The 124073-nt window shown below is 38.3% G+C and overlaps 1 protein-coding gene across 6 annotated transcripts; it reads left to right on the top strand.

The window, feature by feature from the left end:
* The first annotated feature begins 5650 nt into the window (after positions 1 to 5650).
* Positions 5651 to 115773, top strand: MBIP (MAP3K12 binding inhibitory protein 1). 6 transcript variants are annotated; one of them, XM_088167301.1, is made up of 9 exons: positions 5651 to 5825; positions 104377 to 104496; positions 106109 to 106321; positions 106426 to 106522; positions 107997 to 108062; positions 109718 to 109870; positions 112270 to 112367; positions 113684 to 113722; positions 114832 to 115773. In XM_088167301.1, the coding sequence occupies exons 1-9, from the start codon at positions 5685 to 5687 to the stop codon at positions 114940 to 114942; spliced, it is 1038 nt and encodes a 345-aa protein (XP_088023427.1). In that variant the 5' UTR covers positions 5651 to 5684; the 3' UTR covers positions 114943 to 115773. The 6 variants fall into 6 exon arrangements, with proteins under 6 accessions (XP_088023427.1, XP_088023424.1, XP_014746242.1 ...); XM_088167298.1 differs by having other exon boundaries at positions 5670 to 5825; positions 114835 to 115773; XM_014890756.2 differs by lacking the exon at positions 5651 to 5825 and adding an exon at positions 99778 to 99965 and having other exon boundaries at positions 114835 to 115773.
* Positions 115774 to 124073: the final 8300 nt, after the last annotated feature.

Below are 124073 nucleotides of genomic sequence, written 5' to 3'. Positions count from 1 at the left end.
ATGAGGGTGGGGGCGGGGGGCACCTCAGCGACTTCTTGCTAGAGAAAGCCAAGTATTCCGGGACTAGAAATTCAAATGCCAAAGGCACGGAGGAGAAAGAAGGTAAAAGTCTAACGCCATTAGAAAAAAATAAAATAACGAAGAACCTGCTGTCAGTATAGAACGTGAGTCCGATTTAAAGTGTCCAGTTTTAATACCTTATAAGGAAACAAAAAGATAATTTCTACCAGGTTTTCCTATGTACTTGTATTTTAAGGGAAGTACAGTCACCTTATTTATAATCAAAATAAAAAGATAGTTTATTGTGTACAACATGTAGTTTGAATTAACTTTCTTTATCAGGCTGTGCTTAATTTTCTACATATCCATATATTTAATTTTCTACATATCCAACCGCACAACCCTGCACACGGCCACGCAGGTTCTCCTGCAGAGCCCACGCCGCTACTCAGGCTGCGGCTCGGTGGAACACAGACAGTTTCAGTTGGTTGGTTTGGATGCTGTTTTTCGTGTCGCTTTGTTTTTTCTAAGGGGGGTTTGTTTGTTTGTTGGGAGTTGTTTTGTGTAGCCATTTGGGAAGTTTGTAAAGAAGGAGATGAGGAGAAGGTGCGTGCGCGCACGTGGGTGAGCGCGCATAGGTGCGCGCCGGGCTGAGACACAGAGGGGCGTTCGGTAGGAAGGCAAAGATTATCGGTAACGCAAGGCGGTTAGATGTTAACTTTTCTGTAAATATATAAAGCATATGAAGCTAAACAGCTCGTATTTGAGAAGTCCGAAATCCCTTAATTCTCTATTTTTCAGGTCCCAAATATCGCTTTTGTGAGTGTAACAAAATATGAAGTATCCCCACTCTAAAAGACCTTGTAGCATGTTTTCCTTTGCATCTGCTGCCCGGTTGCGGTTTTTTCCCCAAATCCATAGAAAGTGATCTCAGCCATTGAAAAAACTCTGAATTATAGAGGTGTTACGAAATAATCATATTTTTGAAGTGAAAGAAAACAGGTTGCCTGGGACGGAAACAACCCAACCTCCACTTTAAGTAGCAGCTTTCGAAAGCTCCAATTCTTTATTTATACAAGATAGCCCATGTTAGTCGGACACCAAGTGCTAGTCTGGATGGAGAAAAAGGGAAGTACACGGAAGAAAAAAAAGTATCGGATTCTTTCTGACCCCCTCCCCCTTATTTCTAACTGGAGGACATCACGTGTGTCAATAGGAATTTCGAGACCTTTCATTCTTTAGGTTATGTCCTGATTTATACAGCGACATTCTTAGCTAACCCAAAGATTATTCATTTTTTTTGTTTGTTTTTCTTCTACGCAGAATATTCATTTTAGATCTATAACATCGTGTTAAGCATGGCAGGGGGATGGGTGGCGGGGGGCGGCAGAGTGCCTGGAGCTTAGCGCTGTTATTCCTGCTAAAAGAAGAAAGTGTTGGGGATTCCTGGTCCGTGGTGCAGAGCTGCCAGCTTCCGCGGAGGAAGCGAGAGCAGGGTTAACTTTAAGGATTTTCTTTTTAGTTTGGGTTAGTTTCTCCAGGAGTTTATACACACGACCGAGGGGAAAGTGCTCCGGTTAACTCGACATTTCCTCTTCATACGTAATTAATGTACGTTCTTTCAAACCCAGGAACGTTCAAAAGTGAGTAGCACGGAAAGGCATTAATACAGCCGAGAAATATTACAGCCCCCGTCCCCGAATATTTGAGTTAATATGTTTGATAGAGATCCAGTCAGTGACTTTTTATTATAGACTTCGAGGGAAAGAAAGTAATTTTATTGTGTCTCGACAACCTCATAAACACATATTTGGTGGTGGGTGTAATTACTGTAATGGATTATTATGTACACTGACTTATCTTCCTTAAACTAGATTTAGTTTCGATTAAATAAACTCGTTTCCACTTTGTCTGATGTCGGCTTAGTTTAAAGTCTGTTTACTTGTTCCACAGAAAGGTGAATTCATCTCTTTATTAAGCACTAGAGACCGAGCAAACACAGTTCAAACTGTATTTACATATCAATCAGGAGAAATGCAAACAAACTGCTCTTTAACAATTTTATAGAGTTTTTTTATGACATTATGATACTGCCTTTTATCATATTTTTTTTAGCAAACTAGTTATCCCTTGATTAGGATGAAGATACTTGGAGGCAGGGGTGTAAATACAGTTTAGTCTCCAGTCTCCCTTGAGAACACTCATGAGAACTTAGTTGCTGTATAGTTTTTAAAAATTGAAATTAAAATATGTTCCTCCCTCTAAACTCCTGCTTCTTCCAATATGCTGATTTCCAGTCTCCCGGTAATCAATGCAGGACTTGAATAATGGCATGGCAAAGGGGAGGGGCAGCATGATTCAAATCTGAAATGATGGAAGAGATGCACGTTTCCCAATATAACTGCTTTATCCACGCTAGACCATGGGTACCCCGTTTTTTGAGAGATAAAAGGATCTACTGAAGAATGGCTATTCCCTCCCACTCCCCCACTGCCTGGCACTGCTTGTAAGTCTAGGAGAATCGAAGAGGGCATTTTCTCCTGCTGTAAATAGGAGTTCATTCTTAAGTTCCATGAAGTGTGCGTGAAGTGCCACAGCAGGCTGTGGGAAAAAAAAAAAAAGGGGGGGGGGGGGAAGAAAAAAGAAAAACCAAAACAACAACAACAACAACAAAACAACCTCAAACTGAACCCCAAACGAAACACAAACCCAAAACAAAAAACAATCCCAAACCCTAACAAAACCACATCACTACTACGGCCACAACAGCAACAATAGCAGAAGTCTTCTTCATATGGGCTGCTTCATATCAAAACGATCAGTGCGTTATTGGCTTTTTTGTTTGTTTCACAGCAGTCTGTTGGCAAAAGGGATGCTCGGGAGGAAGAGCTCAGGGGAGCCGGGGGCGGCAGGGCTTGCCCCGAGCTCTGCTGTGGCCCCGGTAGCAGCGGACGGGCGCGGTGCGGTGTCACTGCACCTACGGAGAGGCAAGGGATAGCGAGCTGGTCTAAAAGTGCATTGCCTACATCTCGGTTCAAAAGGCAGTGCAGGGCCTTAAGATGGTGTTGAAAGTTCAGATCCTAAACAATGTAATCTGAGACAGCTCTGAGATGACACCAAGAGAAGTTGCCACGGCTGGGAGGGGAGGGAAAAAAAAGTATTTTAGGAGTTTTGTAGCGCAGCGCAGGTAAAGGGGCCTCGCCGGGAAAGCAGCCCCCGTTCAACTTTTCTGACCGCTGCCTTTAGCCTTTACAAAGGAGATCTAGAGTTAAGGACTGAGTGACTTTTGAAGAATTTAAGTCCTTTCATAGCCGTGTAAGGAGCAAAGCTGAGAATTTTTTTCTCTCAGACCCGCTGTTCCTCTCATGATCCCCATCAGGGGGGGAAAAAAACCCTCAAAACTCTAAGTTAATGATAATACTGTTTACATGTATCAAATGTGTACAGACATCTGACCCGGTGCGGCTGCTCCTATGAGGTAGAGAGACGACTATCCCTGGCAAAATGGTGAATAATATGAAATTACTTTTTTTCCCCCTGTCTTTTCTGGCTGCAAGCACATTAGGGAGCAGGTAAGGTCAAAGTTTTCTATATTCTATGTCTTTCTCTCAAAAGCTTCTGGTCAGCGTTATAAATAAAATGGTATGTAAGAAGTATTGATGTAAAAAGAAACTGAAATTCGTTTAGAAGTTTAAAAAAACTTACTACACAGAAAAATTCTAGGGAAACCTATAGATGAAAACGTAACATATGACATTTAATCTTCGATGTAAAGGTTTTTGTTAGAGGGAGGGCAAAGAGGGAAATCGTGTGGGGTTTTTTTACCATGACATAGATTAAGAAGGAAAAACATTTACAAATGGCCGAATGCATTACTTCTGAAAGACTGTAAAAATCTACTGTCCTGAGCTGGCGTATAGAAACGGAAAAAGGTTAAAAATGTATATTCTAAAAATATTTTCCAAGATACTTAAGTCTGTTTTTACTGGCTAGCTCCGTATCTCATGCTAACAATTATATCCGAATGAGATGAAAACTCTTTTCTCAAAAAATATTTCTATTCACTAAACAGAGCGGGACTTTCAGAGTAATTTTAAATTACTTTGTAGGTTATGCTTTTTTAGCATGTGAATTAACATGGCAGGTTTTAGTGAACGTACATGACTTACTGAATTGATTCAATGAGAAGTCCCCACATCATTCTGAGTAGCGCTTCATCAATACAAGGGCTCCTTAAAGTGTACAAGAAAATAATAAAGCGTAGGTACACGAGGTTGGTTGGTTTGTGGGGTTTTTGGGGAGGAAAGGGGGCTTTGTTTGTTTGGGTTTGTGATTGGGTCGTGCTTTTTTGTTTGGTTGTTTTTTTCCTTTTTGAATAAAAGGATAGTTGCATTGCTTAGAAAACTAAACAAAGTATGAGATCGTCACTTCCATTTGTTCTGGTGGATTTTACCGGAGTTCTCCTCGATCCCGCATATTTGGGCAAGTAATAACGTGCTAGAAGGCGACAAACTTGCAGACATCTGGGATCGTAAGGGGAGCAGATTTTTTTGCTTCATATCAAAGGTGTTACTGAAGTGGCTGAATAATTTCAGCGTGTTACTGACCTAATAATTATGTGACTGGGACACCTTTTTTTCGAAGTTCCTCTGGCTGCGTTTTTTTCTTTAAACTTTTTGTTTTCAGTGCTGCTGCTTCTCAGAGAAGCTCTAAAAATATTATCTTTAACTTCATCACCTTCTTGGTCCCTGCTTTTGCTCTTATACTGGGCGTTACTGCTCTTATACTGGGCGTTACTTAGCAAACGCACTGTTGGTACTGCGAAATAGGGTGTTCGGAGCTCGTCCTCTGCACCTTTATCTGCATTAGCTCACTTCAGAGAGAAAAAGACATATGGATGGCCGATGCGGACCGCTTAGTCTGCACATATGCGTCTATAAACGCATTATATCTTATAGATGTGTATCGATTATATATTATATATGTGTAGATCTGATAGGTGTATCTAGGAGCTGATATGCACGGCAGTAACTGTGGAGTCTGGGGATCAGACTGTAATTTTACAGCGCGGAGACCCTCCCGCAACTTTCCGCCTCGGCCCACGGGGGTTGCCCGGCCCGTGGAAGGAGCCGCCGGGCCCGGGCCGGGCCGGTTTCCCGCCGCGCGTCCTCTCTGCCCGCGCCTCCCGCCAGGAATGCCCGGCACGGCCACAGCTGCCGCCGGCGCTCAGGGCTCGGCTCCCCGTCGAGGGGAACGAGGTCGATCCTGCCCTTTGCCAGTGGGCTCTGCACCCCGGCCCCGGGGTCCCTTGCTTGCCGAGGACAGGCTCTCACACAGCCCCGCAGCTTTGCTGCCCTCGGGAATCGGCTGCAACCCAGCGGGGTTCCTCTCCCGAGGGCTACAGCCAGTCGAGAGCAGCGATTGTCTCCCTCTGTATTCTCTTAATGCTGACTATGGCAGGCTCTGACTGCACTGCCAGGCTGCCAGGCTGCAGGTGCTGTCGGGCAGACCCAGCTGTGCGCACCCACCGCCCCTCTCGTCCTTGGCACTGGGGCGATGCCCAGGCGGGAGGGCTGCAAACGTCGGGCCAGGAGCCCCTTTGACTTTCGCCCAAGCGCTGCTCCCAAACGCCCTGACAAGGTGTTGACCGCCTATGGCGCCTTGCCATAGCTAGGGCGAGTGGCATGGGGCTCGGGGACTCGTCACTGAAACACACAACACACTTGCCTAGCGGGGTAAATGGCAGGGAAATGCGTGGAACCTCCTCGGTAACCCAAAAAAGATCGAGGACGGGATGCGGCGGAAGAATTTACGTCTTCGCAAAGGTACTGTGCTAGTGCGGCAAGGACAGAGGATAGGTCCCAGCAGCCAGGAGTTTCCTGTGGCAGCCACTTTCGAGGAACTCTGCTGGGTGGTACCGGGCCACCTCTGCCTTGGCGGTGCTCGACGGAGAGGCGGCCCCGGACCCTGTCTGCCCGGCCAGCCCGGCCGCGGGGGCTCAGGCACACAGGAGTGGGCACCCCCACCCCATCCCAGCTCGGGTTTCGTTTGGTTGGTTGAGAAAGCAATTCCCGAGGAAGCACCTGAGAAAGTTTGGGTGAGCAGAGGAGGGACGATAGTGGGTGGGAGCGGGGCAGCGCGGACGTGCAGGGCTGCTTCCCTCCCCCAACGGGGGGCGCGGCGGGGGAACCCCTCTTCCTGCCACCGATTTTTCTCCCTAGACTGCTTTCTGCTCGGTCCAGATCTCCCTTTTCTGTCATTGCTTTTTAATTATTTTTTAAAATTCGAATGGATATTCTTCGGGAGATATGGCAGAGTTTAAAGCTCTCATTACGTATCAATAGGCGAAACCTTTGCATGGAGTTTGTCCCCATTCTTCAGTGTGTGAGCAACAGCTGTTGCTCCCTGGCTCTGACTTTTCCATGGACATACATACATACACAGTCTGCTTGTCTTTAAATAATGGCTCACGAGGCGGAACCCAGACCTGGGAACCGTGTTGTCCTGCGGCGCTGGGGAGGGTGCTGGTGGATGGTGTATTTTGTGCTCAGTGTCACGGGGAGGCTGTGCGTGGCGGTGGCGGAGCCTGGGACACGCGCGCTTGTGTGGCAGTGGCGAGGAGCTGGAGCTGCTCTGCCGTGGGGAGGCCGGGCGTGTTCTTGTCGTGGAAGTCTGGGCACGGCGTGGGCTGTGCACAGAGTAGGCTCTGCGGTGGTGGCTGTGTGCGTGTGTGTGCGGGGGAGTGTATGTGTGTGTGTGTGTTTGTGTCAGTGCATCGCCTTTCCACAATGGTAGCGTAATTATCTAGCTGAAACATTCACAAATGGCAAAAAGTTGCAAAATAGATCGACCTCCCTGAGATGAGAAGAAGCCAGTTTCAGCGCTGTGCAACCATCATGGTTTTTTCAATACATTTTATACAAGAGGATCTAGCGAGTGATTCCGATTCAATACACATAATCAGTTTGGAAGTCCTATTTCCATTTGAAAACAGGCCTATTTGCAATCATGAGGGCCGGACACGCTGTAAGATACAGGACGCATTCAGAGTAGGTGGTAGGTGAGGGAATCTACAGACAAGCTCCAAATATTTTCTTCCTGCTGCAGACCATTTCTTTTTCACGATGGTATTAATCACGACGTATTTTTAATCTAATTTTTAGAAATATCCCTTAATTGCTTTAGAAAGCAAGGTTTTGACCTACAGAGAGAGTCTGGGTGGAAAACACACACACACACACACACACACACACACACACACACACACACACAAACAAAACAAAAGCCCACCAAGTAAAAATGGTGATTGAAAAAGCCTGTTGATTGTCCTATCAATCGCTTAAGGTTAACGGTAATTTAATCAAAAATTCACGGGGTAAATGATCCCTAGAAAATGGTAATTTATTTTTAAAAATAAAGCCCAGAGGAGGGACAGGTGTAGGGATTCTTAAGAGGAGCTACCTCCCGCCGAGCCAAGAGCCCGGCACCGAAGCCAGCTCTACTCCGGAGGAGTCCCATCCGCCGGAGCCAGGACCCAGGGCAGCACACACACCCACCCGCGGGTGCCGAAGCAAACCGAGACTCCCCGCGGCTGTGCCCTCGAGAGCCGCGCAGTGTCCTACTGAGAGGGTGGGGAAAAGGATGCACAAAGTCAGACCACAAAGCTCTGGGGATGATATGGCATCAGGGAGGGCAGACCCCCTCTCTCGCCTCGTCCCCCCACCCTTCCCGCAGCCATCCCTACTCCAAGCAGGCACAGCACTTCCCCGCCTCTTCTTGCTCTAGAGCATTTTTTCTTATTCCTCAAGTACCCCAAGCCAGGAGAATGCCAGGAGAAAGCCAGGAGGCCTGCGCGTCCTCCACCATAATTATCCTGCCTGATAGGAACGGGCAAGGAAGCCGAGGCTCGCCTGTAGGTGCCAAAGGCGGAATACAGGCACTCCCAGCCCCGCGCACGGTGAATTAATCGGCATTTCCCATTTCCCTCATTTACGTGTTTTTGCGGCCGCGCTCATCGCTGACAGCGCGCCGGAGTTGCAGGCAGTGGCCCGGCCCGGCCCGGCCCGACCCTCCGCCCTGTTCTCTGTTTGGATTTTGAAGGCAGACACTTGTTTCTCATAGTTAAATAGCGTTTCCGTCCCAGTCACAGCAGTGCTGCTTTTCCGTGCTCCCACCCTCCTCCACACTGTTTTATTCTCTTCCACTTTAAAAGACCAAATCAGCTGTTGGGAAGGGGGGGGGGGGGGGGGGAAGAATGGTAAATAAATAAATATTTGAATAAATAAGGCAATGTCGTAGAAATCTGAATTAGCCCTACAAGAGGCATAAACTGTTATTACTGACTTGCAAGCCACGCACACACCTACGAGGAGGACAGGTGGATTTGTGCAGAGCACCGGGGCTCGTCCCGGGGCGCGGCAGGCCCGGCGCTCTCCCGCTCGCTGGATGCGCGGGAGGGGCAGCTCCGGACAGAACTCCGGGACCCACTGCTCACCCAGCCCTTTTCTCACTCCGTTCCCTGCGACCTGCAACCCCTCTTTCTCCCGTGCAAGAAAGAGCCGGGAAACTTTTCTCCACTGGGATTTTTACTTTGCTTACCCCTTGACTTGCCCGTCAAGGAAGACCCACATTCCTCCCTCCGCGCCGGCTGCTTAGGTCTGAGCCCTAGTAAGGGCTCGGGCCAGACGGCCCGGCAAGGGACCAGATGCTGGAGGTCCCGAAAGGCTGCGCTCTGTGCTTTGAAGAGCGTCCTCCCCGGCCCGAGGTTTCACAGTGACAAACCTGTTCTGTCCTGTCCCTCTTTCAAAAAAAAAAAAAAAAAGTTAATTCGTAGGACCCTTCCCATGACCAGCCGAGCTGGCTTCACATTTACGATAGAAATTTTGTCGTGGGGGGAAGCTGCTGGCCAATTTCTAGAAGGAAGCGGCCCTCAGAGCCGGCGAGCGAGGGGCGCCGCGGGGCTCCGAGCTGCAGCGCTCCGCACCGCTCGGGGGGATCACCACTTGCTGTGCCCAAGCAGGGCTTCGCAGTCGCCGCTGTTTCCAAGGGAGAGCTGCTTTCCCCCTGCCCAGTGGCTGGAGCCGATTCACTCACGAAGATCACGGTGTGGGGAAGTGGGTATGGGGTGAGAAAAAGGAGAAAGAAAAAGGACCAACTCGTCTTAGGAAAAGTTATTTCCCTAGCGCAAACACCCATGGTTTTATTTACGCTACTTTTCCCACCAAAATGTATGTGATGATCATGGGGAGCCAGGAGTAGATTTTGCCCCCACGTGTTTTTCGCCCCTCCTCAAGCCACCCAGTTGAATAGCGCCGAATTTCTCGTCACCTGGGAAAACCATTCCAGGGCTGTCAGCCGAACAGGGAAACGACTCCTATCCGATTTCCTTTTTTCGCATAATTCCTAAAGAACAGTCTAGTTCTTCGTGCGTGTATGTGTGTGTGCGTGTGTCTGTGTATGTGACTAAGATACAGCGATATATCGGGGGTCAAAACTTTATCCAGATCGGTAGCACTTCCGAACTAGAAAGACACGTTACCCCCAGAAGCATCGCGTGTTTACACAGTCTCTTATTCCAGTTGTAATTTAAGAACTGCTCCCACCCCCATGTCCACCGCGCTTCGGCAGAAGGAACAGGCGAATGTTTTAGGAACAGAAGTGACCTAAAAATTAGTAGTGATACAAATGTATGTGTGTGTCCCGTGTTATTGCAGACTTTCTGCAAAATCATGGTGTATGCATATACACTAAAGTGTGCGTAGATGCGTCTTAGCAAGAGTGTGTTCGTGTAAAAAAACGTTTATTTTCGTGTTGAGTTATTCAAACGTATAATAGAGAGCCGAACTTAAATCAGGGTGAGATTTGCCGGGATACAGGGTTAATTCAGTATATAGAGAGTTATGAGTGGAAAAAAAGGTCATTAAACCCAAAACTTATCAGAGGATCCTAGAAAAGGCTGGCTATTTCTGTGTATCATTTGCCAAAGTGCAGACGGACTTTTTATTCTTCTTTATTTACATATTAGTTTGATTTAAATATTCATTCCTGGACAGTGGCCAAACTATCGACGGGATGGAGATACTCCAAGGTATTTTGAAAAGATACCAACCGCTGTTTTAAGGTCCCTGTACGGGTTTTTAAATGAGGGAACCGGGAAAGGGGAAAAAAAAACCCCAGAAAACAACAAAACAACAACAACAACCCTCCCCAAAAAACGGCACTCGTCCAAATGACTAACATTAAAAGAAAAAATCTGTTGCTAATATTTCAAACAACAAAGGGATAATTCTTTTGCTCAATGAATACAAACTAAATACCAAAGCATCTTCAGGAATAAAAGAGAGCAGATGATGGATTTCATTAAATATTTCACATTTTAAAAAATTATACCTTTTATATGTACTTGTCCTTAACCTTTAAAAGGAACTGCTGTAAATACAAGATCCGTACTTTCTCTAATAGATTTTAGTAGGAGCTGGTGACAGAGAACTGATTTCTTTTCTATTAGGCTTTAGTACATCTTTGTTGAAGGCCTGCAGAATGACCAGGGATTAGATTTGCATCTCTTAGACTCCCTGTGTGGTCTTTGTAAGGAGCTTGTAACTGTTAAAAATGACTTGTTAGGAAGCGTGTGGGCTCTCATCTCTTTGCTTTTGACAGAATGATTGTGAAATTCAGATTGTTCTTATAGGCTTTAGCCTGCAGATTCCACCTGAGCCTTAAGCAATTAGAGCTTAATCTCAGTGCAATCATATTTGAGTTAGAATTTATTGCACTTTGTTTACTTCAATTAAAGAGCTACAGAATATTTCGGAGCAGTTTTTAAGTGATATTCTCCAGGCAATAGCTAATTTTTTCAACCCCTGAATGTTATCCTTACCGCCCCATCGCTCGGCGGTTTGGAGTGCAAAGCACTCTTCGGGTTTCCCGGGCGAAAATGAATAGGAAACAGCAGGAAAGAAAAAACAAGCTGAAATTCCTTGCGACGCGGAGGGGAGAAGATGCCTGCTGCATCCCTTTCTTCTAGGAGCTGGCGGGAGTAGCGGCGTGCCCCTGGGCCGGACCCCTCTGCCTACGAAGGGGAAAAGCTCGGGGCGGGAGGGGGGTGAACCATGCCCGGGATCGGGCCCAGGGCTCGCTGGCTTTGAAGCGATGGAGGCGGTGGCCGCGGCGTTTGCGGAGCGAGGGCTGGGCCGGTTCCCGAGGGGAGTCCCTCGCTGCCCACCCCCGCCCCGCCGAGGCAGAGCTGGCACGGACACCGGCGGCAGCCCCAGCGCATCCCAAAACACCCCAGCAAAGCGACACCTAACCACGCCACCTGCCTGCCGCTCTCCCAGGCTTTTACCGTCAGGCTATAAATTAGTGAAATGGGAAAAATACACACTTAGAGGGCTTCTTTCCTCTCTGGTATGACAAGTTTCTATTTGTGTTCAGGTTTCATATGGACAGCCTGAGAAGGATGCTTTTACTACTGACATTCACATAATTACGGTTTTCAAGTGCCATCCTCTCATTCCTTTCTTCTTTTTTTCCCCCCTCTTTTCTCTCCACCCCCCACCCCCCAATCATTAGGACTTCTCGAAAAGTCTTTATCAAATCTCTGTGAATTAAACTCGAAAATTTTCAAAAGGCTTTAAAATTTGGGATTATTCCGTTTAAAATCTGGCGACATTTTTTTTCTCCCCGTGTCAGAGAAATATTTGCCATGGGTATACTGTCAGGGCCCGATCCTTTTCCCGCTGAAGTTACGATGAGAGACCTCCTCCAGCTCTTGGTAGAATAGGATCAAGCCCTTCCATGCTAATAGAGGTTTAATAGCATCAGCACATGCCCAACAACCACCATTATAACCTTGACCCGGTCAGGTGCAATGATATTGCTCCTCCTAAATTTATCCTGCATTTCCTTGGTGACAGCAAACAGCTCTCTATCACCTCTCACAACCCACAATAACCCACGGGCAGTGATACCAATAACCCACTGCTCTTTTGTCATTCTTTTCCCTCGGAAATCTAATAAGTAATAATAGTAAAAAGTAATCACAACTATCTGTATTTTCAGCCCCATCAGCCTACACTGCTCAGAATGTTTCAGCCCGATGGCGACTGCTGAAGTAAATTGTCATCTTTTAAAAAATGAGTGAGCTACCCTCTGAGTAGCCTTTGCTGTGATGTTGAGTGTGGAACGAAGTGCTGGAGTGCAAGAGTTCCCATGTGTACCCTGCTCCATAACTGTGCTGACAGGCTTGCTCTGTTTGCCCTGAAAATTTCTTTACAGGGAGTGTTGGGGTAGGCTGGCATTATCACTTCAAAAACTTTGTTTCAGGGCTGTTAGAGGGATATCAGCCTGACCTTTCTTTCTTGCAGGATTATTTTTAAACCTCAGATTTTTACTACTTCCTTGGACCTACCATGATTTACAGTTTGCCTTTTGCTTTCAGTCCAATAGCCATAGACACAGTTTAGCCTAACAAAACTTGATATTTACTTAAAAGGATCTATATATATATTTCTGCAAAATAAAGTGCTCTTCAGTCCTTTCCTGTAATGTGGAGATACATTCACCAAATAATCAGTGCTCTAAGAAAATAAAATAGTAGTGTGCAACAATACCCTCTACAGATTGTAGGATACTCCAAACCAATTGATTTTAATGTTAAAAATTTTATTATTATTAATATGGTGTCATGCAGGCAAAAATATTTTTTTCCTGAAACAATGGGCAATTCTTGCCTTAAAAGATTGTTAAACAGATAAAAGCAACTCAGGCCACAGCTTAATCTATTTTACATTAGGCTTGAACAGAGCTGAACGATTTCGAATTATAAGACTTTTTTGGGTATCTCTGCTGCCCCGCCTCTTTCCTCTGCTTGCAGCACCTGTGATTGTGTGTGTGTGGCTTATTCACAGAAGGCAGAAAGATGTGGACTTATGGCAAAGTATATACACCAAAGGTTCTACTTTGACAAAAGAAACTGACAGTTCCAGTACTATCCTTGCTCGAGACAGAACCAAGAACTAGAGAAATAATAAAGAAGACACTAAAGCTAGGAGGTAGAGGTGACACTTTTCTCAACATGCATGTACTGAAAAATGCTTATAGAAAAGGAAAAAACCAGAGAATCAAGCATTTTCTTCTAGCATTATCTCACACAGGATTAGGATAATGAGAGAGGCTGCTGTAAGAATGGAGAGCAAGCATGAAGAAACAAGCCAGAGCAATGCTAACATGTGCAAAGCTCTGCAAAACCAGCATGGAATCCTGCTCTCCAAAAGACTCCAGACTTTATTAGAAACAGAAGGCAGCTGATCAGACTGTAGGCAAGTGAGCTCAGCTCAATCTATTTGGATGATTTTGACACTTCACTGAGGAAGAACAGATTTTACAGCACAGTAACACAGGAAAGTTATGTGCTAAAATCGAGGAGGGAGTAAAGGGGTCTTAAGTGATAAGTCTCTGAATTATGCTAAGAGGCATACCAGCAGGCTCTTTTGATATGGAAAGTGAAATATGACCTGCAACCAACAACTTCCTAGGATGTGGAGAAAGCCTTTCCTACTAGAGAAAGGGCAGGCCCAGTGTTATCAAAAACAGATCTGTAGAGAAGTTTGAGAAAGGTCTTCAAAACATGCAGAAGTGACCTTGTTTTCATTGTACTGAAATTAATGGAAAAGCTTTCTTGGCTTCTAGAGATGTAATTACATTATTCCTTTAGGGAGTATTTTTGGGAAGCCCAGAGGTGAGAAGATATTTGACTGGTGCAGAAACCAGTAACAGTCAGTCAAAAACCCTCAACACAGCTGGACACAGAACAACAATTTTTTATGGAGTGTTTTTAAAAATTTAGTTTTATTCTGAAGTCCTCTGTATTAGGGTATTAGGGATATATTTAAGTGAAGAAGTCATATTACGAGTTTTCCTCCTGCCTTTTTTTTTTTTTTTTTTTTTTTTCTTGTCATTCTCTGCTTGGCAATGAAGAGCTTGCACTGTAATGTATGGTAGTACCAAAGCTTGGAGGAATAAAGTAAAGAAATTGAGATGGTGTATTCTGGAAATTCTCTGCTAATCTTTATTGCTTGAAGTGAGGAAAACTTCTGCCACTCATTTTCAGTAGTGTGCTGCACGTATAAAATCCAGGCTCTAATGAAGGGGTAAAGCTCATGGAGACGCATGAGGCTATTACAGCTTAGACAAAAATCCTGGTAATATTGCAGGGACAGGAAAGAAATGGGGATGGTGTGAATATTCAAAAGTTCACAGAAACTAGAACATTATTCATAGAGCAATGGTTAGGCTTAGAGAAAAGATTATATAAAAAGGCAAAGTCAAATCAGACCAGTAGCTCATATAACTCAGTACCCTTTCCTCAGACAACAGTACTACCTATTGCTTCTAAAACAAGATGCTCAAAGGGGCTAAGTATAGAGTGATTGGCTTCAAAGAGTGCTATCAGAATCGTGTCTGAAAGCTTTCTAAACTTCATTAATTTTTGAACTTTCCCAGGTGTATCTGGGTGTATGTGGAATATCAACACATTTGCATCATGACAATTCACATTTGGCTGTTCTACCTTTTTCTGAGCTCTTAAAAAGGCAGGCTATATAGGGCAACTTCTTTTGTGGTGTTATCTTAAAGTTAGGGTTCCTCTTCCTCACAGTACTTTGTATCTTGGAATCAGTTCCATCATTATGTTAATGCAGTGTGTAATGCAACCTTTTTTCTGGAAGCTGCAGAAATTGGAGCAACCTGGAGAAACCATGTTTATCCTGTTGAGTCAGTAAGCAATGTTGTAAGATCCAAAGGTCTTCTCTTATTTCGAATGTTCTCTTCAGTGTTATCTAGTTTAGAGCACGAGCTACATACATCACTATTTGGAGCAGCAAAAATGTTACCCTGAATAGTTGATATGACCTCTGAAGAAAAAGAACCACAAGATTTTATGAGTCTTTTCATGATAGGAGGAATCACCATCTGCTTGTTTAATTCATATAGCAAATGGAAACAAAAAACATGTACCACAATCTAAACTCTTTTCTCTTCCTATATGATACTCTTAGGAGTATTGGGTTTTTAAAAAAATATCTTTGCAAATACAAACAGTATCTTCCTTTTTGTTTTCTCTTATGCACTCCATTTCCACCCCAGCTCAGAACTGACATTTTAGTTATATTTATTTATAAGACAGAAGTATTTTTTTCTGCATATGAAATCAATTAAGTGTGTTTTTCCAGGGGAGCAGCAAAGAGGTTGAGGTGACACAGTGACAGTTTACATGTAACTAGGAAACAATTTCCTACTACATGTCATTTTAATTAAGTAGAAAAAAACATGACACTTTAGAGCTGAAATCTTAGGCTAGGCAAACTCCAGCTGAAATAAGGTGCAAATCTTTAACAGTGACGATATAAGAGTGATAGATCCTCTATCACTTTAAATTGAATGTGTATGTCTTTCTGCAGCATGCACAGAACCCTGATGTAGAAATTACTCGGTGACATGTGGTCACCTGCTGTGTGCAGGCAGTAAGACAGAAGATACACACTGGCTCTTTCTTGTCTCAGTTCCAGTAACTTTGAGGAATCCTATACCAACAAAGCTTCTTTGTCCTTGAAATGTCTCAATGCTGTCTTTTTCAGAAAGGGTATTACTGGAGATCAAGACCATTAACCACTCAATTACAAAGGTAACACTGATAACCTGACATCTACATCAACGCTACACCCAACCTGAATTCAATATATAGAGAAGTTTGCAAAGCTTTTGTCCTTATAAAACTCTGGAACAGTGAATAGGAACAAATGTTTCAGTTGGATGAAAGTATTTCTGTCTCTATGTTAATGCTCAATATTCATGGAAATACTGCTTCTCTGTACTTATTATGTCATCCATCACATGTGTAGTCTCAACAAACCAGTGAACCAATCCCAGCCACCTCCTTTCTCAGGGAGTGGCATTACTTATCTCAGCTGTTGTTATTAAAACATCTTCAAAGGATACACCTTGGGCAGTGCAAGACCCCAGCTGTGGCTCCACCCAAGACAGACTCAAGATGGACTCCAAGTCACACTTTTATAAGTTTTACATATTTACATATAGTCCGTTATCATATTTGGTTTAATTGTCCAATTATAGTTTCAGGTTATGAAGTCCCATCCTCCCAGATTGCTATCCTCAGTTTGCTGTTGTTTATACCTTTTGGGCCTGAAGCTGCAATGGTGTCCCTGGTTCTTACACTGGAAAATAATTGTTTTGTCTAACTAAAATGTGAAGAGAACTTGCTAACACCTTATATGAACTCCAGAGTTATCTACTAATGCAGAACAGAATCTGGAAAATATGAAAGCTAAAACTTAAGGCATCACTATATACCTGTACTTCACAGCATGTGAAGTCCTGAGGTCTTTCCAGTCTCAGGTTTCTCAACAAAATAAGCCAAACTGCCATCACACAGGTACATGAATGTACTGCATTCTTAATTTCCACTGAAAAGTCCACACTAAAGCTCCCACAAATCCATAGTGCCTGTTATGATCAGCTGTTCCAGGGCTCCCATACTCGGTCCTGAGACAAGTTCCCTAACGATTTCAGTCTGTCTGGAGAAAGCAGTCACACGTTGGAAGCATATGGGAACCCATTTTTCATTGTCTCTATCCAAGTCACAGTTAATTTGGGCTCTTTGGGTATGTGACCCAAAAGGAAGAGGCCTCCAGAAAGCTTTTACCACCTGTCTTTCACTAGATTTAATACTTTTCTTTCTCACTGCTGTAGCCCCACTTTTCTGCTCCCTATGTATCTTCTCTGTTTCCAGTCTAAGTGTTTCTGCAGGGAAAGAGGAAGGGAGAGGGCACAGGAGTCAGCTCTGCTGCCAATTCGTGCTGGTGTATCAGGAGCTAACTGGGCCTGAAGAATGTACTTTGACAGGCTGCTCCAATAAGCCTTTAACACCTCAAGTAAAAGGGCTTCTTCAAACCCAACACAGTCAGGAAAAGGAGAAATATCAATTAATCTGAAACATGGTTTTCACTTTTATGCTAAGAATCGGATTACCTTTGAAATTCTAGCTTCATATCCAGTACAATACAATTGAAATAAGATTAGAGGGTTGCTTTTGGAAATCTTTGCTCCACCAAAATACTTCCAGTAAGGGGACTTCCAGAAAAAAACAGAATGGTACTTTCTAACTGAAAAGTATGATCTGCCCTCGATGTGAAGACCAATGTTATTTTTAAAAAATGCACATGGTTTGGAGATCTGAGATGTTAGATATATGGCCTATGTAATATATCTCAATAACCCAGCTGATATATTCAGACTGCACAGGAATTGCAGTCACATTTTTCAGATGTCTCTAACTCTCAGTTAACCGTGTATAAACATAACAATGAAGTTAATGCCTCCAGAAAACATTTCAATTTTAGCTGCTTTGTTTTCAAAATCTTAGTAAGTAATGACAGGAACGAGACAAAGGAAGGGAAATGCAGATGGCAATAATGGGAACTCAAATGGCTGCACAGAAAGAGGAAGATAAGAAACCCAAAGGAAAATCATAAAGCCAGAGGAAATAGAGAGAAAACAAGAGGATATGGAAGAATTGGAATATACAATGGTTGTGCTGAAGGAGAGAATTCTTCCTTTTGAATACTTAATTCCATAGAAAGGCGTTTCATGTACATAGATGATTGAATACTGATATATTACAAGCAGAATCTATTTTCTTCTTAAGGCATGTGGACACCTACCACAAGTTGCAATTTCAGTATGTATTTTTCTGCAGATGAAAAAGAATGAAAAACTGTCTGTGCTCTGAACTGTCACAGATTTCTGCTTTCTCTATTGCGTGGATGACCACGGTCACACATAGGGTCTTTGATGATTCTTACTTTCTGGTGAAAAGGTGATGACAAAGGCGATGATGATGTATAGATTAAGGGGAGCTTAATCATCTGACAGTAGTGTCTAAACTCCAGAAATAGGCCCAGCTTCAATCAGAGAAAAAAGAGTGAGAAAAGTGTTTTACCCAAATGAAGAAAACAGGTTAGAGAGAGCAGAAGAAATAGGCTCAATGATCTTCTGGAAATTTGTAGCATGAGGGGGAACAAGAAAATAGCCTGCTGAACTGTGCAGCTAACATCTCAGTCACAAGTCTCTCCTTATTCTCTTTGCTCTCATATCCCTAGAAGCAGCAGGAGCAGCATAACAGAAACAAAAGATGTAGTACACTCTCACTGACCCCGAGCCTGAAGAGGCCTCTCAGCTCCAATCCCACTTTATAGAAGTGTGATTTCATAGGGGTCCAAGAATATGTCATGGTTGTCTGAGGGGCATAACAGCGGATGGAGAGAAAGGGTAGGTTCTTCCTACTGTCAGCATAAAACATATGCAGTATTTCAGGTGGGATTGATTTCTTCTGCAATCCAACAGCTGACAGACTTCCCTCTGGTGTTTGCACTCTGGAGCTTGTTTTTGCACATTTTAGCCAACTGCCTGTTCCTGCATCCCTCCTTAGCATAAGGAGAATCTGATGCCCCAGAGGGTTAGTGAGAGTGGTGACCAGGGACTGACCACAAGGTACGACTTCAAAAGGCGTAGATTCCAAGTGGGAGATAGAGCTCCTGTTGCAGACTGGGGACAGGTTCCTATGTGATGCAGAGTTGAAGCTCTTGAACCTGAAATCTTCAAATTACTAGTTTTAGACCCTCTGGGTTTAGGATAATATCTTGTTCTGATTTCTTAGAGGCAGTATGGGCAGGAATGAAGAAACTTTCTAGGAAAAAGAAAACAACACTTTTGAAACAAGGATAAAAAATTTGAAAAGTGGCATGAAGAGGTGATGGGTAAATTAGTAGCCAGATGAAAATTACAGAGACTTCTTTTGTGTGTGTGTGTGCAGCTAATGGGAAACACGAGATGTTTAAAAGCAAATTATTTAGAAGTGGTAGTTTGTTTTAATATTAAATGAAATTCATTGCACTGCATATCTCTAGATATTAAAATTTCAGAGGTACTAACTAAAGTTAGATGATGAATTCTTACACATTCCACACATCTTTAATATTTAAACAACCTGATTTGCAAAATAAGAAAATTTCTGCTTTTACAGCACTGAAATAGCTTTTTATTATTCCAGTTTTTAACTCCGTGAATGTATGTATCTCCACAGATAAACAGAAGTAAAGGTAGGATGTAGAGGATAGCAGCACTTACTTCTGATTCAAAGTTATCTTGTGTATGAGAGAAGGGAAAATAAATAACTGGTGTGTCTTTCAGCTTTCTCTATGTCTGGACTTGCTTTCTTTGTATATCTACTTTAAAAATGTAGCTCAGATTTAGAAATGCAGTGACAAAGCAGTATGTTTCACATATACACTGTACTTAGAGAAGGTCACAAATTCACCGAATTACATTTTACTTTAAAACATAAAAAGCAACATGCCAGTGGAAATATTTCCAGTGTATCGACCAAAATTTTTAAAGTGAAAAACAGTTAAAATGGTAAGGATATTGAATTTATCTACTTTCAAGCAAAAATCTATTGAACAACAAAATAAAAGGTATTGTAGTGTGTATTTCTGCTTAAAACCAAGAACAACGCCGGAGCATCGCTGTTAATTAGCTCCAGTCAACGTGAAATGCTTTACAACATTTCTCACATCAGTGAGAAATCTGAGCTTTAGAATAAACATTTCCCACACTCTACATGAAGAAAAGAACTAGCAAGTATATAGCTTTTTCATTCAAATTGTGGAGTAATTTCAGACGGTATTCTTGCACCAGAGAAGATATTTTAAAGAATTTCCATAAAACCAGAGATTCAGCCACTGAACAGTGTAGTTTATAATTGTATTTGTGTGTGTTAATATCTGTTCTTGATCATCAAATCATATATATTGCTTTTTCAGAGATCTTTTAGCTTTTCTGTATTCATTTTCATTTTTGTGTACTTCAGTTATCTGTTATGCTAGAGAACTGTTTGTAGAGGTGTCATACAAAAATCTCCATTTAATGCATTATAAATAATGAAGTGCTACATTATAATAATTATTTCCATATTAACTGAATGCACAGCTGAGTCACCTGTATTAAATGCCTACACTTTGCTTAATGCCTTTAAATAGCATCTGATCTTTCTTCTTATTGCAACTATTCAACTAATATTCTGGCCCAGAGGAGGGTGCAGAGTTAACTTGTATAAGGCCAATAGCTTTCCAAGGAGAAGCACCTTATTTAATGCATTATATCTATGTAATTTAATTTTGATTGTGTAATGTATATATTTAAAAGGCTCAGAGTCTTTGCATCATGCATTTCAAAAAGGCACTAAACAGCTCTCATTTCACATAACAGCTGAGATGAAATGTCTAAAATACTTTCTTTCCAAAAAAGTGGCTGTAACTTCAGAGTGAAAGATGCCAAAGCTTGTCTATGGATTAACATTAGTTAAAACATCAGAGTACAGTATTTGCTTTAACAGGTATTATTTTAAAATCTGGGATTTAGTATTCACTGCTTACATATTTATAAACATGTACTATTGTTGAGGTCAGAGGCAATGCTTCCAAACTCAAAATCGCGTTTTTAAACAAGGATACATACTAGAGAATGCAGAAGGCAAAAAAAAATTTTGTCTAAAAAGCCATACTAAGTGAGACAGTTCTTTCTGTGAACTTTCTGAATCCTAGCAATGTTTTCTTCAGACATTATTTATTATTTGTTCACTGCTGCTCTTCATGTTGTAACAACAAATAAGTAGTACTAAGACATTTTCTGCCCCTCAGTTGTAAATACCAGACCCAACCAAAAAGGGGCCACCTTTATTACAAAAGAGAATAGGGTTTGGCAATAGGATTAATTGGGAAGCGGGAATGCAAGGATTCACACTTAAAAAGGAAACTACCTTGTATCATTAGTTTGATTGCTTTTGGGAAAAAAAAACCAAACCAAAAAAAAGAAAGAAACAAACAGTAAAAAAAATCCCAAACCACTTTCAAAAAGAATTGAAAGCAGAAGTAAATGAAATTTCAAAGACTGCTCTTAAGCTTCTCTGAAGTCTCCTTTGTATTTAATAAACTACTGCAATAGAGCATATGCCTTCAAATTATTTAATGCTTTTATTACAGGAGATATTCAAAACTGACCAGCAGGACAATTGTGCCATTCATGTTCATGTTTCAATTAAACATTTGTGAATGAGACACAGTTTGCTTGTAAAGACTTCAGTGTTCGTAACACGTTGACAATTTTATGATCAGTGGCTAATGAAAAATCACATTGCTGACCCCATTTTTTAGTAAATACAATGTCACTGTCTCAGTGCCAGCTTTGAGTATTAAAGTAGTCATAGAATTATCTCTGAACTCATTGTTTCTTAAAGCAAATATATCTCAGGGAAGGGTCAAATGGTTTAGGTAAAAATATTTGAATCTTTTTGATACACAAAATTGTAAAGAGAGTTACAGAAAGTTGATACTAGACTTTGGCTCAATAGGAATATATACTGTGAGAAATTTTAAAAGAGAAAATTCAATCACTTAATTTGTCATAATTTTCAACAGCAAAATTGCCTTCTGCTAATATTGAGAGAATTTGCTGTGCTGTGTACAACTGAAAAGAAAAACATTTGAAGAAAAAAAATCACGAGCACAGAGCAGTCTATCAAACACTTCTATCTAGAAAATACTGGTACTTAATTCTGGTCTTCTTCATGCTCCTTGGCTGAGGATCAAATTCTTATTTGGACAAAACTCTCACAGCTGTCTTTCTCTAGATTTTTGCCTGAGCAGAAGTGACAAGAATTTGCCATTTTGTGCACCAGCCTGGTTTTCTGCACTCTCGTACAAATTTAAGCCACTGGCTTCAGCTGAATTATTTTTGGTATACATTGTTGAATGAGAAAGAGCTGATCCCTTGGATTATACATTTTATTTACATAATGTAAATGTAACTCTAAGTCTTTTCAAGAAATTACAGCTAATGAAGCCTAGGAAATTTATCGATGGGGAAATCTTTCTGTCCTAATCTTCTCTTTTGTGTGTTACTTATTGTAATAGAATCAATAAAAACAACAGTACTGAGAAAGGAAGTAGAAGAAAGAAAACTACTTGGTGGCTAAGCACACAGGCACAAAGGCACAGAAAACAGCCGAACAGGGATGAAATATTCTTTACAGAGTGCTCCTAGCCAATATGAAATGAATGAGCCAAATGAAATCCTGCTTCAACTTTTATATTAGTATAAAGAAAACTGATTTTTAAAGTGTGCTGCATTCAATTATGAGAAAGATTGAAGCAATATAGATTTTAGAGTTAAAAGTAAACAAATAATAAATGAATGAATGAACATTACATGGTAATCTGTTTAGAAAATCTATCTAACCAGGTCTGACCCTGAAACACATTTTGGGAAAGAATTCCATAAATATGGTATTTAGCTGTGAGAACTGCAGGAATCAAATCGAATGGCTATGCCTGCAATTCTTTAACACAAATATATTTAACTTCTATCTTTCTTAAGTAAAATAACTCTTTTCCATAACAAACTCTTTTTTTTTTTTTTTCTGGGAGAAATATATTTTTAAAGATCATGTGTATTTAACTTTTAAGGTCTTAAAAAGATTTCTTATGCAACCTCATGAACAGATGCCTAAATAAGGGAGGGAAACAAAAAGAAAATGCTGATAAAATACAAACTAATCTATTATATTTGTAGTTATTAACAAGAAACATGAAGTACAGAAAGATGCTCCAAATCCTCTTTATTTGGCCAACCAGTTCAATGGAACTACCTGCACCAGAAGAGCAGAATTTTGGTCAAATATGGGTTCAGATGCACCTTTAAAAGGAGTAAATAGAAAGGGAAAATACTCTAGAGGAATGTTTGCCCTAGGAAGAGTGATGTATTGCAAAAGAAGAAACAACAATTGAATCTGAAATACACAGTTCTTATGGAATCAGCTGAAGTCAAAGAAGTTCAGGCACACTGTGTAAACTCACTTTTGTGCTGTATTTAGCTGGGGGGAGCATGATATATAGCTTTCTCTCAGATTTGACTGCAGGCAGAAAACATTCTGAAGGACCTTTTGTTTGATCTCTGGTGGGTGAGTATCCACCTTGGGCTTTCTCCTTATGTATGGATCTACTGAGACGTGCTGCTGTTGAATTCAACGGAATTGAGCCCTAACTGTGATTGGGATATGAGGACACATAATTAGCTGTGTTAGAAAACTGACCCTCAGTCTTTCATTAAGATGGAATTTTACCCTGTAAAATTTGAATTAGTCAAGACATTTTAATCAGGAAAATAAAATAACCAAATGATTCTCCTCTGTTGTTATTTTTACACCACAGTGAGACAATGGTAGGAAAACTCACTTTAGGTGATATCACTTAATTAGGAAAAGCATCCTAATCAGATCCCCCTCCAATTGCAATAACTGTGGGGAGTCAAGTACATTTCTCTATCAAAGTAGGAAGCTGCACTGAAGTATAGATATTGATAATTTAAACTGTGATACAAGAGCAGTAGAAGAGAAGGCACAAACACTAAGAAAGCAATCTCCTATTTTCTATACCCCAATTTCAGGACTGCTTCTAAAAGATACATGCTACACGTCTTATGACATTTCTGCACCTCCTCTTACTAAAATAATGGTGGGATCAGTACTTCCATATCCAAGACTCAATGGCACGACACACAGAATACTCTCATTGGTGATTCAGTATGAGTAACTGAGACCACTTCACTCCTTGCATTTTCCTGATCTTTCCATCCATCTTACTTAGCATTACACATTATATATGGGAAACCTGGAGCCTGTTATGGCCACAGAGAACCTCTTGCTGGAAGGTTCCTGTGGTTAGCAGCTATATTGCCTGGTACTTTTGCAAGCACAGTAACACCACATCCTCTCATTCAATTAAGGCAACTGTGGATTAACGGTATAGTTAAGCCTTCTGTATTTATAAGCATGCTTACAGTTTCCCTCTTTACATTTTTCTCCAATACCCTGAGTGCGTATTAATGATAGAATTTTACACCATTCAGTTTTTTGCGTAGGAAAAGTGGCTTTGGCTTACTGGGCCTGATACTCTCCCTTTTGCACCACACTAATGCAAAGCCTAGGAACTCCAGAAATCCCCTTCAGTTTCAGAGTAAATCTTAGGGTTTATTTCAGTGAATCAGGTTTTTAGTGAGGCACCTCCTCCCTAACAACAAGTAGCCATGCATAATAAAAGCCATACAGAAGGGAAAGGGAAATAAATACTAAAGTACTACCAATTACATGCAATTAGTTGCATTGCCAACACCAATCATTGAAAAGTTACAAAACAGGCTTTAAGATAACAATTTTTAATACATGTGTAAAATTCTGTTTATGCACTTAGTAAATTTGAGTGTTTGGTTTCCCCCAGAGTTTTCCTAAGCAAACAGCTGTTAGCAACTTCAGCACTAATTTAGGAAAAAAAAAAATCAATGCTTATATATTGACTACATAGTATATAGCAGATTTTAAGAAAAGTTTTTGATAAAATTCATCATCAAAGACTCTGAAATTAAACTGTCCTGGCATAAGATGGTAGGTTTTCTGCTTTGAGGACAGAAAAAATGTCCAGGTTTTACCGTGTTGATGAAAAATATGGAAGTTGGTTACCAGTACATTCTAGCTAAACTCTGTCCGAATACTTACAAATGATAAGAAAATGGAGATGTCATAAGTAAAGAGAGATTGTTGCTGATACTCAAGCTCTTCAAAACTAGAGCTGATTATGGAGAATTTTAGAAAGATCTCAAGATCTCACACTGAGTAAGTGGCCACTAAAATTACTATTGAACATAATGTTGATGTATGCAAAGTAATGAACCTGAAGAGAAACAACCCCTTTACATACAGCTATACATGTGCAAAGATAGGCTCTAATTAACCAGCGGTGCAGGAAGGAGCTTTTGGCAATCTTTTCGTATAATCCTCAGAAAATATCAGCTCCATGGTCAGTAATGACATACATGGAATATGACATGTTAGGAATTACTGGCGAAGACAGAGAAGAAAATAGAAAGTATCTCCACGTCAATGAACAAATTCATACTGCAGCAACATATTAGACTATAGCCCTACAGTGAAGCCACCACAAAGGAATATAAGGTTACAATGAATTGAGGAAATAATAATGAAAAAGAAAACCAGATCAGAATTATCAGCAGGAGGATAACATAGTTTCTTACCAAGTCTCAGTTTATTACCCTAAGACTATTCAGCTTGGAAATAAAGACCTGTAAAAATGACATGAGGAAGGTGAGTAAGGAGGAACAAGAGGGCATCTAGCGAAAGGATGAAGCAGTAGGTTTAAGAGTAACAAAATATATACTTCATAATCTTTTTGTGAAATTCATTGATGCAGTGTTTTATAGGGCCAGAAGTGCAAGGGGCTTAAAATGCTATAGACAAATTTATGGAAATAAACTCTTCATGTGGTTGCTTGCCACAACATGACCTCAGTGCAAGTTTCTGCTCAGGAAATCATTAAACCGTTGATTTATTAGATGCCTAAGGGAAAACACAGTAGTATCATGATGTATTTCCCCTATCTATTAGATTCTGAGAGTTTGCCATTGAACAGTGTCACACACTGCATCCTTCATCATTTAGATCTGATCCAACAAAGCCATTCTCTGGTTATGTTCATATGAGAATTTCCTGAAGAAATGAAAAGTGGTATTTTCATGTAGCCACATGATTCCAGGAAACAGAAATTTTGAATAAACCTAAATATTAGGAGTTTCCTCATAACATCACAAGCTGTGAAAATGTCCATGCGATGACCTGGAGAATCCATATAAAATGAAAAATTCCAATTAATTTTATTAAACCCCTATGCCATTGTTTTATCAAAAGCTTCCGAATTGGCTATTTTTCATTATGGCTCTGCTATGTATCCAACTAATGAGAAACAATCAAAACTAATTTTCAAGAAATGGAATGGCTGAAACCACTTATTCCCAGCCTTTCTGAAGGATTTGAAAGAGAAGAGGAGCTAACAGGACTGCTTTTAAACCACACAGTTTGAAAGACTGCAGGGTCACTCAAAGGTAACTTGCAGCCAGACAAAGGATGCTGGGGCAGAACAGATGGGCATACTTCCAAAGCAGAATGGTTCTGTTTAACTGCAAGATCAGATGAAAAAAAAAATAAAACAGCTATACAGGAGGAAAATTCTACAATTCAGGGAAAAGCTTATTATGGCAGGATAGGAAAGACAAAGATTTCTGCAGAGGCACTCTTATCTGAATGTGGAGTACAAACCAGACTGAGGAGGTAAAGAAACACCCAAAAAGTTTGTTATTGTTGTCTGTCCAGATACAGAGCGACAGATTTCAAAATCTTCACAAACTTTGTGTTGTCTTACTGCTACATATGCCTAGGAAGTAATTACCTGGAGATGGGAAAGTTGGAGCTTGAGGTACTCACTTAAATGAGAAGCCTGGCAAGCCAAAGCTGCTCTTGCTGGCTCATGGCAGGTGGCCATCAAGAACCCATTTTTGTAAAGGGATTAAAGATGAAAAGCAGATGCCTAGGATACATGTCAAAGATGTCAAGGAAAGAAGCAGTGCTGCAGATTACTCAGATTGAGGAAAGCTTAACAGCAAACTGATCCACAAGGCTAGGACACAACCATGGAATGTGTAACGGTATGAGCTTTACTAGGACTGACTTAGAATCACTGAAATAAATAATTGAACAGGGGAGAGCAGAAAGCTCAGACGACTGAAATTTGACTGCCTGTTTGTGTGCAGTCTGACACACTGCAGTGCTGATCTCCTCTAGCCTACAGAAAGAAAGAGAAAATCCAAGCCTCTACCGACTCTTCCTGTAGTCCTCTTGCGTGTGCATGGCCAAAGGCTAGAGCTCCCTTCCTTCTGGCTTCCTCTAGGCATGGAGTGACTGCTGTAGAGCATTCACTTTGCTCATGCTCACTGGACATCTGCACTTCGAAGTTAATGCAGCAAAAAACTCCTTTTGCAGACTCTCTGCTCTACAATGAATTTTACCTTGGAGTAAACCAATGTGGTTTTATTGCTCTAACATTTCAAGTGGTGTTCTGTGCCATGTATACTATCCATACATTTTACTTGTAGCATGTACTGAATAACTGATGCTTTGGGGGAAATATCTACAACTCAATCCAAATCTGCTACTCCGATTGACCATAGTTTTTTTTAAATCAGCTTTTCTAATCTGAAGCATCTTCTGAATAAGCTGATGCTCTAGAATATCTTTGAAGCTTAATTTCTAAACAGACCATAATTTCCACATGGTCATGTACAGGGGAAGCTTAGTTTGCTCCTCTGTTTATTCTAGGTAAATAATAGATATTCATTACACGTTCATGTTGTAGCAGTGATGGTCTAAGGGTGCGAGAGCTGACAGACCTGGGAGAAACAGAGACCTTCCACGCACAAAACCTCGAATTGTATGTATTTTTTCAAATAGTGAGTCTAATCAAGGATTTTATCTCTGCAAATCTCACTTCACATATCACAAACCTGCACACTGTTACTTTTATAAAGTAACACTGCCTAGATAAATCTCCTATGTATTTTCATGCTCCTTTTCACTGTTAGAAAAAAGATGAAACCATAAATAATATTTTAGATCTATGCTAATCTCAGTAAATATATTTACTTCATTTTATGAAGTTACTGGAAAGTCTTTATTTGATTTTATCTAATTATCACATAAATGCAGGAACATTAAGTGGGCTGATGTCAGCAATCAGGACTGCTTGTTACACAACATCAGTAACAGGGGCTCAGGTATGAAACAACTATAATTATAGGTATTTAGCCAAAATGTATGTCAGTTCTAACTGATTAGCTGTGTAATTCTTTATAAGCAATTGAAATACTTTATAAATAAAAATTGCAAACTTAGCAACTAACAATATAGACATAATATAGAAGTTTGATTGATTGTAGAATGATACTTAATTCTCTATGTTTTTCTTTACTTTTGCTGATCTTTGCAAGTTTCTTCCTTCTTAGAATTCCTTTATTGGATATTTTTGTCCTCCTCTTTTTTTTCCCTTAGTTTGTTTGGTTTAACATAATGGTTAAAGAAAGATAACTATATAAGGTTCAGAATACATCTATCTTGCATGTCCATTAAAACTTGATTCTACCATGGCAGACACAAAAAAGTCTCTCAAAATTATTTCATCATGGTTTCATCAAGCTTGATGGTACAATTAGACAGTACTTTTCACTGGACTAATCAACACATGCATCATTCTGTCAAGGGTTGTGTCGCTGGGGCATTTATCTGTTCAACACCAAGTTGTGGCTATTGCAGCTTGTCATGGTGAAAACCAACCCTTATCAATATTTAAGTGATTCTTCTTTTTCTTATATCAACTGTTGCTTTAAAATAAGGGACACAAAACTACACACAAGGTGTAATGAGTTTTAGGCTGCACCAGAGTGACACAGGTGTACTCGTGTACTATTAAATACTGACATCCATAAAAACCAGACATACCATCAGCTATGAGGTTGCATTAACTGAGCTACAGAAAAGTGCTTTCCTCTGGAAGGTGCATAAAAAGCCTGTTTTGGTTAATGGCAGCTAAGCCACATTTTATAAACCCCACTGAATTATTGAATATCACATAGTCCTCCCAAAAAAAGTCCTGCAGCAGGTCTCTGCAAGTACCTATTTTGCACCATACATAAAAACCTCAAACACAAAGCCCAGTTTGCTGTACTTTGGGTTATTTCTGAATGAGCAGCAGAGCATGTTTTTACTTTCAGCAGATTTGACTGCTGAAACATGTAACTGCTGTGCACTTGCAATAGTCTACCTAACATTACAATAAGAATGATTTGAAACAGCTGCAGTCTGTGGCCATAGCAAATATCACTAATTTGTACTTAATTTGTAATTAAGCAGAGTATGAAAATCATCATCACACACTGCTCCTCCACATCATCATTTACTATCATTTGCCCACAAAGAAAGGACTATTTCAGCCCGACTGGTAGGTTTGGTTCTTTATATTTGTTTAAAACTTGTCTAAAATATTTATTTTAGGGTTAAGACAGGTAGGGCTATATGCAGGTGCTGAAAGTTTGATGTCAGATGCTACAGGCACAGCCAAAATTGAACAACACAGACCATTCATATGAAAGTATTAAGTTGCCTGACCTAAAGTGAGCTGTCACAAATTTAAGTATGACAAAATAGCATGACTCACTGCTATGTACAGCTCCAAAAAGCCCTTACTAGAGGAAAACATGTGACTTTGCACTTGCTAAAGCAGGGCCACTACAGTTTACAGCTGCTGTCAGCCCTTGAAGCTCTTGCTCTTCACAAACAACAGTACTTTATGCATGAAGACTGTCTCAAGAGCAAGACAGAGGAGCACTGATGGAACCATATTCCATTGAAATGTGCTATTTTATCAGTTCACTTCAGAGGAAACATTCCGCTTTATCATTTACAGGATGTCTCTTAAGCACATGAAGAAGTATCAGGAGCTGGAATTGTAGGAGGATGGATAGTGCTGCCCAGACTGTACATGCATCCAACAGCTCCCTGCCCCCAGCATTCCCCTCCTTCCCCATCATTTAACTTTAGTTTCCTGCTGTTACTAGTCCTCCTCCCTCATACCATGATCTTAGCACCACTTGTGTTGCCAGGACAGTGCTAAAGACCTGATACTAGGCTTTGAGGAAAAGGAGAAAGGAAAAGAATATGTGGATTGAGAAAAGCCAGAAGAGGCATCAGATGTGTTGAATTCTGCATTGCCTTCCTTTACAGCAGGCTTTGTTGTTCCTCTTGAGGGCATGTATTTTCACAGGGGCACAGCCTGAGGTACCCATTCACCATCTTTTCAGGAAGCCACAGTGAAAATCTTCTCTCCATCAGTTGTGTTGACACTGGACTTCACCCTTTCATTGCTGGCTGCAAAGGACGCTGGAAGAGACTATTGTGAGTGTGGATTGAAGAACAGGCAGGAGATACACTGTTTACCCCAGTAAAAACCTCAAAGGGTATTAAGGGGAGTTTAATTACATTACACCTGAGTTTTCTCTCTCCCCTATTTTTAAATGCCATCAAATAGGAAGAGATTAATGGGTTAGAAGTATCCTGGTTAACCTTAGAAATGGTCTGGTTAGCAAACCATGTAGCTACAGTAACAAGGTGCCTTTCTCACAGCCCAAAGACAGGTTCACTGCAGGATTCTGTCCTGGCACCTCCAGGTGCAGGGTAGGTAGTACAGGGCTGAGTGAAGGGAAATTCGTGTGACTGCACACACCGTCCCAGCAGCTCAGACTAAGAATGAGTGTCCCAGACTGAACTAGAATGACCTTTAGGCTCCTCCAGTGCTCTCTTCTAGCCCTGGACAGTGCTTCAAGCTCACACTGCACACGCAGTTAAGTAAGTGGTAAGGGTGTGTTGGGAGGGGACACTCTTTGTGCAGGACACTAGAAGTTTGGGGCTCTGTTAATCAGCTTGATCAGCTCAGAGATGGCTGGAACCCCTACACATGTCCGTCAGCCTCCTCGAGGCTGCCCCAAAGGCAGTGGCCTTTGCCGGAGGTAGTAAATTGGTCACTGTGAGGTGCTGCTCTGCCTGAGACAGGGACACGGTGGCCTGCAGGTGTGTGCCCTGCCTCAGACGGCAAAATGGCTGCTGCGTGGTCCTGGTCTGCCCGAGGCAGGCCCGTGGCAGCCGAGAGAGGCCCTGCGGCGAGGGAATGGCACCCACGCGGGGGAAATGAAATGGGGGCCGTGAGGTGTTGCCCTGGCTCAGCCGTCAGAATGGCGCCTGTCGGCCGCACTAAGGTGATAACACCGGGCCGCTCCTCCGCGGGTGGTACCGCGGTCGGGGCACCGCACGGGGCGGCCGGGCTGCCCGCCCCCCCCAGCTGTGCGTTTCTGCGGTTAATAAAATAAAATAAAATAAAATAAAATAAAATAAAATAAAATAAAATAAAATAAAATAAAATAAAATAATTGTCGGCGATTACAGGCCACCCCGGCGGATCGCCGTTTACCGAGACGGTGGGGCCGCGCGGGCGCGACCACGAGGCGCCCGGTGAGCGGCGCGAGGGTGCCCGGAGCGGGCGGAGGCCCCGCGCAGCGGCGGCGGCGGGGAGCGGGCCCGCCTCGGCTTCCCCGAAGCACTCGAAAGATACTTTAAAGGCGGTGAAGAGACACTTCGCGGAGCTGATCCATTAATGTCGCTTTATTAGCAGCTTGACACGAGAAATACAAAATTTTCGGGGCGATAAGTTTATGTTTGTTTGTTTTCTGCTCACAATGAACCAAAAGAAATTGCCGCTCTCGGAAAGTGCCAGGCGGGGGGGGGGGGGGGGGGGTGAGGGGGGCGGATTGGGGGTGGAAGCGGGAGGCACGAGGACGCGCCGAGCCGCCGGCGGTAATGGAGGGTTCTGTTTGTTTCCATGATTACAGCTATAAATAATAATAGTTGAAAAAAAAAATCTCGACAATTTCGGGTGCTTTCATTCTCCCTGCCCCGGGAGTTTCCCCGGCGGCGCCCTGCCCCCGGCCGCGCACCCCTGCGCGCCGCCGCCGCCGTTGTAGTTCAGGAGGATCTGGCGCCAAAGCCCGGCGCTGCATCCCGCTCCAAAAGCCCGACGCTGCATCCCGCTCCAAAACCCGGCGCTGCATCCCGCTCCAAAGCTCGGCGCTGCATCCCGCTCCAAAACCCGGCGGTGCATCCCGCTCCAAAAGCCCGGCGCTGCATCCCGCGCCTCCCGCTCCCAGCCGGCGCCGCCGCCGGGCCGGGGCTCCGTGCCCCCGAGGCAGGAGCACCTGGCGCTGCTCCCTCAGTCGGCCGCCGCCCTCCTCCTCCTCCCTAAACATCCCGCTCTCCGGAGTTGCAGATCCGTTCCTTTTTTAAGCCGTGTCCTACTTTGTTTGGCAGGTGAACAAGCCTGAAAATGGATATTACAGCTTTTTATGATATAATATCTCTCTAATTGGTGCTTCATAGGGCCGTGTCTGAATTCTTTTCAATTAAGCCCTAAACTACAGTAACTGTTTCTCTCGGTACATGCTGGAAAAGCCATTCACGAGAGAGGCGACTGGTACTGCACAATTTCAAAGTACCTTTAATGTGTCAAAAATGTTTTGTGAAGAAAGCAACACTGTAAATGCAATCACCTACATTGGTGTCCCCATTGTTAAGCGTGAGCCAAAGTATTGCTAATTGTCCTGCGTTTTAGCTGGGTTTTTAGAGCATTATGTAGTAAGTACACCGAAGGGTCAATTTGTGAAGTGAAATACTTAGCATGCAAAGCGTAATACAAGATGCTGTGTAATACTTGACCTCTCAGCATAATAAATGTAGCAGTGAAACGCTGTGCATTCAGGATTCGCTGAATAGAGCCTCCGCAGAGGAACAAAACCAGAAAATGTTCTCTTCATTCCTCTTTTTTTTTTTTTTTTCACTAAGCGAAAATTATTCTTTATAATGGCCATTGCAGCAATTAGCCAGCATTTGGGGAGAATAAATGTGCAGAAATAGCAATTTCTTATTTTAAATGAGATTTTTGTATGGAGCCTGCAAATTACTTGGAGGTATATGAATAATTGTTGCCTTAGTTTTATGCTACAGAATAGGGTGTGGGTGGGTATAAAGATTTCCTATTTGCAGTTAAATGTTTAGACATTTTATTATTTTAATTTCACTCTCAGTCTGTCTCGATTGACCCTGCTTTCCCCACTGATCATTTCATGTATGCCAGGAAGCAAGTACTCAGATGATGGAAGCTTTCCAATTACAGCTTTATAGTTTATGTGTGTGTGTATGTGTGTGTTGGGGAGGTGGTGGGGTGTCGATCCCTTTTTTTTTTTTTTTTTTTTGGTTGCTTTTTTGTAAGTATGACGTGCAAGTGCAGGTTTTACTCTGGAAGCTACTACGGTGGTTTGAATTTTGCCTGCTAAATCAAAACATTTTAAGAATGTAGCATATTTGATGGGCACTTCTCATTATCCTCTAGAATGGTAAACCTAATTGGAGCTTTATTTACACATTTTAAAGGTTTTGTGCTCTGAAAAGAGAGATGCAAAATTCTTTCTCTTGGGCCTTCCAGATTCCTGCATTGAGTTTTAAGTGGATTGAAATTTTTGTGCTTCACTTGCTAACGTGGGAGAAGTCTTGTGAATATGAAATTAAAACACTTTCAGAGAAAGCATGGGAAGTTCTGACAGCTAGAACCTATTAGGAACAGTTTGTTTCAGAAGAATTAATAAGCTTCAGCATGCATTTCCCTAGAGCCAAGCTGGAAGTTTATACCCTGAATATTGGAACTTCCAGTCCAACTCTCTAAACACTTGACCAAGAGAAAAGCTTGGATAATTAATTTAGATTACATGACTTCTGCTTACTTGATTTAAAACTTTCCTCTGCTGTGTGAGTTCTCTCCCTGCACACTTATTTCCTCCTAGCCACTTATTCTTCCATCTCTAAAGTGCACATTAGCAGGATTGCAACTGGAAAGTCTGAATTCTTGGGCAATGAAATGACATAGTCTGAACACAAGCATGGTTCTTTTATGTAGTCCATATAATTGAATGGCCTCAGAAGATAAAGATTCTTTCACAGAACTTAAATTAATACCAAGTATTTTCCAAAAATTTTATATTTTAATAGTGTTTGGGGCTTTTTTGAAACATTTTTTTGTAATAAATATAATTTCTTTTGGATTATATGCAACAATGGGTTAAAATTAAATATGCAATCCTTGTATCTTGTTTAGGTCTCATCCTGCAGTCTGTGTGTGTTTCAAAACTCTTTCCACTTTATTAAGGTGTCTTGTGTCCAAGGTGTTTTGGCTGCAGTCCTGAGTTCAATACAGTCAGTTTTATTTCATACATCTTTAGAAGGAATTGCTATAAAATAAATTTGCTGGTGACCATAAGAAACACACCCACATCATATTCTCTATAAAGAAGTAATTATTTTTTTATAACCTTTCTTTTTTCTTATCCTTAACATGTCTTTTTAATGGATCTCTTTGACAGAAGCTGAACAACTAGCCCACAAATGGAGTAGAACAAAGGTGGAAATTGCCAATGAGCAAAAACATAACTTCTAGAATGAATATTTGGTAAATCAAAAGTATTTTTGCTAGTGCTGTGTACAGAATTTTTCCTCTTAATTTACTCAGTGATATTAGAAACAGATTCCATGAATTTATGCATTGGTAAAAACATAGGCTCCACATCAATGATGGTAATAATGTATTACACTGCAATGTCATATTTGCCGTGTAATTTTGGAAGCCTGACATGCTCTCTGTCTACCACAATATTTTCTGTGAAAGTTCAGATAATCTTCAGACTTTTGAATGAAACTTATCTACCACGGAAAACATCCATTCTAATTCAAACTTTGAGTACCAATGTGTTCTCATTTGAGTTGGAGGCTGGTCACTCCTCTAAGTTTGCAGTTCACACATTGCATGAAATCTGAAAAAAAAAAACAACACAAAAAACCCCCACAATCCCCCCCCCCAAAAAAAAAAAACCAAAAAACCACAAACAAACAAACAAACAAAACCCCCAACCCCCCCCCCCCCCCCCCACAACTTTGGCAACTATTTTCTCTTAAGCCAGTCAGTTACTTTGCACGAATAACCTGTTTGTCTCCCAGAGATATATATTACTCTGCAAATGAAAATTCTGGCTGTCTCACTGAGTGGAATCCATGGAACTAGCTCCTAGCTTTCAACCATCCCAGGATATTACATGAAATCAAGAGTTATTTGCTTTGTGAGCAATATGTCCTTCAATTTGTTCAAGGTATAGATAATTAAATTCACAGCATAAAGCAAGCTTGTCTTAGCAAAAGATAGAGTAGACAGCAGACTCAGCAGATTATTAAAAATTTCCCAGCGTGCTTAAAACTTCCATAATTCAAAATGTAAATTCCAATGATCAAACAATAATTATTGCACACATTACAAACTATGCCGCATACCTCCTGTATTTTACTTTTGTCTTTGCCAGTGGCTGGGAGTGTAATGATGACTGGATATACTAGAGTACTCTTGGGTAGTCTGCTACATTTAGATGAAAAGATCAACACATTTTTCATTACCCAGTCATGACTAGTGTCTTCATAATAATAGTTGTAAGCAAAAAAATCTGTATTTTGTGATAGTTACACAAAAAATGTTCCTATATAACATATTTTCAACGTATATTATGAAAGCTCCAGTATGATGAGGAAATTTGTAATGGAATTTTGTTTCTACTAACTCTGGAACAGTGCAGTCAGTGGGACAACAGAGAGCACATTGTGTCTTCAGCATCTTTGCTCTTTTGTGCCTCTTAGTTTTTCATGTGGTATATAAAGAAAAGTAGTAAAGGACTATTAAAATTAAAATTAATCATATTTTCAAACCAGTCTGTGTATCTAGGAAAGCTAAAGACTTAGCCAAAGCAAAGCCAAAGCCCTGACAGTCATCAGTAGTATTGTTCAGCCAAATAAACATAAGTGAAGAAATACATTTCTTTCTACCTCAGTTTGTCCTGCCTTAGCTACCTTTATGACAATGATACTTATACCTTTCAGTACTTCAATGGTTGTCTTATTTAAACAGTTACAAAACCCAGACTAATCTAAACAATAACCAGCAAAATTCCTTAAATTTGGTAGGCGCTCCCAGATAGGGAGCTAGTAATTTATTGATCCAAAAGCAACAAAAAATAAAATTCTGTATCTTTGCCATTTCATATATAATAGTGATAATCTTCAGAGATACAGGAATATGTAATTGATGTGGGGGCACTCAATAGCCTGACATGATATTTAGCAACACATACACAAGGAAAAATGGTCACCTAATGCATTGTATAGACCTGATTTTCAAAGTAAACACGCATTTCTCATTGCTTGAGAAAAACGTAATTTACTGCCACATAATATATGTATATAGCCATCTCATTTAGACAACTATTCATCTATTTCTATATGCTCATCCATTTCTAGGAAGAGGGAAGTAAGTCTTCTCTTGAGGTCAAGTTATTTGCTGGGAAAATATCCCAAAAAGCTCTTCAGCTGTGATAAGATAGGTCTACTATCTGTAAATTAAATTCAGCTTCTTTATAGAGACGGTCAATGATGAACATGGTTAAGCATTGCCTGGTAATATGCATGTTTACAAAATGACTTAGCAAACAGAAATAAACAGAAATTACACAGAGAAAAATTATTTGATTCAATGTGCTCTATTCATTAGTGGCTCCTGCTTCTGTAAAACTGAATTATGGCTGGTAGGCAAGATGGTGTTCTTTTGGTTCATTCACTTACTACTAGATACTAATGAGGAATTTTTCAGTTAGAGAGAGGAAAAGGCAGCTTTGTAAATTATGACCATAACTGCCTCTCTTCAGTGTTCTTGCAGATTCACCTTCAGGTATAACTCTTCCCCACAAGTAGACATCATGCACATGGTCAATTAGGAGACTGAATCAAATATTCCATTCACAAAAATAACCCATATGCTGTGACCTCCTAACTCTTTCACTTAAACAGATCCATAGTGTAAAGAAGTGTAATTGATGGTGTACTTAGCTGATTCGATTAAAATTTGTCAGAGGAAAAAGTGTCTAAATGGGTGTTGGAAAATAGCTTATCACAGCATTAACCTGGCCTTGAGAGGTAACCCAAGGATGTGCATTTTGTAAGACAGGATGGAGGGTCTGGAAGATATCAGGATAAAACAAGTTAGGGAAGATCTACAAGGCTTGTCTTGTGGCTTCTACTGAGTGTTTTCCTTCCTGCAATTTCTTCTAAACTTTTTTTTAATCGTTGTACTGTTAAATTGATTAATTTTCCACAAATTATGGAATACGCTATCAATGTGGGTCATTCTACCTCTTAATCTAACCTTCTGATATATTAATACCACATGCGGTATTTTCTTCAAGATTTCTCTTAACTCTCAGTATAGGTCAGACAATTCTATGAGAAATACGCTTCCTTACACCAGAGATCAAATTTTACTCCAATTTTATGTTGTCAACTCTATATGAAACCAGCAGGAAATGTATCTGTATGGCAGAGAATGGAATTAACTCCAAGACTGGATATGTCTGGTTAAAGGACAAAAGTCCTTCAGATGTCAATGTTTATAAGAAAACAGAAGGCAACATATAAATGTTTGTGTGTATATATACATATATATGTAAAGCAGCAATCACACTAGCTTTAAACTAAAATTGTCAGTAAAATGAAAAAATAAGCAACAACTATAGAGCAGTAGAGGAGTCAATACATGAAATCCAATACATGCAATAAATGAGATGGGAAAGAAGTCAAAGGCACTCAAAGATGATGCTATAAAATGGCACAAGATAAACTGAATAAAACTAAAAATTGGAGTAGCTTTATTTGCCATGCCACAATAAGTGTAAGATGTGTGAAAATTGTCCCTTTCAATCTTGTTTATTTTTATGGAGCATCATAAAGGTATCTGGGCTTTTTCTGTGAGTTTGCAGATAAGTCCTAAAATGGCAAAAGAATGAGAGCTGTTTTTTGAATGAGATCTGGCTTCTGGTTGAGATCAAGTGAAATCATTGATTTACCATAATTCAGTATAAACATATAAATAAGGACCTATAGAATCTGTGTATTTATGAATCGTGACAAACTATTAAGAACTATTGACTGATTTTCATGAGATGAAATCTAGGCAAGTTTCCTTTGGCTGCAGTATTAACTCAGAATATTTCATATAACTCCAAAACACTATTATGTTTCTCCGTATATAAGGATAGATAGATAGATAGATAGATAGATAGAAGGATGGATGTGCACCTATGAGCATTTATACAAGATTTCTATTAATAAAATATATTTATTCATGCAATGATAACTGAATCTCTGAAGAGGGCTATATGTTGCATAGCATTCATTATATATAAATAGAAAAAAAATTCAAAAAATACAATGGTTATACATGTAACACTATGTTTCAATATGTTAATTCATTTAATGGAATTTGTCAATAGACATGAAGAGAAACTGAAGTCTGGGATATTGGTTATGCAACTAAAAAAAAATTAAAATAATGAATAATCTGTTAGACTGAAGTGAAACTTTGACCTAGTATCATAGATTCAAAGCTGTGTTTTTCTTTTTTAGCTAGTAAAAACCCTGAACTTTAACATAAGTGCTTTTGCTATGAAACAGTAAGCATTGCATGGGTTAATTAGCTGTAGACTTCATTTTCCTCACATATTTCATTTGGAAAGCAAAAATTAAGGATCAAGAATTAATTAGCTATGTACAAACTACGAAAAATTGTTGAGGCAAGTGCTGTCTTGGTAATGCATTACTATATTTAGACATTGTAATGATTAGATTTTAAAAGAAACAAGCTAATTAGAACATTTTTCCAAAGTCACACAGAGGTCAGAGATGACAGCGACCTTATGTAAAATGGAGATTAAATATCTGCTATTCTGCACATTGTATAGAACTGGTACAGTAAGGCTAAAGCCTTTTCCTGTTCAATGAGTTGGAATTAAACATGCTAATTTGAGATCTCCTTCAAGTATTTTATTTAACTACTTTGGCCTTTAATTCCTTTATGTTACATCATTTAATGTAATGTTATTTATATATACGAAGCACGTTATACTTATTAACCAATGTGCAAAAATCTAAAGTACAGATTTTATGTAATGGGCTAATTACAGGACTTTAAAGCCACCTACTGAGTTTTGCTAAGCTTAACAACAGGTTCACTGAACTGGATAAATTTATTCAAACTTGTGGAAATGAATCCCATTCTATGTGCAACCGTACTGGGAAAACACACAAATTATACCTCAATACCAGTTTAATGGGTCAAACAGTGAACCTGAATACCAAACTTATCTACAATCTTGCAACAGCAGAGAAGCTATAGGCCCTGGGTGAGAAGAGGAAGTGCTCATTCATAGTTTCTTCCTCAAGTTTGTAAATAACTCACACTTGGTATATGGGACAACCCAGATTTCAGTGTAGGTAGTGTTGGCTTAATTTCTTATGGTGGTCTTTGAAGCTGCAATTTTAAAATGCAGTAAGTTTGTCATATGCATTTGTAGAAGAAATAAAAAAAAGATATGATCCTTTGCTATATCTTCCTATATTACACCTATTATATGTGTGATTGATTGATTGATTGATTGATTTGAATATGCTTTTAAAACTGAGTATATTTCAGTCAGTCATTTCATATACATCCATTAGGTCTGAATTTCATCTAAACTGTGTGTTTATAAATTGAGTCAAATATAATCAAAGGTCATCAACTGGATCTTTGTCAAAATGGAATGAGATCAGAGTCATGTAAAAAATAATCTGTTATTACTAGTAGACAGCATTAGACTTCTGGCTTCACATCTGAAGAGTCTAGAAGATGCTTAGGTTTCCTACTTACTATTTAAAGTTTCAAAGACATTCACGAGACTTCTACTTTCCTTGGATATCCAAACTTACTTCATTGTTTTCCATCAAGTTAGACTGGATTTACTTCAGTGGAATTCAGCAAACTAGGTCCTTAGCATTCCTCTTTTCCCCCAGCTTTGAACACTATTCAAATTAAAGCAAAATGAAAAGGCCAGTTTTCTTATTCTAGCCATAACCTGTCCTTCAAAAATCACAAAGCAGTTTTCTATTTTAAACACCGCTATAGTCTAAGGTTCATACGTGATTTTTTCATTTCCATTGTTCTTCAAAGTATCACACAGATTATCTAATAAAAATCTTTCCTCAGAAATTGAGTATTCTGTTGCTTATATTTTATGTATCTATATTCTGTTTTGGATAACTATGCATAATCTATTCAGTAGCTGACATTTGGGTCTTGATAGATACATTCAAGCATGTACTTTGAGGAATAATAATGTCAGTGCACTGTGTTCTACAATGTGTGCAATGAAAATGTGCCTCATAAAGCCAGTAATTGTTGCTTAAGTTACAAAGATGATTTTTTTCCCAGTAAATGAGGAACAAGCCACATAATCTTGCTAACACTATATGCCCAGGAAAGAAGAGTTTAAATAAGAAATGCATAAATTTAGCAGACTGCTGTAACAAATGAAATGGTGTAGCATTGAAAACATTTGAGGCAATTAATCAATGCTGTGTTTGCACATATCATTAAATATATTATACTAAGTTTAGATTTGATTTCTATGCTTCTTTTATAAAGAGTTAAAAGAAAATACATTTGAATTCATGCTGATACTGAAAACATGCTCCTAGCTCCTAGTTTCTTGGATTTCGAATCATTTCCATTAACAAACAGCTATTTGCCCTCTAATAAAATATGTCATTATGCGTCATTCACATCACACAAAAGAATCACTGAAAAATCGCCCCAATGATGGCCAATAATTACACATTTTGCTCCTGCACGAGCAATGAAGAAATCTGTTCATTGGAGAAAGCAGGTGCTGGGGCATCATGCTAATAGTCAATGTGTGCCACAGTAATTAGCCATTGCAATTGCTAAAATTAACAATTAGCTAACATGCAATTCTCTTTTTGCAGGCTGCAGTTTACTTTGTATAATCCTTGTATGTTCTTAGTAATTATTCTGACAGCTTATTATTTTTATTTTTTCTGGTTTGAACACAGCTTTAACATTTGAATCAGTCTACCCAAATGTTCAACAGGCAGTATGAAACAACTGCTTCACTAGGCAATTTCTAAGGAACAAATTTGTTTTTATTCTCAACTTTGTATTGTTCAAGAAATACACAATTCTTTTGTAGAGTAAGAACTTCTCATCTTATTTGAGAGCTTGAGACCACAGTGAAGGTCTTGAGACTTTTTTTACACTGGTAGAACAGAGAAGACCATCCCAACTTTTCAGAAAAATTAGTATGAATGATTCTCTGCAGTTTGGTTTCCAACCATTGCTTCATCACCAGTGGTTGTCTGTGTAGCTGGTGGTGGCAGTCTGTGGAAACTTGGCAGGTCTCAAAGTTCTAATTCTCTTAGTTACTATTGTCACCTAAATAACACAAAAAGAATAATGGGACATACCAACCTCTGAATGATTTTCATGTGAAAATGTGGTTGTGTTATCCCTGGAGCTCTTTAATTTACAAATTTCACATTCTACTAGAAATTCTTCAGATTCATCACTAGCATGTTTCGTATTGTAGAAATAAAAAAGAAACTTCACACCAAAACCCACAACCCAACCTTACTGTGATAGTAAGGACTACCATGCACAAAATAATGGTATGTCCTCATCTTGAATACTGTATGTTGGTCTTGCAAGCCATCTCAAAAGAGAGTACAATAGATATAGAAAATAAATTCAAGAAGGATGAGCTATGGAATGGCATTTGAACTGGAAAAACTAAACAGACTGAGCAGTATGGAAAAGCAGAATGGAAAATATTCCTAACTGGAATATAGTAGTGGCTTACACTTTTCCAGGTGGTGTGGGGAAACTAAGTGAAGAAAACTAATTTCATCTTCTTAAAAAATAGTTGAGGCATCCAACCAAATTGAGGGACAGTAAATAAAATCACCCAGTTTAAAAGGCTGAAAGAAATAACTTTTTCTTACGATGCATAATTAAGTCGTGGAACATCTTTCCATAGGAGGGCATTGGGGCAAATGACTGAAAGAGAAAATGTCTGGACTCACAGTAGGCAGGTCCCAAGAAGTACCCATGATTTGCTCAAAAGTCTCTGAAACTGTCAGGATATGCAACAGTATTACAGGACAGCTCTGTCCACACTACATGGCTTTTTTTTGAACATCTTATACCTCATTCTAAACCACTGCTACAGAAAGGCTTCCAGAGCTAGACTGAATTTTGGGTTGACCTGTTCTAGTCATCTTTTGTTTCACAAATTGTTTTAAAATCTCAGTAATGTGCTACAACAAAGATGCTGAAGACTTGTATTTTTTTTTCCCTACATATTCAGGTCAAAATTCAGCTCACATATAAATCTGTGCAACTCAGTTGAAATCAATGAAGGTTGAAGTATTTGCATAGACAGATGATACCCTGTTTTGCTTTGGGTTTTTATGTAGTATTAGTAGTAGACAAGTACAGATAACTGGACCCACTGAAAATGCTGATAGCTTGCTAACCGGAAGGGATATATTCTTCTCCAGAACCTGCATAATTCCAGGGACTCTAGTGGAATTCTTCCCAATTTTATAGGTGTAAGTGAGAGGATAATAAGGCTCGGGGAATTTATGTAATCTTCTGTAATCAGTGTGGCATCTGTATCTGGCACCAAACCAAGAGCAGCTTTTTAAACAGTTCTTTATAGCTCTTCCATGTTTTAAAAATATTTTAAACTGTCATTTGTTCCTGTGCATGCTAACCATCAAAGCCATGTTAGACAGAAGTAATATATCTCAGCAACTGCAGTTTTTTGTTTTAGTTTTCAGTAAAAAAGCTGAACACAGATGGAGTCAGAAAGCAGCAACAAAAACATTCTCCGAGATCAGAGAGATTTTCCCAAAGAAGACAGTGAGGTAGGAGAGAGAAACTAAACTGTGGCATCCAAGCTTTTAGTTAAGACAATAAAGGCAAAAGGATTAGTTACAAGAGTCAGGATCTCAGTCAGGCATGTTTCAGCTCTACCCAGCACACCAGGCTCAGTTATTCTGTAACTTCTATGCAATATTACAATCAGCGTTAGAAAACAACTAATGAAAATGACAATGCAAAACGTATACTATTTCTGAGGAGCTGTTATTGAAGGTAATATTCTTGATGATCATAACCTCTGTGGACTTAAATGAAAATATTTTCATATATTTCAGATGAGAAACAAAACTCTAGAGTCTCAGAAAGAATTAGACACTCATGGGTGGTTTAAGTATCTACATCAAAGAGGGCAATCATCCAAGTTTATATCTTAAAGCCACATGCACTCCATGCCTAAAGAGACTTAAATTTTAACTGAAAAAAAGGCTGTGCATATCTAGATTGCTGTTTTTATAATTTCATTGCTAAGAATCTTTCTGCTGTCAGTGATAAGCAGAAGTAGTAAGCTGAGTTTCATGGTGACCCTTGATGCAGGTATATCCTGCCTGCATCCTCTGTGAGGCAAAGGGCAGCACATAGGAGACTGTGATTTTAACTCTGCTAGTCATGGTTAATGAAGGTGCACAAACATACACTTCAGTTTCACCACTAAAAGAAGAAGGACTTTTATTAACATACTGAGTGATGTATTGGGTAGCTGAGGAATTGATACAGGCCCATTTTTGCTACTTCTGATACCAATATAGAAAACTGTCTCAAAACTTATTTTCTCCCTGGCACAGTTTTTCCCTGGTAGAGTCTAGCCCAACAGGAGATGTGTCAGAGACAAAAAGTTTCAAATAGATTCTGGCCTTTGAATTTGGTTTCCATAGGTAAAAGTTCATTGTGCATTTTCATAGGTGCTCCTGAAGATTAGGAAACTTAAATAACTAGAAAAGATAAGACTTTCAGTTCTTCAGTGAATTGTACCTATTGGCTAAACTACAAAAATACTGTCGTGGAGAGGAGACTTAGGATTTCTTCAGCTTGTGCAATTATTCTAAGTGCTAGGCTCAGCTGTCATGCATCTCACATTCCTTCTCTCTGTCCTAGTTCTTTGCTAAGAAGTAGAACACTTTCCACAGGACATTGGCTCTACTTTTTTTCTTGGGCTCAATGCCTTCCATGGGCACAGGGAAATCCGAGTACATGCAGGTCTTTTGTACCAAGGCCTTCATGTGGTCAGAAGGGAGGAGTGGCCCTTGGTAGGTTCTTTACTGGGTGCTGAGGCCAGAATCCTGGACCACCCTGCAGCATATACAACTTTGTGCACCTAAACCATAAAACTTGGTTATTTGAACCCAAGGGAGTAAGATTAGAAGAAAATTTAGGAAACTATTTCCCCCAAGTGAGCAGAAAATAAGATTTCACTGGAATGCACTAACTATGTAATCACCTTACTGACAACTGCATGTTGGGTCTTGAATTCATTAGTGAAGTATCTGCTCTTTGTGATACATCCCATGGAGTTTATTCCACAGCAAACCTTACAACTAAAGGGGAAAACTAGAATCACTTCTGATCATGCTTCATTGTCATGTTCCACATAATTTTATTGAGAATTAAATGCCGTATCTCAGTCTTGGTGGAGACAAAGGAGAGGAAATGAAAAGCTTAAGCTTGCATAGCAATAATAGACATACATAGCACTTAGAAGATTTTTCTGAATTGGGGAAAATCTATCATTTTAACACAGCAATCTACCTTTATATGTATACTTTATTGATATAGATCAGATCAGATCATCCCCATTAAAGCCATCTCAAGTTTCTTCAATAGCACAAAGTGGTCCAAGTGATGGGCTCTAAGATGCTATTAGGAGGGTTCAAGTAATATCATATTAGAATACTTGTTTTTATACTACTCACATTTAGTCCAGTCTGATATAATGGTTGCAATTGGAGTCTGATCAGACTCTAATCTTACTTCTCAGCAGCTACTGATATTTTTCTGTGATCATTTCTGCTTAAAAATGTTCATTTTGAGGACATTTGGGATGACCTGAAATTCATGATGAATTAAAGATAAGACACAGCTGTTCTATATCCCACAGCAAAAACTTTGAAATCAGCAATTTCTAAATCTTGAAAGATCATAAACTATTGAGTTTAAAATTGATCTTTGGACTAAACTGAATATGACCACTGTTGTATCATAGTTCTTTTTAGGAAAAAAAAATCATATTCAGGCAATTCGCTGATATTTACTCTCAGTCATCTTTATAAGTCAGCAAAAAATAAACACCAATACAGCATTAGAAATTAAAAATCCTGGCACATGGGACAAAACATAGATTTCTGAGATCACTTGGTGCCACTGGTACAACATGAAGTTTTAGGGCACTTGGACCTCAGCATGGGTCTCTTGGCAATGAAACTTTGGTTTCTTGTTGAAATAAAGTATAGGTTCTCAAGATGTGAATCAAGAAAGTTGATGGACTCATAGGGGAAAGCTTCTGAAAATCAATAAGAGATTTACTGTTGGCTTCAACAGGCTTTGGATCAGGCTTAGGTTAAGATCTTCAGTTACATGAATGATATATGGCTGATCCCTCTCTGAAATACACCTATCAAGGACACAAAATCATGATTCCTTAGACCCTGCAAGTAATCCAAATGCCTTTATTTAATTTTATTTGTACTGGTTCTCAATATAGGGGCACAAAATACAAACCTAAATAATCTCCAGAACCAAGACCAATTACAGAACAATGAAGTGTATTTTATTTTATCATCATACCTGTTAAAGAATACTAAGATATACATTTACATATATACATATCCTAAGATATACTAATATATATTAAAGGTATACCAAGATACTGATTTTAAGCTAAGAATGTTAAGAAATTTGAAATTAATTATACTTAAATAACATCAACTACTTTAGAGAGAATTGTCCTTTGAAAGGAGCAAGACCATTAATTGAATGGACTCACTTTTTTGTAAACCAAGGTAGATGTAAAAGGTAAAATGATAGGCTCTTCAGAATATGCATAGATGGAGCAAAAGGACAAATATATTGTAAGCTTCCTTATTTAAGATATCTGTATATTAAACAAGGCACATAAAACTATATTATGTATTATGTCTCCTTTATATAGAGACATCTAATCAAACGAGAGCGAATCTACTGCCAACCACTTCATACTGTAAAGGAAAGCCAAGTTTTCAGCCTGGGTCTAGCCTGACTCAGGCCGTAACTTGTGAGTCCTGCTATTCTAACCCTTTCTCTTGATCTGCTTTTCAGCATGTCTTAGAGTACACAGCTCAAAGCAGCAGGGGAGTTTCTTAGCAAAGGGCCACCCACTTGCATATTATTCCTTCCTTGCCTGTGACATGACACAAGAACAAAGTAGACATTAACCGCTACATTAAACCCAGAAGGAAAGTAATCAGTAACCTGTTATTCCCCTAATAAAGGGAAACACATGCAGTGTGAAATCCAGAAGACTAATCAATAGCCCCAGACAATGCAATGTGCCAAACAAATTGCAAATCAATTAGAATCCTTGTTTTCTTTGAAATGGTTCACTATACCTAAAGCAATTACTCGTTCATTAGACCTAATTTAACAGCATGACTGCCCTAGCAACAACTGGCAGCGTCTGGCTATCAAATGGAAGAATGGCAGCTTATTTCTGTCTGTCTGTGAGTCTAACGCCAATCAAAAAAAAAATTGAATTCCTTTATATAAGAAAATGTCTCATTAATGGGTAAAATATTTTCTGTGAAGGAAGAATCAAGTATCTGGTTTGATTTGGTTGCGTTTGGTATTGTTAACTAAGTAAGGGAATAGATGTAGACTTTGTATGAAGAAATTCTGGAATTCTTAGTATGTTTCAGTAAGTTCCAATATTAAGATATGGAAGAAAGGAGGGGAAGTTTTATATCTCCTTCCATAAATCCTTCAGGATTTGGAAAAAGTAAGTCCTAGATATGTTTGCATACCATCTGTATGTTTATCACAATTGAAATGGCACAATAAGATTAGCATGGTCCAGCACAGGATGATACAGATTTGCCAAATGGTCCATAATCCCTTTGATGGGCTCAGAGGGCATTCAGCATTTAATACAAACCCTTCCCATTGTCTTCCCTTGGCATTGGATCAGGCCCCTAATACCCTAAATACAGGTTTAAAGTGACATTTTGATATTTTGCTTCCTGCTCTACTCAGTGTTATATGGTAATAACATAGTCATATGGGCCTTAAAATATTTTTTAAAGCCTTTAAGTTTTTAATATGTGTTCCTTTTTCTTGCCTGTAAATTTAAAACTTATGAAACCAATTTTTTCCTCTTCCTCTGCTGTGGTGCACAAAAATCTTGAGATAAAAGGGATGTATCCAAGATGGGGTCAGCTGGCAGGAAACCACCTCCAGGAGAGGGAACTAGATGCCTTGCCATGCTGGTAGCACAGATATTTCTAACCTTTACAGTGAATAAAGGCCAATAGGAATGTTTCATACCCTTAGCAGTTGGTACCAAGGGTGTTTTCAGGACTTAAAGAAAGGTCCAGAGCTAGCTGGGACTTCCTCTTTTTTACTCTTATTGGAGCAATGTACTGCACTGTCAAGTACTCTTAGGGTTAAGACAGTGTACTAAAAACATGTTTGGGACTAAACTCCCTACAATTTCAGCCTGTAAATTTTAAACACTGTGGAAAAAAAATGCTTGCCAAGAAGGTTATTTTTAATGGTTGTGATTTGAAACCTTTATATTGTTTATTGACCTTTAAGGATGTGACATTCTTCTATAAAAATCCTTGTAAACTCTTCAGTATATATATATGAGCATATATAAAAATATACATAACCTAAATATACATAGCCTATACATATATAGCCTAAATATATATGTATATATTTATAGCCTCAGTTGGAGTATATTTTTGTATTAATTGAAGTAATTTCTAATTTCCCGCAGATAAAAAAACCCTTCAAAATTATTTTAGAAAGCCTTTAAACATTTTGAGTCTATATTTAGTGTCAAGCTGATTTAATTACTTTTAGAACAGCTGCTGTTACAGGGAACTGAAGCTGTTAAAGCTGACCGTAAGTATTTATCTGAAGATATTCAACTTCAGTGTTCAGTCTTTTAGGCCTGCTGGACTTTACCCTTCTGGGTCTTGCCATCCTTTCTGGTAGTGTAATACTCCCCCACTGCAGAGTTTTAGTGAGATGATGTTTTAATTTTGAGAGCATAATGTTTTTCTGGAAGTTTGTCTCTTATTTTTTGGGCCATCAAGGGCTGCTCAGGAGATGGAACTGTAAGAGGTAAGTACAGTAATCATAAAAATATAATAAATAATCACAGTTCCATATTTTGCAATATATATTTTGCATCTGCATGTATATGCATATTTGATGTTCTGCTGTCAATTCAGAGATGACTCGCTGTTCCTAACATCTTACACAGACCCAAAGTAGTTGAGCTTTTTCTGATGGAGCTTAATCTGGCATTACAGACATAAGCAATGCAACTTGGGTTGCAACTTGGCTAGCAAGCACAATATGGAGATCTTGTCTGCGTCCAAGTACTCTTGAACCTTCTGGGATTTCTGAAGGATAGTCTTTTCCTTGGAGCACAGACTAGAGAGTCATGAAAGGCACCTTGAATTTAAGGAATATGAAATTAACCACCTATTAACTTACATTCTTAATATTTTCAATAAAAGTAGGACACTTGTTCATGCCCTCACTTTGATGGAAACCTTGTATTTATGTTCTTGTACATTTTTTTTCAAAACAAAAGTAGCCACTAAACAATGGACCTATTATTAATATTCTGGCATCTCATTAGAGCCTATGTGATTTAAGACTATGTGCCAGCACTCTAGTGTGCAGGTATGGCAGCCTGAAATACGTCTTAAACTGTTTTTTCTTGTTTTGCCAGCATTTGGAACACAACAGAATCTGAAACTAGCCAAAGGGCATCTGAAGACTTGTAATTGAGATACAGTCATTATGTGGCTGTTGCAAAATAACCTCTTGACATACAGTCAGTTGTGCCTTTTCATTTTGTGGGATCCCTCGCAGGTGAACTCCGTATTTTTTTGTATTTATCAGATTCGAGACATCTGTTAGATTTTAGCACTGCTCTGTTTCGAAATTGAAGTCCTCTGTAGGTGGCTCTGTCACTTTCTCAATTTGGCACAGATTTTGAGGTAAGGGCTGAGAATATCTGCCAACTGTCTCCATGCCATGGCATTGGGGTGAGGGACCTGCTTATTGGCAGCTCTGGTCCGGAGTTCCTTTATCTTTCCTGGGTTCCATGACCTGGTTGGTGGGAAACTCCAGACAAACGAAGTGTAGACCAGGGAAGCTCACTGTGTATTTGATCTTGTGAGGATGTTTCTATGTGCAGTGCCCTGACACCTAGTGGATTACATTTAGACCTTTCAAAAACCTCTGAGCAGATGACACTTTGGAGTCTCTGTATGTCATATAAAAGGACAGAGGCATATATTGGTCAAGGTGATGAGCATACTTCATGTGGAAAGCACCCATATACAAACATTAAGGGTAATTATTGCTGTTTCTTCTTATTCTTTTAATAACATGTTATATAAATTTTACAAACTTGAGTAGGAACCAGCACTTTTTGCTCTGAAATTACAAGTGCATTATTAAGAGCTGTGATAGACAAGTTGAAATGACTGCAGAATATTTAGGGTTGCTTCATGCCCTTTGGGCTATACATACACCTACTCCACTTCCTATGCCAGAGGTAACCACCCCTTTATCAGATGTTTCAGAACTGAATACATATTTGTGCCTCAGATAATCTTATCTTATCTTATCTTATCTTATCTTAGAGCATCTCAGCTTCAAACTCCACATTATTTCTAAAGACAAGATTAATTCCACCACAATTTAGCTGCCTAAAAGTAATGTACCCAACCTGCCAGTCTTTTAGAATCTTCTTGCAGCTGCAAAAGACAGTCAAGGAATTCTAGACACTCTAAGATAATTGAGACCCACACTGTGCAAAATGTGCACTTCATATTTAGATTAGTAGTAGATAATGCTCATTATATCCACAAATTATCCATACATTTATGATATATAATGTTTAGTTAGACTCAAATGATATTAGACTACAGCTTTCCTTGAAAAGTAATACATCCCTGCTTGTATTTTTTTTTTTTTTTTTTGGTAAGAGTGGGGCTGGGAAGAATATAACTGGAATATCTTTTTATCTTTTAAAATAAACATTTTCTCTAGTGGACTTAAGAATAACAGAGGATTTTCAAATAACAAAGCATTTGTCATCTTTGTCTGACTTTATTGTATAGTTTAGGACAATTCCTCAGCAGTCATAGCTAACTATCACTTTTCTCATTCATGGTTGGCAATGCACACATAGGTGGCAATTGGATGTCTTTGTTATCTGTTTGTTACAAGGGTGATAGGACTAGAAGGGATCTCAAGATGTCCTCACACCGATCTTCCAGCCCCAAGGCAGAATCCACTCTATCTTGAAGTTGATTAGGCAAGGAAATGTAATCTGTGTTTTGTGTTCTGGTAATTAAGCATTTTACAAAGATGTGGCTGTGGCTAATCTGAAGAATGACTATGCATATACATATGTATGCCGTGATAAGGCATCTCTCAATGCAAGAATGAACTGGTCCTAATAGAGCTGCACATGTTCCAGTCAATGCATACCTAACAGTTATATTGATAATGTATGAGTAAAAAGGGGATGGGATTCATCCTCTCATAGTGGCACTGGTTCAATAGTGAAAAAAACTTCCTTAGTGTCTCAATGGACACATGTAAAGAAGAATCCAGAGAGACAGAATAAAGAGCATTCAGAAAGAGACTTTACTCTTTAACACTTTTCATATAATTCCACTCTTTATAAAAGGCTGTTTTCAGGCTATTGAAAGGGCTTCTTCCAGGCTATTGACAGGGTGATGACAATCACCCAAATTGTCCTGTTGAATTAATTCCCTACACTGAAACTATTTATTATTTCCTACTATGTAATTGGGATTGAATAGCGAAAAAGTTCATATTTTTTCAAAGCTTTTAGGGCACAGTTCGTCATCTCTGTTGGAATCTTTATTATACTCAGTAACATAGTGAGGCCACTTTGTCATCTTTGAAAGGTCATAGAGATCAGGGAGATGTCCATGATAACTGGAGAAGGGCAAATGCTGAATCCATCTTCAAAACAGGGGTAATCTGGGAAAGTAAAGGACTTGTTTTAGTCACCAGGACAATCACAGAATGACTCCTCCTTGAATGAATATAGGGATGTAGGAAGATAGTGGTTATTGGAAAGTCAGCAGTTAAAATCATGTTTTTCCAAATTGCTTTTGATGGTGAAATGACTGGATCTGTTGATGAGGGGAGTCCAGTGGGTGTCATTTATCTTGTCTTTATCAGGACCTTGGACAATCCCTCCAACATTCCTGCGTCTGAGGTGGAATGTTAGGATCTAGATTGTTGAGCAAATGGCTGAGTAAATAACTGTTTGGGTGATCAGGTTCATCAAGACTGATTAGTAAGTCTTGCTCTCTCTGAAGGCTGGTTAGAAATGGAGTACAACAGGGATCTCTCATGGGACTGGTCCTGTTAACCACGTCTATCAGTGGCCTGAAACAGACTGTAGAGTGCTCTCTCACTAGGTGTGAGGTGGGAGCAAACCAGCAGGATCCCTTGGTCCATTTGAGGGTAAGGTTGCCACCTGAAGGGACTCAAGATGGGTTGCAAGAAGAAGACAGCATTACAAAATTCAACATTGGACATAAGTAAAGTCCTGCTCCAGGAAGAAAGAGTCCCTCGAAGCAGTCCCTCTGCTCTCCAGGTGAGGTGGTGGTCTTGTGGGTAGTGAGCTGAACATGAGCCCTCAATGCGTGACTCTGTGCAAGAGCATCCAGGGCAATAGTACCAGGAGCATAGCCAGCAGACTGGAGAGTCATTATTCCCCTCTAGCCAGCCCCCAGAGACCACATCTAGACATTCTGTCTAGCTAAGGGAGCTAGGGATCAGTTACAAGAAAGGTAATGATCAGCTGGAGGGAGTTCAGAGAAATGCCACAGAAATTCATGGTCAGGGGTGGAGCATTTGCCCTGTAAGGAGAGGCTGTGGCACTGGGGCTTGTCCAACCTGGAAAAGAGACACTGGCACTGGAAAAGAGACAGCTTTGGAGGGATGTAATAGCAAGCCTCTCATATCAGCAGGGAGGGCACTGTTTCTCTGGACTGACGCACCAGCTTTACATCAATTGCCCCTGCTCTCAGCTTTGGGAAGAACACCTGTCAGCCATGATGGTGGCACTGGGAGGGTCATTCAACTCTGTATGGAGGAGGTGGAATTTGGGTAGTCCTGCCATGCAACCAAAATAACAACGTATAGGAAAAGCAATCAATTAAACAGATATGATAGAAGAAGAAAAAAAATACAGGAAAGGACAAAGAGAAGGCATTGATCAGTGACTAAAGTAAAAGAGCATTTTATAATAAAAGAAAGTGTATTTTTGAATTAACAGGCAATGAAGAAAATTTTGAACTAGTACACAGGGAAAGAATACCTCCACAAATATCAAGATAAATTAGCTCATAATAAAACCAATTTGGTCACCAATTTAGAACATCAAAACCTCACTTTGAAAGACTTCACGTGTATTCTGAAATCTTCAGTTTTATTTGTTTTTAATTTTCCCCTGTTCACTGCAATCAATAGAAATAAAGGGTACTTAGTAATTCACAGAAGCTCCCCAACAATTTGAAGGATTAACACTACCACAAACTTTCTGAGACATTTTGGGCATTGGGGCAAAGATTCTTATTTGAACATCTCTTAAAGGCGTGGTCTCTTGTCCAGGGCAGGAGTAATTTGAAAGTTCTGGAAATTTATAATCCATATTCCAAAGATACAGGATATGACCATCCACCATAAAAAATACTCCACTAAAAAAAGGTAAAATGTTTACCTGAGACAAAAGCAAGATCATATTTTGTTCTGTTTTGAGAGTATCTGAGCCCTAAATACCTACATGTCACCTTCATCATTGTTGCAATAAATGTTATAACAATATAAGGCAATTTACTCCATATTTCTGGATAAGAAGTGAGCAGTACTTTCAAACTAATTAAAACAACTCAGGCTAATGCAGATTACATCTGAGAACCATAGATAAAAACTTTACTCATACAAATGAAAATCATTTAAGAGCAGCCATTACATTTTATATGCTTACTAGTAAAGAATTTGACTGTTTTCACAAAAATGTGCATGTCTACACATAGGTGTGTGAAAAAACAATCTGTGATAATAAGGAACCTCCATGCAGTCAAAAAGATTACAACAACTTTCGGTTCCTAAGATTGCACATTTACATATACCTTTTCAAAATCTATGCATATTTGTATTAACAAATTATTCATGTTTTTACAAAATTATATATTTAAAATATATGTTCAGGCTTTTGAATGCACTTAACATTTTTGTAAAATGATGCATAGAGAAATTAAGGCAAGAAACTTCTTCACCACAATTTTTAAAAACATTGTTCTTTCACTGGTTATTATGAGCAAGTTTATTATGAATTTTTAAATTTGGTTTTGTGAATTTTCCTGTACCAGTAACATTGCATGAAAAACCTAAAATCACTGTGAAAAATTCAGAGTGATTTAAGACAGATGTCTGGTAACAGACCCTGACTTTTGAAGATCAGTCTATGCATTAAAAGGGAGGAAAAGTTCAGCCTAAGCATTATAGTGAAAACTAAGAAGCCAGGAGGTTGCAACATTTCAATGAAGATGGAAGCAATGAGGTTTTATGTATATGCATCCTATTTGTTTCCCTCTTAGGGCAATTATTCAAATTGTCCCCTAGCTTTCAAAAAAAAAAAAAAATAATAGCAAACTTAAAGACGTGCTCTCTCGCCATAATTTTTCACGTACTGACAAGACCAGTCAGTCAATATTTATGACAAATAGCATTTATGGCACCTATCACAATGCTTTAAATGGCTTTTTCTAGCAAGAGACTCATCAAAAATGATTAAGGAGATTTTCTACATGTGATGTATTTCTCTTTATTGCAGCCCATGCTTCAGAGACCTGATTACTGGTAAAGCACAGATAAAAGCTATAACAGAATGGTGGTCAAACAAGTGGAGCCTATAAAGTATGCACTCCTCTTTTGTTTGCTGCTATACAAAAAGTGAATAGACAAGCCCTTTTGCAAACTTGCAGAGGACCAACTTTTTCCCTACCCCCCACTCCTGGGAATAAGCCATTTTAATTATTGAAGTTTTTTTGTTTAATCTTCCACCAACAAGTAATATGAATATTTTATACAACACTGATGAATGCTTAACTAATACAGTTCTTCATACAAATGCAAACTTCCTTTTTACTGGCCTCTGGTGACTATGCATCTAGTGCCAGAGTGGCATCATTCAGCTCCAGTTGCTATAGCATTTTCAAGAACCTCTCTGTTCTTGTCATAAATTATCTTTAAGTGAAAAAAGCTCCAAGGAGGTCTGCAGCAAACTGTATCATATAATGGATTTCTAAGCTTTGGTAGAAAACACTCATCTTACTTATATTCTTCTACCATTGATTGTTTAGTGACCCTTCTTTGGGATACAGATGAGCATAACCCTGAAAAATGTTTGTGTTGTCTTTCTCTTGTTGGCAGCCTGCAGCCAGCATGATCTAATAAATATTGGCAGGACCAAATGAAATAATATAGAAGAGCTTCTCTTCTTTAAAGTCCATAGACCAAGAGACTCTTGTCACTTGTTAATATCTCCATCAAACAGTGAAGTGTTAACATATGTGATACGACCACGCAATCAAGTAAGGACCGATTTGTTGACTAATTAAACCAACACAACAAGCTCTTTAGCACCTACAAGTGACAAGTTTAGAGCAGGCAAGTGGAAACTCTCAATTGAGTCCCCTTTTATGAGACTATCATGCCAAATTCAATTCTGACTGAGTAGTATTTGAATGTACTTGACTTCCACTATGTGCTGACATGCTTACAATAATTCATCATGTGTGACAATAGCCCAATATTAGAGATTTATGATATATACAAAACAGTTACAAATGAAATGTAGCCCTAACATGTGTCTGCTTTACTTATCCACAGCCTATTGATATTATAATTAATGGTCAATTACTTAGGGATAGAGAATAGAAAATAGTCATTACCAGTTTCAGTCATCATCTGTTTTTGGCAAATTCTGGAAGTAAATGAAACCATTTTCATAGTGTTTGGCGGTTGCTGGAAAGTACACTGTTGCTCACTGTTGCAAGAAGGAATGGGTTTGCTATCCGTTTTACAGTTGAAGAGTTATTTTAGGAACATAGTATTTATTTTATTATTACCATAATGTAGGTAAGTTTTGAAAAGTGTATATGGGAAGAAGAAAATATAGTGAACACTACATGAGAATATTTTACAGAGATTGCTAGCACTGGCCAATTTTACACACAGACACACACTCAAAGCCAACTTCCAAAGCAATTTAAAAATGTAAATTCAAATTATTTTCATTGGAATAGAAGCACTTCCTGTTGACCTTTCACAGTTTTAGGTCCTGCCTTAATAATGACAAGATTACTTTGAGTCTAGTAGTCCAGTTCATAGGGGAGTTCAAGCCACTGTGAAAAAGAGATCTGAATCATTTTTGGGTCACTGATTGTGCAAATGGTTAGAAGTACTCTGCTTTTGAACTTTAATAGTTCCACTGAAATCCCTGAGGTTACTGATATGCCATTGATATATGTTGTGATACAGATATATTGCAGTATGTGGACCTTTGTCTTTAACAAGAAGCAACCAAAAGCCCAGGCGCTTCCAGGTTCTTGGAGTGCTCATTCCAAGGTTCAATCTACTCTCACTGAACTTTCATCCTTGAGGGAAATGGGGGCTTTCCATGGTCAGGAGAGATTCAGATACCAAGGAAAGTGTTTTCAGGGATGAATCAGTCCCCTTCTTAAGCTCCCAAGGAGAAAAATGTGAAGAAGAGGTACTTTCCTGGCTCACCTGTTGGTAGGTAAATCCAGTTGGTAGGCCAGAGAAAAAGTCTCCCTTACCTCAGGATCCTCAATTATAAACCTTCCCTGGAGTATACTCAAAAATGAAATACACTTAGGGGGTCTTCAACACATACTTTTTTGATAATTGCCCAAGTATGGAAATGGATTCAGGAAGATAAAAAAAGGAACTCAGAACAAGCAGAAGTAATCTCACTAATGTTGCCATTTTAAATACATGTTTTAACACTGACCTGGTGTGGAATGCTCTCTGTAAACAGATCGTTGTAGCAACACACAAATGAGTCTCTTGGTTTGGGTAACTGGCAAGCCTGTGCTTGAAAGAAAAGAGGAAAAATGAGAAATAACCTTGGATTTATATCTGGAAAATTGCTCTAACGGTTAATTTCAGCACAGATATTTGCAGAGTGCTTTGACATCATCAGTTGGAAGAACTGCAGAATATTTTTTTCTGCCTCAGAAGCTGGCAGGGACAAAAGGACTTCTTTCCAATCCCAGGGGATAATAATTTCAGTAATTCCATTCATACATTGCTGCTAAGCATCTATTATCAACTAAACTTTTAATATGAGTTTTTAAATGTCTTTGAAAGTGTAAGGTTTGTCCCTGGATGTAAGTTCATTATTCTTCAGTATTCTCAATTCACTTTAAAATTACATCCAAATAACTGAAGAGCCCTAATTCATCAAACATATAAAAATAAATTGTCATGATTTTATATAATAATGATCTGGAATCTAGATAAGCATACTTTAAGAAGTACAGTGATTCATATTTGGAAAAGAAAAGCTTTGACTCAGTTCTCATTAATATTAGTACAAACAGAGCAACAATGTAACACTGAACTCATACAAACCAACACCAAGTTTAACATACAAATTAAATTAGGTATTTTATTACCTAAAAGCCAAAAAGCATTAACTAAAAATGCAATTATTTCAGTAACCTCAAAGAAGACGAGATCTTACAGACTTGTGTTGATATCTGTATCTCCAGAGGAATCAATGCAATTTCAACAAAAGAATTGTATCACATTGGGTTGTTTCATATAATGCCATTGAAATGTAAGAGGTTCACAAAGGGTTGACTCAATTTAAGTGGAAGAAACAAAATAAGCAAAATTCATCGCTGGTGTAATTCTGTTGTCTCCTGCAGTTCCACCATGAATGGATAGGACCCATGACAGACTGAGCTTTTTCTGCACTGTGACAACTGAATTAGCAAAATTAAAATCCTTTAAATTCTAAAAAATCCCAACAACCAAAAATCCAATCCCTGCCCTAATATGATAAAAATCAAATAGAATTAAAGAAAAAGACATTGAAATAATATTAAGAATTTGATTTGCTAAGAAAAGAACATATGCAGAGGAAGCTCCATCACTAACATCCACTGTAATCATTATTGATCTTGTAGGTCACATCAAAAGTGTTTCAAAAAAGTGTTTCCAATCCATCTAAAGATACCAGGTGCATGATAAAACTACTGATACTATTGAGACAAACCTGCCTGCCTTTTTCTTTCTTTTTCTTGTCTTTCGGGAAGAAGAGAAAGGGGGTTTGTTATAGATTTTCAACTGAATTCTTAAAGAATATTTCTATAAGAGAAGCCAGTAGGAACTACAGATAGTCATTATCTCACAGAGCTGGGCATTTAATTTCTTTTCACAATTTATCATGTGTAAGATCCATCACTTGCAGTTGCAATTGGATCAGTAAAGAATATCCGAGCACATTCTATAGGATTTATGTTTACAGTGGCACACGTGTTTATTAAGTGAAGCTATTTTGAAATGCAGCTAACACTAGGGCCTCTTGCACCCAGCCTATATTTATTGTGAAAATGAATATGCAGTTTCCCTCCCAGGTACCTCAGAATTGTTTGAAATTTTCTTTCTAAAGAGAGTTACCCACTGCTGAAATTCATCTAACTACATCTTTCTTTTTCACAAGAAAGGCATAACCTACTTTTATTGGAATAGAATTTGCATACTAGCTCCATCAGCATGGTTTTGGTAATCATACAAATAGCTGCATTCAGTTATTTATTCATTTAGACACTATAATTGGGAGAGCAGAAAAGCTTCCAAAAGGAGATATAAGATACTAGGAAAAAGCCCCTTGAATTTCTTTTAAAATGAAGTCAGCAGATCTCTTAGTTTGTAGATAAATTATTGGATTTGAATGTAAAATCCTCAGAGAAAAATAGTTCTGTGAATGTCAGAATTAGGGAACCTGGTTCTATGGTCTCTCTCCTGTGTTAGCCTTGATGTCTTGTGGCTTGATGGCTGATGTCGTCCCATGATCTCACTGGCAATGAGGACACTTATTTTGCACCCCCGCTCAGCTGCCTGCTCTCATGTATCTCCTACTCAGCTTGAATCTGAAATCGCTCTTTTAAGAATTCCAACCTTTCCGAATAATTTCATTGAAATTAGACTACATATTGAGGAATTACTGAGGGGAGTGGGGAGCAGCAGGAGGAGAGGCAGAGCAATTACACAAACCTTTTTCACCTTTAGAAAAAAAGCTAAAATCCCTCATATTATTTGGGCTTCCATGACCTCAAAAGTTCCTTTTCTTACACTTTTAATCAATACAGTTGAATCAATATTGGCATACTTTTGGATTATTTTCAATCCACTGTTGAAAAAGAACTAATTATTGAAGAGATTATTTAACCCAACGTCAGTAGCTGCACAGAGCTGTCCTGTGGAGTGGAAAAGTAACAAGACCAGAGCACATGCAAGATGTTTCTAGTTTTATTTGTCTGGAATTTTATGTTAAGACTTTTTGGGGTTTGAGGATAATCTCAGCACATATCTCAGTAAGAAATTAAAAACTCTATCAATAGGATCATGGCTGACAGGATATACTTGACCACAGTTTTACAAGTACAATGATTTTTACTTTTAAGAGGCAGAACTGTAGTGTGACCAAACCTGAGCAAGCTCATATTAGATCTGGACCAGACTTTTTTACTCCCAACTTGACTCAAAAATATTGCATAGTCTGTTTTATTTAACATCTGTATAAAGCAAAGAGTATGTCAGACACTGGATTTTTCACTTTATTTTGGATACATAGTGCCTTGTAAAATTTCCCTATTCCATTTACACCAGATTTGTATTTGGATAATGTATCAATTTCAATGAAAATATACCTAATTTTTATTGATACAGATTAACTTCTCACAGGCTATGTTGGCAAATGTCATCAGGAGTAACCACAAGTCAATGGTGTCACTAAAAGTGTCGAATTGAGCTATTAGTAATTTCTGTTATTTATAACATACCAGTGTGAGGATGTGAACCTTTCACTGGCAGATCTATGAGTATATTGGCCTTGGAGAGTGGCAAGACCCACTAGAGGAGTGTTAGCTGTCTAATGTGACATCAACATCTCTGTCACAGCCCTAAATATCTTGGATAGCTGCCTGCATTCCCACCTTGCTCTCTCTCTTCCCTTCACCACATTCTTATTTTCTTTTATTGTACTGCCACATAGCAGTGCTGGACTTTGATCAAAATGGAGCAGTTTTAAAACTCAGGAAAGAAAGAATTAAGAGATATGGTAAATCAAAATGATGCAGTTCAATGGCTCCATTAAATTTCTGTTCTCTTAGTAGTGTTGCTATGAACTGATTGAAATAGGGCTATATGCACATGGGCAGTTCCAGCAGTATAGTGAACCCTGGGCATTCAGACCACATATTTTCTGTGCCCTTGGGTAGTGTTATACACTATGGTGCATATCCATTAATGCCACTGACACTACATGGGAATGCTACAGTGTGAAGCCTTGTGTGCCTTGAAGACAAAAGGAGAAACATGATAGACCTAAATGGTGGGTACAGTCTCTCATCAGCTTAGCTCCATTCATTAAGATCATAATCCACTGCAAGTCGTGGGAGTCCTGTTGATTGGAATGGAGTCCATGACAGCTGTAGATCTGGCCTAGTAATGTCAGTGGGCCGCCTGCAATGCATATGTGCAGAAGCTTTGAAAGGGTAGCACCTGGGAAAAAATGTTCTTCAGATATTAGAATAGGTCTTGATCTGCTTTAATTCTTATCAAAACAACAGTTGTTTCATTTACACAAATAAAGTCAAAACTGTGGGCACCAAACACCATATCTGCGACAATCTCAGCTCCTGAAGTGTCATCTCCATCAGTCTGTTTGGGATTATCACTGCCACAGGAAAGGAGGACAAAGATAGCATTTCAGACAATGAACTTAAGATGTAAGCATAGGCTCCCTCTGCTTCAGTGTAACAGCAGCAGTAACCTTTGTCAGCAAGGCTAAGGAACATCTGTGTGTGGTTACACCTGAAAACACATCAGTAAAATTTGCCAGTGACATTTCCCAGTACCTGCAGAGATGCTTGCTTCCATAACTGAGTTTCAGCTCAATCCTGCACCTGAAAAATAAATAATGCTTATGTAAGTAACAACCAGAATGATATTCTATGTGTTTTTGTGCTTGGAGGTCTTTTGGACTTGAAACTCAACAACAGAATTCCTACAGTCAAATATATATATTTCTAATAGAGCTGAGCTCAAGTTTAAAATCCTCCACCTCTAGAATCTTGAGCTGGAGTGTTTTTTATGTCAAAAGTGAAAATGACTACAGTGACATGACCCTACTACTGGGAGCCTTCCATCTCTTCAGTAGGATTGTTAGTTTCTGATTAAGTGAAGGCCAGGGACTTGAACAGTAGGGATGTTTGAGCCCAGGACGCAGGTGCATTAGAATAAGTAGAGGATACTCAACAGTTTCCATTTCTAAAATATTATATTGGATTTTGTGAGACAAAGAAACCAATGTAGGACTCCAATCTACAAATCAATTAACATTCATATAGCAAAACACTTAAATATATGCAGCTACTGAGAGAAGAAATCCAGGATATTAATGTGGACTTAATTGTTCCTGTCCATTTGAATGTATCCAGCACTCTCTCCCCATTTTGTAAACGGAAATTGAGACAGAGTCTGAATGATCCACTTCTGCACACAACAGTAAACAACTCTGTTAGTTTAAGACATTTCTTGTTCCATCTGTTCTCCCTTTTCCTTTGCCAGAGATTACTGCCACCATTGCAAGAAAAGAGGTTTGCTCATTCTCCAGCTGCTGCACTTCCTATTTCAGCCTCAGTGCAAACTTTGACAGCCATGAAGTTAATAGACAAATTAGAATGGCCTTAGTACAGTCACATATTCTTTGCCATTTCTGAGACTGGGTTAGTTATCTGCAAAGAGAGGTGAGGCAGGGAGCTCACAGGGGTGATGTGCAAAACTACCCCAGCAACAATAATCAAAACTAACTCTTGGAGCTTGACAATCTAACTCTACAAAAGGACAACTATTAATCCCTCAAAGCTCAGGATTAAAATCGGCAAAATTCTTGTTTGTCTATGAAAGTGTTCCTAAGAAACACATAATTTTCTATTTTCCTAGGTTTATAAGTGCTAGGATGCCCAGTTTATCCATCTTGACAGTGGCAAACTACTCTGTTATCCTAAGACTTATCAGGATCTACGAAGTATTCCCCCGTCTGCCATGCATGGATCTTGTTCATATAGATCTCACAGAGCACAATTAATAGACTAAGGTTTGCACAAACACGGACAGGAAAGAATACAGTGCCTTTTGTAACACAGAGGAATAGGTAGAGGATTTTGATACATTATGGGAGATTTTTGTTTATGTTCTTTCCAAGCTGAAGGCTTCAAAGTCCATCTCAAAGTACCAGAAAGCCAAAACTTGTTCTGGGCTTGGTGATGTCTTGTAGCTCTTGTGCTACAGAGCTGTGATGGATGGCCACCAGATGAAAGCAGCATATAAAAAGGTAAGATGAAATTCTTCAGCTCAGTTGACAGCAACACAAATGGTGGAAGGAAGCAGGTATCTGGACTTTAATGCCTCCTCTGTTGGCTAGGTATGTATTTTATTCCAGGAAGTTACTGAAATTAAGTGCATTTTGTGAATAGAGTTCTGGTGAAGTCACAAGGGAAATCTATGGTGGACCTCAATAGCAAGTTTCCCAGCTCAGCTAATGCCCCAAGCACTGGGTTGTGGGTTTTTTATGAGCAAGATTTTTACATCAAGACTATTCAGTAACTTCAGTATTTCCCCAGATCATGGCCAGCATCTTCCAAGACAAAGATCTTAATTGCTAAATTATAGTTAGAAAAGCAGAAGAAACCTATCACAGTTTGTCTTTATTGAATTAATATCATGGCTGGCAGAAGACACAGACTGTGCTCTCAGGCCAGCAAAAAGTTATTTGTCCATCTGCAATAATGGAGGGTTCAACTCCCAGTTGTTGAGGATCAGTCTGTCCTATGAGAAGATTAAAAAAAATTAGGATTTCATACTTGTAAAGAGAAAATTATAGAGCAAGCTGAAATGAAGGGGTGCAATTTTGAGTGAGGCAAGGGGAACCAACTAACAGAGTTTGTTTCATTCTGGGAAGTAATACCAAGACTATTTTTGGTATTTTGAGACCCTGCCTAAACTCATGTGGCAAAACTGCTGTATGCCTATGCATATGCATATTCCATTTGGCAATACACTCAATACGGCATTCAGCCACCTACTAAATAATAGAACTTAAAAATGGAAAATCAAATGACAGAAAAAGCTATTTCCAGGTATTTAATCAAAGGGAGGATCAGAGTACAAAGCTCAAGACAGGCCCAGCACACAACTCTGGCTTAACTGTCACTCTACAGCAGGCTTCAAACATCTGCATTACTTTGACTGAAATACCATGAATAATTTATAATAGAATACAGAATTTAAGAAAAATAGATTTTAGAAAAATTAATACCCCACAGTAATCACCTGGCTTCATGTTTATTAGCAAGGTGCTCTGGGGTAGAAAACATCATTGATTTTATGAACCTTTGGGGATGTTTTTTTAAAAAAATTAACATTTCAGCTTGATATTATTTTTGTATTTACCACTCGGTATTGTCTTAGATGTCATCTTGGCAAAGGGCTCCTAAACAACTGCCACTTTTAGCACTGCTGCCAAAAGGCCCCCTTTCACAATAAAGCATGCTGTGCTTTGGCAGGAAATCAATAAAGTGAAAATCTGTTCTCATCATCCATACATTTACCATCACAATCAACAATCAAAGGCAAGACCTGGGTTCTTTATCCACAGGCTCCAGCCTCCCAATTTTCTGCTATGAAAGGCAGCATAAATTAGAACCCTTGGTTCCTGTTAGCTGGGCTTAATGGGTATGATTTATGAACCATTAAATGAGGTTATGTAAATTGATCCTTAGCAGAATGCTAGCACACAGGTGACAGGTGCAGTACATTTGAATGATGAGTCCACAAGGGTTCTGTTCAAATCAGATTTCAGTGACATTCAGTTTTAGGAAGGAGAAATATGTTGTCAACAAGGAAGTGATTTAAATAGTGCCCTGGGTTTGTCAGCAATTATGCTTTTCTTCTTAATTGCTGCAAACTATATAAATTCTAATAGGAAATAAATTACTGATTTACCAGTTAATGACAAGGGGGTATAGACAAGAACGGCTCAAACATAAAAAAAAAAAAAGCCTTGTGAGGCCATGTTCAGTAATGATTTCGTTTATCATATTAAAGTTAACAGCTGCTTTAAAGTCACACGGTAAACTTTGACATGAGCTAAGTTATATTGTTTTTATTGCTAAACTGAAGGGAACTGGGTTTGTGCTACAGCTATGGATGTTCTTAAAAGGATGAAATCATATATTTGCATAAAAAATAGGATAAATTTTGCTTGCTATTTTTGCTTGGGCTTTTTTTATCTTAATAACGTTGTCAAAAATCAGATCACAGTGACTATGGTTAAGGTAAAGCCTTACCCTGACAGGATTTTTATATTAATGATGAAAATAATCAAAATTAATGATCTGATGTTTGACTTATTTCCTTCTCATTTCCACTTAAAGTGACCATAAGGACTAATTGACTGCCTTATAATAAAGTTTTGATAGGAAACAATGGAATTGCTTTTGTATGACATTTAAATCAGTGTCATCACTGTTCAGGCAGCTTTGGTCTGGGTAGGTGGGCACTTGGAGAACTAGACATATTTATGTGATTTTAAGTTCTTCTTTTCCCTAGTCTGGTTAATAGCATGTTCCAGCTAATGGCCTGGCACACCTCTGCTTAATGAGTGTTTGCATCTTTCTTTGAAATGGAATGGAATGAAACAGAGATAGGAATGAAATAGCATGGATAAATCTGTACATAACTCAAGGCTTTGAGGGCAGCAGGTCTAGAGGAAAGATTGAACAGGCAGGTACTTGAAAAATATAGGATGGTAGAATGGTGTGAAAATATTTTCAGAGGCTTAGCCATATTAGTTCATTTTCATCTGTGGAAGAAAATACACAAGAGGAGAGAGAAAGAGATAAAAACCAAAATATCAGTTACCTGGGAACCCCACTGAGATCTAAGAAAATCTGAAAAACTTCAAGATATTTACTTGTGTCTCTCTATTTTTGCCAACATGTTCATTGGCTGTGTATTTCCTGTTTTTTTCAAAATTCAGTGAAGTTTGTTCAAGCAACAAGCATCAGTTGCTAATTGAATTAGCCTCTCCATTTGTGTTTTACTTCAATGGAGATTCCCTTCAAGGTTCAGCTGCTTACTCACTGCATTGTTCTGCTCAATGTCGCTCGCTGCAATACTTCCCCTTTCACAGAAGCTGTCACTTTTATTCCTGTGAAGAGGATCATCAGGAGTGGGTCCAGAGTGTGTAGTGCTTTTGGGGGTGTGGAATGCAAATTAAAAAGATCGCAAGGTTGCAATGTGGGTAATGCAGAAAAAGCATGATGCAGTTTCATCTGTTAGGAGATGAAGCACGGGGATTTATTCTGGGTATTAAAGAAGAACTCCATAGCTTTCCAATCAACAATATACAACAAAGCTACATCAAAAGAATGAAAAAGACAAGCCTTAAAAAGCTAAGGAAAACTGCACTTCACTTTTCTATGTTAACTTCATTCAGTATCTTCTGTGACTGCACTGCCAAACCGCTTTCATCATACAGGACTTGGTGCTTTGGAAGATCCTGCTTCTGTTTCACACCTACAGAAGGGACTGTGTACACTAAGACAAGACAGTTATTTCTAAAGGTATTAGCCCGATCTCATCAAAGCTATTCTTTCCCACTACATAGCTTGCTTTAAGTTGCCACCTTAAAGTCACCATTGTAAACAAAACCTATAACTCTAGATACAAGAAACTGCTGAATTTTTCTCTCTGTCCACCCCACCTGCTGCATATCTCATGTTCTCTGACAGTTCCCTTCTTTGACAGGAACAAAGAGCAGATGCAGCAGAAAGTGTACAAGAGGAAAAAGGATGTATAGTTCTTCAGAGATGTCCACCAGCCTGTAGCCATTGTCCACTTAGATAATTCCAGAGCTGCATGCAATTTCTCTATGTTTATTAACTTCTGATGCATTTATTTTCCATATCGTTGTCCCATCTTGCACACTAACTTTAATCTACATTAACTTTAGCAAGACATTCCAGATATCAAGTCCTTTCCTTTTATTTCTTTTGAACCTGAACCCATGTGCAGAAATTAGTGTCTTAGGATTTGAAGCATGATTAATGCTGAAGCACCGAAGTAGAATGAGGATTTTAGTTCCTGCTACCTCATTTTAATACAAAGCAATTTCTGTGTATGGTATAGAGACAGTCTCAACCATATATAGAATATATATATATCAAGACATAAGTAAATGTCTGAAATCCTGACATCTTCTATAAAACATCCTGTAGAGATTCCAACTTTATTCACTCTGGATTTCATTACTGAAGGAGCATAGCCCCAGTAACTGCCTACTGTAAGAAAGGGGGCAGCATCTCAGATTTTTCTGCTGAAAATGGAAAGAAAATGGTGTCCCAAACTGCATTTTTTTTCAAGCTCAAGCTTGAAAGTAGTCCGGTTGTGTGAGTGCAACACAGCGATGCAGGGAAGCCAAAACTTGTGAATTAACACTACTGTAGTTACAGAAGTTAAAGGAGGCAAATTCAATCCAGAGGTCTTTGTGTGATAGTGCAAGAAGCATATGATTTAAGTCCCTTTTAGACCTACTTTTGAGTTCTTCATAAACCCTCAGACCTGTGCTGCTCCTTCCCTGATCCTTCCTGTGTTCCAGATGGGCAAGCAAAATTCAAGGGAAGTGCATCCCACATGTACAGCCTGGTTGTCCAGGAAAGGGAATGTGGCAAACACTCTGCTTAGAGAAATTCTCTTTTGCACCAGATTTAAGGGTTTATTTTGAATGAAACTAGGCTAGGGGAAAGGGATTTATGCACACTCCTACCTAATGCCCTTCTGCAAAGAGTTCTCCAGTATAAAAGCACTTTGAAATTCCATAATGAAGACTCAGGCACTGCCATTATAGACCAAATTGACAATGATGAGTAAATATGTGTGTCTAGTTTGAAGGACCAAGGATCTAATTTTATTGTATGTTAACTTCTCAAGGCACTTCATTTTCACAGTCGGGTTTGCAAGGGCTCTAAGATGCAGAGGTCAGAGCTTGGTACAACAGTGAAGCACAAACATGATATTTGAAAAAGTGACAAAATAAAAATAGTGTCCTTTTGTGCAAATGGTTGCTTGTGACTTCTCAGCATCACACAGGAACTCCATGGAAGAATTTGGGATAAGAAGGAATTAATTAGGACAGCATTTCATTGCCTTAGTCATCAGGGCTCCGAGTTCCTTCCTACAATTCCCTTTCTCATCAACTTCATGCTTCCTAGGCTCTAGCAATTAATGAGATAGGGCTACTGAGGGGGCAATATCCTGAAACATATAAAATGCATTCATCCTCAGAGTAGTCCCTATGTACAGTGAATTACGATTAGGTTTTTCATGCTGGAAAAGCTTACAGAATCATGGAATTAAACAGTGTATTACTGTACTTTTAATAATAAAAACAGTCTTAGTTCTGGTAATCCTTAGTTTGAGCATTTGAATATATGATCTTTATACAACTTTTTCTGTGTGGATTTCTGTAAACTTTGGGGGTTTTATACTTTCCTGAATTATAAAATCTTAGAATTTGGAAAAAACAAACTTTTCATTGTGTGTCATTGCATGACCCCACAAGGATTAAGTTCTGAAATATTAGGGCCACAGAACCTTTTGCAGCTCATCAAAAGATAGGTGAGGAGGTCATCTGAAGTTCTGGTGCCTCAAGATCCCATCTCATGCAGACAGCTTCTTTCTCATGTGCCTTCCTCTTTTGCTGTCTTCACGGTGTCATTTTGACTGAGCACCATTACACCCATCCTCCCATCACCAGTTTCTGTCCTGGTCTTAACTTCTTTCCTAACTGGTGTACAGTTCCTCTGCCTTTACTCATCCTACTTTATTCTTCATGTTACCACGTCATACCTGCTCTGCAACACCCTGAAAGTGCCGGGGTTTCCTGCCATCAGCTAAAGTGCCAACCACTGCAACACACATCTCTCCTAGCCCCCACCAGCTCTGCCCCACGTTTACTGCAGAGAACATCTAGATCAGTACAGCTTATAAAGCTCCAAAAGTCACAGAGCAATTTCACTACGAGGCAGAGGAAACAGGAGTCCTAAGGCCCGATCCAGGCAAGCCCCATTGTGTTGGTTAGAGATACTGCAGAAGGATCTCTTTTCCAGCAAAGAGAATGGAAAACTGACACATTTTGTCAAAACTGCTAAATGAATACATAAAAGAAAAAAAAACTCAACAAATTTAATTGCCTAAAATGCCTTCAGCTTCGTAACCTGAATTATTTAATTTCTATGTACACATGTCACAACATAATCTCCCGTGGTGAGACCCACAGACTGCATCCCCACAAAGGATGAAAGGCTGAGGCAGAAACCAGGCTGCTATGAAACTGCTCCAGCTGGAGCATTGCAGTGTGGTTATGGAAGAGCAGGAGATCAGGCCATTGTCTCAAGTATCATTAACTGGCTTTTCTTGAGGAGTGATTGTAGTCCAGAGTGAGTATCCATTAGCTTGTCACTGACTTCTGTCTCCTCATATCAGTTTCTTTTCTTATTCCAAATGACTCATGGAAGAATCTATTTGGAGAGAAGAGTTCAGGTAGGAAGGAAAAAAATCCTTCAAAAATCACTTTCTCAACTACTTGCCCCCATCTTGGCTTTTTCAACAGATTTTTTTCTCTTCTGCTCATTGAAGCAGAAGAAGACAAGGAATTATATTAATATTGGTTATTAGCATGTGTTTAACAACTGCTGGCATTCATGAAAGGATTTCAGACCCATTTCCATGACTTTTACAATTACATCTTAGAGTTATCTTTCATCTATCATCTAGATACATTCCTGTTACAAATGTTTTTAGCAAGGTACTTCATACAGGAGAAATCCTTATATAAGCAAATGGTAGCAAACAGTAGAATGATTTGCTGAACTTTTATTTTTCATCCCACTAAAAATCATTATAAGGTCATAAGAATTTACTTTAGGTTTATATTTCTTTTATTATTAACTTTTATCAGTTTCCTGAATTTTGTGTCAAATGTCTCATACTACATAAAGCAACATATTTATGTTGCTTCTTTTTCTTATGAATAAATGTGCTGAAGGGGCAAAGTTGTTTTTTTTCTTGAATGCTAAGAGTTCCTGGTAATTAATTCTTTGCCGTGAGCTTATTCAATTATTAAAAATAAAACCAAAAAACTTTCCACAAAGCAAATGACAACAGCAAAAACAGCAAAACTTTTCCATGAAAAATTATGTTTTTCAGATATCTCAGGTAGCCTATTGGAACTATATATTCACACAATATGCACATGTTATTCCCAGCAGTGTGCATTGTACCTATGTTGTCCTGTTCCTAACTTCTATTTCTATACTTGCTTGCTACACAGTCAGTTGTTTTTCTTCTCTTTTGGAGACCAGATGAAGTGAGTGATATGCTCTGCTCTGGTTCTCTTTACTCTTCATTCCATGTCCTGACAAAAATCCTTCAGTATTTCTTAAATTTTCCTTTTGACATGAAACACAAGTTAAGTCAGTTATTGGTGATGTGCATCCCACACTCTTCCAGTAAAGGCTACAGCAGAAAAAGAAGGCAATAGCTGCAATGAGATTGTGAGCATGGCCTGCCTTCATATCCTCCTTGGCACAGCACCAAATAATGATTCTTCATGACTAGTGAAATTAGGATTACAGGGCAAAAGTAATTAGGATTATAAGGGCAACGTCAGGGCAAAGACCAGTCTTCATCTTCAGCATGGTGAGGAAGATTCATTTTTTGCAAGAGGTTCAGTAATAGATTCTTTCAGTAACAGTCATGATCCTTTCAACTTATCCACAAATGCAGAAAATGCAAATTTCACTGCTATTCGGGTTTTGTACTGACAAATTCTGAAAAAACCGGAAAGTCAAACTCAGAATAATTTATTCTAAAGCCTGTGTTATGAGTTTAATTTTATAAAGTAAAAATAGTGATTCCAAAATGCTGGGAGCATTTTTAATGGAAGAGCTTTTTACTTCTGCACTTTTAACCAGATTCTTTTTTAAAATTCTGCTCAGATTTATTACTGCATGTGCTAATTTCTTTCTCCATTTATGATTGGTTTGACAGCCAAATTTCTCACTTGCATTTGGCTTGATAATTTCTACTTTGGCAAAATGTTAGCAATTTATTTGAGCTAATATTAGTAGAATAGCACCTGCCTCACGCTTGTCCCAGTCAAGAAGGTTCTGGCTTTATATTCCAGGACTTTTGTAAGTGACAATGTTTTGTGCTGTTTGGTTGAAACTTAAGCAAGGATAATACTGAAGGAAAATTACTCTTTTACAGCTTCATATTAGGAAACAATGACCACTGTGAAAGGAATAAAGTTGGTCAGTAGGAAAATAACTTCCACCTAGTGGCTTTTCAGAAAACTGCCATAATAGTGAATTTCTTGAGAAACTCAAATTTCTGTTTTTACATAATTTGGAGGTAATTCTGCCACCACAACCCATTTTCAGTTTTCAGTGAACTCAAATACATTACCTACACACATATAGTGGTTAATATGTATTTCATGGTAATTTTAGTATCACCATGCTTTTGGATTTATCATATCATCAACATCATTCTGAAAAACTTTAGACTAAAACTTCTTATGATTGCTCATGGCAGACTGATTTTATTCCAGCTTTTCTATTTCATATTGATAACATATTTAAACACCAACTCTACTAATATCCCCATACCCACTTCAGAAAAAGCTCTCTGTATTATCTCTGTACTTAAACTACCAGCTCATCAAAATTGTATACACAACCATTTGGGTAGTGTGGCTTAGTGGAATATAAATGACTCATAAATCTGGTAAGATATGAATCTACTGTTTAATTTAAAAAGGAATTATTCAAGAGTTTAGTATTATATACCTACCAGAGCTGAATAAAGAAAAACTCCTGGAAATGAAAACTCAACATATTATTTCTCATGTCATTGAAACAATAACTATTCTGGAGCAGTGATTTTAATATTATTTGCATGAGCTGAAAATCTGCCACTAGGCTGCTCTGAACATTTTCTTTCCTCTGTAATGCAAGTAGTAAGAAAATATCTAGGCAGACAGAGGTAAGTTTCTGTACTGTGTAATTAGTGTCATACAAAACTCATGTTGATTATCGAGTATATATGTATTGGTAGAAAAAGGACATGGATAAATGGCATTTTCTGATAATTAATTTTTATTCAATTAAAAAAATTTCTATCTTTGGGCTAAATTCCAAAACATAATCCAAATCTGCAATTTTGTAATGGTAATTTTTCTCCAAACAAAATAAGCACTAGAAACAGTATAGTAAATGTATTTTTTTTTAAATCCAGGAAGCAAATAGAGAATCCCATAATAAGCTGCAGTGAAATTAATTTTATAATTCTTAGATGTCTAAGATAAGATAAATGCAAGAAACTAAACAATAAGAAAAAAACCATGGCAATTACAATGATTTTTGGATTTTTTCTTTTCCAGTAATTTAAACACTAAAGTATTTAGCAATATAAACAAGGCAAATAAGCATTTCCTGCTGATGTTTTATACTTCATAGAGTTACATATGTTTTATGTATTTTTTTTTCCAAAATTATTAGAAGGTGACCGTGGCTTATTTTTTGAATACCGTGAGAAATTATGCAAGATGCAGAAAAATGAGATTGTTATTTTTAAGTTAACAACAATTCTCAAAACTACCAACACATATATTTAACTAATTTACTGCAGTTTTCCTGTCAATAAAATGCATAAATATTAATCTCTTAATATTATCAATATATGGGCACTTGTATTTGCAACATTATCCTAAGCTAGCTGAGCACCCTGCACATAACTGTTATGTACTCTGATTACATACACTGTACCTGGGGTTTTGCCAAAAAAAAAAAAAAGAAAAAGGAGCAGTGTCAGAATAGTTAAATTTGGTTAAAATGTTTCAACTACCATTTAAAAAAATCATATTGTATTTTGTGCTCACAATATTTATCCTAGATAGAAAAAGTTAAGTTTATGTCTAATTTTGTATGAAATGGGTAAAAAAACAGCTCTGTGGAAATTTTGATTAACTAATCCAATCTGTTGCTTGGGAGTAAGGGGGATGGAAATATTTTAAAGAAGTTAATTAAAATAAACAAACATTTAAAAAATCAGATAATTACTATATGGCAATTTTTATTAGTATGGGACTTATCAATAGTCTTTTTAGTAATTTTTTCTTGCATCATCCCTCTCCATGTATAATATTTAAGCCAATATCTTTCAAGTGTGCACTGTGTGGACTTAGTCAAACCTGTTACATGAAGTATAACCACCATGTGATGAGAATGAGGGCTTTAAGTGTATGATGGAAAAATCCACAAAGCCAGGCACCTTCCTGAACCCTGACTGTGGCTTCTTTGAAGCTGAATGACCTTTAAATGTCGTAGGAATTCTTCTTACTTTAAACGGTGGTGAGATCCTATTACTCTCCTTCAAACCTGCAAGAAAGAAGAAGTTATCCCAGCAGAACCGGGAGTGATGGGAGAGGAGATGCAGGCCTCTAAAACAGTGCCTCCCTTCATCTCCTTCTTACCTAACCTGGGTGTAAACTTATGCAATAATATTTTCAAAATCTTCCATTTTTATTCTGATGGTGTGTAATGAGATGTCAGGTGCAGTTAGAAGACTGCAATGTATCCATTTCTGTCTGTCTTAAGTTTGCATTACAGCTCAGAAGTAGAATGTCAGTACTTGCTTATTTACTATAATGGGTATATATTTATTCAGGCTAGTGAATTGCAATTAATCTTGTTTATGGAAGGAAAAATTAAACAATTAAGCAATCAAACATACTGTACAAATTAATCAGAAAAGATTACAAGAAAAAAAATAAAAGGCATATGATTCCTTGACTTTGTTCCAAAGATTTTAAATTCTATTTTGGAATAAGGAAAACCCAAACAACCAGAACATATAAATGGTTTTAGACAAATAATTTTATAATTACGGGAGAGTTTTCACATCATAAAATGGAATTAAATCTTTTTTAACAATTATAAGCAATTCTCAGTACTGTGAACTAATAGATTTCATATCATAATTCTGGAGGATTTCAGTGAAAATAAAACCTGCACATTCCCATATCTTCCAAATTAGGCAAATAAAACACTCTATAATCCGTGAAAGCCTTATTAAGGTTGTCAAAAATGCAAATCTGGCTATAAAGCAGGAAATGACAGAGGTTGAATGCAAACAATATCAGCAGTGAGAGAAATACAGAACTGTGATAGAGCTGACACCCAGGTGAGTCTTGCTGCCCAGCACTAATCTTAGCCAAGTCCTGCCTCTGGTCCAGGAAGACAGATAATATATAAAGGACTAGGAGAAGAATGTTTTAAAATATTTCTGGGATGGTTATTTTCACAATAGATATTGAAGAAAGATGATTTTTTTGCAATGGGAAAAGTGATGGAACTTGAAAGGCTTTTGCTGATCTAAGAACGAATATATTTTCATATGTTTTTGCATTTTATCAAAATCCAGACACATCTATCACCTTTATTTCCTCTGTTGTCTGACAATAGAATACTAACATTGGTTGAGTTTGGGTAAAAAGAAAGAATTTTTTACTAACTGCCCAAAAAAATGGTTAAGCTTTCCATTTCATCGAAAGAATCACTGCTACTTATGTTTTATAGAAAGGCTACATTTGAGCAACCACCAAACTGCAAAATAATTTTAATTGAAAAAATTTGACATCTGACCTAAATACGCTTAGTAATTATTTTTCATATGATGTAAATAAATATCAATATCTCTGCTCATGCAAAATCTGAGCTTTGCTGACTGCCTCAGTGGAGGGAAGGGGGTTGTGTGCACGTGTGGTGCAGGAGTGTGAGAGCGTGTGCGTGTACACACCTGTGTGTGTGTCTGGTGGGACTGATCCATGCATATAGGGGTGAATATAAATGGTCTGTGGTATGTTTGATAATGGGGAGATGTAGATGTTCTATAATTAATTACCAGAAGTGTCTAACAGCCACTACAGCACTCCACTATGGTACCACCAGCCAGACTATAGGACAGATTTATAAATCCATTGCAGAAAGTACACAGAGACAGATGGCCTTCAAGAACCATGTAACAGGAATGCTGGCCATAATGCTTGCTCTTTGCTTCAAAACCCAGTTTCTCCTGTTGTCATCAGTCAGGTTGAAGTACTTTATATTTACAGCTTAAAGCTCTAAAAGGGATTATTTTATTACAGCATAGTATCATGGCACTAGGATATGAAGGCTAGATGATTTATTCACTTTGATGCAAGTAAGGAAAGCTTTTATTTTTAAATTTCTACCACTCAGTGCAGTGCGTCAAACAATCAGTTTTAATATCTTTAGGGTTAAGTGCACTCTTGTAATTTAGAATTAAATGATTTTTATTAAGCACTTTTGCTGAATATCTACATGCTTTACAACTCTGCTGATTAATGATCTGACAGTGACTGGTAAAGCAGCCACCTCCATGAATTAAGGAAGCATTAGGGAATGCATTCTGTCTATATTCCTTAGTGCTCAGGGAGTATTTCAAAATAAGTGCAATTTCTGTAAAATGTAGTCATAAAACTACAAGTGAGTCAATGTATGTGAAAACTCATGCTTGCATTGCATAGTAACATCTTTAACAGATTAAAGTTTTTTTGGTTTTTTTTTTTTTTTTTTTTTTAGAATGAGGACAGATAAAATACCCCAAGGGTGAAACTTAAAGTGCAGAATTTCTGAAATATTCCCCTGTGACACTGAAACATCTAAATGCAAAGCTAGCTTTGAATAGCCAAGGTCTAATGGCCATATTGCCAGTGACAATCCAGATTTGAGGGAGGCTTGGCCCAACAGCCTGGGCACAGGTCTGGGACCAAGGAATGCCCACTGCATGCTGATATTAACCTCCTCTACAAGCTTGCACAAGCTCCTTTATTTCCAGAGATGTTGCTCCCTCTGCACTCTTATTAACTTCAATGGGAGCCAAGAATGCGCAGAACCTTTGAAAATCAAGCGGCTAAACTCACAGCTTCAGTTACCCATCTATAAAATGAGGCTAAACCTTTCTTACCAGTCTCATAGAGCTGTTGTGAAGATTAATTAGATAATGACTGCAAAGCCCTTTGAACATGAAAAGTGCTAAGAATTGTTGTTACCAAATGATGGCAAAGATTGGGCTATTCTTCATTGCTGTCAAATAATAATAAAGAGATGTGCTAGTCTAAGAAAAGGAGAGGTGGGAAATAAAGGGCAATAATGGCTGCTGTTGTTTGCGCATATGATACTGAATAATCTTTGCAAGAAGAAGCCAATCTTGTGAAAAGCTATCTACTGTAATGGTGCTAGGGTTATTGACAGGTCTGGCTATAAGTGCAGGTTCCATTAGATACATCAGCCACAATGTATTCGCGGCAAATCTCACTGATGATTGCCCTCCTGCAGAGGGAGAGATAAGACAAACTATGATTGAAGTAAAAATGTAAACAGTTAAAAAAAGAAATAGAAGTCAACCACTGCTCTCCCACAGGGGCAAGGACCAAGGATTGTTGCACCTGTGAAGCAGTAATAACATCAAATGTTAATGTGATATACGATTGTAGCACAGATACTGCTTCAAGCTCTTGCTGAAGAATTTATGTTGTTTAGTATTTTTATATGTATATTAAGTGAAGTGCACTTTCCTAGTCTGGGGCAGTTCAGGGCACAATACTGGCAAACTGAAGGGGTTTCACATGAGTCAAGTTAACAAGAGTGTTCTTCGGCAGCACAAGTTACAGCTTGTGGTTTTTACAGGTCTCCAGGAAAAGCCTCTGAGCTAATACCGAGCCTCTTAATCTCAGGGTTTTGTTATGAAGTAGAAGTGCTATATTTTTCTCTTTTGTGTTTGAAGTTGATATTAGACCTATTACCGTAAAAATATATTATTAATTGATATCAATGTAGTCTATCAATTCTTCTGTTTGGCAACTGGGAAGAAACTAAGTGATATATCAGTGCTAAAAAAGTACCTCCTATTTACCCAGTGATAAGGGATGTTTACAGTAAACAGACATTAAATAATATTCAGATCTGAAGAATGGCATAATATTAATTCCAGAGTTTTAAAGCAATTGCTCAAATAGACATTCTAAGATTGATTTATGTGTGTGGCTCAAGAAATAATGCCGTTTGTGTGGCTGGCCATTAGTTCTCCTTTCCATACCCACACTTTCCCCCATGCCCAAATAATTTTCACCCTTTGGGTTAGTTGCTGTAACATTCATCAGAGGCACAGAAGTGGCAGAGAAATAATTTCCTCCACATTTAATTAAAATAAAATACTGTCTGGGTAGAACAGAAAGCCTATTCATGACACAGAGGAGAATTCATTGTCCCTTACACTTAGGAGCAGCCAGCTTATTCAGTGATCACACATGTACTAGCCAGCCAGCCAGCATGTCTGTGCCAGATGTGCTGGCTTTTCCCCAGCTGGCAGGATAAAATACAGAGGTAGAGAACATGGAAAGAAGAATACAGAGAGCATGGAGTACATGGAGCTTTTGTTGTACTGGACATGTTGTAATGGAGATGGAAGAGAGATGGGGAGAAAGATGACTATATCAGAAATCAAAGACACTGGAAGGAGTGCACAGCAGTGGTGTGGTGAGCTGGGTGATGTGATGGAGGAGAGCTAGAAACACAGAGGGAATGACATGGCAGAACTGTAGAGGATGTGGAGAGAGTTGGGATGACAGCAGTGAGTGGGTGGAAGATATAACTCCAAAGAAAACAAAGTTTAATTATTTCTACTCTTCATGGACCAATCTTTTAAAAATACTGTAATGCCCTCAAAGTTTCAGTGATGTGGAAAACATCTAACACATTATCATTTTTCAAAAATGCCTGTGCATTACCAAAGTAAGTAAAAATCTAGGGACCTTATATTTGTTCCAGACAAAATACTGGGATATAGAACAGAATGGGATCTAACCAGTAAGGTTACAAAAACAGTAGCATAACCCATTTCAGTGAATGAGTTTTCATGGAAAATTAGTGATAGAACTGATTACATCCTTAGATGAAATTAAAAGTTCTGTTGCTAAAGGAAGTCAGTATAACTGAGCTATTTTACCTTGTACTCTGACCTTCTGGTTAAATGTGACACTACATAAAATCTGTGTAGCAAATTTTAACTGGCATGAAAAGGCTGATGCAGCCAAAAAGTAATTGCACAGAGGGCATCATTATATAACGGGGTTCCACATAGATCTATTCTTAGTTCAGTGCTATTCAATATCTTTATCAATGAGATGGAAGAAAATAGAAACTTGTTGTTGGTAAAGGCTGCAGATGCCATATTCATATATAAGAAGTTAGTACGTGACCTGATTTTTAGACGCACTAAACATATTTAGGCAATGAAAAAGCAAGATTTTGGCTTAGAAACTAAAGCCACAAAATATGTGGTTATTGCAGTGCCAAGCTTTAAATCACCTTTTGGGCTAAACTCATCTCAAAATGGGCTTCTTAACAGATGCTAAGAGAGAAATGCCCTAACTGGCCAGTACAGAATGACCCTGTTCTTCAGTGCCTAGCCACCGATTTCTGATCTGTCAGATGAGAAGGAAACTGCTTCATCTTAAAACCCTCACACAGAATTAAGCACTTAATTGCTATTTCATACAACCAAGCTGTCAAGAAGTGAGGGTCTTCACTTGGCCATGTGGGCTACCAGGGTTGAACATCCCTGTTCAGTGTCAGCAAGTTGACAGATGCACTTCTCAGGTTCTGGAAAGGTGTCTGCCTACAAGTTGATTTGGATGGAGATGCTTTCCAACTCTCCTATTTAAGCTTAGGCATTATATAGAAGTGCTAGAAAAACACCATATATGCTCAGACAAGCATTAGATAATGTAATAGCTACTGACTCTTCTGTCGTCATCAGCTGATGGTGAGAAACAGATGACTGCAATTTTAAAATAAAATTATTCCATGCCATCACACTAGTTTTTGAGACAAAATCGGGTGCAAGAGAAAAAATGTGAATAGATAAGATGGTGCTGGTGTTTTCTCTCTTTCTATGCATTTAAAAATATAAAAAAATAAAAAGCATGTGGTTCCTGCAACTTTGTGGTCTGCATAGGAACATGACTAGAATATGCTTACCAGCACTGTTGGTTTTTACATAAAACTTCACTTTCCATGGAGATCAACATAAAGAAGAGGATAGACAAAGATGGCATGTCTCCACGTCAGGGACATCTCATACCTAGATCAAAAGCTAAGAAAATATCCCCAGATCTTGCAGTTAAAACATGGCCTCAGAGAACAGAAGTTTTTCCTCCCTCCGTGCTTTTTGAGTGAGTTACCAAGAGCTGCATCTTATCCTGCCTCTCAGCTTGTGTAGGAGTTTTGTAATCTATAAGGTGAATTTGGATGTTGTTTTCAGGGCCATTTTATAGCCCTGTTGCACTGCAAGAGCAAAAAGACCCTCTCCATGTTTAGAGCATTTTTGTTTATTTATACTTGTCTTTATTTTTAGTAATTCTGAACCACATTGTCCTAATGTCCTGCAATAACAAAAGAGCACAATAACTGTTTAGTTGAAGTGAGCCTTCCTTGCAAAGGGGATGCTATGTGTGGGCTGTGATGCTGGGTGAGATACCCGAACTGGCCTTAAATGACTTAGCTGCAGTCTAGCCATTCCAGCACAGCTGTCAGCTTGGATCAATTTTCCCTTCCAAAAAAGTGCTGCCATCAGGAGGAATGCTTTGTGGCTGAGCTATCTTGATCCCCCACTACATTTGCAGCAGGGATCTAGACTATTAATATTCTTCAGCAAACAGCAAAGAAAGAGCACTCCTGAACTGGGAACCAACGTGCACCCCATTCCTGTTGTAACTCTAATGTCAGGAGGAGTTGGGTAGTCCTTTGAAAGAGTTCCTCATCTAGATGACTGGCGTGGATGCACACAGCAAACAGCTGCACTCTGGTGACCTGTTCAGCTCCAACAAAAGTCAGATATGAAATTGTGGAGTTTGGAATAAAATTTAAATCGTTTTACCTTACATGATTTTCTGCCAGTTTATGTATTTAAATACTTCTTCAACAAAGAATGGAGTTCTCCTCAGTGAAGGTAATTAGTAGCTATCAGTGTGCAATACAAAAATGCTTTTCTCATTTTGCTCCTACAAAGACCACCAATGTGTATCACATTAACACTGTCTTATAGCAACAGATCACAGCTATAAAAATTCCAACAAGAAAATTAACAGTAATGCTTAAAAAGTCGTCACTAAAGATCTGATCTTCCTAATTGATATTTAGGATGAGCCATCAAATTAGTTATTTGAAATAGGGCTAGCTGATGGTCTTACATTATTGAGATTGCTATGTTGTAGACTTGTGACAATATCAAGGTGTCAATAAACACAAATTAATAACCATTGACACACATGCAGAAACAATTACACCTATGTTATCACATCCCCAGGAGTGTCCTTACCATCTACACTGTCTAGTCACTATCCATCATTCAGGGTGCACTTCAAGCTCTTCAACTGATAGCAAGTGGGGAACCTCAGAGCACCCAGCCTTCAGAGTATTATGGGTAGCTCAATGGTACACAGAAGCCTGACTTCATCCTGTCCTATGAAACCACAAGTTTGGCCCAATCTGCAGTTCACACTCCACCTCAGAGTGACTCTGTACCTCAGTACACAAAACAACACAGCACAGATGTTTCATCTTAATAGTGTCAAATGGCTGAGATAGGGACACACAACTGCTCATCCCAGTAGGAGGCTCATCTGCTGCTTTTCAAATGGAAATTGGATGGAAGAGACTACTCATTTAAAACAGTTACATCTGTGCAGAGATCACTGCCTGTTCTGGCAAGCTAGAGTGCAGACCAGCCAGGGAAAACGCTGAGACACTCCTCAAGCAAGGCTAAAGATGGACAGTCTGTAGTTATATACAAGAAGGTACAGCATCACCACTGATGGAAGAGGAAAGTATCAAAGACTTGAACACAAGCATACCCCCAAAACAGCTTCAAATTAAATATTCAACCCATTCATCCTGTGCAGGCCCTATTACAGATGGACTCACAGAAACCTCCACTGTCAAGAGTCACCACATAGCTACAGTAAGACATCTCATACTGGGAACAGAGTGTGAGACCACTGCCAGCAAGGGGTAACTACCCAGCACTTGATAGCCACAGCCAAGAGCCTCTCTGTCCCTAAAAAAAAGGAAGAACAATGTAGGGCCATGACAGCAAACTCAAGGAAGAAGAATGGGAGTAGACAGGAAATTAAGAAAAAATTGTTTTCCAGAGAGATGCTGGAAGCTCTCTGGCAGGTGTGGGGGCAGGCAGTTGCATGCTTCCCCATACATTTTCTTTGTGCTCATGTGAAGTGAATGACTGTTGCTTTAAATCCTCTTTGCTGTCTGTCTTCTAAAAAAGAATTGAGAAGAAATGTGTATAATTATACACAGAATATTAATCTTCTTCCTGGTGATCTACAACTCCAGCATATTCATCACACTGGAACTGTGCTCAAAAGTATTTTCATCTGATTAAAACCGCTGATTCATCGATGCATGTAATCCTTTCCTAATAGTATGTATATAAATGGCTCTTAACAATTTGCACATCAGTTTTTCCTCATTTTTCATTGTTATGTGATTTTTCTTAAACACTGAGTGCAATTCTGAACTTGTATGTTTTGATTGAGCTTTTTGGAGAAGTAAGGTGCAGTGATCTAGACTACAGATTGAAGAAGATTAAAAACCTAACATCTGATTTTAGCTATGGCCACAAATTCCCTTTGTAGCTTTGGATAATTCAGTCCAGTCTTGCCTGCTCTGAGATCAATTCTACGGTCATCTTCAACCCTGGACCCACATTTTTTTTAGGAATTGTGAATACTTAAACTTAATCACCAGCCATGTACACTGTATTGCAAACTCTGCCACAGTTGAGGGCATGAAGCTCAGTCTGACTCCCACTGCACCAAGCCTTCTACACTTCCACAGAAATTCACATGGGAAGAATATACACTCTCACCACAAATGTAGCCATTTGCTACTCTTTGCTTCTGAGTCCTTTACCTCCTTCCCTTCTTTACTATTTATAGGTGGCAGCTTGCCTAGGAGACAAGGCTGCCAAATGATTCACAGCAGTATCCCACAAGGAAACTCAGAATAAATCTTACCTCTACGCTCATGAAATAGAAATCCAATGCTAAAAACTTTTGTTTACACAAACAGCCCATAGATATATGATGCAAACAAGAAATAATGGCTCATGGGACTTCAAATGTCTGAGAATAACTTAGACATATCCTTAGGAGGTATATTTGTAGCAGTCTCAACACCACTATTGTCAAACCCTTCAAAACTGGAACCCAGTCCTAGAGGCCAGAGACACCACCAGTTAAAATTCTCACTAATTAAACCCCTCTTTCCACACATGTTCACAAGTGCTCAGCAGCAGCCCACTTACAGCAGCAGCATGAGGCCCTCTCATGCCCACTTTCTCTTGTTCACACCAAGAATCTGGGTGCATCCCACCTATGCCTTTTCAGAAATCTGAAATAGTAGCTGTGTTCAGACCATGTGAAGCATATACCGAGGAGACTGATTCTGTGTGGAAATTAATGTTAGATATTTATTTTATTAAAAACAAAGACATGTACTGACCTGCTTTTTGTACCTTACCCTGGTGATCAGAGAATTTCTCCCAAGTTCAGCTCTCTCCTTGGGCTGAGAGACAAAGCAAGGTCAACACCATAGCTCCCAAGAGCTTCACTGTCTGAAATCTCTTATTGGGACACAACTTCTACACTGGTTGTTGGAGCTGTTAAATGGCTGTCCTAAAATGTGCACAGCCTTGTGAGTACTTGAGGAAATAGATCATACTCCAATATAGAGTTCTCTCCATCTCCTTTTTCTTCAGATATTTCTTAAGCATTACATGCCAGGAAAGGATGCAGAGTTCTTCAGCCCATGTGGAAAGAAGTTTGTAAAGGGTTATTTATACAGCTGGAATTGTGAGAATCTGGAAATCAGTCTTTCTCTTGTGTTAGCTCAGGCAGCTTCATGCTCACCTGCTGCAAACATTCTGAGTTAATGAACTCCTCCCATATCTTGATCCTGAGTAGTTAAAAACTTGTAATGCTCAGTAATATAACATCCAAGAGTCTTTATGAATTTAACTACTAGGACAAAAGTTTCCATTCTGAATATGCAAATGTCTTCAGTGCCTCTGAAAATTAGATCAAGTCTCTATCTAGTCAGTGCCTAATTTTACAGTTGATGTTCTGAAATGTTTGCCCAACCTCTGTATTTTCTGGTTTTTGTTTGTAAAAATGGAACATTAATACTTAATTGCTTCTCAAAACTTTGTGGGAATTAATGCTTCTAAAGCATTTCAAGAATGAAAAGGACCACATAAACTGACAACTACTGTAATTAAGTATGAATTATTTAAAATGAAAAATTTGTATTGCAAATGAAGTGCTGGAGGAATGTATTGAACAAACCACCAAAAACTTCACAAAAATTACTAATCAAAACACAAGGCTTAGACATCTTGCAGTACCACCTCTTAACAAAGTACTGAACATAGCTAAGCTGTAGCAATTGACCATATATGCACACAGCCTTATTCTGATGGAAAGCAGTTTCATGTGAAATACTTCACCTTGCATTTGGTTCAGCCAGGAGGATGCTTTTGGTCACTCAGTTAGCACTGACTTAATGAGGATCCCTCAAATGTAGTTTCATAGCAACTGCTAGTGACTGACAGCCAGCTGTTGTCTTGTGTCCTCTTTTTGCAGTATCCAGACTTTTTCCCTTCCAGCATTCCAAAAAATGGTTTCTGTAGGGCAGTAACCACTGTTTCATTATATGGACATAGAATAGTTATGTTTAAACTCCAGTAGTGACATATGATCCAGTACAGAGAAATGTCCGTGTCACCACCACGACTACTAAACTTATTTGAAAAGGAATGTAACACTTCAGGGGCAGAGCTACCAAGCTATTGGCTTTTGTCCTGTGTACTTAGAGCATACAGACCATGACAGCTACAACTGTACTGGAAGCATTGTTAATATCCAACCTTTAAGCAGTATTGTAGTACATGCCCTACATCTAATTTTTTTCCCCACTTATTTCGTATCTTAGTTTTGAAGCATTTAGAATGAAAGGGATATATATTAAATAGCAAGGATATCTCTTTAACTTTCTGCTAGTTTTCTTTCCAAATCAGTTCCATGAACAATGTCTTTCAGTTTAAAAGACAATGCAGTAAACGAAGTGATTTAGCTCTTTTGCATTATTGTTGATTTTCTTACTGGATTTTTAATAGCTCTTTTCCTATTTGTAAAACAACACCTCTTTTAAAAAACATTTACTGTATGCATATATGATTTACATTAAACACCTCAAATGAGTATATTCTAGGTAAAGCACAGGTGGTTTTGGGAAAGGGAAATGAATAATTCATCTATAATATGCTATAATAATATATTCACATTTAATAACAAGATTCCACTAATAAACAGCTAACAATATTCAATATTTCTGAAACCCCCTCACCCTCAAACAGGGGTGTTATTACTTCAAGTTTTGCAGACATTTTACAGAGTTGTTGTAGTCAGAAAAAGGCCTGATGGCTGGAAAATAGCCAACATAATGTCATTATTGAAGATGGACTCAGGGAACACTTCAGGAAATTATAGACCATTTAGTTTTGATGCCTTTTGGGAGGAGGGAATCTTAAAAAGCATTTTTGGACATTAAATGGGAACCATTTAGGAAAGCACAGCTTGATGAAGGATAGCTAATATTGCCTCAGGAATGAAAGGTCATGCTTCACTACATTCTGAATTTCTTTCAGATGATACATAATCAGGGGACAAAAAGGTAAAATACATTTTGTTTTCATTTTCAGAAAGTATTCAGGAAAATTTTAAATCAAGGGCTAATATATTGTACTATGATGGCAGTAAGGGAATAAAATAAGTAATTTTTCAAAGAGGAAAACTTTATTATTCTGAAACAAATAGGTGTAGAGAAACACAGGTATTAATGATAAGGGTTTGCACTTCCATTTTACATATATTTTATGACAATAGAAATAACAACATTAGGCTATCCAAACCCATATCATTTAAGTCCCAATAGAGTACTTAAGCACGTATATAACTCTAAGCAGATGCTGAAGCAGTATTGTTAATGTAAGTGGAATTACTCAGGTGCTTTAATGATTTACAGAGATTCAGCCCTTTCGAATATAATGTCCTAGAATCCAGATTTTAAAATAGTATTTTTGTATGCAAAAATAAATAATTTCTGCAACATGTTCACCAGGAAGCTAATCTGATAATTACAGCACACAGTTTCTCAACCTCTCCATTCTCTACCACTAAGAATTCACTTACATGTTTTTGATCCATCCAGCATCATGATGCTACCCTCCACAATTTTTTGTACCTCAGCTCAGAAAATTTTGTGTGCTTTAAAATATGAACATGTGGTATCATCAAGATTTCTCAAAAACAACTGAAAATTTTGAGTGTCTCTATGCTTGAGCTCTGGAGAAAGAAACCTTTGAAATATGTGCCCCACAGAAACCAGGGGGGTACTTCCACATCTGAAAATCAATCCCATTTTAAAGAAGTCACAAATTTAACTTGAAAAAATGGGGACACCCAAGACTGCAAGAAGTAACCCTTCTTGAAATCCTTAACTAAGATAAATGAATTAAAGGACCTAAGTTTAATTGTACAGCACACACAATAGAAATATATTTTTATGATGTGAAATGATGAAATTTAGAATAGTATAATATCTGTTTAGTAAGTTTTATTATTGTGTCAATTTGCATCAAACATATCATTACCAAAAGACCCAACTATATAATATACACTGGAGCAGATTTAGCTAAGAAACTTTCTGCTATTTCTTTCTCTCATCTTTTCTATTTCCTCTCCAATATCAGTAGCAGTTTGAGATTTTAATTTGAATGTCAAGTTTTCATGTTGAAAATTTATAGCTGACTGTAATTCTGGAAAAATTATGACAAAACAGAATTAGTTTGCAGAGAACTATTTTGGTTTTCATTTTTTCCAAGATGTATTCAGACTTTTGTTTGGGGCCCAAATGCTATAATAGCTAATATGTCATAAGTGTGTTAATGCCAAATTACCCTTCAAACTCTTCTCAAATAGTCTCAAAGACGAGTCTCAAAGAAATTAGAAGAGGTGTTGCCCTTACAGGACAGAGTGGAAGAGGAAACAAATGAGCTCTTACATAGTACAAAACACAGAGATGTTAAGAACAGGATCAAGACTTTGAAGAGAATGAAAAGAAAAAATTACAGAATTTCCAAGGCACCACTGCTAGAAGCCCAACTGAAATAAAAATGGGAGCAGGGAGGGCCAGGGAGGAAGACTGAAATAGCTCACTTGTGACCCTAAAATCAACCTCATTGGTATTAGCCAGCTCAGGCAAAAGTGACTGAGAAGAAACCAGACACTAGGTCACCTGCATTTTTTGGTAATGGGATTCTAGCAAACAACATATGGTTTTACATGGCGTGGTTTGGCCTCAGAACATGGAAGCTGAAAGGAATTCTCTCAATAGGATGCTCAGAATCAAAAATCTGTGATGTTGCAAATAACTCAGAGGATATTGCAGAAATTCAGATGAGATTTCTCCCTGAAGCAGTGTAGCTCTTTAGTTTCTCAATTTCAAGCATTTTCTAAGGATGCCTTAAATTCAGATCAGGAGTTAATCACATCAAGCGACTGATATAATTGATATTTCTAGCTAAATGATTCAAAACCATGGTCAAGCATGTACTTTCCATCTTTAAGAATGCCTGTCTTAAGAATTGCATATTTAGCTCATTAGGGACTCAGTGACATACCACCTGCAATTCATTTCAGCATTGCTTTGGAAAGACTTCTGCAATACTATGATCATGCTGGTAACACCAGCTGTCCAAATGAATATTTTACAAAATTGAGTTGTTTAATCTTTCTAAAGGTCTGCTTTTTTGGGGGGAGGGGGCCCTTATCATCTCTGGTCTTCAGCAATAAAATACAGATTTTCAGTGTGGGACTTTGAGCTGTCGTAATCTTGCAATTCCATAGTTCTACAGTCCAGATCCATAACTAGGCTACTAATTCTGTGCTACATGTCCCAAGAGACAAAATTATAGCAAGATTCCCCTGACATTCTGCTGTAACTATATCTCTTCAGCTTTTTTCTAGCCTCTAATCATGATTTCCTTGAAGGTGAAGATTCCATTCTGTCTTACTATTAATAATGAAATGAAAAAGAGGTTGGCATCAACTGTTTTCCTTCCCTGAGAACTAATTCATTTGAAGTCAATACATGAACTTTAGGAAGAAACCAAACTACAGCTACAGCATATATGCAATGCAGACTGTAATTCAAATGATATAATTCTGCTTCCTGACCAGACCAGATGGAAGTATAAACATACTGAATATTTCTGAGAATATAAAGTTTAGCCTGGCCAGATGTGTATGTGACAATTGTAACTGTGGCCTCATGTGATCTGTATGCAGATGTATACGGGAGGATTGAATAATAGGAGTTTTTCATGTGCTATTGTTTCTGCCTTTTCAGAGGCAGTTTGTTTAATTTCAAAGGTAAATTGAAAAATCTCAAAACATTAAACTTGTCTTTAAGGTGAGTGTCTTGGTTTAGTTTGTGTCTTGGCTATTTAAAACTGATCAGATGTGTATGCCTGGCAAGGCAGAGCTCACGAGTTCAAGTACTGTAAATTCATATGCTTTTCTGCACACTACCTTCTTTCAGTAAAGAAGCCCAGAAAGCAAGTTAAAGAATGATTTGTCCAAGTTCTATAAGGTTTTCACTAAAGAAAGAGGAAGAATAATCAATGCCTCTACTTTGGGCAAATCAATGTGTAACAAGATTCAGCAGTAAAAAACTCTACACAAATTCCAACATTTTTTCATTTTTCTGATAATAACTGAAACATCATACTCAGCATTTTGGTAGTTTTTTTATCTCTGGAAACTTTATAATCAAGACTAGCTTTTTTTCTCAAATATACACTCTAATTTCCAAAGGAATTAATCCCAGGAAAATCTTAGATATGTTATGTGGGAGGTCCAGCTAGAGAATTGCAATGGTCTCTACTGGCTTTATACTATACAAACAAGCTAAGAACCTGTGACTGAATAGTTGTTGCTACACCGCTCCTGTTTGGGGAACAAGCATTATGGTAACAATGCTCTTTCAATGGCAAAGCTCTTTTTAACTGCAGGCTAAAGTATCAGAGCTTAGAAAGAGATTTCTAATTTGTCAGAATCACCCATTCTGGCTTTTCGTATTTCTTTAGTAATTTCACATTTCTTTCTCATTTTCCTATATCTGTGTCACTGAATAAAATCACAAAAAAATTATCAACATCTTGGTAAATTTACCCCTTTATTTATGATCTAATATACTGATCTGTCATACATAAATCAAGCATTAAAGTCTAGTAATTGAGTGATCAATACATGACTCATATGTTTGTCCAGGTAGTGAAACTGAAAAATAAGCATTCAATAATATATCTTGCCCAGTACTACAATTAGAAACAATACTGTGAGAAGCCCATAGCATGAAGATTGACTGACACCTGACACAAATCAGGTGTCTTAGATGTCTTTTGATCATTGAAAATTCATATTTAAAGTTAAGTTTCAGTAGTTAAAAACTGGAAAATAAGGCTATTACAGCATTTTCTGGCTATAGAACGAGTGCTCAAATATATCACTGTATGTAGTTTAAATATCAGTCTTCTTCCACTTTTTGTTCCAAGACTGGTGCAATTTCACCTTGGAGACAGCTTTATGATAGGGTTTATGCATTAAATCAGCTTTCCTACTTTTCAAAAGCACAGATGTGTCAGGATCTGTCACCCTTTTATCTTCATGAAGAATGCTAGGCTAAACTGAATCTGATTCTTGGGTAAATGTAAAAACTGATGAGGATGCAAGGGATCCCAACCTTTGTAAACACTGGCATAATCTGCAGAGGGACAAAGAGAGAGAGAAAGAGAATGTGAGACACTGGTGAAAGAATTCACAGTGCTTAGGAGCCCCAATTATGGACCTAGATCCTGTTTGCATTGTTTAATAACAAAAGATGGTTCTTGCCCCAAGGCACTTACAATAAATGTGGATTTGAAATTAATTTTCAAGGAATGTTAGGGTAATTGTGTGTGCACTGCGTTTAACATATAAAGCAACACACTTTTGGAAATGGCATGTATTAGTGGAATAAAGCCAGCCTGAGCCTGTATATTGTTAAACTCCATTCAGAAGATAAAAATGATTGCATGATACTGGGCAAAGACAAAATCTGTCCATTAATAAATTCTAATTTTTAAATGCCTTTCTATATTAGCTATAGAATTTATGCACCTAAGAGTATCTGAATGAGAAAAATAAAGCATTTTTCATTCTGACACTGAATGACCTTGATAACCATAAGAGAAATTAGAAAATATGTTCTATATTTGTTACAGCAAATGTATTCTCTAAAGTATTACAGTAATCATTTTTAAGATCACGGTAATTTAACAATTCCTCAGTTTTTCAAGTACTCTGGCCTTGGATGATTGCTTGAACCTTCACCTACACATTACCTACAAAGTCTTTTTAAACGTTTTTAATACTTCAAACTCCTTATTTTCCTGGATATATGTTTAAAGGTAGTGTGGTTTATGAAAGGCCATATGAAGATATTTCATTATCTTTTATCCTACAACTGAAGTAAAATGAAACTATGTCCTCATAGTGTTTACTCCTCATCTGAAAAAAAAATAAATTTATTTTCTTCTTCAACAAAAGAAAAAAGTGAGATCTCACATTGAGCAGGAAGTACCACTCTCTCATGAGAGTTTCACTCTCATAAGCTTGGATCTAGAAAATAAATTTTCCAAGATTAGACCCCATAACTCAATTCTCCTCAGTGCTGGTAATGGATGAACTTGTCTCTGTGTCTCACTAAAAAATCATTACAAACAGTGTACATCACTGCTGGTACCCTTGGGATATTACATTCCCTTATGCACCAACAATCTTCCAGATAGCTGAAATGTTTGACAGAATGTTTTGGGAATTTTCAGTTCTTCTTTCCCGTGTGTTTTTTCCACCCACTTTCCACCCCTTTCTGTAAGCTGATCTTGTGAAGCTACTCAAGAAAATGTCATTCCTCCTCAGACCTCCCCAGCTTCTTTGACCTAGAGCTTTGTAATCAGCTCCAATGTTTCATGCCAATGATGAAATAACATTACCTATAAAACTATTGGAGAAGCACAAAACCTTCTCAGACATAAGGCTTTGGCTCCATTTCTGGTCTTTGAAAATGTCAGTCACAGTAGACACCATGCCCTGAACTCCCTCTCACATCCCTACTTTCCTTTGTTCCCTGAGCTATTTCAAGTTCTTGGTCCTAGACAGTGCAAACCTCTTCTTTCCAAAACTGTTTTTCCTATGTAAGCCATCATCTGGTTTCTTTCTTCCTCAGATTTCTTTATCCCCTTCAGTCAAGTTTCCCAATCTCCCACCTCTTGCACCTGTTTGCACATGGAGACCAGCAGCATTAGGTTGGAAGGACTTGTATCTGCACTGTTTATGGGTGTGTATCTGCAGTATTGACAGAAAAGTGCATCTCCCTGTGGGACAGTCACAGGATGGTGCATATATTGGATCACACCACTTCTCTCTTCGTGAACCTCAACTATCAGAAAGGAATTGTTGGACATATCTGAGCTCTATCAAGAAAAAGACAGTTTCACAGAGCTCAGAATCACAGAACACTGCACTCCCAAACTATAAAAGCCAGTTCTTTTCTCCTAGTTATTATAGGACTATAGGATTTCCTTCTTGGCTCTAAAGATTCATCTTCCTTTCTCTACTGGAGTCTGTCAGCAAACCTGAGCAATCCACCACAGACTTTCTCTGAGTATAGGTGATTATTTATATATTTTTATATTTATGGGTGATATATTTATAAAGAATCTATGCTTTCCCAGTGTTTTACATCCTTAAGCCCATCTTTTGCATCCACAGCAGAAAATGCAGGAAGTACTTTCTTCTGAGAATTCATGATGAATTCAGAGCAAGACTTGCTCTGATTTCTGCCTGACAAAGTATTGTGTACTTGAGTACACTCTAAAATTTCCCAAAGGTACTTCCAAAGGTTGTGCAAGACTATGATTCAGAGAAATGGTGCTGAACATCTATGTCAGAAAGTGAGCTGTGCTCAGCTGTGTACATTGGCTCAGCTGTTATGCAGACACCTGGCAGACAGAGACCTTCAGCTGCCATCTGTGCTCTTGTATTGTGCAATCACATCTCCGTAATCTAAGAGTAAAAATGGAGGGGAAGAAGTAGCAATAACTGTGGAGAAAGGAGAGAGCAGTAAGTTTCATATAACCTCTAATATCAAGAAGTGTAGGTCACGGAGCAGTTGATTTTGCTTGCCACAAAAGCAATTTTCACAGTAGGTGATATACAAAATTATCCTAGACACATTCATTTTTTTAGAATAATCGAGAAGAATAACACACACATAAAACTCTTGTCATATATAGGGCAGTGACAGTCACTGCCAGAGGAACTGTCAGAAACCTTCTTCCAAAGAATCCTTAAGAGACATCACAAGGAGAAGTTGTTAGGTTTGTTTAATCTGCAGAGAGTAACACATTTTGAGTTACACTATTGGTAGCTACTTTTTACAGCAGCACCTCTACTTGCTGATAACTATCCATTACATTCTGCCCTAAAAAAAAAAAATAAATTAGAATGTCTACTGGCAAGAGGAGGTTTTATCCTTTAATACCTAGCTCTGTACCACATGGACAGGAACACATCCCAACACCAGAAATTTAAGACACGGGAAAGTAATTCTGCAGAAGCAATGTAATACAGTGGTGGTCTCTTCATGCTTTTTGGGCTTAAAGGGAGACAACCAAAGGACCAACTAGACTGACAGTTCTTGCAGCTAACTTAACCTCTTCTCTACCTTCCCAGCCTTTCACAGAACTCCTCAGAGCTTTCCAAGTTGAGCTGGACTTCTCTCAATATTAAAAGATTTTAGAAACGGTCTATGTGGAATAAATGGGGTAAACTAGTAAATTCATTTATACAATGGCAATCATGCCTTCAGCTTTTGTAATTGGGCTTTTGTTACCAGGCCTTTTCATATGTCTTTTCCTTAGAGGAAACCTCATGTGTGAGAGCTAAAGCAGTTCTCCTATAGACAGCACAACAGCCCTCTGCTCCCCAGATGCCAGGTATAGATTAGCTAAGAAATTACTTCTCCCTTGATTTTCATCTCTGTACCTCTGTGTTTGGTTTCTGTACCTGCTTTTGACTAGGTTTAGATGGATTATATGTTTATTATTGTATTTAGAAACTTTTTTGAACAATATGTGTATGTTAATCCAGAAACGCATGTATACTAATATGAATTTATATATAATTTACTTTCACTGTTTTTTTACAAATTACTTATTGCATCTGATCTTCAGACCAAAACCAAGCTCTTCCTACATGTTAGTACATTGAGCATGTAATGCAGTAAGATTGTACTTTAAGATTATACTTCAACCTATTCTGCAGTTCTACAAAACATTAAATAATATTTCATAATCTGTGATTGTTTTGGGTTTTTTTACATAGTTGCTAAGGTAACATGCTGGAGTTTCTGATTCAGTTTTATTCAGCTGACTGCTTATTACATTTTAAAAATAAAAGACTTATTACATTAAATTGTATTTATTATTTCTATAACCTCTGCAATTCTCCATGGACTTCTGTGTAAAAGACAAAGTCAGTCCAGTGTTTTGGACTACCTTTTCTCAGAGAAGATGATGTAGAGGAAGGTAGGCAGCACTAGACAGTAGTTCATTAAATGTCTTATTGCTCTTCCAAAAGACTCAGATGTTGGGGGAATTTATCATCTGTCAAATTTCCTTTGTTTTGCTAATACATGCTTGTCCTTCCTGCATAATTAGCACAACATTTGGCATCATTTTTGTTGAAATGCTTCCCCTCATCCATGTCTGGACCAGGTACCTCCTATCCCCATCAGGAGAAGCAGCAAGCTCCCCATGGCCGGACCCTGCTGTTCTGTACTGAAGTGTCTCCTGTCTTACTGCATCTCAGGCAAGCTTGGGAAGCATCTCTATTGCATGCCAGGCCAAGTGCAATCAGCTGGAAAGGTTTTGCTGCCTGTGCTTTTCATCCTGCCATTTGTGCCTTCAGTTCCTTATGTTCAAGGGTTTCTGTGCACGCAGCACACTTATTTTAATAATTCATTAATATTTTAAACCACAAACCTCTTGTAATCATAGAATTCCATCATTTATTCAGGAAGTCAAGTGAACATCAAATGTCTACAGAATGTGGTTTCACCACATGTGGGCGATTCTGAAGATGTAATTTTTAGGGTACCTTAGTTTTGAGGCTCAGGAAAGACCTTTCTCACCATTCACTTCAGTAACTCAAACTTGCTGCTTCCATTGAATTGGGAAAATAGTATGAAAGCATGAAGTGCTTATTAAGTTTAATGTTTTCGTTTACCTAGTTTACTGCTTTCCCATCTACCCTTTACTTGCAGAGGACTTAGGATAGAAGCTAAAGGAAGCACACTTATCCTGCTGTTGGCTATTTAGCTTTCATTAAGTAAGTTGGTGCACGGTTCACACTCATTCTCAAAACCAGCCCATCATCTAAAAGTATTTACGTAAGACTCTTTGCATTATATACCAACCTCTGCAACACTAGTATTAACTACTGACACCTGCCAAAGGCTGACTAGTAAGTGCTTTACAGTATCAATTCATCCCAAGCAAAAAGCATGTTTGAGTGCTGCAGTGCTCTTGTTAACACCAATAAGAAGTATCAGAGCTCATATGACACCTAGCAGAAATTAGTACCCACATTCAAAGAAAAGCTTTTGTTATTTTCTGGAGTATTATGTGGACTTTATTGAGATGACTGCATCTGACACCTGCTGTAATATAAAATGCAGCTATAATTAGCCAACTGATGCTCTCCACAGTTTAGGTCGAATCCCTTCTGTGGGAATTATGCTTTAAAATATTCAGAACTCCAAGTGGCTCTCATTACATTTAATTTTTACTTAGAATTAGGTGGTCTAGAAAAAAAATTTAGGATTGTAATAGCCCCCCGCTGAATGCCACACAGCAACGTGAAAACCCATAGATTTTTTTCCAAATAAAAAAATGAGAACAAGCAGACTACACTACAGCCTTCAATTGAAGTCTGGCTTTGCTTAATTGTACTTTTTGCACTCATCAGTCTCTCCTCTTCAGAGCAAGCTACAAAAATTGCCTGAATAGCCAAAGAAAAGTTTCCCACAGTCACTGGTCACAGAAAAACACCATTGTCCTTCCTCACAGTTTGATGGACAACATTTCTATAAATGGGTAGCCAGTCTGTCAATGGTACCCTTGCTGAAAAGGCAAAAGAAGAGAACAGATTCTGCCAATATCTGACAAAGCATGTTAACACATAATCAGGCATTCACTAGTCAGGCAGCTGCCCCTGGGACCTTCATAACACAGGTGCCTTTAAGCCATTTCCTATTCACAGATAAAGGAAACAAGCAGGAGATACCTGGGAAAGGAGCAGTCTATTGTCGCCTGTCAAATGTCCATCTTCTAGGCTGCCTGTATAAAAACAGAAAGAACACAAAAGAAACTTCAGCCTGAATTGCTAAATTATAAAACAGGAAAATACTCTCCAACTCCATAACTTTAATCTTAATTTAAATAATAATTTAAAAGGTTACTAAAGTAGCACCATATCTTATAAGATGTACTGTCTTCATTCTTTTTCCTGCATCAAATTGAGCAAAAGGTCAGTCATGTCCCCAAGGCCAGCAACTAGAATAAAGTCAGCAGTGGCTATCCCTGGACCGTCACCTTCACTCTCTGCAGCTTTGGTACGGTTTGGCCATGACTAATCTGCTCTCTTCTTCACCCAGATGAGATTATTAAATTAATCTTTAAACTGAAGAAACTGGAATTTTCTGAGGGAGCTGTCTAGTGTGAATAAAAGTCGATTAAACTGCAGAAAAGGACTCTTTTTAATATAACTAACTTAGTGAGCCTAACAAATGAGTGACATTTCGTAGTCAATGAAGGCCACTAAGTAAAGTGACCATTTTAGCAGTGAACAGATCATGATAAGGCAACAATTAGCTTTTAAGTAAAGGAAAAGATTTGTATTTTGTGGTGGTGCAAAAGATGTCTATTTCGTACACTCAGCCTATTAAATGCTAAAAACTCTAGTCCCAATCAGGAACTCAGTTTATATTTAAGTAATTTCATTTATTTTTCATGGTAATTTTAGTAGCACTGCCTGTGTGTTTAATGTTAAACACATGAAAAAGCTTTATCTAATTCTATAGAAGTTCTTGATGGAAGCAATTAATGGAAGCAATACCTAGAAAACGGTTTCAGGAGATGCATCACAACTGGAATTGCCCTGATTTTGTTGGGAGGCTCCTGCAGGTAAAGCACCATCTCTGAGAACATAAACTGCTGCAGTGCAGCACCGGACACTTGAAGCAGAAGATGGAATATTGCATGGTACAAACAAATAAGGGTGCCAACTCTTCTGTACACTTCCATACGAAACAGAATTGATGTCTTGCTTTCTCCTCAAGCAACTTTCCCAAAGAGCCCAGTTATAATTTCTCACAATTACAATTCTCTTAGCAGACCTACTCTTTCATACAGGCTCTGTGTGTCTATATATATACATGTATATATATATATATATACATACCTGAAATTTAAACAGGAAAATTTCTAAGCACCTGCAATAAAGTTGTTCAAAAGGAATTCATAGAAATAACGAAATTAAGAGGAAGCCAAGAATTAGTAAGATTAAAGTTAAATCCAGTATGATAAAATGCAAATGAAAAAAAGATTTATGATATCTTTTGTCATTTTTTATTGGTCAGTTTTCAGAGTTCTGTACTATGAGGTCTCTTAGCACTGCCCATACCTGTTCAGCTTAGTTACAGTGACACTTCTCAAATTTTTAGAAGGCTTGCTTTTTCTCTGTTGAATCAGTTTCAGGTCATTATCAAATTTACAACCTAGGCCCAGTCTTGCAAAGGCTTTTACACACAGGCTTAGCCTTATGCACATGAATAGTCCTTTAGAATTCATTAGAATGATTTGTGCACAAAGTAAGCAGGTGCATGATCAGCTTCACTGAAAGTTTGGGACCCAAACTTCATATTGCCTACTAACAAATGCCTCTTCTGCTTTAGAAAAATATTGACAGTGTAAAGACGAGTGTGATTCTTTGTTCATTTACTACAATACAAATAACTTTATAGTTACTTTATATCCAAAAAGGGCATTATGTATTTACTTGTAGAGGAAGTTGAAGAATACTGCAGGCGGTATGAACACAGAGGGAGCATATCCAGAGAAGCTTACAGGATTCAAGTACCTATCTTACTTTGGCATATCCTTAATGCTAATTTGAGGGGCTCAACACAACTATGTAGTACAGGCTCCTAATTTCAACTATTAGTCCACAAATCTCATATCTAAGCTAGATCTGGATCTGTTTTTTGAAGTCTGCCAGGGGGCTGCCAGAATATGGATTGATCAGACCAATTATGATAGATGTGGTCTATTTCATGATAACTGTCTAGCTACTGGAGTATATAAATTTATAAGTTGAAGAGTTGAAGCAGGAGATAAATTTAAATTTAAGCGATATAACTGTTCCACAGGAAAGGCTAATACTGTCATGTTTAGAAAAGAACTTGGCTCCCAGCTAAGATATGTGAAAAGCTTGTACATAGCACAACTGAAGAATCCTATTTAAAATATTCCTAAGCATCCATCACTATTATTTATTTTAAAATAATAGTCAAATTATACTAATAAAGATGCAAGTTACAGCTTTTAAAATCAAGCACTCAGTAATCAAAGAACTCCAATAGTTAAAATTGAAATCCGAAATCAATATGCTATATTTCTGTTTCCCTGTTAAATATAGATTTTCAAGTGTCCTGTTTAACTTGAGTTAAACATATAATATGTACGGCATGTACATATTAATGCAATGGAAAATTATTAATTTTTAGTCTATCTCCAGGTATGAATGCTTAATTTCACAATGCTTGTGTTAAATTACTGACAGTTTGCAAAAAGAGGAAACACTGTGAGCATAGACACCTACTCTGCAAGGCACCTTCTACATTTTCATGTGATAGTCTCACAAGAAAATGACAGAAAGAAGATTTATAATCATATCTTTCAAAGTAGCTAGAGAAGTCTAGAATTTGCAAACACAGAATAATTATAATAATGGTTCACTGACTTCCTAAGAAGAGCTGTTGAGCTAGGACTTGCAGGGGTCAGTTCTCAATCCCAAATTACATTACTGAGCTAAAGGCCTTTGTGCAGAGTCTTGATCATATTGCAGATGGCAGCAAGAAAGGGGGCAGGCAGGTATATAAAATTTAAATATGTTGTAAAATTACTAAACAAAGATGAAAAGAAAAGACCAAAGTAAGGAAGAGCATGAAGCAGTATTAGAAAATCACAAGGGTAAAAAACTCAGAAAAGAAGGGTCACGGGTATATGTGCATGCCAGGATAAGGACACTAAACAGAATGCAGGCAACAGCATCACGAATGCTAGGAATGATCAAATCACTGCAAGTCATAAACATAAGATACTTATAGGTTTGTTGGTTTGCCTTTTTTCTCTAACAGAGAATACATCAGGGCTGTATTTCTGCCAAGACATTTTATACAAATCCCATTTCAATCCTGTCTGAACAGGGCTGTCTAAACTTCGATAAAGTGAAAGAAACATCAAAAGGTCAGCAGAGACATTTGCTTTGAAAGAATGCAGCTCCTATTGGAGAACTAGATTTGCAAGTCAGAGCCTTATCTGATTAAATTAATAAGCACATGACTACATTTTAGGGACTCAGGCTGAGTTTTTTTTCAGCTAGGATAGTGCTTAAAATTAGGCACCACCTTAAGTATCTTGTTGAACCAGGATCTATAAACTTGTTGGAGCGATGCCTTTTCCTGGGTACTTGGGAAGCAACAGAAGTGAAGTGCTCTTAATTCTGAAATTAATGCTTGGAAAAATAAATAAAAGCTTTTATTTTGGAGGGACTTGGTCATTTCCTATTTTAACCCTATTTAACTGTTTAATGAGTAGGATAGTATCAATTTTCTTTTTACAACTGAGATAATTTAGAGCAGCACTGATAATCTGAATATTAGGAAAAACTACATTTACAGCAGTTGGTGTCAAACTGAACCATTTTCCTGGGGCTCTGGGCAGAATTCAGAATATTGTTTTTATCTTTGAAGCTCCAAATTATTTAAGTTTATTTTATTTTTTTTCTGAAGCATTGCCTCTTTTGCCTTTCTCTGTGCTACAGCTGACACAAGCAGAAGTACACAGCATGAGCTTTTCAATTCAGGAAAAAGTCTGCTTATACATTTATTTACACAGCCTCCTTAGTGCAGCACTTCACTCTGGCACAACAAACCTCAATGACTGGTACATTCTGTCAAGCACCCACCTTTCTTCGGGTATTAGGAACAAAATTAAAGTGTGAGATCAGAAATTATGGTACTGTAATATTCAGCAGAAGAAACAGTCCTAGCAATTATGACAGTGATGAACAACGAAGAGAACTTGTGTCATTTTACTGAAGTTTACTGTGATTTTAAATTGTTTAAAAGCACCTAGGATTGGAAAGAGGTGAACATGTTTATAACTTTACAAAAAAAATAAAAAGAAGCAATAGTTCAAAACCAAAAGAAAATAGTTTTCTATTTCAAAATAATTTTACTCCGACCACAATATTTGATATTTAAGAACTTAGTGGATTTTCACTTATATTATTTTTCAAGGTGGTTTCAGTGGGAGAGGGTTTTACATGCCTCAATGATCCATTCAGGGATCAAAGCTGCAGAAGGTTTAATATTATCATGACAACTCTATCCCTGAATGTTGAAAACAACTCCAGATTACTCCCTCCCTTGTTTGTCATATTACTAAAATATCTGGACATTACTGCCAAGTTAGACATATTTAAATCTTCTGATTCCTCTTTCTAAACAAGTATCTCTATCTCTGGCAATCCACTTCTTGCCAGTTTTCTATAAATTTATTCCAAATTACCAGTATCTTTCCAGCAATGAGAGCATCCAATACTTTATTGTTTCACCAGCTTTAGTGAGCATGCCATGTAATTTCCTCTGTCTTTATGGAGGCCTGGATTTACTGTGGCCAGCTTTACTTCCAGAGGCGATTACAAGCACATTTATTTTTACTGTGCACTACATGCAGTGAGCATATAATCATCTTCTGGAACCATTCTGCTCTGGTCTGTCTCTTCCATTAGATATGAAGGTTTAACATCTTTGCCTTAGCTGTATTTGCACTTTTTTCCCCCTCTATGCTCATTTTCTCACATGCTCCAATTTTCCTAATCTCTTAAATCACCTTGGATTATTTCTGTTCTGCTCATGTTTGTTTAATGCATTGCATAATTTAATCTTTGAAACTTCAGATGGTACCAAATTTATTCACCTAGCAGTTGCAACCCAAATTAAGACAGAGCAAGAAGGAAGAAAATCTTTCCCCATATGAATAATTACTGTTTCTCTAAGAGAAGACATTTGCAAACAACAGGAGGAAGGCCAAGATCCAGTTTCTGCTTAGTAAATAAAAGGTGGGCATCTACTTTGTGGTCTTTTGCCTAGTCTTCTTCTAATGATCACTGAATAAATAATAGTGTATCACCCCCACCGTCTCCTGAAATCCTCCACATTCATTAAATCTCCCTTATATTTCCATGTATCTTTCTGATATTTATATGCTTATCTATTTATTTTTCACTGGAAATGTTTTTTACCCCAAAACAAGCCCTGGCTGCAGGTAAAGATAACATGCTCAAAAGCAAAGATCTCAGTTAGGAAAGCTTCATGTACCCATTGCTAAAGTAGGACACATCTGCTTCATCACTCCAGGGAAACTGGATTTTTCTGGACTATCAGGTAGCTGATCACTCATCACCGGAAGTTAAAAATGAGTTCATATGCCTGGACTTGATCTGTCTTTTCAGTTCACTGGGAATTCAGTCAGGACAAACTGTCTCCTCCGGCACTGAGAAGAACAAGCAATGCCAAATTGTTACATCTGTGCTCCATATTCTGCTCCGGCCAGCAGATCACTTATGTGTTAATTCAGTGTTGTAGTGCTGGTGGAGAAGGGGAAAGGGCAATGTATTTTCTTTATTCTTGAAAGCTTCATGATTTGATCCAAATGACATGATTACATTTTGCAGGGTTGCTCCAGCTGCCTGTCCAGAGACAAAACTGCAAGAGGCAAGGCAAGTTGAAACAGCCCTTGATCACAAGCTGGAATTAGTACTGTTCCACAGAAATGTGAAACAAAATTTCACAAATTTTCTTAATTGATTACCTGCATATTCTGTGCATGTGCTCAAAATGTTATTTGACAAAAACTATGTGTTTTCAGGAATTGAGAAAATTTCTATGTTTCAGAGCTTCTAAATCATGAACACATTTTGCTGTAACTATTTCGGAATCCAAAGAATGGTCATCAACTGAATCCAAGCAAATGTCATCTACTTCACCCTAGATGGGATATTATTGCAAAATGCAGATATCCATGAAATATATTTGTAATCATTAACACTGAAGTCCTCTTTGGAACTAATTTTTCTGTGGAACTGAGCAGAGCTTTCTCTGCTTGAGTCTCCTCAAATGTTGTGGGTTGCTGGTGCTGAAAGCCTTGTTTAGTAGCATTTATTTTCACTATATCGAGGTATGTCTTATCTGGAAAGGACCCCCCAAAACATCAGTCAAATAAAGTCATCTGCCTTTCTAATATCTTTATTTTAAAATGTTTTAACATTTGTAAATACAACTGCATTCACCATTTTCCAATGAAATAAAAAAATACTGGGGTAGAGTGTCAGGGAACAGAAAGAAGTACGAAGATCAAAATTAGACTATCAAAAGAAACACCAGGTAGGAAACCTTTATAAGCATTTATACTGTCTTAGGAAAGAAATTTACAAGTAAACTGTCTTACAGGGAATAGAATTTTGCAATCCCCATCAAAAGTACTCTAATAAACCTTGTTGTCTGATTTAAAAACAACCCTGCTGCAACCAGAAGAGTTAAGGTTTTGAACGACACATATGAATGCAAAAAAGTGAAGGCGTAAGCCGAAAGGCGCAGCGGAAACACAGGCGGTGACCGGCGGCCCTGCAGCGAGCGCAGGCCGGAGCCATCCCGGCCGGAGCCATCCCGGCCGGAGCCATCACAGCAGGAGCGATCCCGGCCGGAGCCATCACAGCAGGAGCGATCCCGGCCGGAGCCATCACGGCGGGCGCGCCCGGAGCTGGGGCGCAGCCGAGGCCGCCCGGGAGCCGCCCCTCGGCCCGGGCGGGGCTGGGGAGCTCTGCCATTGGCTGCCGCGCCTGTCCATCAGCGCGGGGGCGGGGCCAGCGCCAGGGGTTCGTCATCGCGGGGCGACGGCGCGGCCTCGGCCTGGCCCGGTGTCATGGCGGCGACGGTGGAGCCCAGCCCGCTCCCGCCCGTCACCCGCACTCCGGAGGTCGACCCTGCGGCCTCCGAGGTAGCCAGCAGCGCCCTGCGCTCTCTGGCTGGGCTGGCGGGGCAGGTGAGTGAGGGGCGGGCGAGGGACGGGCGGGCGAGGGACAGGTCCTGGGCGGAGCGGGGCTGGGCGCCGTGCCCGCCTCACATCACTTCGGTTTGGGGTCCCGCGCAGGGCTGGCTCCTGCTTCTCCTCGGCTGTGGGGCCATTGTGGGCTCCAGGAATAGGATACGCTGCTGGAGAGGGCATAAGTCTGCCACAAACGAGGGAGCTGCCTCGCTTCTGGAGGCTGTTCGCGCCCGCCTGGCTTTTGCCATGGCTGGAGTGGCGGTGCCGGCTCCTTCCCCCTCTCCCTCCGGCCGGGGCACCCTCAGGGTGCGGGGCTGCTGCTGCTGCTTGCCTCCCTCCCACAGCCGGGACCGTGCCTTTGCCTCGCAGTGACGGGACGTCGCGTGTGACTTTGTAGTTTGACGTATGATCTCTTCCATGCGAAAGTGCAATTTGCTTAATTGCTGTATCTTAATTAATTACTCTGAATTGAAAAGCTACGGGAAGCTTACAGTGCGTTAAATCAAAATAAATGATCAGGAGCTTGAAGTTAGCCCTGCCTTGGTAATAACATGCTATGAAACACACACTGTATATAAGGGTCAGAAATTTTAAAGGTGCTCTGCTCTATGGTACTTAAGTTGAAACAACTACATTATGTTTAGTAATGTCTGTGAATTGTGTAACAGATGTTACAGTGGGGGTGGAAGGTCCTTATCAGGAGAAGGTTTTAGGAATAACTTAATTATTGCTATAAATAATTTACAGATTAGTTTTCCACTGTGGAAACGTTTACGAGAAGGCAGTAGAAGCACTCTTACTTCAAGAGTTAGCAGTTTGAAGATTTGGGGCCAGGTGATGAGCAATATCTGCAGGAGCTAGTGTGTCTTAATGGATGTTTGGTACAGAAATGGGTTCTTAGATGCAGAGGCAGTTTAAGAGTAGCTGCTGGCTGATCTGAAATTATTATTTTAGTGTTTCACCTCTCGTCTGTATAGAACTCTTATTATATTTGCTTCTTGCCTCCAGATATGTTAACAATTATCTCTGTTTTCAAACAAAAGGCAACCAAAATTAAAGGCTTGATAATTCGGGCACTTACTTAGAATGTATTAGAATACATCAGAGAAAAGTTGGAACTCTTGTATTTATGAAAAACAGAAAGGAGACTAAGGGGAAACTTTCGTAAGATTTTAACTAGGGTATTCATCACGAGTTTAATTTAATTGCTTCTAAACCTACATTAAAAACTCTTATTTTTCTCTCTTGATTTCAGTTGCTTACTTTTTCTCCATATCTGGCTCTACAACTAGCAAGTCTCTGGAAAGGCCCTGGTGATTTTTAAAAATAACTGGGTGTGCACAGACAGTTGTGAGAGAACTGTTTAAAGTATCTACATCCCCTCAGTAGGGTTACAGTAGCTATGGTGCAGAGTATAATTGTCTTCTTAGGTGTTTGGAGTGTCGTCTTCCCAGGCAGAGACATTTTACTCTCCAATGCCCTGCTTGTATAAGGATCTGGTTGCTCCATCTTAGTTGTTAAAGTCCTTTAATTGGTCAGTTGTGATTCTTTCCAGTTGCTAAGTTGCACACTTGTCTGCCTCAAAAAAACTCAGTGCTTGAGTTTTGACTGATTTAACTGCTGTGTTTTACCCCCTTATGGATTCTAGCAAACTGTCTTGCATTTTTGACTGAAACTACTAATTCCCCGTTTCCCTTTTACAAAGATGACTGAGCAATGTGCCACATTATTAGCAGTCACAGTTTGTGATTCATTATAGTAGTTTAAGTTGGATTTTATACTAGTAAATTGGGCTGTAAGCAGGAATATTTCTGGTAGAGGAATTCTTTTACTGGAGCAATCAATGGCAGTATGTTACCAAGAGAACATCTGAGAATAACAACTCTTAAAACCAATATAGAGCTGATCCTGAAAAGTACTTTAAGATTCAAGTGATAGCCAGTGTTTTCATAAAACAAATTTCAAAGGGCTGAAATTACTTATGATCCTGTAAATTGAATAGGCCACAGCCTATTGTAATCAATCAAAGGCTTTGAAGTCACCAAAACAATGAATTTATGAATCTGTTTGTCACGGTTCTAATATGTAGTAGAATGTGAAAGACTGAGAACTTACTCTATTCTACTAGAAACTTGTTCATGCAGGAGGCATTTATTCTTTGCTTTTATTTAAAGGCAGTGAGTTAAAATATTACTGGCCTCTAAATTATTGTAAGTGAGAAGTTCTCTTGCTTTATGTGCATTGAAGCACCTGGACAGGAGTTATCCATTATGATATGAAGGCACATGTCAACTTATTTTTTAAAAAGGAGGCTTATTAGGAAATTACAGTAGCACTTCTGTTTCATTTGAATTACTTAATCTACACCTTTTTTACCCTGTCAGTAGACTGTAATATGGCATATAGGAGATGTTACTCTAGAAACTTTGGGCAGAAATGTCCTTCAGATGACCACATGCACAGTGGCTTAATTAATTAAAGTAAGTTTTATTCCTACTAAATTCTAAATACATTCCTGATTTTGAAACTTACTCAAGATGTCCTAAAACAGTACTTTTCCTGTGTATGTAGCTTAAGTACTAAACAGGCATAACCATTTGTGTGAAAATTATCTAAAATACATTATATATCTAGTCAGTCTACTCTGCTATGTAATTTGGGAACTAACCCTGAATTTAGCAAGGCTGATCTTTGACTAAAGAAAGAAGGTTCAGGCTTATAGTTCTTTACAAAATTGTGTTAATGCTGGGATTTGAAACTAGCATGGAACAGCTTATCATCCACAGATTTGCCTTCATAGTGATGGAGGCATTCTTGTGTCCAGTTCTCAGTGTTCCCTCATACACTATGTGGTGGCTTCAGGACATGAATGTATATGTATTCTGTGTTCTTGTTTATATTTGATGCTTTTAGAAGTTAAATGTCTTTAGACCATGAGTAAGAGGTCATCTTTGTCATCTTTCTGTTTCCACGCCTACTTTTTTTTTTTTTTTTTTAATGAAGGAGCGAGGAATATGCAGGGATTGACTGACATGGACTCTGTTGATGCCAGCAAAGACAAGCCAGTTTATTACATTGGTTTACTAATGTTTATAGGTCACTACGTTCATACAGAATTTTCCACTTGGACCTCTTTGTCCTGGTCCTCTTTAGAAACACAGTCTTCTGATTATCCTTCTTAAGCTAGTAATGTCCTCGTTCTCTCTTTCCTCAGACTGGTCAGTGTCAGAGTGACCAGACACGATGTCTTCTCTTCTTGCCTTGAGTTTCTCTCTCCCTCGGCTTTCACTGTACCAGGGCCAAGAGGTCGGCAGCACTACTCAGTTCAGCTTCTACAGCTGTCTGGTCTCTGACAGAATAGATGTCCAAAGATGCACATGAATTGGGAAAATATGCATATGAATTGGGAATTTAATGTTGCAAGCAGAGTACCTGTAGGTCCTCTTGATTTCAAACAAGAATTTTATCTGTGTTTAGAATTTGTGGTATCACTTGCAGGATGTTTGGTTGGAGAACAACCTATTTAGCTTTGGAAAGTGATCATCTCTCTTAAGATCTTGAGAAGAGGTTTAGTGTAACAAAAAAGGCAAAGTTGGGTGTATAAAGTATGTTAGCTCATTACAGTTTATTGATAATCATCTTTGTATTAGAAAGTGTATTTTTAGCTTATAGAGGATATATAGTTCTTTTACATAATACTTCAAATTCATTATGGTTTTTTTAGTTGTCTTGGGATTTAAATATTGCAATTCCTTGGCAGTGAGCATAGACTGTTGCTATTGTTCATTTCAATATGTATGCATATACAGGAAAATAGTGTGATTTGAAAATAGGTTTAATAGTGGTGCTGTGTAATCTAGAGTTTGTTAAGCTTTGAGATATTAAAAAATATTTATTTTTATGCACTTATTTTTAATATAAAGCTTTCTTTGGGTTAGCAGCAAGTAAAAATTCAGGAATGTGCCATGGTGTTACATCAAGGTCATACCGGCAGAGGTAGTCCTGCAATCTTGGAAAAAAATACATGAACTTACAGGAGACTGCTACCCTGGCTCGTGTTTCTTCATAGTGCTGGTTCTAGTATCCATTAAAATAAATGATGGTATGAGTGATTGACATGCTTTCAATCAAGAATTAATTAATTAAAGAACTGAATTAATGCAATGAAAGTGTGAAGAGTTAGTAAGGAATTTTTAATTTTAGGATATATTCTACAAATACTAGCTTACTTGGAATATGATAGCTGCTTGGACTATAATTAATCTCAAATCTTTCCCATGTTCTAGTGTAAAATTGGGATGGATCTATATGAGATTGAGTATAATTGTTTTCTTGTAGAAGTCTTGTATACGTTTTTGATGTTAATACAGATAATATAATTTTTATTGTTTGTTTTGCCCTGTTGAAGCTTAATCTCGGAGAGGATATTGTGAAAGTTGTAATCGATTGGAACAAGCTTCAGAGCACATCAGCACTTCAGCCGGCCTTGCTCTTTAGTGCACTTCAGCAGCATATTTTATGTTTACAGGTAAATATTTCATGGGACACATTTGGCTTGACAAAAGTGATCAACAACTAAAAGTAATCTCAACTGTAAAATTCCAGTAATTTTGATCTTACGTTGCTGTGTTCAAGAGAAAGGAATGCAATAGCGTTAAATGCTTGGGATTCCAGTATGCTCCATAGGTACTCACATTTACGGATTTCTCAGATTAGTGGTGGGAATAGCCACTGTAGGTGAGCAGGCTGAATAAATGCAGCCTCATTGATTTCTAGACTTGCATTGTAAATGTGATACATTTCCATCTATGGTGGGTTATAATTAAGCAATAAGACACGGCAGGTGTGTGTCATGCTATGATAATGATTCCATGCGTTGGGTGAGTTTTGAGGCTCATAGAGTGCTTTCAGTGGTTCAAGAAGTGGCATTATCCCAGCATGACACATCCTGGAGTGTCTTACTGCAATTAAATATATTTTCAGCGTAGGTTGTTTTTTTTTTTAAAGAGTAATTTCTTTGACATTAATGTCTCATCTTGCCAAGTAGCCAGTCACCATTACTGTCATTTCTTTTAACTATTTAAAACTTTCCAACCCTGCCAAAAGTAATTTAGTTGCATGGCAAGGAGGGCGAGATGTTTGTCAGCTGGTAACTGTGCAGTGTTTTACCTTGATAGCTCGTATGTACTGAGAGAATGAAAAGAGAAGTGTCTGTATTTTCTTGTCTGTAGGTAAAGGAAAGACCCTTTGTTTTCCAGACATCCACCACATCTTTGGTGTGATCAGCAGAAAGAGAAAATATGCAAGATAAAAGCAAATAAAATTTACAGTCAATGTGTAAGAATGCTGCAAGTAGGAATTTGATTCCATTTCAGAAAATGTGACTGCTAAAAATCATGTTGTCTTTAAAAAAAATTAAGATAATTTGTGGAGAGAAAATAAGCAGTGACATTCAGGCTAGATGAAACTGATGGAAATTAAAAAGAGACAAGGACATACGTATATGTATTGAAGTTTTGATGTTACATTGTACGTAAGGGTTATTGCAGTAAAATAAGCATTTTTCCTGCCACAAATGGCAGTGCCTTTTCTCATTTAATTTCACGACCTAAGTAGATAATCAACCGTGTCAAGCAAAGCATGTGTTCATGATAATGCCTATGTATTTCATGTCTGTGTTCTCATTCACTTGGGCAACTATGGTTTCAAGTGGAGAATGTAGTGCTGATGTGATAAAGTAAAGGCTTTACAGTGTAAGAGCACTGGATTTCTTGTTAAGGAGGAAAAATACTAAGCCTTACTGTTCTGAGTAAGCATTTGAATGACATGTTAATTAAGTGGCATTGATGCCAGCAATTGAAGCTTTGATTTAGGGAGTATGGGCAGGTTTTCACAGAAATTTGGGAGTTTTCCTCTACAAACCTCTAAAAGACACAGGTCAAAAAGGTCAGAATCGTGGTGTGCACAATATTTGGAACTTCTTTTTAATCTTATTACTGTGTTCCATCAGAGGAAGACGTTGTCATTCCCAAAATTATTTCCATTGGTCTGGTTTGGAAACTAATAGTACTTGTTTTCTTGGCTTTGAGACTTTTGGACTTTTATTTTTTTAACCGTAATACACTGTTTTCTTTGTTCAGCCTCTCTTAGAAAAACTCCAGTCATTGATCAAAGAGGAAAATATAGGCCATGTTGAACCTGCAGGTAAAACAGAAAGCCAAACAAGTTCAGAAATTTATGATGGTAATAGTCAGACTGAAGAAAAATATGGAAGTTATGACTCGAGAGATCTGAAGGATGCTCATTTTAATTTTGATCCAGAAGTGGTCCAAATAAAAGCTGGAAAAGCAGAAGTAAGTGACTTATGTGAGTTTAAAAACAGAAAAATGAAAGACCTTTTTAAATTTTAAATTTAAAGAATGACATAGATATATGCCATAATGTTTATTATCTGCAGATTGACAGGCGGATATCAGCCTTCATCGAGAGGAAACAAGCTGAGATCAATGAAAATAATGTCAGGGAATTTTGCAATGTTATTGATTGTAATCAAGGTAACTGGCTAGCCAGACTTTAATCTTCATAGCAATTTAAGTTGTGTGGGTTTTGTTATTGTTTGGTTTTTTGTTTTTTTATTTTTATTTTTATTTTTCAAAAGCACTAACCTATATTTCAAGCAGAACTTTTTTTAAGAGTAACTTTGTTTTAAAATTTAGAACTTGCTTGTGCACTGCAGATGTCAGATAGAAAAATAAATTGCGTAGTCACTGGATGACAATGTTTAATGCATCACATACAGAAAGATTATATCTAGTATTGTGCTAATTTTAAGAACTGCTGTCTTAGATCAGATGATTTTGTAGCTCTTGTTCCCAGTGTTTTAACTAGATGTTCCTCCAAAGTAAATGGAATTGCAATTCAGAAATGTCTTGTGAATTGCATATTCAAATTGAAGTTAATTTAATGCTAGGTAAATTACAAAGAAGTATTTTTTACAATTAATTTGAATTACTAACTACTTGAAATTACTTTTTCTTTTTAACATTGTTCATATTGCAGTACGATTGTCTGTATCTGTAACCAATCTTAAATCCATCTGGCAGACTGGATCCCATTTACAGAATCAGTAACTGTAGCCAAATGCATCTTGGAAGTTAAGACTTTAAAACTTCAAAGTTTATGTTTTTATATACATAAAACTACATAAGTAGTACAGAGATATTTTCTAAGTACCTGTGGACCTATATGTGCATTGTCTGTATGAGGTACTTAAGCTCTTAGAGATCAAAGTTTATTGTTCAGTAAGCTTCTTAGAGAGTTTAACTGTTTGAATGTTAGTTGGAGTGCAAACGACATCTGAAGTTTAGTAGAATATGCCAGATAGTGAAATACTGTTTCTCAAAACTGTAAATTATGTAGAGAATAATTGATAATTAGACCCGTCTCATTGTTCACGCATAATAAATTATGTGTAAAGCTTTGGTGTAATGAATAGAGATTAAAATAGAAACATTAGAAAAAAATTAAGGTAGTCCATACTGTAGCTTTTTATGGTTAAGCAAATGAAAGAAGTCACATGGATCAGAATAAATGCAGAAAGGCTTAGGAAAGAATGCTGATGCGTAAATTAGATAGTTGAAAAATAGGAGAAAAGGACATAAAATCAGAATAACAATGGTAAGCAGGAAAAAGGCTTCTGTACAGGAAGAAGAAAATAAGTTACAGAGAAATGCAGGGAAAAGTAAGAACCAAATAGATTTGGTCCTGATCCAGTGAACTTTGATATACACAGGTGCATACATTTATATGAGTGACTTATCCAGTTAAAAGCTGTAGGTCCATGCAAATGTGTGAAACTATTAATGGGCAAGTGTTTATAGAATGAATTAAGTATTTCTGATTTTTTTTTAAATTGCTTGAAGCATTTTAATTAGATTTGTATAAAGCATCAAAGTTGATGGTGGTTAGAATATTTTCAGCTGTAAATACATAATTTGGACCTCACTTGATATATCATTATTTATTTAGAAAATAGCTGTGCCAGAACAGATGCAATTTTCACACCCTATCCTGGATTTAAAAGTCATATAAAGGGTAAGCAACTCTTTTAATACCCATTTGAGTGTCCAGATATAACAACACTGATAAGGTTTTGATATCAAAACTTCTTATAGGATGCTCAAAAATGCAAACTTAACGTATTTTTCGTCTTCCTTTATATCTTCAAGATTTTAAATCCCCTAACTGATTCACCAAATTAATGGTTAGGCACTAAAGACCAAAACATAATAGCCTATTTTCATTGTATGAAATGAAATGTGGAAAAGATAAAGCAGGACAGAGAAGCTGAGCAATACTTAGTTTTTTTTCTAAGGTGAAGCCATCAATAAGGAATTGACATTAAATAGGATTATCTTCTATTTTTCATTAGTTGGTGCAAGTGTACTGAAATGGAGTATAATTTTGGGACAGTGGAAACTCTAAGACACAGATTTATAAGAAGTGACAAGCTGAGGAATGAGTTTATCACTGCACTATTCTTTGGATAGAAATAAATAATATAGAAATGGATGTCCAACAGAAGTTGTGTATCAAATATTGCTTGTTCATCTCTGTTCTCTAGGTGTATGTTACCCTTCTTTAAAAATAAACAAAATACCCAATATGAGAATGATAGTAACCCATTTTTCAGAGTGGTAATATTCAGTTATCCACTTGATATGGGTCCTAGAAACCAATTAATTACTTTGAATTCTATAATTCAGAATAATATTGTGTGGCACAATAATAAGTATTGAAAGGTATGGTGAGCTAAGGAGGAAATGTGGAAGTGAGTTTGATTTTAGAATCTTTCACAAAGAACCTCTTTCAATAATCACTGTTTTAAACTGAGTGTTAATTTGTTGGTTGGATGGCAGCATAATACAAGAGAAAAGGGAAGTTTGCATTTCGAGGAACAGTTCATAACTGAAATGTGAAAAACACTTAGAAAGGAATTGGAAGTAAAAGCGGCATAAAATAAAGGCAGCATGTGGCACGTGGCCTTCATGAAGAATTGAGTAGGATGGTGTACGTGTGTGTGCGCTGCAGCATCTGGAGCTGCCAGTAGTCTTTAAATCTGCAGTACACTGCAGTAGTTCTGTGAGAAGAACTTAAGAAATTACTCTGATTTAAATAGAAGTGAGCAAAATCTTCTGATGAAGACATGGTTCAGCATGGGTAAAATATAGTCCCAGATGCAGCTGAAGAGTCACTAAATATTTTACCCAAATGACAAAAATTAGAAGTGAAATTCCTTGCTGATACTTGTCTTGGTTCTTCTAGTTGTGTACCTCCCCTCATCTTCATGTATTTATGATGCTTCCTGTAATATTAGGCCTGGCCTCTTTTTTGCATTCACTAAAACTCACATGTACAACTGCTGACACAGATATTAAGGTTTCTGCTGTTTATCAGCAGCTGATGACAAATTCTTGACACTGCCATTCTACATGAATATATGAGTAATTCTTTTACTTTGCATATGTAAAACCCAGAGGTTTTGTTAGGTTTAGTTACTCATGCAAAAAAATAAGAAAATGCTTTTACTTGAACTTTTGATCTTAATGTGTGTGGGACTCTTCATATGCAAGACTTTAGTAAAACTGATTTAATGCAGGTTTTACATATTTCAATATTTTCATTCTTTTAATTAGATCTGCTTTGTGTTTCTTGTGCATATATGTGAAATTCATTTTCTCTTTACCTAGTTTCTAGGGTAGTAAATACATATGGACCTCAGACTAGATCTGAAGGAATGCATGGGTCCAGTCACAAAGCCAGTGTACCCATGCATGATTGTGGAAACCAAGCTGTTGAGGAGAGATTGCAAAATATTGAAGCCCACTTACGATTACAAACAGGTTTGTATGATGTTTCAATTTTTATATTGATGTGCAGTTTTATACTATAGTTATTATTACTGTGGTGAAACTGAGCAAGTCTATAAAAACTGATCCTGTAAATAAAGTGGATAGATGCACTGAAGGGTTTAGTTCACCCCAAGTACAGTTGATCTAGTGTTTAGTGTTTTATGCCCAAAATGGAACCGAGCTTTATGCCCAATTTGAGATGCTGAGTTAGTAAATATACACTTTATGCGGTGGCAAATAAGAGGCACATCAGAACAGGATTTAAAATAATATGGACTATCTGGAGATTGGGGTTCTCCATAGCCACTGGAGTCCTGCCTTGACCCACTGAACAGGAAAAGCTGAGCTTAGAACTAAGGGCTGCTTCATGGACAGCTTGTGGGCTGGTGGCAGAATCAACGCAAAGGATGTCCTGAAACCTTTCCCTAAAGCTGAATGTATCTTGAAATACATTTAGATGTAAAGCTTATTTCCCAGAATGTGGGAAGCTTGTTGTCACTACTTATCTTTAGGCCTGCAAACATGAGTCCATACCTTTCACTAAAGTGCCATAACAATCAGGTTATTAATGTTTTTTAGGTAGTTGCTTTCCTCACCCCAGCCCTAGTTTTCAATAATACGGCACTGAGGCACAATGAGGCACTTGTCAAGGAGGAATTAGTATTTTTCTTGAACATTATTTTCAAAACAGAGCAAAAGCCCAATCTCCATCTAGTAAAGTGAATTTTCTACACGTGACACTGTGGACACACATGATTTTTTTTGTCTTCTGAATACTGAATAGGTGCCAATCCATTATCTTAAAGATATTTGGAACATTGACTAGATTGCTAGATTCCTGTGACTGTGTAGTGGATTAAAGTTCTCTGGCAGCAAGAAGAGTAAGATGTGCATAGGTACTCGAGGTAGCAGTTAGAGCTTGATGTTTAGCTCTGTAGCTGTCTCAAAGATAAGCTGGGTTTTGTGCATAGAAATAGAATTTGGAAGTGTCTGGTCAGCATTAGGGTTACAGTGTGTAGCTTTGGAGTTCATGTGTATCGGAGACAATGATCGGAGGTAGCTAAGGAAGGGTCCTTGCTTCCAGGTTGTGCCTATAATAGGTGATCAAATTTTGTTTGAAGGAATGACATCAGCTACCTGTTCCACCAGTTTTTGCTTCCAGCAATAGTAAGAGTTAATCTTTACTTGCTGGCTGTTTTTTAGAACAGCTTCTAGTGCTACTACTGCTCTTTTCCCTTTACATTAAGGGAAAGCAATATTAAGAGTCATAGGTTAGCCAATCTAATTAGTAGGTGCTGATTGTTGAGTAGAGAGCAGAACTGAAGAGTGAAGGTACCTGCATAATTGTTTCTTTGAAGGGACAAAATAGATGAATGGCAACAAAAACCCCCAAACCCCACATTGGTGCTTATTTTGGTTGTTTGTGGAATAGAACTGTATTGTCTAACAGACCCAGAAATAAAAGGAAATGAGTGTTAAAAAGTAAAAGCTTGCTATGGCCTTGGTTGTCAATACAGTTCAGAACCAAACTATCATTTTAATTGGAATAGCCAGTACTTAGTTGTGATAAACAGTTATTTCATATAGTTTTTTAATTATAGAATACTGTGGAGTGCAAATAAGATGCTTGCTAAGGCTGATCTTTTGATCAGTTCTATTTTTACATGGGGAAAGAGCCCAAGATGCTGTAGTATAGATGAAAACAGCAAAAGGGTTGAGGTGGAATTTTTTTGGTGCTATTGTTTTTCTGGTGTGAGTGGGTTTTGTTGTGGCTTTTTTTGTCAGGGTGGTTCTTCAGTGAGCTTGGGACTTTTTTGGTTGTTTGGTCATTGTTTGGTTTGGGGTTTTTTTCAGACCACTGTTACTCAATTCAATATGCACATTCCCCACTCCTGTTCTCCCATCTATGCAAACACTGTGCTTTGTCAAGCACAATTCATACTTGTCCTCTAACCTCTGATGCTTAGTGGAGATTATTCTGAAAGCAATCTATCTTAGATATCAAAGTTGAATTCATGTGTGGTCTGCCATCCCATCTGCTCTCTCCTAATGCTGGTGTCAGCTTTGAAGTGGCAACGTATCATATATGACCAGTGTATTATAGAATAATCATTAGTTGTTTCAGGGACCTTGACAGACATAATTCAGCCAACTACATGGAGTTGTCCTACTGCTTTCATTGGCTGCAGTGGCTTATTAATCAGGTTTTACCCTGAATCATATTAGTTGTCCTTCCTTTATTAATTATCCTTCCTTTACTATCCATTTATTTTGTTCAGCTACTGGTTGATAGCTAATCTTGAAGAATTCAAATGTCAAACTTACTGTCTTTAGTTAAATAAGTTATTCAAGCACTTTTCCTGATTTCTTTGCATTACTACTGTATTTAGGTGGTCCAGTACCAAGAGACATTTATCAGAGAATTAAGAAGCTTGAAGATAAGATTCTTGAGCTGGAAGGACTGTCTCCTGAATATTTTCAATCTGTAGTAAGAAATTTTCTCACCTTCTTTCATCATATCTAAATGTGTTTGTGCCTTTTGTGGTTGAATCTTTGATGTACAGAGAAAAACTTCGTTGCAGGGTGGACAGTTTTAATAAACAACTCTGGCTTGGTGCAGTGGTTTTATTACATGTGGACCATCTAATCAAGTTCATCTTTACCTAATTTCTCAGTCAAAAGAAGAAAGTATCTGTTGGGGGAAAAAAATTGCTGCCACCCAAGCTTAATTAATCTGTAAGAAAAGTGTCAGAGGGGTTGTATTTCTCCCCCTTTGCCTTAAAATCTGAAGGGCTTCTTCTGTCAAGAAAATTGACCGAAGTTTTGATTTTTGATACAAATAATTAATGGCTTAAAACAGCTGAAATCATTTGGGCTTCTGAACATGATCTGATTGCTAACGATATGTGAATAACTTCCAAATGGATGAGAAAATAAACTGTTTAAAAATTGATTCATGTGATTCTGTGACTTAGTTTTCTTTATTTCTGGTTTTCAGGCAGAGTTCTATCTCTCTCTGAATAGTACACTTCAACCTTCACTCACCAAAGGGTATTAGAACAAAGAGAACATGAGTTGTTGCTGCATTAGGCTCATATTTGACTGTAGAAATTTCTTGTCTGTTATCTTGTTCTTCTTTCCCCATGTGACAATAAGACTATCTCTTTTACTGTTGATTCCATTTTAATTTATATCTTCTCCCTTGAGACCAGCCAAAGAAGTCATTTAATAAAAATCAATAGCAACCGTACACATTTTTGTTTAATTTTTAGAATTTGTGTTGGAGACCAATAAAGTTCTTTATTTGTGAGGCCATGCCTTCAAGTGGCTGAAAACCAGAAGTTAAATCATACACTTTCATACGCTGAAATTTCTATTGAAAATGCTTTAGGATCTCTAGAATGAGGATCAGGGAAAAAATGTGATGGTGGCAATAGTAGTGTTGCACAGTAATTAGCACATTTTAGCCAAAGATTTGCATAAATATTGGTGTGGATATGGGCAAATTTTAGGGACAAAAATATTGACGGTTTCAAAAGCTCAATTCTGTCTGAAGGAAGCTTCAGTTAAATTGATAGTTGTTGACTGCCATGTGTGGAGAAGCTTCAACAGCTTCTGACTGCTCTCCAGTAGTATTTCTCATGATCCAAAGTACTTAATTATAAAAAAAAGGTTTCTTTAATCCATGGAATGGCAGTCAGTTTCTATTCTATAATTTAAAGACTCTTGACAATGTTGTTACAGAATTATTTGTGGTCTTCTGTCAGTGCAATATTAAGTCTGTTTTGATTGTCTTTTCTTCAGAGCTGTTCTGGCAAGAGGAGAAAGGTTCAGTCTCCCCATGTAAGTGCCATTAACTTCTGTTTTTCTTAAGTTCAGGATGTTTTGAGTGGAAGAAGTAGCTGTATCATTATTGGGTAGCTTGCTGCCAAAGAGAGAGGGGAGGAGAGAGAAAGCTAATGGATGTTACAAGGAAATGAGTCTTCTAAGAATATATACTAGGATTTTTACCAGTTAGGAGGATGGTAGAATAAAACAAATCTATTATGCTGTTAGTCAAGCTGATAGCAGCAGGCAATTTCTGTACTCTGATTTGCCCTCTATTAATTCTGGTTTTGGTCTTCTGGTTTTGTGTTGTGGCTTAGTGGTTTTTGTTGATTTAAAAGTTATTTTTCAATTTGTTTTATTGCTTTATGAAAAGACAAAAGTAGAAATGGCTGGCTTGGCAAAGATGTTGCAGAAGGACCCAACAGTACAGCAGATATATTAACCTGTCAGTAAGACCTGCCATTTTCACAGCACCATCACATAAGGGAATGCATTTACCCTGTACCTCTTAGGCCTCAAGAGAGAAGTTACCATTGGTGCAGGTGGGACCGTGGCTGGAACCTTGTCTGCTCCTAACTATCAGCCTTGGAGACAGATGGACTAGGGAGAATGCTTGGAATGGGATATGGGCCATCTGAGGCTTGAGAAAGTAGGCTTGTTTAGGAAAAAAAAACAACTCCTGCATAGGGTGAAATATCTTTATAAAAAGGATGATGGCTAGCTTGTGTAAGAAGACATAAAAAATTGTCAGGTTAAATGGCACAGAGGAGCTTGATGTTGGGCAATAGGAAAAACCTTTCGCTGTAAACCCAAGTTCTGCAAAATCTAGGTAGACTCATCCAGTGTTTTAATATGAAGGAATTTCTTAGTTTTTTTAATGAGCAGACTAAACAAGCATTTAATTGAAGTAGCATAAATATATTGATCCATGATTAGGACTGTCTTTCTTGCAAGTTTACATTCTTTTTCCTTTAAATTTAAATAGGCAAAGACTAGATTCAGACAATTCTGCAGTAGTTCTATCACTTAGTGCAATATGCAGTGACTTCAAGTATCAAGTGATAAGCCACTTCTCTAGCAATTATAAGATGTAAATTATTGTGATTTTTATTTTGTTCTTTTAGCAGAGCTATTCACTGGCTGAACTTGATGAAAAGATCAATGCTATAAAACAGGCATTACTGAGGAAAACAAAAGAAAGCAAGTTCAAGGAGGCTGAGCAGCTTCTTCGATAAAAGTGTTTTCAGAATCCTCGTCATGATTTACACATACCTGAACCATAGACCTGAGTAGTGTTCATCAGAGATGACTAGCAATGAAGACAAAGCATGCATATATGCTTCTTTTGGATGATCTTGAAAGCTTTCTTTCAGAGTAACTTGTTTAAAAGCAGCCTTATTAATGAAATAGTTACTTTTAAATGAAGAATGTTTCAGGAATGTCATTCTGATAATCCGTACCCTTCTGTTATAAAGGAGGACTGCAGCATTGTTTGTATGTGAAAAGTCTTAACCTGCACTCAAAAGCTACATCTCACGTGTAAGTCTTGGTGACTAAGTATTCAAAAGAACTATCTTTTGGATACTGTTTGCACAGACTTGTGAAATTAAATTAAATACTTCCTCAAAAATAAACTGACTTTGGGAAAAAATTGCCATAGTCTTGCAGAATGTATGCTTACCTGTGGGTTTTTTCTGTATTTGTCACTGTTTTCACAGCTGTTAGAAATGCAGAGAACTGCATTTCTGTGTGACAGAAATGTTTATGGAAATCTTATATGTGTAAATAAAAACAACTGTTCTTCACTTCTTCAGTATCTTGTGGGAATTCAAATTTCATAACCTGTTCACAAGCAATGTATTCCAAAAACCTTCCCAGAGGAGATTTTGAGAAGCATGCCAGCAAGGCACCAACTTCCCTTCCATATGCATGCTTACATGACTTTTGAAGCATGGATGCTAGCTTAGAGTCTGACCTTTCACCAGACAGTGAAGTGAGATTGTGTTGTGACTTATAATTTGGTTTTGTTTGCTTGTTTTTTAATAAACCATTTTCTATTTATGTAAGTTCTTGTATTTGCTGTCTATCATTATTTCAGTTTTGAAGAAAAGTAGCTGTGACCGAGAGAGTTTTATGTAAACTGCTCTGCTTACAGCAGTCATATTGTTGATGTCCCTGTATCAGTCTCTGTGACAGGTGTTATGAACAGTACTGACTTGGCACAGCCTTTGAAGAATAGTAGGTGTTTTCTGTGACCTTGTCTTCTTACCCAGAATAACATTTGTTATAGCAGCTGCAGCTAATGTTTCTCTGGAGGTGTACCAGCAGCAATGGGTGAGAAAGCTGCTTGAGCTCTTGTACTGGCTCCAGCAAGGATGACAGTATGATAGTAACCTGTAAGCTGCTGCTTGTCCTTCCAGGAGGAGATCTGAGTGCCTCAGATACAGCAGTGGATATGAAGAGGTACTTTTGCAGTTCAGGATTGTCGTGTGTGTTACGTGTCAATACAGTATCCTATAGAGACAACTTTTGTTGAAGTGAATATGAAGCCTTGCCATTATTGAACATCCTAACAATATTTTATGAGGGATGTTTTGGTGAAGCAGCACAGTGAGCTGCAACTTTCTTACTTCAAGTAGATAAGCTTTACTTCTTTTTTGGTCCTCTGGCCCAGGAGCCAGAGCTCGAAAGAGCACAATGTGGGTATAGTTGCCACACCACACAATTCACACAGTACTTGAAAGAGTGGTAGGAAGTGGCTGTTACAGGGCCAGGAGGAATGGCTGAAGGGATTTACCTTTTATAAAGCAGTAGCCTCCACTTGTATATTGTAATATAAGTACTGGTAGCACATGGTGGCTAAGTCTACTGCATTTGCAGTAGAGGAACTTTTGCAGTATGTAATTTTCTTTGGAAAATTCTGGATTGAAGCCCTAGAAAAAACTACTTGGCAGGTCCTAGGCCTGAAATATTTGTCTAGTATTAAAATTCTGTGTTTGTTTACATAAGAACAAGTGCATATGTGTATATACATAGGAAAAAAAAGTCTGCAGTACTCCTGAGGGGTCAGTTCTTGAAATGAATTGCAAACTGCTGATTTCCTCAAGAGATACTGGTTACAAAGACTGCATTAGCTGTTTCAAAGTGGCTTTTTCTGTAATGAATTGCTGGCTACTTGAAAGATCTCTTACTTTGGAACTCTCCACTTTGTTAAGATGGCAGTAAGGTAGCAGTTAAGGGTTAAAAGCATAGTGAATAGCTAAGGAAACAACACTGCATGTCTTCTGAATGGTAATTTATCAACCCTATATAATTTATCAAATATATGTGGCAGACAAACTTGATAAATGTCATCTGGCGTTCATCTTGCTTTGTTCCTAATCTTTTGCCATTCTTTGGTTTCAAGTTCTTACTTTATTGAATGTTTAATGCCAATGCGCCTGTACTGTAAAAATTCAGGACTGCTCTGAGCTGAATGTTAAACATACTTGCATATTTCAGACGTCTGCCAAACTGTTGGAAGTTTCCCTTCCTCTGCTGTATGACTTTATGTGAAGAGATATAGAGGAACAGGATGCTCTTCTGTGGTTCAGTGCTACTGGTCTTAGCAGTTCATCCTTCCTTGTGTTTTGTCTCCTTGGGTTTTATCTTCTACAACTAATTTCCACTGTCAGGACTGCTTCTGCAGAAAGATGAGCTCTCACCACAGCCCCATAATAAAGTGAATGCAGGTTTGAACTCTTACACCATCCTTTTTCCAGAACTGTAAATTCTGCTGTTCTTCCTCTGCAACTGAAACACTCCAGTGCTTGGTGATAAGTGCAGCTGCAGAAGTTGTAGCCTGAGAGGTAACCAAAGATTAAGCAAAAGCAAAAGAAGTGCTTACTGTCCTGCTGATGTGTCTCAGCACCTAGAGTACTGACTGAGAGAGTAGGGGTGGGCAGTGATGCTGAGAAATCCTCTCAAATGTCTACATGTTGACGGTGAGACAGACTTTAAATAAACAACAAGCCTGTGAGCCTAAATCAATGAAGAATCTGCTCTCTGCTTATTATTTTAATGGCAGTGGAGTTGCTCACAGACTGAGATACCATCCTACATGAAAACCAGAAGAAAAGTTTCTCAAATCACTTGCAAATTAAAGAGTTCTGGACTGACAGGCAGAGACAATGCCTGTTGCTGTACAATAGGTGTTCCTGCCGTGATGCACACAAGTAGAGGTGTCTCTACAAAAGCACTTGTGTTTTGTCACGGGCAAACTCCAGAGAAATAGACTGGTAGAGTCACACCCTTCCATCCCTGAGAGAAATGCAGTAGATGGAAGCTTAGCAAGAGTCAGAGGAACCCTGAACCTCTTGCCATCAGGCAGAAGGAAGGGACATAAAAGACAGGAGGGATTGGAAAGAGGTCTCTGTTTGGAAGGCAGGAGAATGCCCTACCAGCCTCTTACACCTTTCTCAGGTGCACTTGTGGAATTGGTATGAGTCTCTGGAACTCAATAGTTAAGCAAATGCTAGTGAAGGTGAAGGTCTACCCAGGCGTTTGCACAGAGCAAGTCAGTCAACCAGACACATTGCAACTAGAGGTTTTAAGAAAGAAAGAAGGGTAATTATTGTAGTTATTTCCTTCTCAGGGAAACTGAGGGCCCTGTATGCTCGCTGGATCCATCCCAAAGTCTGCTGCCTCCCTGGGGTTCAGGTGAGAGATGTTACTAGGAGATTAATATCTGATTATTACCCACTTCTGACTGACTGGGTGGCCAGTGATGAGGCAGAGGACAGAAGTTCTAGGACTTTGGGATGCTAAGATAACTGGTTGAAGGGATGGGAGCACAGGTGGTGTTTTCCTCAATCCCTTCAGTAACAGGGAAGAATGATCAAAGTGAGCTGTTACCTTTCCAGTTTTCACTGTTAATGATTTAATGGCACCCTTATACTCTTCCTGAGTTGACTACCCCTTTTTCCAAAGGGTATAAACACTTGTTTTTCCCCTGAGTTCCAGCAAAAGCTCCCTTTTCAGCCAGTCTGGTAGTCTTCCCTGCTGGCTTGCCTGTGAGCACGTAGGTACAGCCTGCTCCTACACCTTTCAGATTTCCTTCTTAAAGTATGTCAGCCTTTAAGCCATATGTTGATCAGGTGGGTTCTCCTGTTCCTTTTATCATTCTTCCCTATTGCCACCCAGATTTGGGTTACTTAATATTAATTCTGTGTAGAAGGTGTTCCCATTTGGGAAATCTTGCACTGAACATAACTGCAATCAATTGCAGAATGATATACCACGAGGTTCAGATGAAATTCTGTGAACCTTTCCCTCACATGTCCAATTAAAATTCCAAGTAATTAGGAATCTCATTGCTTAATTAACTTAACCAGAACACAATTATCATTGTTCTAGTGTATAGCTATTCCACGCTATCAAAAACTGCAACCTTACTGTGCTGTAAACTCACTGGAAAAGAGAGATTGACCATCGTATGTATGTCCTGCTGGAGAGAGATTACAAAGCATTCCAGGTTGCCAAGGCACTTATCTGAGCTGCATCTCTACTGCCCTGGTGTTTGCAAGGAGCATGGTTTGAAGAAAATGCTAAAAATCCCTGTAGTCAACCAAGAACTGAAAGGATAGCTTTTTTCCAGTGTAAGAACTCAAGACAGACTTTTATCCCATCTTCAATATAAAAATTTCGCATATAAAATTCTGTCTCCTCATTTATACTTACCTGAAAGCTGATCTTTCCATGTTCTGTCAGAGTTCAATAGCCTCTGTTTCACACTGCACCTTAGTTATTAAGGGCTTCCAGTTACAAGATTAAAAGGATAATTGTACAACACTGTAAATTTGGCATTAATTATTCGAGGAAAATGTCTAAGAGCATCACTATTATGCCAAGAACATTTGTCTCACATTGCTGTTTAGCACCTTGTGTGAGAGATGTAGTAAAACATTGGATCTTGTGTTACTGTGCAGTTCTGCAATGTGTGCATGATCCGTTTCCTTGCTTCAGGCTCCCCTGAGTAGGGAGTGATTCATCTCTAGGAGGCTAATTTCTTACAGTTGAGTGCAGGATTTTAATAAATAAACCCAAAAGTGAAGTGCCCTTTTGAACAGCCCTCATATCAGCAGGTAATATCAGTAATTTAGAAAACTCAAACCATTCACCATTCTATCCAATGTATTGTGATCAGTCCTGGATTATTTATTTATTTATTTAACACATCACAATTCATCTCTTTTGTTTTAATTAAGACCTTACAACAATACTGAGAAATTTTAACCCCAGAATGCTGAAAATTAATTTTTTTAAAGAGTGAGTAGTCAAAATACTGAATAAAAGTAAATTTTTGATTGATCAGTTTACAAATAATTTGCACCAGTGAGAATAAACACAGCATTTTCTACAGTAGCAGTTGCTGTAGCAGTAGCCATCCTCTCCTCAATGAAAATCTGTAGAAAGGGCTTTGAAGGGGTAATAAAAAGTCTCCAGAAAGATTCCCTTACAGGTACCTTTTCCCTTGCACCATAGAAGTGAGAGTTTTCCATAACCCTTCTGTTGAACAGTTGTCAAATGCTCCAGGCTCCTGTAGCTGTAGGGCTCTCCCTTCAGCCATGCTCTCCCAAGAACCCACACAATCCTGAAACTGTCCCCAGCCCTGCTGGTCCCTCAGGATCCAGGCAACTGTCCAGAGGGACCGGGCTACACATGGCCTTTGCTGCCAGCACTGCACTAGCCCAGATAAGGTGCTCCTGTGGTCAGCAAGAGGGTTTGATGATGTGTCAGATTCCACCCAAAAGCAGTGAGACCCAACCCAACGGGTCTCCAGGAGACAAGTTTTCTTGACATTTCTTCCTAGGATATATGAATTTTGAATTTAACTTCTTCTGACTTTAAATCTGATGGGGAAGAGGTGGGAGAATATACTGTAGAAAATCTAATGATTGAGAAATAGGAAAAAAGAAAGAACAACTTAAAACAACTACTTCTGTAGATCTAATGAAACTGCCTTGTCATGGACAAAACACTTAAAAATAACAATGAAAAGAATAGGCATTGTTTGAAGGTATTATTTAGAAATCAGCTAAATTTTTAAAGGTTAATTAGTGTAATTTACCCATCTTGAGTATTAAAAAGGGTTATACATGAACAATAAACATAAGAGTTCAATCCATTTTATTTCCACAGTTGATTCATCCACATCTGATTAGCTTTTTATGACCATCTAATTGATTTGTAGAATTCTGTCCAGTACAGATGGGCTACTGTTCATTACTACTTTCATAGCATTTATATTATTGTTGCTCTGATTTTTATTCAAGGCCAAACAGAGGGGAATATAAGAGCGTGATGTTCACCTAAACATAACAATAACATTAAATTTCTATTTGGCTCTGAGACAAGAATAGATTTGTGGAGACAATCTACTATGAATACAAATAAGTTGTTTATACATAAATATAATAACATTTCTTACTTAATTATGGACTATTTCACCTGTTCTACAATATGATGTTACCAAGTTTTGTAGCAACAGCCAGGTTAAATCAATTGTCACAAACACATTTGGTTCAAACCTAGAATTATACACCTACCAATGCTTGTGAGAGAAAACAAACTATGCCTCTGTAGCCTGTTCTGTGGTAATTTTAATAACCCTCTAATACATAGTCTCTTATACAGCTGTATACTACAATATTTCATACATAGTTAATACATACAGAGTTTTGCATTTAATGGAAACTGTCACTCCCCCTTGAGCTGTCAAGGCCAGTGGAGGCTGGATAGCTGCTTCCCATCAGTCTCATCTCTTACTGAAAATACAGCATGGCCAAGTCTTCATCCAGCTCTGGCCTGTAAACCTGTCTCTTGCTCTGTTTGGTTTCTGAGTCTTACGAGTATATCAGGAGTAGTATGAAAGTTCCACCCTGTAGTTACCTTTATACAGAAGAATTGTTGTCAACCCAGATCCTGAGTCATCTAAATTATTTTAATTATGAAGAAACTTCCCTTAATTTCCTAGTACTCTAACCTCCACTTTACGTAGTTGTGTGTATCAGCAAGAAAGCAAGATGTCTGCAGAGTTATTACAGTAATGAGAGGCACACTTTTTGCCAGTAACTTTACACCTCATATTTGCTTAAGCTAGCCAGATGCTTCTCTGGCCAAGAAGGTATGTATCAAACAAACTCAAATCCTGAACTACAGCCTTTGCACAAAATTAGTGAAAGAAAGAAAATATATGGATTGTTGCCTTCATGTATGCATTAATTTTTCAGAATTTGTTGTGACAAGTACAGCATCATAAAATGAGAGAGGAAGGTAGAAAGAGCCATCTGTTCAATACACACTAAACTACCAGTGAGGGAAGGCAGCCTGTTCAGATTAGACAGCTAAGCAGATTCTACTGCCTCTAGACTCTAGCAGTGACAGGGTGCAACCTCACACTTTCCAAATTATCTACCACAGTTTAATGTGAGACAGTGCAGGAATTCCTCAGTGCAGTGGAAAACCTTCAGTGACACGTTGCAATGGCTCATGACAAAGACATTTCTTACACTGTGGGGATGAGAGACCTTCTCTCACACTCATAATTCTTCATTAATATATGTCCCAAACAGCAAAGGAGGAAAAATACTTCTAACTGGAGAGTATTTAAAAATCAGTATGTGTAAAGTTGCTGATGCTAATTGCTTCTTACCCATGGAGAAACATCCCCCAGCACAGGTTGAGCGATGCACCAGTTCCAAACTCACACTTGCAGGGAGTGTTTCATCTCCACTCTGGTTTTACAACAATATGTATCAAATGAAAACTCTTCTGGCCTGTGAATTCCACTTTAATACAGGACATGTGTATATGGACTTGTCTTTTAGCTGTGCCAAAGTGTTTCACTGAGGGCCTCTAATGCAATTACAAGTCAAGCAGCAAGTGAACAGAAAAAGTAGATATAGCAAAGGTGAAAAGCTATTTCAAATGCAATTTGAAACAAGACAGAGAGTCAACAAGAGACAAAGTAAGGTTGTTCCAGGTATTGGAGCTGCAGAAGAGAAGACACTTACCCAGCACAGATAGCTATACAGGTAGAGAAGAGACCAGGGTGTTACAAGATGTGCCAAAGGAGAGTGCCAGAGATTGACCTTGCAGGATGCTACACAGAAGGGCTGTTAGCACAGAGGAGATGAAAACAAAGAAAAGCAGTCTGACAGGAGAGGAAGGAACCAATTCTGGTTACGTGACTCTGACAGGTTGCTGCTGCTGCAGGTTGCACAGACACCAAGAAGTCTAAAGGTTATCAGGTCATTAAATGCATAGAGGAGAGCTGTTTCTGTGCAGGAGAAAACCAGACTATTAGTCCCTCAGAACCTCTCAGAAAAAGGTGTTTCTGACTCCTAGTGACACAGAGCTCCATGATTCTGCCTGCAATGGCTACAGGCTTCAGGAACCAATTTTCTCTCAAGTAATATCAATGTTGCAGCTTATAGCAAGAGTTCAGGGTTCTTGGATGATTAATTAAGAAAGGAATCGGCTTCACAATCTAGTTTTTGTGGAGAATGTATAGTCATTTTTGTAACTTCATAAACTTTTTAAATTACAAAGTATTTTATGTCAGTCATCCAAAGACTGCTGTGTGGCAACAGCGAATGTTACTTCCTTGTGCCCTTTTTGTGGAAAAAATCTTGGTACAGCAAGATTTAGAAAAACTGGTTTAGCAGGTACTAACCACCAAGAATATGACATACCTTCATGGCAAGAAAGAAATGCTGCCATCCTTCTCACCCTGTCCTGGAATGCTCTCTGTGACTCCAGCTGCTTTGTATTTATTTTAGTCACTCCCATTCTTGACAAGTTAGCTATGCAATCATGGGTCCCTTTCCCACCTGCTCTTCCTTGCTCAAATTACAGCCCTTGTTCTCCACTTTTCTGCCAGGGTTTTGGTGATCTTCTTGTTATCGCTGCTTGGAACATATGAAAAAGCCCACTGGGATAAGGGGAGTCTTTGAGCTGCTGCCTGTGTGTCATTATAAGATGATATGCTGGTCTCAGTTTTAAAGCAACGCACCCTGGTGTCATGTGGGGATCTACAGCTGAAGTCAGCAAAGGCCTGAAATATAAGGGAGTGGAAACAATGAAGAACAAATAATTCAATTAGACTAAATACAAACGTCTATATTCTGGGAGAAAAGATGTTATCATGGTTACAGCTCTCTGCTGAGATTTAGCAGAGACTGATCCAGTGCTTCCCCCATCCTCACTGTTAACTGCTGCAGCTCTGTGCAAGCCAATTGATCTTTCCAAGTTTTAACCCTCCTTTCCCTGTAGGTAAAGGGAGATCGTAAAAACCAGCTGTCTTGCAAGGTTTGTGTCATGATAG

The sequence above is a fragment of the Sturnus vulgaris genome, chromosome 6 (assembly GCF_052056855.1).
Source record: "Sturnus vulgaris isolate bStuVul1 chromosome 6, bStuVul1.hap1, whole genome shotgun sequence".
Classification (NCBI taxonomy): Eukaryota; Metazoa; Chordata; class Aves; order Passeriformes; family Sturnidae; genus Sturnus; species Sturnus vulgaris.
The sequence above is the reverse complement of the archived record's forward strand: the minus strand, read 5'-3'. Positions and strand labels throughout refer to the sequence as shown.

Coding starts and splice junctions, on each gene's coding strand:
- MBIP (XM_088167301.1), top strand. CDS start 5,685: ATGGGGCTCGGGGACTCGTCACTGAAACACACAACACACTTGCCTAGC. Junction 5,826..104,376: donor GAATTTACGTCTTCGCAAAG/GTACTGTGCTAG, acceptor GCCCTGTTGAAG/CTTAATCTCGGAGAGGATAT. Junction 106,523..107,996: donor TGTTATTGATTGTAATCAAG/GTAACTGGCTAG, acceptor TTATTTATTTAG/AAAATAGCTGTGCCAGAACA.